Consider the following 144179-nt stretch of genomic DNA (forward strand, 5'->3'; position numbering starts at 1 on the left):
ACCTCAAGGTCACAGGTCTGCAAGGGACCTTACAGTTCAGTTGCCCCATTTTATCTGTGGAAAAACAAAGACCTAAAGTGGTGAAGCAGTTCAAACACCTGAGATTTCATAGGAAGTGTGCAGACATTGTTTAGCCCAAGGGTTAGTAACTCTGGTTTATGGGCAAAACCCAGCCAACTGTCTATTTTTGTATAGCCTGCAAGCTAAGAATAGTTTTACATTTTTAAATGGTTGAAAAATTTTTTTTACAAGAGTATTTCATGACAGGTGAAAGTCAATGTGAAATTCCAATTTTAGTGTCCATAAATAAAGCTTTATTGGAACACAGACACACCCATTTGTTTATGTATTGTCCATGGCAGTAATGGCAGAGCTGAGTAGTAACAGAGACAGTGTGCTCCTCAAGCCTGAGATATTTACTATCTGGTCCTTTACAGAAAATGTTTTCCAATTCCTGCTTTAGATTCTTAAAAAATGATGAAGGGAATTGCACAAGTCAATATGTATATCAGCATCAGTCAACAGATGGTAGCAGAGAAGTCAGAGAGTTGGGAGTAGGGCGCGGCAATTCTGTTCCACACAGCACTGCTGACAAGCCTCATTGGATTTTAGACAAATGACATTACATCTTTAAATGTCATTGTCCTCATTTATAAAGTGGAAGAACTGGGCTGAAGGCTTCTTAAACTCCATTAATGATGTTTTCTTAGATTCTCTTTTTGTCTTTTTAACATTTATTAATCAATCATAGGGTCAAACTAATGGCCAGAGTTGTTTACATACCCCTGCAATCCAGCTTTTGCAGGTGTGCAAAAATCATATTACAATTTCTCTAGCATATCCTGAATCTATACTCCTAATCAACTCCTTTATTTGACTCTTACCAAACCAATATTTCCCCTGCCTAATTACCCAGCGTCAGGTAGCAGCCAACTAGACATCACCCCTTATAGCTCAGAGACTGATAATAATATTATTCAAACTTTCCAGTCCTAAGCTACTTTATTTTTCCTGCCTTGCCTTTTTCATAAAAAACACAATCAAAGCTATAGACCAGGCTTTCTCCTCTCTGCTGCTTTTGCCTCTTGATCAGCTCTGGTGCTTCCCCAGGTAGCCCTGCGTGGTGTGCCATGCGTCTCATTTTTAGGGGACTTGTGAGTAACAACAAACTTCTATTTCAGTGGCATTGGCCCCTTGGTGTCATCACTCAGTCACTTTTATAAATTAAGACTCAGGCACCAATTGTTTAAGCACAAATAGTTTATAATTCTGTGCAATTATTTCAAGAACTTAATGTATATAATTCTAGAATATGATTTGTTCCTGATGTCCAGCCAAGGCCAAACCTCCTTTACTGCCACTCAGTGCCATCACTCCTCATCCACGAGCTGTGGGAAAGCTGCACCCTTGCTGTGCAAGGAGCCTTGAATCATTGCATATGACTTATTAGTAAGTCCTGTGGTTTGCCTCCTCGTAAATCGAAAGGTGAGACTCAGGAAAAATTTCTCATCACATCATATGGTTTTTCAGTTGTCTCTCCTCCTTACACTGCTCTGAGCCCTGGACCCCTTGTGTTTTCTACTGAACCTAGTACGAGCTATGCTATATTGAATTTTCTCTAGGTGCTTTCTTTAGCTCTGTCAGGTATGACTGTGTTCTTTTCCAAAAAATTGCCTGTTTTTGGTACCTCCTCACATTGTTGGCATCATTATCTTCCTTTTAAGGACTCTGTCTCTATGTGGCCCTTAGGAATCAAGATTGATTAGGACTTAAAAGAGAGTGGTGGTGGCACTGATGGCTGACCAAGTGTGACACAGTAGGGGTGCTGGGGACTATGGTGGACAAGTGGCCGTATACTATGTTGACTTAGCTGTTATTTCTCAGTTTTGAGTAATTATTGTCACATAAGAATTCTGTCCAATGGTGATAAAATATTTCCTTTATTTTGAAGAGAAGTCTGGTATCTAACTTTTAGATAACATCTCTAGAATTTTAAATATTTGCAACAAATGCAAATTAAAAAATAAAAAACTGTGTAAGCCAAACAAAATGCAACTGTGAAATTGATGGAGGCTGTTAGCCATCACTTTGCTATGTCTGGTCTGTAATAAATGAAGAAATCCTTACAGACTCTTGCTTGTACCTCAAATTATTCCTTGGCTTCAGAACTGATGAATGCCAAATCATTTGGCCTTTGTTGATACTTAGTTTTCCCATATGCTATCTTCTCAGAATCCAGCTTCTTGCTATTCTAAGAGTGAATTAGTCAATCTAATGAACTCATTTAGTCTAATGGGATTTTTTCCTTGGGTCTTTCCTTTTTTCTCTGTTAAAATATATGTTTTATGAATGAAGATACAGAGATAATATTCTTAGCAACTCTTTACCAAAGTTGGAGATTTTAAAAATGTAAAAGGATCAAAAGTCTAAGGCAGGCCAGAGGGGACCATTTGGATATATTGGCAAGTGACACCTCATGTTACCTTCCAAGTCACAGGTGCCGTCCAGCTGCCAGCCTAGGGCCAGGTCTGAAAACACTCCAGACCTGTATCACTGTGCTCATGGTTGTCATTATTGTCAGTATTGGCATCTGGTAAGGGTAGTTTTATAGTGCACATCGATGAACTTTTGTCAGGTATTCCTTTCTAAAATTGAGAATGCTTTCTCCTGTTGACATGTACCACGTTTTTAAAAGTCATTTGTTGATACCCCTGATAATTGATTCTATTTGGCATCTTCTGCATTGCCTAAGCACTATTTAGCATATTTAATAAGATTCCCTAAACTTTAAAACCATTTAAAGGAAAGATTTGGATTCCACAAAAAGAGGAGGCAGCTGGTGAGATTTGGTCATGTGACAGGTGGGGAGCATATTTTTGGGTTGAGAAGCTCAAAACAGACTTTCTAGTCTTTTTGCCTATTGACTTGGAAGACACCTACATTGAACCGCCTTCTTTTATTCGGTGACACCAGTAAAATGTCTGCTGTTCACATCTTCTTTGACTGCCAGCAGCACTTACAAGAACCCACTGAAGAGCCTTAGAGGGTTAGTTGACCAGCCCCTTCTCCAGTAGAGTAAGGCTCTGCGCCAGGATTGCACACACACGGCAGCACCGTGTGAGTCACTCTTCTGCCCCAAGGTTGGTAAAGATTGATTCAGTGAGTTGAAAAGAATGGTGATTTGGTTCCTCTTACTCCCACTGGCAAGTAGAGTGGGGATGAAAATTAGCATGAACTCACATTTTTTAGATGCTTAGTTGTAGAATTAATGTATAGTCCCCTTAGATGAGTGACATCTTGAACATAGTGTTCAACTTTATCATTAATGAGAGGAAAGTGAAACTGTTTTCATTTCCTTTTTGGGTAATTTTTGGAGGCTTAGCACCACCGTGTGGATAAAAAGTGGATACAGATTTTTCTTTGACTTGCATAACCAGCCAACATTGTGCCTCTGGGAATGTATCTTCTTACTTATGTCTGATGTCTTGTCTGAGTCATCGAGAGCAGCATAGTGATAAAAATATTTTATTTTGCAGCAGTGTGATACTGCTCTTGAGAACCTTCTGCTTTTATAAAATGACTAACCCGCATGCGGGAAGATGACTGGGAAAGATGCAGAGCGCAGCTTTGTATCAGGCGGAGTGGAAATCAGACACCTCATTTGGAATCGGCTGATTTGGACTCTGTGAGAAATGCCAGCAGCTGTTGTTGAGGAAACTTTCTGACCTTTATTGGTCAAGGGATGCTGGCTGAATCAGAAAAAAAGGAAGATAAGTAAAATCTGGTTGTAGTAAGCAAAATAATTTTATCAAACTACATTTTTCCTCCCTGACTTTTGGGAGAATGAACAAAAAAGAAGAGAATAATTAGAAACACCTTATTTACTATGGCTTTAATCCTAATAACATGGTGGGGGAGTGGCTGGCAAAGATGAAAGATTCTTTTGTACCCTATAGTGGCCTTTGCTGTGCTACTGGCACTAAGATACTTGGAGAAGGGCAAGGCCTACCTCTCTGCAGGGTGTGTTCCTCATTTCCAAATTGGCTGGTATCTATGTCAAGAGTGGGCTCTGATAGGTGGAGGTAGGGAGAGCTGTTGCTTTTAAAGATCTAGTACCATTCGATACCTAACAGTCAACTCTTCCAGATGTGCTAACACTTCCTCTCTTTGATGAGATACTAGAGTGATAGGAAAATGTATAGAGCAGTTCCTTGCCAACTGTCACTCAGTATTGCCTTGGCACATTCCCTTTACTCTTGCCTATAACCCATCTTGCTCCAACAGCTGTAGACATTACTATATTTGGAGTTTCATATTGAAAGAGCTTCTTGTGGTTGAATATGAACTGATGCCATCTGGGAGTTTCTCGAGACACATTGTGGCACTGTCCTCCATAGGAGGCCATTTATCAAACTTAAGTATGATGTGACAGAGAGCTGAGTGGGCCAGCTGATGTGTGAAGATTCAGGATTCAATCAGAATTAGAACACAGGTAAATAGAGAATATATTCCAATGGCACTATTTTTACAGAAATAAAAAAAAAACCCTTAAAATTCGTATGGAATCACATGAGTCACCAAATGGTTCAAGCAATCTCGAGGAAGAACAACACTACCTAATTTCTTCTTTTCTTTTTCTTTCTTTTTTTTTAAGTGAGAGTAGGGGAGATACAGAGACAGACTCCCACATATACCCCAACTTGGATCTACCTGGCAACCCTGTCTGGGGCCGATGTTCTGCCCATTTGGGGTTCATGCTCACAACTGAGCTATTTTTTAGCACTTGAGGCAGAGGTTCAGCCAGGGCCAATGTGCTTGAGTCAACTGAGCTATAGCTGTGGGAGGAGACGAGAGAGAGAAGGGAGAAGGGGTGGGGGAGAAGCAGGTGGTTGGTTGCTTCTCCTTTGTGCCCTGACTGGGAATCAAACCCAGAATTTCTACAGGTCAGGTCGATGCTCTACTGCTGAGCCAACCAGCCAGGGCCACCATCCTAATTTCAAGCTGTATAACAAAGCTGTAGTAATCAAAAGAGTATGTTATTGGCACAAAAAGAGGCATAGGTCAGTGGAATAGAACAGAAAGTCCAGAATTCAACCCATGCACCCTGTCTGGATAGCTTGGTTGGTTAAAGCATCATCTGGAAGCACAGAGGTTGCAGGTTTAATCTCTGGTCAGGGCATATGCAAAAACAGATAAATGTTCCTGTATTTCTCCCTTCCTCTCTCTTGCTAAAAGTCAATAAATAAAAACAAACAATAACAAGGACAACAAAAATCCATGCATATATGGTCAACTAGGTTTTGGCAGAGGCTTTAAGAGTATACAAATGGGGAAAAATAGTTGCTTCAATACATGGTTTTGGGAAAACTAGATATCCAGATGCAAAAGAATAAAATTGGGCCTTTATCTTACACCACTCACACAAATCAACTCAACATGGATCAACTCAAAACACTTAAAGGTAAGATCCAAAACCATAAAATTCCCAGAAGAAAACATAGGGGGAAAGCTCCCTGACACTGGTCTGACTCTTCGGAGAGAACTGAGGAGAAAGAAGAGAATGATGTAAAGATTCTTTTATAATTTAGATGTCACTAGGAGCCGCCCATTCTTTGATACTAGCTAAGATGGTCCTTCCTGCTATCCTCCACATTCCACATACTATTTTATTCTTCCTTTCCTGAGAACTTCCACAAATCTTTTCTCCTAGTTTCTTCTTCATTGTATAACTTATAATGCTGTTTACCTCTGATTCAGCATGGGTTCAAACTTGAGACATAATCTTTTCTCCCAAAATTTGCTTGTAAGAGTCAACAATACAACTTATAGAGACAAATAAATATCTATCACTACATGCAGTAGATTTTACTGACTATTGCAGTAGGGGTGTAGGAGCTTAGTTTGCAGCCCCACTTAGAAATTGAAATAAAATTGTGTATGGCCAGTAGTCGTGACCATTGCTGCTGTCACTGCCAGGCAGGTGCAGGTTCACATTAGAATCGGACAGACGGTAAAGAAACTGCAGAGCCAAAAAATGGTGGGCCATTTCTTTATTCTAGTCTCCCACCCGGCAGGTGAGTAAAACACACACAGAGGAAAAGCACTTCCCTTTCCATTCAGGGTTTCCAAAGCCACTGACAAATCTGGGTTTCCCTAGAATCAAAGGTCCCCATCAGCTCAGTCACCTTTGGTTCCCCATCTGCATAAACTCTCTTCTGCTTCAGCACCCTGCCATCTTTTTTTTTTCCCTGAAGTTGGAAATGGGGAGGTAGTCAGACAGACTCCTGCATGCGCCTGACCGGGATCCACCTGGCATGCCCACCAGGGGGCGACGCTTTGCCCATCTGGGGCATTGCTCTGTTACAACCAGAGCCATTCTAGTGCCTGAGGCAGAGGCCATAGAGCCATCCCCAGCGCCCGGGCCAACTTTGCTCCAATGGAGCCTTGGCTGCGGGAGGGGAAGAGAGAGACAGAAAGGAAGGAGAGAGGGATGCGTGGAGAAGCAGATAGGCACTTCTCCTGTGTGCCCTGGCCAGGAATCGAACCTGGGACTCCTGCACGCCAGGCCAACGCTCTACCACTGAGCCAACTGGCCAGGGCAGCACCCTGCCATCTTGGTTGCTTCTTCTTCTTTCTTCCTCACAAACTTTTCTTGGAAAAAAATCCCTCCTCCAGCACACATTAGCATAACAAAGCCCCTTCCCAAGCACGAAGGTAATTAGCAGTTTCACCTGGGCAGCAGCCATTTTTAACAATAAAAGTGAGCAACTCAGAAAATACAAATTTTTCAAATTCATTTTCCCAACAAAGTGAATATTAGCTTCATTTGTCTCCTGGAAGGCTTTGTTCATTTTCACCATCTTGGATTTCAGTGTCTCATCGCATTGCTCAGCTTTTTCTCTTGCTTATTCTCCCAGATGGGACAAAAATTCCCTGTGTTATGATTATAAAGAGCATTTTAGCTCTAGCACTTACCACGCCTCCATAATTCACACTTTGCATAACTCACAATTTATTAATGTGCTCTGCTGAAAAAAAGTTGATGTGTTCCAAGTGTCACCCTTTCTTCTCTCTCCTTTCCTGTTGGTTACTATAGGAACAGGGAGGAATATGTGAAATTCTATTTCTTCAGAAGTAAGAATTATACCTTTACCTTAGAAGAAAGGAGGGTAAAGTTGATCTTGAATTTTAAATAACCATTGCAACAGAATTTCTATTATGTTCATGCCCTATTGTAAAGAGTCAAGAAATTCTAGTTTACTAGAAGGACCACTGAAAAGAGCACCAAGAGACCAGGTTCTTATCCTGGTTCTGTTCCTGGTTCTTATCCTGGATCACTTGAGTGATCTTGGGGAAAGTACATAATTGGGCTAGGATGAGCAATCCTTAAATTACCTGCCAGTCCGTGATTTATTTGAGAGTCTCTCGGTTGCCCAATTCTTCTACAAATGCAACCATAGCTTGGATTTCTCCCTTCACAGGTGAGCAAACATCCCAATATTCTGGTCTGTGTCCCAACCTCTCCCTGGCCAGACTGGTCAACATCTGCTGTCAGCAATAGGGGGTTTATAGGCCAAGTTTTGGAGCCAGACTTAGGCATGGATCTTGGTTATTTCAACTCAGAACTTCAGTTGTTATATATATATGTTTTTAGAACCAGCTTTCTTATTTTTAAACTGAGCACAATAATATCTATCTTGTTAGATTGTGTTTAAAAATGCAAGCAAAACACTAAAGTGCCTGGCACATAATAAGAGCTCAGTAAATAGAATTTATGATCATTAACATCATGTCTGTTATAAAGGGGCAGGGTGAATGTCATGACAAAGTCATGCTGGGCTCTTTCTGGATCTGCTGAGGCATCTAAGTGTGTGTGGTGAAAAAAACTCAGTTTACTGTACAGGTAACTCCTAAAATTTGGTTTTGTTGATTGGAAAATATAGTAATCTGAGAGGGAGAGCTGAATGGTTCTGGTTTGGGGCAACATTATTTTAAGGCTGTGTGGAGAAAAAATAAGGTACATTTTTTAAAAAGTTGGGAGGAGGCCCTGGCTGGTTGGCTCAGTAGATAGAGCATTGCCTTGGCATTTGAATGTCCTGGATTCAATTCCTGGTCAGGGCACACAAGAGAAGCAACCATCTGTTTTTTTGTTTGTCTGTTTGTTTTTTTGCAACCATCTGTTTTTCACCCCTCCTCTCCTTCTTTCCCTCCTTTAGCCAGTGGCTTGATTGGTTGGAGAGTCAGCCCTAGGCCTGAGGTTAGCTCATTGGTCCTAGAAGCAGCCTCAGGTGTTAAAAATAGCTCTGCTGATTTGAGCATTGGACCCAGACAGGGGTTGCTAGGTGGACCCTGGTTTTAGGGCACATACAGGAGTTTGTTTCACTCTCTCCCTTCATCTCATTTGAAAAAAATAAGTTGGAAGGAGATAAAACTTTGAAAAGGAAAAAGTTCCATTACCAAGAGGGAATTTGATTCAGTTTTTGCAAAATGATAAGCAACATGCATCCTTTTTCTCTGTTTTCATGAATCTTAAGTTTATATATTTATAAAATTTAATATATATAGCAGTGAAGAATGAGATCTAGTTTAGGAATTTATCAAAGTGTGGAGTCCTGCTTCAAGTTGGGATTAAGTATAAGGACAGAGAGTATGTAAGGAAATCTACTCAGGACACGTATTTTGTAAATTTTAGGCAGGTTATAATTTTAGGTAGTGACTCAGCTGTTGGAATAAGGTGCTACATATATCGTCTATGCTCTTGATGTTCAAACCTCTCTGGTTTAGGAACCTGAGAAAGAAATGGGACAGAATTTCCTTTACCATGCACCTTCCCCATCTGGTCTGCATCTAGCAGGGGTATTATGTAAAGAAAGAACCGAATCTCACAGCATCATGAAACAGTGCCCTCTACTGTTCCTGAGGGAGCCATGCAGCCGTGGTCAAAGGAGGAAAGAGCACTGCTCCAGAGCCAAAAAAGCTGCTCTGTTGTTTGCAACCATCAAGACACTGGGCGGCCACCTGCTGGCACCTATAGCTGGTCTCAGCTGTAAATGCACAGTGGACGCAAGACAGCAGCCAACAGCAGCTCACCTTTCCTACACTTGTTTCTAGGCAGCCTCTGGCCCCACGCTGCATATGAATGCTCCCCTCCCAGGGCTCATTGCAAACACAGAGGGCTTCTATTTGTCTTCCTTCTTAACTGTAAGAATTTTTATTTTTTACTACATTACTGGTTTATTATAAAAGATAAAACTCAGGAGCAGGCAGATGGGAGAGATGCATAGGGCAAGACCTGGGGGGAGGGGCAAGGGGCTTCCATGCCCCTCTGAGCACAGCATTCCCCCCAGGATTGACATGTCACCAACCAGGAAGCTCTGGCGGAAAGGATTTTTAAGACGGTGATTTTGACTATTGAACCTTGCCTTTGGAAGACCTCTGCTTCTCAGTGTTTAAACTTTTTAATTTTAAACCACTTTAAGGCAGCTGCCTTAGAAAACAGTAGTTCATTTTCAAACTTCACACCAGCAGGGGAGCAACATATTATTTTTTTTTCTTCCCTCCCTTTCTTCCCCTCTCACCTCCCCCCTCCTTTTTTAAAAAACCATCTAAAATACCACAGAATCTTTTTTTTTATCTTTTATTTTCAAGGGACACAGAATCATTTTCTACAATAATGATGTTGCATGGTAGAAACTGTTTTTGCTAACTTTCTCTACCTTCTGGGAGCAGTTTGTTTTATTTTATTTTTTATTGCTGGCTCTTTATTTTCTGAGAAGACATCTGTGCTCTGAGTTTTCACTCTCAACTACTGTATTTTGAGTATGACCACAAACCACAGTCAACATTTACTTTCACTTATACATCAAAAATGGGGGTTCTGAGGATGTTAAGCCTGCAGTAGGATTTACATTCTCTGCAATAACTTTTGAACTGTTTTCTCAGCATTATTCCACTTAGCCACAGCAGAAAAAAATGACTGTGAAACCACAATGTGAGAAAGTACCTTTTCTTTCATAATTCCAACTTTAAAATTTATGAGTTTAGCGGGTACGCATTTCTTGCTCTACTATGTGGCAGGACACTGGTAAATAGAAGCTGGTCACACCCTTTCTTTTCCTTCTGTCAAGAATAAAGTCCAAGTTAATGCAGCGTTGCCATCCCCTGGGAAGGAACTGCCAGATTCCACTGGGCCTCAGAATTCCACGGCCACTCATCGCAGGAATAAATGGTGTGTGCAGTATAGAACTTACTGGCATAGTGGAAGGCACTGTATTTCCATCTAGGGTGCTAGGTAAATAATTCATAGTTATTTGGGTGTCAAACTACAGGAGTTTGTGCATTACTCTCGTAATTGCCAGGAGAAAAGGCTTTGGTTCTCTTTTAAGTTTAGAATTTAGAATTGACACATTATACACAATTTATCAGATAACGAAAGTTGCTTAATTTTTTGGTACTTCTATTCAGTTACTTCTATTTAAAATATTTATTTAGGGTAAAAGATGCTTGTAGGGCCATAGCCGCAACCACCATCACAGCTGCCTGGCCCGTGTTGGTTCTCATTTAATTCAGACAGATCGTGAAGAAACTTCGGAGCCAAAAACTGGTGGGCCATTTTCCTTTATTCTAAACTCGTGCTGGCCAACGAGTAAAAAACAAACACACAGGCACCAAAATCCATTCTTTCCAGTTTTTTCCTAGCATCAACGGCTCCCACCTCTGTTCGCCTCCATTTTGGCTGCCTCCTCCCCTCTAGGTGGCCTCTCTCTCTCTCTCTCTCTCTCTCTCTCTCTCCGAACAATGTGGTCTCTCTAAAATGGCCTCCTAGCTCTTCCTTTTAAAACTTTTCAGTGCGAAAGCCCTCCCCCAACATATGTATATATTAGCTTAACCAAGTCCCTTCCCAAGCATGAAAGGCAATTAGCTGTATCATGTGAGAGCATTACCACGTGAGAGCAGTGGCCATCTTTAACAAAAAGTGAGCATAAAATAACTTATCTGCCTGACAATGCTTTTAGCCTTTCAGTAAAGAATGGCTTTTCTGACACGTGGTCAGCTTATTTAGTGCTGGGTATGCCACTCTTTCTCTCAGACTAGCATCATACATGGATCTGATGTTACCTACTAGACATAGGAATGGGGAATCACTTGTCTTTTTTTTTTTTGTCTATTGCAGGACTCATCCTGTATGCATGCGATATATCTGTCTCTCCTTCCCACCTTTCCAAAGACGTCTTGCCACTAAGAGGAGAATGGCCATTCAAAAAGAGAAGAGAGAGATGAAACAATAACATTGCTTTGAGGCTTCTGGATCCAGCCATGACTGAAGCGGCCCATTTTTAGTTCCATAAGGCAGCATTTTTTTTTTTTTTTTTTTTTTTTTTTTGCTATAAATGTATAAATTAGCTTAAGTTGTCACTTGCAACCAAAAACTTCTAATATAAGTAGTAAGCAACCTTCTGCAATACAGGGATCCAGTTTCTTAGATTGTTAAGATTCACTAGAAGAACTGATAAACTCTAACTTTGCTTAGCATCTATGACATTATTCTAAAAATGATCTAGTTTATTTACTACCCGGTACTATTTTGCTCAGTATTTTATAACTGCCAGTCTGCAAACCAGTACTGGTCTGCCAGAAATTTCGTTCCAGTCCACAAAATAGTTAGCCCTCATCTTGTATGAAGATTATAGATCCAATGACTTTAGTCAAATTTGCTTATGCTCGGGGTAATTTCTGCCTTAGTAGTCCCTGAAATAATTCTCTTATTTTCACTGGTCCCCAAGTGTAAAAAGGTTGAAAAGCCCTGGTTTTGCTTATCCAAATAACTACAGAAATTTATTGACAGAGCTCTTTACTAGGTAAGTTAATCTTAGAAAGACAGCATGAAGAGAAAAGGTAATCAAGTAGGTGAACTTCAAGGAGAAAAATTAGGAAAACCTTTTCCTTCCACAAGCTCTGCTATCTCCTAGACTGACATCACTTGCTTCTTTTGCTCCAGGAGTTTTCTTGAGGATCAGTGGGGTAACATATCTTCTGTCTCAAGTGTGAGTGATGGAAACAGGAAGCATCTTATCTTCCACAATATGCCCCTGCTCAGTATCTTGGGCAGTATGTTGATAAGGACATCTGGATTTATAAAACTTATATGGAAAAACAAGTAGCCCAGAAGTCTGATGAAAAACAAGGTGGTGAAAAAGAAATATTGAAAAATCCTGAAAAGAGAAAGCCAAGAAACTGTTGTTATCCAAGGGTTAGAATGCCTGGAACAAAACAAACAAACAAACAAACAAACAAACAAAAAGTCATATGTAAATGTATGTCTGACTCCTTCTTGGTATCCAGATGTTTCCTACTCATTGTTGCCTCTCTTCCCAACAACCCCTTATAAAGGCAGCCCCTTCCTATGTGCTGGCCTTCCAGCTAGCTGCTCTCTCTCCTATTGCTGTGTTTTATTTTCTTCTAGCATTTATCACTGAAATGATCTTGTTCCTTTATATTTTTGTTTATGAAAATTGTCTTACACAGTAGTTCTACCAAGTTATATCCCATCAGCAGGGTATATGTTTCTGTGAATCTACATCCTCTCTAACATTTGATATAATCAAATTTTAAAAATTTAGCTAATCAAATGGATGTAATGTTGCGTTATGGTCTTGGTTTTCATTATCCTAATGAACAGTGATGCTGAACATCTGATTATAGATTTATTGGTTGTGTTTCCTTTTGCCCATTTATCTACTAGGCTGTGTGGGCTTTCTCATTAATTGTATGAGTTCCTTATATGTGACATCAATCCTTTCCATTGTGAGAAACTTTCACTTGTGTAGAGCAACTTTCACTTGCTCAAAGTATGAAAAAACTAAATTTATTAATTTTAAAAAAGTCTAGTTAATCAGCCATTTCTTTAATTAGAATGAAGCTTTTATGTGTATGTTGTTTTAAAAAAATCATTCTCGGCCCTGGCTGTTTGGATCAGTGGGTAGAGCACTGACCCAGGTTCAATCCCCAGGGATCAGTGGGTAGAGCACTGACCCAGGTTCAATCCCCAGGGCACACAGGAGAGATAACCACATGCTTCTCTCTCGCTCCCTCTCCCAGTTCTCTCCCTCTTCCCCTCCTGCAACCTATGGCTCAAATGGTTTGAGCATCAGCCCTGGGCACTGAAGATAGCTCAGTTGATTTGAGCATCGGCCCCAGATGGGTGTTGCTGGGTGGATCCTGGTCAGGGTGCATGTGGTAGTGTGTCTATCTTCTCTCCTCTCAAAAAGAAAAAGAAATTATTCTTTACCCAAAGGCCTAAAGGATACTGTTTCCTATTAAGAGTTTATGTGAGTTTAAAAATATGTCCACAAATTATTTGACACCTCTTCCTTCAAGAGATTCTCTTCCATTGGAGTGTGAACTGGACTTAATGACTTGCTTCAAAAAAAAAAAAAAATAGAATATTGTGGAAATGGCCATGTATAACTTCCTAGTCCACACACTAAGGACTTCACAGCTTCCTCTTACGCTCAGGAGGGAGCCAGGTGGCGTGTTGAGAGGATACACAATCAGTCCCCTGGGGAGGTCCATGTAGTAAGTAACTAAGACCTCTTGGCGATAACTAACACAAGTTGCCAGATGTATGTATGAACTACCTTAAAAATAGATCCTCTACGCCAACTTTCTAATGATTGTGACTTGGGCCGTCATCTTAACCATAACCTCTTAAGAGACCCTCAACTATAACCACTCAGCAAGAGATTCCCAAATTCCTGGCCCATAAAAACTGTAAAATAAGAAATGTTTGTTGTTTGAAGCCACTAAGTTTTGGAGTCTTTTTTTTTTTTTTTTTTTTTTGTATTTTTCTGAAGCTGGAAACGGGGAGAGACAGTCAGACAGACTCCCGCATGCGCCCGACCGGGATCCACCCGGCACGCCCACCAGGGGCAACGCTCTGCCCACCAGGGGGCAATGCTCTGCCCCTCCGGGGCATTGCTCTGCTGCGACCAGAGCCACTCTACGCCTGGGGCAGAGGCCAAGGAGCCATCCCCAGCGCCCGGGCCATCTTTGCTCCAATGGAGCCTTGACTGCGGGAGGGGAAGAGAGAGACAGAGAGGAAGGAGGGAGGGGTGGAGAAGCAAATGGGCGCTTCTCCTATGTGCCCTGGCCGGGAATCGAACCCGGGTCCCCCACACGCCAGGCCAACGCTCTACCGCTGAGCCAACCGGCCAGGACCTGGAGTCATTTTTTATGTGGCAGTAGATAACTAATTCCCAGGGTTTTTTTTTTTACATTTAAGTCCTCAACACATCTGGGCTTGTTTTTTGTATATACTGTACTTTAAAAAAAATCTGAATGACCATTTTCTCCTCAACATACTTGTTGAACAATTTTTTCTTTCCCTTCTGACATACAATTGCTGTCACATATCAAAGTTCTGTGTGTGCATTGTTCCTGAACTTTTTGTTCTATTTCATTGGTCAATTTTCTAATTTCTATGACAATACCACACTATCATAATTACTGTAGCTTCATAGCATGTCCTGATATCTGGAAGGGCCTTGCTGTTCTTTAAAATTGCCCAGGTTATTTTTAATCCTTTATTCTTCCATATACAGTGTATTTACAATTATTTTATTCAGTTACATGAAAAATCTTTTGGGGGTTTTGGAATTGAATTGCCGCAATTAATTTGGAGACAATTGATATATTTATGATATGAAGGCTTCCTATCCATGGCTATGGTATTTCTCTTCTTTCATTCATTTACCTTTAATGTTTCCTAATAATTTTTTACAAATTTCCCTGTAGTAGTCTGATTTCTTCTTTAACTGATATATTATTTTGCTTTTATAGTTTTAATATGATCTGCAGGAAGAAACCTCCATTTTTTTTTCTGAATAAGTAGTACCCTTATTCAGCTGTGCTGGGGTTGCCTGTTGCCCCAGGATAAATTCACTACCCACTTTTTCGTAACAGTCAAAAACATCCTCTTCCCTACCAGTTTTTAAAGTTTTCCTGCAGACTTAATCTTGGTGACAAGAGCCAAGATTCATCTAGTACAGCATCTTGGTCAGAATTAGAGTCAGAAGCCCTCTATAAATCTCTTCCCACTATTCTCCCTGGAGCTGGATATAATATTCATTAAAGATTTTGAGATGATATCTCTGGGATGACATATCCAGGGAAAATCCTGGGAATATCTCACTTTCTTATCTCTTGACTCAGAGCACAATACTGCCAAGTGGCCCACTGGATGTCAGAGCAGGACATGAGGAAAGATCTGTAGTTTGATGTGATAAACTAGACTTGCGGGATGTCATGCAGTTCTCTTCAGGATACCAACTCTCTGTAAGGCAGCCAGTTCTTATTCTGGGAGGCCATATAGGCACTTCCATGCCGGGCACTGGTATTAAAGTACAGGTGAAGACAGTTTAGCAGTTTTAGAGGAAATTCTGCTGGTTGTTCTGGGAACTTTGTATTTAGAGATATTGAAATACGCAATACTTGACCAATCTAGTATGAAAGGGTATTCCCCTTAAACAAAATTTCCAGACATTGGAGTTGCCCTTTAACCAGCATTAATTTTATGTTAACCATTTTGATGGAACTCTTTCTAAATCCTATTTCATACCACTTTGAATATGTTTCACCATGCTTTCTTAAATGAATTATATCGAACAAAATTTGACCTTTTCTTGAAAAGTCAGAGGCTTTATGAATACCAATTTTACTTGGCTACCACAGTGAGTCCTTCAGGACTAATATCCCCTCAGTTATTTGAACATTGAGTTCTTATTTGGTTTAATAAGTATTTTGGAGCAATTATCATGTGCCGGATAGTGTTAAGTAGTTCTCTCTATATATATTTTTCATGTCAGAAGGGTAATGTACGGACATTGTAACAAGGTTAGAGGAAGCAATAGTGTGCAAACTTAATTGTCATGCTTACGAACCACAAGAAGATCTCTCCATTTCTAAGCTACAGATGCTACTGGGGAAACAGACACATCAGGCCAATTCAAATTGTTAAAGGGAAAAGGGAGTAAGTATAAGATTTACCACATTTGTTTTAGGTGATACAATTTTTGTTTTTGATTGCTATAGGCCATTGGTTTCTAATACTGGAAAATTGGTATTAGTAATTCCTTTGAACAAAGAAGTCATAACATTAGAACAGGGAAACAGTCGTTGATGACACTAGTTTGTTGATTTGACTCTGTGTGTATGTGTGTGTGTGTGTGTATACAAGGTTCTCCTTGTCTAGACTTTGCTTTCTGCCAAGATAACTAAGCATAACTCCCAGTTTTCTAGAAAGTATACTAAAAAATATTTACTTACCATTTACAGAACCATATTCCCTTCTTTTGGAGAGAATTAACCTGGGAGAAGAAGAAGGAACACTGATTGATAAATAAGCAATTTCTGGAAGAAGCTATCATCACTGTCGAATAATATTAAGTGAACCATTAGTTAAATGTTACATATATTTAGATAATATCTTATATATATTTTTTCACATGCATAAGCATATGAATTTTTTATTTTATTGTTATTTGTATTTTTCCGAAGTTAGAAGTGGGCAGGCAGGCAGACAGACTTCCATATGTGCCTGACTAGGATACACCGGGCATGCCCACCAGGGGGCAATGCTTGGCCCCTCTGGGACATTGCTCCACATCAATCGGAGCCATTCTAGCCCCTGAGGCAGAGGCCATGGAGCTATCCTCAGTGCTGGGCCAACCCTGCTCCAATGGAGCCTTGGCTGCAGGAGGGGAAGAGAGAGATAGAGAGAAAGGAGAGGGGGAAGGGTGGAGAAGCAGATGGGTGCTTCTCCTGTGTGCCCTGACAGGGAATCAAACTCAGGACTTCCACACGCTGGGCTGACGTTCTACCGCTGAGCCAACTGGCCAGGGCCTAAATGTTATATTTAGATAATATCTTATATATTTTTTTCATATGCATAAGCATATGAAATTTTCAAAGTTACTATATATGTATAAAATTTTACATTACCTTTTTTATATACTGAGGAATAAATGAAGGCATAAAAAGGTAAAATATGTCACCCAATGTCAGTGTGCCTGGAGACCAGGTATTCTGATTCTGGGCTCTGTCAAGTATACCCTTACCTTCACCTTAGCCAATAATCCTTAAAGAAGTTTACAGGCTATGTAAATCACAAAAACTCATTCAAAGGGACAAGCTTTAAAAGTTATAAAAATGTAAAGGTGAGGATATATACTGAATTTTTGTGGCATCTCTTCTAAATTATTTTTTTAGTTATTTCATTTTCTCTCAGCTTCCTTGTGATATTAAAAAAAGAAGAGGAATTATAGTCATTTAAAATTATGGGCATGAGGCTCAAAGAATTAGAATGAGGAACTCCTGGGTTACAACCTTGTCTATGGCTTGAGTGAGATGAAGTGGTATTCCAGCTGATCGGTTGCTCAGGCAGCCTCTCGGTAAAGATCGCTCAAACACCATAAGCCATCGAACCATCATGGGACTGATCACCTTGATAAAGACAGCTCTGTTTCCCCTCTGCTAGGTGGTCAGAGGGAATACTTTGATGAACCACTGGGGGTAGATGGCAGAACACATCAGGGAGCATGTCCAGCTTGGTTCTAGAGAGGTTAATTTCAGGGGTTTTGTTTACTGATTATATATGCAAGCTTGAAGCCAGAGTAACTTGTTCAGGACAGTGGGAAGTATGGCCACTGGGAACATTGCCTAACATTTACTCAAATGTCTGGATGACTCCAAGGACAATCAATGGTTAATTATTTAAAAAAATTAAAAATTCATTCATTGATTTTTTTAGATAGAGAGGAAGGGAAAGAGAGAGATAGAAACATTGACTCGTTCCTGTATGTGCCCTGACTGGGGACAGAACCTGCATATGGGGACAATGCTCTTACCAACTGAGACATCTGGCCAGGGCTCAATGATCAATTATTGACACTTGCTTTTAAGGAACATATAACTTCTCTGTTCTAAATTATAAAGACTACATATCTCAACAGCATAAAATTTCTGGTGAGTGCCCCCTTGGGCTCTAAAGCCAATATAAATTATGAAAACAAAATCCAATAAAAAGTTATCTTTTAGCCTATAGACTTGCTGCTATCAGATGCTGCATGGACCAAGTGACCTGGTATTTTAGATCCAATTCTATTTCCTTCAGATTTCTGCATATATCCTGGTGACGTAGTGATGTTAAATATGATTAGAAGCTGAGGTTGTATCATAGAGAAGCAACTTCTAGGTTTTAATTCATAGCCGACCTCTGATTGGATGATGAGAGCTGCCTGGTGCTCTGTGCTGTGAAAGATTCAGGACCATGTTGGTATCATCAGGAAAGAGGACTGTGATTGTGGGAGATGGAATGAGTGAATGGTGTCAGTGTCATGTACTGGCCTTCTCTCCATAGTGTGCTCTCAGTTCATTATTCCTTTTTACTTCCATTCTGAATCCTCTTAGGTCTTAGGTTAGTTTCTTTGAGAACATATCTTTTGTGTCCCTATAAGAAGAGTGAAGACAGTTGTTCCTCAGCATCCTCTTTGCTTGTTTAGGTTTGGAATGTCTTGGGATTATGTCTGGTCCTGTTCTTGGAAAATGTACCTGGGAAGATTGGTATGTGTTCAACGGCTGGTAATGGTTAGGAAACTCCTTTGAAAGGCAACAACACAGAGAGAAGCTGAAGGTAGAGTGAAGCGCCTACCTTATTATTCTGGCCGTAACACTCTTTTCCTGCAGAGTTCATGCTTAGGACTTTTGATCTGGTAGAAAAACAAACAAACTAGGATTGAATAAAGTACACTCAAATATTCATACTATGCATGTGATGGTTACTTAAAAATAGGTTTAGATTCTAAAGCTATGTTGTCCACTATTGTAGCTAGTGGGTACATGTAGATATTTACTTTTAAATGAATTAAAATTAAAAACCAATTCTTTAGTGAAAACTCAGTAGGTAGATAGTTGCTGCCTATTAGATAACACAGAATGTTCTATCAGGCAGCCATGTTCTAGGATCTTAGCTTTGCATTCAAGCTATACCTAATGCTCCAGAAGAATTGGGGGGGACTTCAAGGTGTCCTTTAGGGGTACAGATCTCCAAGTCCTGGTGCCCTCACCCCCAGGCCAATGTGTATACTTGGCCTACTTAGAGACTGTGGGCAGTTTGGGTCTCTTTCTCTTGATTCCCAAGATTCCCAAATATTTCGTAAACAGAAATACTTCTTGACTGAATTTAGATTTGATTTCTAAAGTGGCTCAAGAAATAGAAATGAGGTGTTTGGTTTGGGTTTTTCACCATTAGATTCTTATTTATCATTTCTAATTTCTAACGTTTATAGTTTAATACAGTTTGAGTTTCATATTATGATAGCTTTAATTTGTGTCTAGAGATTAGTTTCATTTTTTTGTGTGATAGAGGCAGAGAGAGACAGAGAGAGGGACAGATAGGGACAGACAGGCAGTAAGGGAGAGAGATGAGAAACATCAGTTCTTTGTTGCAGTTCCTTAGTTGTTCATTGATTGCTTTCTCATATGTGCCTTGACCGGGGGCCTACAGCAGAGCGAGTGACCCCCTTGCTTAAGTCAGTGACCTTGGGCTAAAGTCAGAGACCTTGGGCTCAAGTCAACAACAATGGGGTCATGTTTATGATCCTACGCTCAAGCTAGCAACCCCATGCTCAAGCTGGTGAGCTTCCGCTCAAGCCTGTGAGTCAGCACTGAAGCCAGTGACCTTGGGGTTTTGAACCTGGGCCCTCTGCATCGCAGTCTGATGTTCTATCCACTGAGCCACCACCTTGGTCAGGCTAGTTTCATTTTTATAACACACGGTTTAGTTCTCATATATTTGGGGGAAGTAAGGATGGTATTAGGTTTTAAGGCATTTTCTGTGACATATAAGGAATGTCCTACTTATTAAGGTGACTGACCAATAACCCTTTTTAAAGTATATGTTCTTGACCTTAATATAAAATTGAATAATTGATAATTTTATACAATTCTAAAGAGAGATGTGTTTCTCAAGTCTGTTAAGAACAATGGGCGGAGGAGCTGAACATTAAAGTTAGTGTGGTCTCTGAGGGTCAGCCAGGTCACTGGCAGAGAAAGCTGTGCGGTGTTGGGGCTCGCTCAGTTCCAGCTAGGAGCTGGTCAGAGAAACGTTTGCTCTGACCCAGGCTGAGGTGGAGTTACCACTAAAACCAGGATGTTCCTTGGTTTGCCAAAGCTCACACTTCTCTCTCAAGGAACCGAATCTCTAATTCTTCTTCTATTTTCCTCAAAGTTTCCTGGTACTTCTTTGAAGAAAAAGAAAAGAAACCACAGTTACTAGTTAGAAGCTTTATACATTTTCTAATCACAATAAACATATATTATTGCACTGTAACCCGAATGTTTGGTGTTCTCACTGCCACTCTGTCTCCTTTCCTATCCCCACCCACTCCTGATCTCCCACTGTACTCCATCACTGGGCCAGTCCCTGGGGTACTACGGATGATAAATAGGAAAAATACTCATTATTAATCTAAGAGCACAGAGGTTGAAAAGCCAGGGCAGTAATAGAATGATATCGGTAATAGACTTTCAAGGACACTAAAGGTCTTTTGTAGTTCCACCTTGAAGGCTTACAATTGTTCCAGACAGCATTCTCTGAAAAGCCTGGCCACACTTCATCCTGTTCCTTAGCAACCCTGTTGCCATCCCTTCACTGAGAAGCTGTACCTTGATGCAGAAGGCTTGATCTTCACAGAGTTGTCCCAGTAATGCTAAGTCTTCCATGACCTGCGAAGCCAAAATTTGGTCTGAAATTTCTCTCAGTAAATTGCTATGAAAACAAGAGTATGCTTATTTTTTCTACCTCCAAGACCCTAATTGTGGTTTTCTAATTTTTCTAAATGTGTTTTTACTGAACCTATGAACTTATTTCCTTTTTTGAGGACAAACAAGCAGTGTTTTGCAATCCTAACAAAATATTTGGAAACAGTTGGTAGAAGAATAGATACTAACTTGTTGAATTTATAGATTATAGAATGTACCCTGTAAACATGTTAAAAAGAAGTAAATCTAGGGAGATTGTATTCATCTTTTCTTCATCTCCTTGGCTCCAAAGTGGTCTGGATCTGAAAACTAATCACAGCTTAGTCCTTTGAGGACTGTATTTGATGGTCTGATGAAGGTCTCACTTCCTTTGGGAGAAGTAATATTGAAGTTACTGTCATTACCTTGGTCAGCTCCTTTTCTTGGTCAGCACAGGAAGCTTCCAGCTGCTGTACCTTAACCTATAGAAAGAAACGAAAGTCAATTACTCAGCAAAGTGAAAACCATACAGAATTCCATTCTGAAATGCTCTCTCGAAGGTTATTCCACAGGTGGCTGGGGTGCATCAGGCATGATTTCAGATGATTTGATGGGGGAGCCAAATCATCCAGCATCCTTTGCTGCTGCCTGGTGAACCTGCTTTTCTCTACTTTTGATCTCTTCACATACACCGGTACTCTCTTTACCCTTATACTTCAATTCATAGCTTCCTTCTTAGCTTTGTCTCTTAGGAAAACATCAATCTTGAAAAACTTCACTCTTCCTTTTTTATTTTTTTAGATTTTATTTATTGATTTTATAGAAAGAGGAGGAGGGAAAGGAGAAGTGTCAACTCATAGTTGCTTCACTTTAGTTGTTCATTGCATTGATTGCTTCTTGTATATGCCTTGACCAGGCAGGCCCAGGGTTTTGAACTGGTGACCTCAGCATTCCAGATCTATGCTTCCTTCACTGCACCACCACAGGTCAGGCTCTTCCTTTTTTATATATTCATGCTCACTCTCTTCTCCCTCCCCCTATTCCTTCTTCTTTCCTTCCTTAAATATTTGATGAAAGCCAATTCTTTTTATTTTTTAATTTTACAGAGACAGAGAGAGAGTCAGAGAGAGGGACAGATAGAGACAGACAGACAAGAACAGAGAGAGATGAGAAGCATCAATCATTAGTTTTTCATTGTGACACCTTAGTTGTTCATTGATTGCTTTCTCATATGTGCCTTGACAGTGGGCCTTCAGCAGACCAAGTAACCCCTTGCTCGAGCCAGCTACCTTGGGTTTAAGCTGGTGAGCTTTGCTCAAACCAGATAAGCCCGTGCTCAAGCTGGTGACCTCGGGGTCTCGAACCTGGGTCCTCCGCATCCCATTCTAACGCTCTATCCACTGTGTCATCGTCTGGTCAGGCTGAAAGCCAATTCTATATTGACCACTATACTGGAGTGACAGGGAGGGGGCAGGGAGATTACTGAGGATAGAGTGGTGATGGAATTGATAGGCTCTGCACCTCATAGGGCTGACATTCTAATTGGGGGACATAACAAATAAGTCAACATGATAATGATAAGTGCTATGAAAGAAACAAAAACAGAGTAATGTGATGAGAAGGAGTGATGGTGTAAGAACTATTATAGGTGGTTGGCTAAGGCCTTTCTGGTGAAATGATATTTGAGCTGATGTATAAGTGATAAATATTAGAAAAGTGGGTATGTGGAAGAAATATATCCCATGCAGAAATTAAAGCAAGAGCCAAGACTGTGAAGTTGCACACTTTGAATGCATGGAGAAGTTATATGGCTGAAACATAGGGGAGTCTGGTAAGGAGAAAATTAAGTAAGGAATATTAGACATGGATAAAATTTTTGGGACTTTCTAGGTTCTAGAAAGACTTTGGTTCTTTATTCTAATTGTAGTGAGAAGGCAGGAAAGAGCTTAAAGAAGTAAAGATAATCTGATTTGTGTTTTTAAAGAGCACTTTTTAAAATAGACTTTATTTATTCATTTTAGAGAGAAGAGAGTGAGGGAAGGGGGAAGGAGCAGAAAACATCAATTCCCATATGTTCTTTGACCAGACAAGCCCAGGGTTTCGAACCATTGACCTCAGCATGCTGATTCGATGCTTTATCCACTGCACCACCACAGGCCAGGCCATAAAGAGGACTTTTCTATGTGTGGAAAGTTGATTGTTTAGGAGTAAGAGTAGAAGCTGAAAGACTAGTTAGGAGGCTACTTCAGTGTCCAGGTGAGAGGTTATGGTACCTTGCCAAAGGGTAGTCCTAATAATAATAGTAGACAGAAATTGGTGCATTTGGGATATATTCTGAAAATAAAGTAGACATGACTGCATCTATTACTTCTTCCATTTTCAATTCTTTTTGTTTCCACTTTGATGTAAGTACCATTATTTCACATCTGGACTCTTTCAACAGTTCTTTTCCCCTCCAGTCAATTACATTTAGGGCCAGACAATCAAATGTGTGAAAGGCTATAGTTTCAAGACAATGGTCTGAATCACAAGGAGTTGAAACAAGCATCCTATTAAACTGCTGCACTGATCACTCTCGTACAAGAGAAACAGAAGGAAAAGACATGCTGTATGTTTCATAGTATTAGAGATATCACCTGATAATTCTGAAGCACAGGTGGGCAAAAGGGAATGATTCAAATAGTTAACAATACTCTAGAACTCTTAAGGGCTGGGATGATCCCTTCCAAGAAAATAATGGCCATTGTTCTGACAATATCTGGAACTTTCTGTCTATGGTCTATCAATCAGCTCGGCTCACCTGACAGAGCCAGCATAGCCAGATTTAAGGTGTCACCATTAGATTCTGGCCAGGTTACTGTCAGAAAAAAGTTGTTCTGGGGAGAAGGAAGACAATCAAATTCCTGACTGCTGTAGTTATATGGCAAAGATAGTCAAGGGGCTTCATAATCCTCTCTAGTCTTATCTCTAATTTCTTCCTGATACACATGCAGGCTCCCGATTTCTTTCCAGATAACTTTCCTGGGTAAACATGGCCAAGCAAGTGTACTTGGTAGATTTAGACTTCCTGGGTTTTTTAAAAATTGATTTTTAGAGAGAAGGGAGAGAGAGAAAGAGAGAGAGTGAGAAAGAGAGAGAGAGAGAGAGAGAGAGAGAGAGAGAGAGTAGGAGGGAGAGAGAGAAATATAGGAAAGAATTAGGAAGCATCAACTTGTAGTAGTTGCTTGCTATATGTGCTTTGACTGGGCAAGCCCAGAGATTCGAAACGGTGACCTCAGCATTCTAGGTCAGTGAATTCACTGTTCCACCACAGGCCAGGTGTTTGCTTGTTTTTTTGTTTTAACCATCAACGCTAATTTGACCAACAGAAGATAAGGAAGTAAATCCCTGTTCTTTCATTTTCTATCTCAACTTTTAATGTGGCTATATCTTTAGAGGCTCTGTACATACAGTATGGGCTAAGTGTCGGTTTAAAAAGCTAAAGAGAAGTTAGATAAGACAAGGACAAAGTATTAAGAGTTTTATCGCTCTCTGAATAAAGTAAGTCTTGAATCATTCTTATATTTGTGATTGGATGGGTTGTGGTTGTGCCCAGGTCTTAGCTGTAGATTGCAATCAGAGAAACGCTAAGCTTTAAATATTTGAGTGAACAACTGAATAAATCCTTTTCGGATTAGAATCGATGACAAGGTGTGTAAACTGTCTAACACAGAGTAGATTTACAAATCCTAGCTCTGCCTCTATGAATTCACACATATACTTTAGTCAATTTTTAAAGAATTACTTTAAATTGTGTGACTTTTCAAGGTTTTAGGCCTTCAGAAAAAGGAAAATAGTATTTTATAAACACAACTTCAATAAACTTTCAAAGTGAGGCTGCCAGAAACTGATTAAATTGCCCAACTTCATACACCAACCACATTAAATCCTGGGTCCCAGATTTAAACTAGGGGTTTCAACTACCTCCAATCTTATATATGTACTTATGCATTTGTGTTCTGTTTTTCCTGAAAACACATGGGTTCAGAGTAAAATTTCTTCCTAAGGGCAGAGTATTCAGCATACAGTGGCTCAGGCTTAACACTGACATAGACTAAAACTACAAAGAATTTATCCCAACTTTGACAATTGTTTCCACTTGAAGACCTGTTTCCTGGTCATACCCCAAACCCATTTAAAATTGTTATTTTGTTTACCTTTGACTCTTCTGGGGTTCCCTGTGAATTGCCTTTTTCACACTTGGTCGCCTTAGGAGATTTTCTTGTAAGCTATGATTTCAAATAATAATAATAAAAAACATTTCAAAAAAAAAGAAGAACATCTAATTAAAAGATATAAAAGACAATGGCATTTTGATGTGTGGGTCCAGTAGCTTGGCCTTGATAAAAACTTCCAGGAGTTGGTTGCTTGGTGGATACTTGGGAACATCTTTAGTCTACCTCCATCTTCTCACAAGTCTTAGCCACCAATGCTAGCATCCACTCAAGACAGGAGTTGTTCTCTGAACCCCTAATTCATGCTGGGTCACTCAGGGTTGTAGGCATGGGTCAGAAAGTATGGTGATCATAGAAAACCCACTGTATTTTTTTGGAAACTCACTGTATTTTAAGTAAGAGTTGAGGTAGAGGGAATGCCTGACAAAGAAAAGAGAATTCTTGGGAATTATTAATATTTTTTAAAAGTCTCTGTTGAAAGTAAAATTAATCTTTCCCCAAATCTGTTCCCGTCAATTACTTCAACAGAGTGTCTCTTGAAATCTATAATATTTTCTTGTGGTAGAATGGAGAACCCATGGGAATCACTGAATAACCAGGAAACCCCACCCACTGCTTTTACCTGATGCTTCCAGAGAGAGTCCATGGAGTTTAGGTCATGGAGTTCAGCCTCAGGAGAGTGGAGCAAGAGCAGAGCCCACCCTCCTCCCAGCACAGGCCTCTCTGACTTTTGGGTTTCTCTATAATTATTTTCCTTCCCTTGCCTCTTTGAGGACTGGGAGTGCTGTGGGGACACCGAGAACATAGCTCCCACCTTTCTTTGAAGTTCTTCTATACTGTGAACCAGAGTCTCGTTCTTTCTTTCCTGTTGAAAGAAGCAGAGTATAAGTGTGCATTGGCATACACTACACATCTTTATTTAGTTGATTTTTCTCCATTTCACCCCAGTGACATTTTCCTGCAGTAATTCTATCTTATTTCATCATGTCAGACAAAGGACCTGTGGTTTGATCTCAATATATATATATACACTAAATTTTCAGGGATAAAGATGCCCACATGTAGGGCTTACCAATGTTAAATGTTACCAAAGAAACCCTGCCCTCCACACATCCCCTTCCATGCATGGACCCATTCTGCCCTGGACTCTTCTTTGAATGTAATAAGGCTGACTAGCTTGTCTGACAATTGATGAAGGACAAGGATGAGGAATAGAGCTTATCAAATGGCTCTTCCCAGCTTCTTGCTTACGAGTTTGTCTGTTTCTTCTTCCAGCTCCTGCAAAGCTCTTTCTTTTTGCAGTGTGGTGCAGTTTACCTTCTCCAACTCCTCATCTTCTGCTGAGTCTCTGGTATGAATGACTTCACTTTCCAGCCTGGATGACACAGTATACACTGTCAGAAACTGGTAGTTTCAGAACTGATAAAACACACATATCAGTTCTAAGAGTACTTGAATGACAACAGGCACACATTTCAAGTTTGAAATGTTTCTTTCCTGGATTCTTAGAATCAGATTCACTTTAAAGGCAGGAAAAGTAAGATTCCCCTGCTTCCCGAGTCAAATACTCAATGCTCTTTCCACTCAGGTAAACGTCATCTAGTCTTTTAGAAATCAGTTTTAAGCTTGCTAATTTTCAGGGTTAAAGCCAAAAATGAAGAAGAGTTTTAGCTACACAAGATATAGATCCATAGAGTAAGCTGGAAAATTCAGGTTTGTCTCTTCTTTACTCTCTTTTTTGAATTGGGAGCTTCCCTTATGAAACCCCATCACTCACCTCTGAATCTCATCTTCTTTCTCATGGATTTTGAGAAGAAGTTCCTGATTTGCTTCATCTATTCTCTGCATATCCTTTTCAAGGTCCACGTTCAAACTGTTAATGTTCTTCTTTGACTGGGACAGTCTTAAGATTTCCACTTTCTCTGACCTATAAGTCCAGCCCCCAAATAAACAGGTGCCAGTTATCATAAGATCAATAAACTTTAAGTCAAAGGGACATATAGAAGGCCTGTAATTCATTAAGATGATGGTTTTGAGAGCACACCCAGAAAACTATATTTCTTAATCATGTTATACAATTTGTTTCCATAATTCTAAACTCAGTCAGCAAGAGAGGTCTTCCCTAGGCTTTTTTCACCCAAAATGCTCTACTCTGATTCCAAAAGAAGCTTTACTTCTGTAAATAGCCTCCTGCATTTAAGAGAATGACTTCTCGGAGTGACGTCAGAGAAATGGCGCCATGAGGAGCATGACCGACAAATCTCCCCCAAATTTCAACAAGTTCATCAACCAGAGACAGAAAAATCTATCCTTGGAGTGTATGGAAGTTCCACACACTGAAGGGCGAAGGTAGGAGCGAGCGAAAAATTGACTAAATATATCATCAACCCTGAAGGAAATAAATCGGACAAAGAAACACTCTGCCTTCCTCACTAACCTGACCAAAAGCTGCTTTCACTTGGAACTGAGAGTCGGGGGAACTAAGGGTGTGGAGCAGGCTAGGCTGTGGCATGGACGTTCGTTTAAGCCAAGGAAAGAGTGTGCCTGTGGTGGGTCAGCCCGTGCGAGCAGCAGCCCGTGCCACGAGCAGCAGCTGCTAGCGGCGCACAGGGAGGGCGCCAAAGTGAACTTCCCTACGCCCGAGCTTCTCTAAGTGGGCAGGGCGCCTCACCCAGCTATTCAAGCTAACAATCAAGCATCAGGGGAGGGGCGCACGGGCAGCTTGCACTCCTTTCTGGAGCAGATTGGTGGATCCAATCGCTGAAATTAGCTTAACCCACAGTCTGCTCACCTCCCAACTGACCTACGCGGCTCTAATTGACAAGATCTCTCTCAGTTCAGTGATCTAAGACAAGAGGTGTGATATTTTTTAGTGCCTCTTGCTAAAGCGGTGGGGCAACTTCTGATTGGCAGAGCTTTCATACTCAGGGATATACGCTAAAAAGAGGGACTTGGCAGATGTTAAGACCTCCTGTACTGCAGGCAGCGACTGGGGCATCTTCTTCCCAGCCAAAACAGGTTACAAAGTGCGGAAAGCATGGGGAGAGTGGTCCCACAGAGTGCTAGGCATGTTGAACAGGCCTGGAGGCTCATAGAAAGTCACCTTGAGAGCAATTGGCTCCCAGCCCCGCCTGATTATGCTGGTGGCTCTGACTGCTAGAGCCTTACCCAGAGCCCTGCATTGAGTGAGGATAGAGTGGGGATTTTCCAGCTCTTTGAGCCTCTTACTCCCCAGGCAGAGGTGGCAGCAGCCTCATAGCTGGATCATCAGGTTGCTAATTCAGGAAGGAGAGACTAGGAGAGAGGCTCCGGGAAAACAAACTCTCTCATTGTTGGAGCCTGCAAATGCTAACAAGCCTTGACTACCAACGAGACTGAAGCCAAATATATGACATTGCTGCAGAGTCTCATCAACTGCAAATCCCTACCTAAGCATGCCACAGGGGCAGAGCCTGGGGTACAGAGTCACCGACCAGGAAGAGGGAGAGAAAGAAAAAGGAAGAAAAAGTTAACCTCTCAAAATCAAGAAAAATCCACAGACTTTATAACTTGTTCCACTGTTTTTTTGTTTCTTTCATCTTCTTGCCTTTACTATTATTATTTCTATTTCCTCCACCTTGGTCCTTTTATTCTCTGCCCATCTTATTCTTTCCTTTTCTTGAACTACACTACCCATAAGTGTTACATTTTATTTCTTTTTTTCTTCCTTACTCTCCATGAGGGGTACATGTCAAAACCCTTAATTCTTTCTCTCTCTTTTTGATTTTTTTCTTTTTTCTTCCTTTCCTTTTCCCCTTTTTCTTATTTCTCCCTTTCTATTAGTTTCTTCTTTTCTCTTTTTACTTTTCCTCTCATGCAATTCTCATTCACAAACAAATTATTTAATTTGGGATTCAAGTGGGTTTTTTGGTGGCATTTTGGGTGCTTTTTACTTTGCTTTATAACTCATTAGCATTCCTCCCAACCCAAGATCTCCATTCTATTTAGTCTTGGCTCCACTATTACAATAGTTATTTTTTTTCCTTTTTCCTGTTTCCCTCTTAACCCTCTCATTATATCTCTTAGTCAACCATCATTTACAAGCAAATCATTTTATACTTGACCCAAATTTTTTCCTTTTTTGCATTTTGTGGGTCCCTACTTCCTTTTTTGCCCCTTGAACACTTCCCCCCGACTCATGCACTCTGTTTTAGGCAGTTTTTGTTGCATTTAGCATAATATAATTCACTGTTCATCACGATATGTTCCTAAGGAGGAGGGGAGAGGAGCGGAAGAGAATAAAGAAAAGGGGGAGGGGAATAATAAATTATTATTTTTTGTGTGTGTTTTTTTCCAAAATTTTTTTCCATTTTTAATTTTTTTTTACTTTTTTTATTTTTTATTCTTTATTAATTCTCATTAGTGCTATCAACAAGACAACCCTCAGATGCCATTAAGAAAAAGGAAATCGAATATCATAGATACAAAAGAGAGGGAAGTAACACAGATAGATGTGGAAAAATCTATGGAGAAAAAATTTAATATATTGGAAATCTTGGAGCTAAATGACAGAGAATTTAAAATAGAAATCCTAAAAATACTCAGAGATATATAAGAAAACACAGAAAGGCAATTTAGGGGCTCAGAAAACAACTCAATGGACACAAATAATATATTTCCAAGGAAATTGGAACTATAAAAACAAATCAAAAAGAGATGAAAAACTCAATTCATGAACTGAAAAACAAGGTAACAAGCTTAGTTAATAGAACAGGCCAGATAGAAGGTAGGATTAGTGACAAAGAAGACAAGCGACTTGAGGCACAACAGAGAGAAGAAGAGAGAGACTCAAAAATTTAAAAAAATGAGAAAGCCCTACAGGAATTGTCTGACTCCATCAAAAAGAATAACATAAGAATAATAGGTATATCAGAGGGAGAAGAGAGAGAAAATGGAATGGAGAATATATTCCAACAAATAATAGATGAGAACTGCCCAAGCCTGTGGAAGAACTAAAGCCTCAAATTCAAGAAGCAAACAGAACACCGAGTTTTCTTAACCACAACAAACCTACTCCAAGGCACATCATAATGAAAATGGCACAAATCAATGACAAAAAAAAAAATTCTCAAGGCAGCCAGGGAAAAGAAGAATACAACATATAAAGGAAGGTCTATTAAATTATCATCAGATTTCTCAGCAGAAACTCTTCAAGCTAGAAGAGAGTAGACCCCAATATTTAAAGCCCTGAAGGAGAGGAACTTTCAGCCACGAATACTATACCCATCAAAGCTATCCTTCAAGTATGAAGAGAAATAAAAACAATCACAAATACAGAAAAGATGAGGGAATTTATCATCAGAAAACCCCCACTTCAGGAAATACTAAAGGGGGTCTTCCACCCAGATTCAAAGAACAAAACAAAACAAAACCACAAGTAAAAGCTCCACCAAGAACACAATGAAACCAAATTTAAACTGTGACAACAAAAGCAAAAAAAAAAAAAAAGGGGAGAGGATGGAGATTAACAGTAGCAAAGGATGATGAAGTGCAGAAACACTCATAAGATAGGGTACTAAAAAGAATATGGTAGGTACCCTTTTCATTACTTAATGGTAACCACACTTGAAAAAACCACCACAGAAGCACATGACTTAAAAAAGGTAGCAACAGAGGAAAGAAGTATGGAATACAAACAAACAAAAACAAATGATAGAAAAACAAAAGAGAAGAATCAAACAACATACAAAACTAACAGAAAGCAATTTATAAAATGGCAATAGGGAACCCACAAGTGTCAATAATTACACTAAACGTAAATGGATTAAACTCACCAATAAAAAGACACAGAGCAGCAGAATAGATTAAAAAAGAAAATCCAACTGTATGCTGCCTACAAGAAACACATCTAAGTAACAAGGATAAAAATAAGTTCAAAGTTAAAGGCTGGAAAACAATACTCCAAGCAAATAACATTTAAAAAAAAGCAGGTGTAGCAATACTCATATCTAATAATGCTGACTACAAGACAGAAAAAGTACTCAGAGACAAAAATAGTCATTTCGTAATGATTAAGGGGACACTGAATCAAGAAGACATAACAATCTTTAATATATATGCACCATACCAAGGAGCACCAAAATATATAAGACAGCTACTGATTGATGTAAAAACAAAAACTGACAAAAATACAATCATACTTGGAGAACTCAATACACTGCTGACGGCTCTAGATCGGTCATCCAAACAGAGAATCAATAAAGATATATTGGCCTTAAATGAAACACTAGAGCACATGGATATGATAGACATCTACAGGACACTTCATCCCAAAGTGACAGAGTATACATTTTTCTCTAGTGTACATGGAACATTCTCAAGAATTGACCATATGTTGGGCCAAAAAAATAACATCAGCAAATTCAGAAAAATTGAAATTGTACCAAGCATATTTTCTGATCATAAAGCCTTGAAACTAGAATTCAACTGCAAAAAAGAGGAAAAAAACCCCACAAAAATGTGGAAACTAAACAACATACTTTAAAAAAAATGAATGGGTCAAAGAAAAAATAAGCGCAGAGATCAAAAGATATATACAGACAAATGAAAATGACAATACGACACATCAGAATCTCTGGGATGCGGCAAAAGCAGTAATAAGAGGGAAGTTCATATCAGTTCAGGCCTATATGAACGAACAAGAGAGAGCCCAAGTGAACCATTTAATTTCACACCTTAGGGAACTAGAAAATGAACAAAGACAACCCAAAACCAGCCAAAGAAAGGAAATAATAAAAATCAGAGAAGAAATAAATGAAATAGAGAACAGAAAAACTACAGAAAAAATTAATAAAACAAGGAGCTGGTTCTTTGAAAAGATCAACAAAATTGACAAACCCTTGGCAAGACTCACCAAGGAAAAAAGAGAAAGGACTTATATAAACAAAATCCAAAATGAAAGAGGAGAAATCACCACAGACATCATAGATATACAAAGAATTATTGTAGAATACTATGAAAAATTATATGCCACCAAATTCAACAATCTAGAAGAAATGGATAAATTCCTAGGATACAACCTTCCTATACTGAGTCATGAAGAAGCAAAAAGCCTAAACAGACCAATTAGCAGGGAGGAAATAGAAAAAACTATTAAAAACCTCCCCCAAAATAAAAGTCCAGGCCCAGATGGTTATACTAGTGAATTCTATCAAACATTCAAAGAAGACTTGGTTCCTATTCTACTCAAAGACTTCCAAAAAATTGAAGAAGAACCAATACTTCCAAACACATTTTATGAGGCCAACATAACCCTCATACCAAAACCTGGCAAGGACGGCACAGAAAAAAGAAACTACAGACCAATATCTCTAATGAATACAGATGCTAAAATACTAAACAAAATACTAGCAAATCGAATACAACATATTAAAAAAATAATACATCATGATCAAGTGGGATTCATCCCAGAATCTCAAGGATGGTCCAACATACATAAAACGGTTAACGTAATACACCATATCAACAAAACAAAGAACAAAAACCACATGATCTTATCACTAGATGCAGAAAAGTCATTTGATAAAATACAACACAACTTTATGTTTAAGACACTCAACAAAATGGATATAGAAGGAAAATATCTCAACATGATAAAGGCCATATATGATAAACCATCAGCCAACATCATATTAAACGGCATAAAACTGAGGACTTTCCACCTTAAATCAGGAACAAGACAGGGTTGTCCACTCTCTCCACTCTTATTTAACGTGGTGCTAGAAGTTCTGGCCAGAGCAATCAGACAAGAGAAAGAAATAAAAGGCATCCATATCGGAAAAGAAGAAGTAAAGGTATCACTTTTTGCAGATGATATGATCCTATACATCGAAAACCTCAAAGACTCCACAAAAAGATTACTAGAAACAATAAACCAATACAGTAAGGTCGCAGGATACAAAATTAACATACAAAATCAATAGCCTTTCTATATGCCAACAATGAAATATTAGAAAATGAACTAAAAAAAATAATCCCCTTCATGATTGCAACAACAAAAAAATAAAGTACCTAGGAATAAACATAAAAAAGAATGTAAAGGACCTATGAAACAAAAACTAGAATGCATTGTTAAGGGAAATCAAAAAAGATAAAATGAGATGGAAAAATATTCCTTGTTCTTGGATGGGAAGAATAAATATAATCAAAATGGCCATATTACCCAAAGCAATTTATAAATTTAATGCGACTCCCATCAAAATTCCTATGACATTTTTTAAAGAAATGGAACAAAAAACATCAGATTTATATGGAATTAAATCTGATGGCTATTCAGGGTAAAAGACCCTGAATAGCCAAAGCAATCCTAAGAAAAAAAGAATGAAGCTGGGGGCATTACAATACCTAACTTCAAACTATATTATAGGGCCACGACAATCAAAACAGCATGGTATTGGAAGAAAAGTAGACACTCAGATCAATGGAACAGAATAGAAAGTCCAGAAATAAAACCACATATATATGGTCAAATAATTTTTGCTAAAGGGACCAACAACACATAATGGAGAAAAGAAAGCCTGTTCAACAAATGGTGCTGGGAAAACAGGAAAGGCACATGCAAAAGAATGAAAATCGACTACAGCTTGTCCCCTTGTACGAAAATTAATTTAAAATGAATCAAAGACCTAAATATAAGACCTGAAACAATAAAGTACATAGAAGAAGACATAGGTACTAAACTCATGGACCTGGGTTTTAAAGAGCATTTCATGAATTTGACTCCAAAGGCTAGAGAAGTGAAGGCAAAAATTAATGAATGGGACTACATCACTAAAAAGTTTTTGCTCAGCAAGAGAAACTGACAACAAAATAAACAGACAGCCAACTAAATGGGAAATGATATTTTCAAACAACAGCTCAGATAAGGGCCTAATATTCAAAATTTACAAAGAACTAATAAAACTCAACAACAAACAAACAAACAATCCAATAAAAAAATGGAAAGAGGACATGAACAGACACTTTTCCCAGGAAGAAATACAAATGGCCAACAGATATATGAAAAGATGCTCATCTTCATTAGTTATTAGAGAAATGCAAATGAAAACTGCAATGAGATACCACCTCACACCTGTTAGATTAGCTATTATCACCAAGACAGGTAATAGCAAATGTTGGAGAGGCCGTGGAGAAAAAGGAACCCTCATTCACTGTTGGTGGGAATGTAAAGTAGTACAACCATTATGGAAGAAAGTATGGTGTTTCCTCAAAAAACTGAAAATAGAACTACCTTATGACCCAGCAATCCCTCTACTGGGTATATACCCCAAAACCCAGAAACATTGATACGAAAAGACACATGTAGCCCCATGTTCATTGCAGCATTGTTCATAGTGGCCAAGACATGGAAACAACCAAAAAGCCCTTCAATAGAAGACTGGATAAAGAAGATGTGGCACATATACACTATGGAATACTACTCAGTCATAAGAAATAATGACATCGGATCATTTACAACAAAATGGTGGGATCTTGATAACATTATACGGAGTGAAATAAGTAAATCAGAAAAAAACAAGAACTACATGATTTCATACATTGGTGGGACATAAAATCCAGACTAAGAGACATAGACAAGAGTGTGGTGGTTACTGGGGGTGGGGGAGAGGCACAAAGAAAACTAGAGACAGGGTGATGGAGGATAATCTGACTTTGGGTGATGGGTATGCAGCATAATTGAGTGACAAGATAACCTGGACATGTTTTCTTTGAATATATGTACCCTGATTTATTGATATCACCCCATTAACATTAATAAATATTTATTTATAAAAAAAAAGAGAATAACTTTTCAAAACAAATGCATGTGCAAAGTCTACTCATGCAATACACTTTTATTGAATACTTTTAGCCAGGCAGCTGGCTCATCACTTGTGGTTGAGCCCAGCTTTATGCGGAGCTACAAGAAGTTTCCACCAGCAGGTAGGTTTTTAGTTTTTCCCTCCCTGCTCCCATCTCAAAACTTCTCTATCGCCTGCTACAAAGCTTGAGAATTTACCACGGGAAGTCACTTCATTGAGCACAAACAAATATGATCCATTTTCAAGAATGCAAACATTGATAACATCAGAGGAATGGGCACATGAGAGGTTTACTGGTCTCTCCTCTTGACATTACAGCAATTTAAAGAGGTATCATTCAACAAACACATCTGAGAGATCTGCACATTGAAAGTTGTGAAGGTGGGTGAGTAGGAGCAAGTCTGGAAGATGGAAGAGAAAAAGCAGCAATTGTGCCACAGTTGATGCAGCCTGATGCTCACTGCAGGTCTTGGATGAGGGGAGTTATCAGGTTGCTGCCTGCACTCCCTGAGCCTAGAGAAGCGAAGGGATACTGTGAGCTCTGCCAGAGGGCTTGGTGCATGCTCTGGCTGAACCCAGTGATCCAACAGGAGATGGAGCACAGAAGTGCAGCTGTGATTGTCTGGAAGCTGCTATTGCCAGGCAGAAAAACAGAGCCAAGGAGTCTGGCTACTTCCCTTTACTTTCCCAGAGCTTGCCCCCCTTACCCTCCCAGAACTTGCAACAGACCCCAGAAGAGACTGTAGCTGTGAGTGCTGGGTTGTACAGCACATTGTCTTCAAGCCTGAGAACTAGGACAACGAAGGCTTTTTTGTGTGTGTGTGCATGAAGATAGACAGAGAGAGAGAAGAGGGAGAGAGAGACAGACAGACAGGAAGGGAGAGAGATGAGAAGCATCAACTTGTAGTAACATCACTTTAGTTTTTCCTTGATTGTGTCTCATACATGCCTTGATGGGTGGGTCTCAATCTTAGCCAGTGACCCCATGCTCAAGCCAGTGACCTTGGGTTTCAAGCCAATGACCATGGGATCATGCTGGTGAGCCTACACTCATATCAGTGACCTTGGTATTTTGAACCTGGGACCTCAGTTTCCCAGGTTGATGCTCTATCCACTATGCTACCACTATTCAGGCCAATGGAGAAATTATTTTTCCCTGAGTGGTACGCACAGGTGATCCTTATAACAGGGGGTAGAGATATAGAAGAGAAGTGGCTGACATCTGAAGTCACCATTACTGAAGGAAGACAAAGCTACAAAGGCACCAACTGACCTCTCCCAGATCACCCCACATTCATTCATTGTGGCTGTGCTGCCTGCACAGTCTGGTTGCAGCTCAAAACCCCATTGTCCAGCACATTTTCCCATGGAAGTAGTGCCCTGAGACCAAGGGACTTGGTTATAAAGCAGATGTCTACCTTGCCAGTGGATAGAGGGCATTTCCCATAATCCTCAGAGATTCCAGAAGCCAGAAAAGTACAAGAGAAACTAAAAAACCTATGCTTCAGTGTCATCAACTGGGAAATAAAAAATAGACTTTCTCTTATCAACCTACTAGAAAATGCCACTCTTAATAATCTAATTTCTATAGATGCCTAGACAGAGAAGGAACTCATCAAACTAAAACAACTAATGTAATGAAGCAGCTCAGAAAAAAAAATTAAATATCTTCAGAAAATGAACTTAATGATGGAAATATGTACTTTAAATGACAGAAAATTCAAGACTGCAGTTCTGAAAGAACTCAATGTGATACAAGAAAAAACTGATAGGACATTTAATAAACCCAGTAGTAAAATCAGTGAACAAAATGAGTATATTACCAGAGAGATAAAAACTTTACAAAAGAACCAAATAGAAATTCTGGGGATAAATTGCTCAGTAAAAAAGGTGGAGAATGAACTAGCAAGCTTAAGAAACAGAAATGACCAGATGAAGTATTAGTGACCTTTAAGATAGAAATCTAGAAATGATGCAAAGGAATAAAGACAGCTGAGAAAGAAAAAGAAAAAGAACTCTACAAGAACTATCTGACTTCATCAGAAAGAGTAATTTAAGAATAATGGGTATAACAAGGAGAAGAGAGGGAGAAGGGAACAAAGAGTCTGTTCAAACAAATGGTTGATGAGAACTTCCTAAATCTATGGAAAGAGCTAAATCCTTGAAAACAAGAAGCAAGGAGAACACTTAATTATTTCAGTCCAAAAAGACCTTCTTTAAGGCACATTCTATTAAAGCTGTCAAATATTAATGAGAAAGAAAGAATTCTCAAGGCAGCCAGGGCAAAGAAGACAGTAACATATAAAAGAATGCCCATTAGATTATCATTGGATTTCTCAAAAGAAACCCTACAAGCTAGAAGAGAATGGAATAAAATATTTAAATGATTGAAGGAGAGAAACCACCAGCTAAGATTAATATATCCAGCAGACTCATCCTTTAGATATGAAGGAGAAATAAAGACTTCCAGACATACAGAAGTTGAGGGAATTTACCACTAAAACCTCCATTACAGGAGAATAAAGGGGATTAATTCTACCCGAAACAAAAGAAAAAATGATATAAAACACTGATTAAGATAACTGACAGACTGAGAGAAACAAGATATTGCAGACCCTTTTCAGGAATAGGTATTTAAATGTAAAGATTAAAGGGGATAAAAACATGAAAAATAGAGAAACATGGAAGACAACAGCTACTGCAATTTGGAAATGAACTCCCAGCATAAATAGGGATAATTTGTGATAATAAAAACATAAAAGAGGAGGGATTAAAGGTCTGAATTTGCAAAGGGAAATGGAGATAAAATTCATTTAAGAGAAAAGGGACCTGACCCGTGGTGGCGCAGTGGATAAAGCGTCGACCTGGAATGCTGAGGTCGCCGGTTCAAAACCCTGGGCTTGCCTGGTCAAGACACATATGGGAGTTGATGCTTCCTGCTCCTCCCTCCCCCTTCTCTCTCTCTCTCTCTCTCTCTCTCTCTCTCTCTCTCTCTCACTCTCTCTCCTCTCTAAAAATTAATAAAAGTAAAAAAAAAAATACACATTTCTTTAAAAAAAAAGAGAAAAGGGACTACTGTAAATATGAAAATTTATTTTTGCATATACCCAATGATAACCATACAAAAATTCAAAACTGAGACACATCACTTAAAAAAGAGAAACAGGACCCTGGCCAGTTGGCTGAATGGTAGAGCGTCGGCCTGGCGTGTGGAAGTCCCAAGTTTGATTTCTGGTCAGGGCATAAAGGAGAAATGCCTATCTGATTCTTCACCCTTCCTCTTCTCCTTCCTCTCTATCTCTTTCTTCCCCTCTTGCAGCCAATGTTCCATGGGAGCAAAGTTGGCCCGAGTGCTGAGGATGGCTCCATGGCCTCCACCTCAGGTGTTAGAATGGCTCTGATTGCAATGGAACAACACCCCAGATGGGCAGAGCATCGTCCCCTAGTGGGCATGCTGGGGGATCCTGGTCAGATGCATGTGGGAGTCTGTCTCTTCTCACTTCAGAAAAAAAAAAAAAAAAGTAAAATAAAAAAAGAGGAAACAGGAAAAAAACCATAGATATCATCAAACTAAAACAACGATAGACAAACAAACAAAAAAAGAAACCATGGAGACATAGAGCTACCAGAAAACAAAAGATAAAATGACTATAGGAAATGGTCATACATCAATAGTTATTTTAAGTGAAAATGGACTGAACTTAGTAATAAAAAGGCAGAGACTGGATAAAACAAAACAAAACAAAACCCAACCATATGCTGCCTTCAGGAGACATATTTCAGCTGCAAAGACAGATTTAGACTCAAAATGAAAGAGTGGAAAAAGATTCTCTGAGTAAATGGCATCCAGAAAAATGTGGGTATAGCCATAATTATGTCTAACAAAATAGATTTCAAAATAAAAAAGTAACAAGAGACAAAGGTTGACATTGTATAATGATAAAGGGGATACTACATCAAGAAGACATTCTCTTCTCAATATACATGTACCCATTTAGGGAGCACCAAAATATAAAACAACTTCTAAAAGAATTAAAATTTAAAAATGACAAAAACTCAATTATAGCAGGGAATCTAAATACCCCATTAACAGCTATGGATATATCATCTAAACGGAAAATCAGTAAGGAAATATCAGCTTTGAATGACACATTAGACCAAATGGGAATAATTGACATTTCCAGAATCTTTCATTCCAGAGTGTCAGATTACATAGTCTTCTCTAGTGCACATGAAACATTCTCATGATAGACTATATACTGGGATGCAAAACTAGCCTCAACAAATTTAAAAAGATTGAAATCATATCAAGTATTAATATATTCTCTGACCATAGTGTTCTGAATTTAAAAATCAACTCCACAAAGAAAGCAAGAAACTTTCCCTTCTGTCAGTGTGTCTATTTTTCTGCTAATACCATGTTGTTTTGATTATCATGGGTCTCTAGTATAAGTAGAAGCCAGATATTGTAATATCTATGGCTTTATTATTTTTTCTTAGGATTGCTTTGGCTAATCGGCTTTTTTATGGCTCCATACAAACCTGGTGATTTTTTGTTTCATTTCTTTAAAACACGACATTGGAATTTTTATGGCAATTACGTTAAATTTGTATATTGCTTTGGATAATATGGCCATTTTAGCTGTGTTGATTCTTCCAATCCATAAACATGGAATATTTTACCACTTCACTGTATCTTTTTTAATTTCTTTAATAATGTTTTATAGTTTTCAATATATAGATCCTTTACATCTTTTGTTAAGTTTATTTTTAGGTATTTTATTTTTTTTGGCACAACTATAAAAGGGATTATTTTTTTTTTACTTCATTTTCCAAAATTTCATCATTTGCATGTATGAAAGCAATAAACTTTTGTATATTGATTATGTATCCAGTGACCTTAAAATAAAACCACATATAGGCCCTGGCCGGTTGGCTCAGCGGTAGAGCGTCGGCCTGGAGTGCGGGGGACCCGGGTTCGATTCCCGGCCGGGGCACATAGGAGAAGCGCCCATTTGCTTCTCCACCCCCCTCCTTCCCCTCTGTCTCTCTCTTCCCCTCCCGCAGCCAAGGCTCCATTGGAGCAAAGATGGCCCGGCGCTGGGGATGGCTCCTTGGCCTCTGCCCCAGGCGTTAGAGTGGCTCTGGTCGCAGCAGAGCGACGCCCCAGAGGGGCAGAGCATCGCCCCCTGGTGGGCAGAGCGTAGCCCCTGGTGGGCGTGCTGGTGGATCCCGGTCGGGCGCATGCGGGAGTCTGTCTGACTGTCTCTCCCCGTTTCCAGCTTCAGAAAACTTCAAAAATAAATAAATAAATAAATAAATAAATAAATAAATAAATAAATAAATTAAGAAAAAAATAAAAAAAAATAAAACCACATATAGATGGACAAATAATTTTGACAAAGAAGCCAAAAACACACAATGGAGGAAAAAAGCCTCTTTAATAAACAGTGCTGGGAAAATTGGAAAGCCACATGCAAAAGAGTAAAACTTGACTACAATTTGTCCACCTGCATAAAAATTAATTTAAAATGTATCAAAGACCTAAATATAAGAGCTGAAACAATAAAAATAAAGCATAGATACTAAACTGATGGACCTTGCTGTAAAGAACAGTTTATGATTTTAACCCCCAAAGCAAGGGAATTAAATGCAAAAATAAATGAATGGAACTATATCAAATTACAAAGCTTCTGCGCAGCAAAAGAAACTGACAACAAAACAAATAGGCAGCCTTCTAAATGGGAGATGATATTTGCAAGCAACAGCTTTGATAAGCAGTTAATATCCAAAATATAGAAAGAGCTCACAAAGCTCAGCAACAAACAAGCAAGCAATCCAATTAAAAATTTGGGAGAGGACTTGAACAGACACTTCTCTGAAGAAGACATACAAATGGCCAACAGATATATGGAAAGATGCTCTTCAGTAGCTATTAGAGAAATGCAAGTCAAAACTACAATGAGATACCACCTCACACCTGTTAGATTGGCTATTATAAAGACAGGTAATAACAAGTGTTGGAGAGGCTGTGGAGAAAAAGGAACCCTCATTCACTGCTGGTAAGAATGCAAATTAGTTCAAGGATTATGGAAGGAATGTATGGTGGTTCCTTAAAAAATTAAGACTAGAATTACCATATGACCCAGCAACTCCTCTTTTGGGTATCTACCTGAAAAATTTGAAAACATTTATTTGTAAAAATAGATGGACCCTATGTTCATTTGCAGCATTATTCACAGTGGCCAAAACATGGAAACAACCAAAGTGTTCTTTAACAGACGATTGTATAAAAAGATGATGTGGTACAAATATATAATGGAATTCTACTCAACCATAAGAAACGATGACATCCTGTCATATGCAACAACATGGATGGATTTTGAGAATATCATGCTAAGTGGAATAAGTCAGATAAAAAAAGGTCAAGAACCATATTTCACTCATATATAGTATATAGAACTGAAAACAACAAATGAACAAATAAAACAAAGACTCATAGACACAGACAGCAATCTGGTGGTTACCAGAGGGGAGGTGAATGAGGGAAGGAAGTAAAAAGTAGAGAGGGTCAAATCATGATACCAAAAGATATTTTGACTTTGGGTGGTAAAAACACAGTGTAATAGACACATGAGGTATTATAGAATTGTACACTTGCAGCCTATATCATTTTATTTATTAATATAACCTCAATAAATTTCATAAAAAATGCAACATCTTTTTTGAAGTAAATTAGAAAAAAACCCAGAATGGAAATGCTAGAGTAGTCTAGGAAGGGTAGCTGGTAAATGGGAAGCTTTTAATAAAATTTTCTTTTCCTTGGTTTGTCTCTGAAATGATCAACCAGGAATAAGGTAGTGAGAACTTTTGAATAGGAATGGGATGATTTTAGAAAAGAAAATTCTGCTTTGGAAAGACTGGCTTTGTTAGGGGATTTACAAATGCTCTCACTTCAGGAGAGCATGGATCCTTGGGGTGGAGTGCAGTGGGGGGTGGATAGGTAGGAGGAGAAAAAGAGAGGGAGACTAGAAGATGAGGGAAAGTATCAATAGTAGACCTGCTTCATACCTGCCTTTTGATGTGGTTTTGCATAATCATGATTACTTACTCATAATCTAGCAGATTTTCCTTGTGTTCTTCCATTGTAGATCTCTAAAACATCAGCAGAGATGTATCTAATGAATTGGGGAAAATGGCCCATTTATGAAAACAGAGTAACTAGCCACGAGTCCCAAAATATAGGGGAACAAAATTAAGATAACTGGTTTCTCCCTCCAACCTTCACATTTAGGCCATGACAAAAACCAGCCTTTTGATTATTCTGTCCATGATCTGATTATGCCTCAGTAAGGATACAGTGAGGATATAGGGATAATGCTGGCAAATCACACATATGTCTAGCTAGCAGGTGTGTTCAGAGGTGGTTCACCAGTCCAAAACCTGTTGGAAATTTATACACAGCAGCAACAATCTATAAAGTTATCAACTGTTCTTAAGTCCCTTTATTCTCTAGGCCTAGCTGCTTTCTTTAAAGCCCCATGGGAATGGTGTAAGTATATAACCGCCCTAAAGAAGTAATCTCTCTGCTCTTTAGCCTGCCTTCTGCAAAGAACTCTAGATATTAAGATCTTTAGTATTAAATTGGGCTAAGAAAAACCAAGCAGAAGTAAGTAATTTGGCTTATTATGCCCCTTAGATTCTTCTTTTTCTCCATTCTTCAACAAACTCTACCTCCCTCTGATGTATATGGTCTTTCTGGTTCTTCCCTAGTCAATTTTCTTCTGAAGAGTCCAATTTTTCCCCACTGGAACTATCTGATAGAATCCCAGAACCTTCCAAGGGGTTATAACTCTGCTATTGACATTGGGTGGGTAGGGCAGCATGTCATAATGGGCAGGATGACAATGGTTTCTCATCATTGGTGCAGAATTCAGAGCCTAGATGAGGGCATGTGTTTCATGGTTGATTGTTTCCACTAGTAGCAGTAGGTTTAATGGGTCTGATTTCTGATTAGTATCAAGGGTTAGCCCCTTTCTTTTATTCTCTGGCAGGTTGAGCTCTCTGCCTGCCCAAGTGTGACTAATATAGAACCTCTGAGTCCTAAGGCCAGCAGTCTAATCCTATCACATAGCCAACTAATTACTCATTCACTCAACAAACACTAAAACATTGAAAGAGCATCTATGTATGTAGCTGGGAATAAGTATGCTATATTACTGATTTTAGTCTGTCTAGCCATAAAACAGAGCTAAATAAGAATGTACTAAGCTTATAAAAGGATTCCTGTAAAATGTTAAATCCAGTGTGTTGCTCTTGTAACCATGATTCAATATTACTAGTTTAGTGATCACAGTTATGCATATTTTATTAATTTCATCTTTTTATTAAGAGAGAAAGAAAGAGACAAGAAGAGAGATGAGAAGCATCAACTTGTAATTGTGGCACTTTATTGATTGCTTCTTATATGTGCCTTGACTAGAGAGCTCCAGCCAAGCCAGTGACCCCTTGCTCAAGCCAGCGACCTTGAGCTCAAGCCAGTGACCTTTGGGCTTAAGCCAGAGACCTTGGGTTCAAGCCAGTAACCTTTGGACTCAAGCCAGTGACTCCACGCTCAAGCTGGTGAGCCTGGGCTCAAGCTAGATGAGCCTGTACTTAAGCTCACAACCTTGGGATTTTGAACGTGGGGCCTCAGTGTCTCAGGTCAGCACTCTATCCACTGTGCCACCACCAGACAGGCCACAGTTATGTAATTTTTTTAAACAAATCAAAAGTATATAATCAATCCTGTGCTTTCACCTCTGGCCAAGTTCTCGTTACAGTTAAAACGACTGTTCCCCTCCAGCTGACACACATCAAGAGTTAACACCCAAGCAAGAAGAATAAGCATAAGCGTGCCCCTCAGCTCTTCCCACCTGCCTGCTCCTGCCACACTGAGACTTGTAGTTCTGGTTCTTGTTCAAGGCCAAGAGAACAACCTGCTAGTGGGAATCCGTGAACACTTATTGCATGAAACAAAAGTCCTAAATTATAAATTACTTGCTAGTTTTAGTTCCTGTAATAAGCAACAGAATGAACTCTGACCTTCAGATATACCAGCTCTGAGAGATGTGTAGCCTTCAATCTGTTATTTGAATACACTGAGCCGGCTTGCACAAAGTCCCCTCCTTTGCTCAAACCCCTTCTTTTGATTCCTTTGTTCTATTTTTGTTCATTTCCTCCTTTTTTCTCTCTCTTTATAAAAACCTTTGTCTGCACTGGAAGAGTAAGATGGGTTTTTGAGGACAGGAATCCTCCATCTTTTCAGGTGCCAGGCACTTGAATAAACCTTTCTTTCTCATCAGCACCTGTGTCATGTAATTGGTTTTCATGGCAGCGAGACCTGTAAGTCATTTTTCTGGTTTCACGTAGGCCGGGCACTGTTCTAAGCACTAGGCAGACCGATTAAACAAAACAGCCAAAAGCATCTGCCCTCATGGAATTTACATTCTAGGGTGTGTGTATGTGGGGGGAGGGGTAACACAAACCACAAAATCAATGACTAAGATTATTTGGTGTGATATAAAAGGAGAATGCTAGGAAGGAACAAATGGGTGAAAGGCATAAAAGAAAATGCTTTGTGCATTGTGTATGTAGGAGGAAGGTGTCGCAGTTTTAATAGCACGGTGCGGGGCTGGCTTTAGCTCAGCAGTTCCTTTGAGTCAACTTCACTTGTTAAATAGCGTGGTTTGAAAGAAATAGCTGAGCATTTTCAGACCCAGTAGTGTAGATGTGTTATGAGGCTTAGGAAATGGGACACTTAGGTCTTCCTGAGAGGGATGCACAATTCACAGACCTCACAATCATAGGCAACAGCAAAATCTATGGTCAGTAGCAGCATGGGCCAGCACGCAGCCTGAAAGGCCAGCAGGTCCAGGAGCACCAAGAGGAGGCGTGAACACCTGAAGCTCCTGCTTCAGTGCATTAAGGATACATAGTTTTCCCTGTACCTCCCAGTTCCTGGGAAATAAGAGAGCTCTGGAGAAGGAGAATCTCCCTAAAACACTTGCAAATTACCCACAAGAGATTTTTAACTGGGAAAAGTTCATGATTTTCCTGAATTGGCCCCATTGAGTCTTTTCTGCCAACTTGAGGCATAGGAGCTTGAGGAGGCAGATAAAAGCAATTGCAGAGTACATATAATGAATATGTTTCCACCTACTGAAGTATGTACATTTTGGCTGGATCCTGCACCATTTGTAACTATTTTTGTGTGTGAATCATGTTAACCTGGGAAGTTTTGGATCTTGACTTAATAAGGACTGCATTGAGTTGATTTGTGGTTCAGAGTGACTTCTTAACACACTGTAGTTTCTAACAAACTATTTGTAAAATTAATGGCCTCTGATGACCCCCATTACCATCTCCCTTCTTCCTGAAAGAAGGCATTTCATTGCTTTATGAAGCTGTACACAGAAGAGTAATTAAGTAACAATTCAGGCCAATGGCCTCTCCCAGGAATTAATGGTAGGGAGAGTTCATTAACCCCAGCAGGTTATAGCTTCTCCAGGAAATGCCCTGTTCCAAGGTTATCAAAGCTATTAATGGATTGGATAGCAACTTTAACTGGGATAAAAATAAAGCTCTTTTTTTCTTCCTGGGGAGCCTTCTCCTTGAGAGACTACCAAAGGCAAACCCGTAGGAGCTGCAGAACCCTAAGGCTGGGGCCTTGTGGTGGATGAGGACAAGAGATTGCTGTTAGTGAGAATTGTTATATCAAGGTGGAAACAGGGCCTTGGGGGAAAATTAAGGTCCTTGATATAAGCCTTCCTGCTATTCAGGAGGTGGCTTGATTAACACCCAGTGCAGCTTTAGAGCAGCTGTTTTCACCTTGTTAACTTTTCCACACCAGGCCCTGTCCTGCAGAGTCGCTGAGAGATGTCAGATTTTGCTGCATTGCTGCCAGGAACACAGTGGCCTTTGTGTGGAAATCTGTTGTGAAAACACCCTCTCTTTTTTCAGGCTGGGCACTTAGGCTGTTTGCTGGGCCTTTGCCCTTCTGCTGGGAGGGTACTGGCTTGGGACTTGAGCCCTGATTGGGAGTGCCTGGGCCCTGGCCTTCCCGCTGCTTCACAGGGATGGAGAGTGATTTCTTCTTCTCACCTTGCTTGCCTGCTTGTCAGTTTGGCAAGTTATTTTTTAGATAATTTTATAACGAGCCCACTTTTGAGGCTCATATCCAGGCAAGGCTCTAGAACCTCATCTTAGGTCAATGTTTTTTGAATACAGAATCAATTATGCTATTTTCCTTATGTCCCTACTTATTTTTTGTGACTGTTTCTGTACAATGTTTAGACTCCTAAACTTTTTTTGAACTTTCTTTCAGAATCTTCTTGGTATAGTTTTCTCAAAGGCAAAATCATCAACTGAAATGTGAAGGAGAGAGAAAGAGAAAGAGAGAGGGAGAGAGTAAACATTTAGCAATAATTATGGTAGTTTGAACTGGCAAAAAATGTTATATATTTTCTTTTAAAATTAAATGTTTTAAAATCCTATTGAAGTAGCAATAAAAAATTTAAAAAGCAAGTTCATTAAGGATCTTACCTTAGCAAAAATCCTGCAATTTTCCAAGTTTTTCTATTTTTTTATTGATTACCAAACCATCTTTTATACTTATTATAGAATAGCTATATTGTTGTGTTTTGCCTTCTCACTCAATATTTTTATAAACATTTTCCAGGTTGCTAGATACTCTCTATGATCATTATTTCATTCATTACATAAAATTCTGCCAGTTGATCATATTTGTACTTGCTTCACCATTCCTTTCTTACCATATGATTTATCTGTTTATATATCTGTCTCCTTTTGAGGAGAGTGCCTGTATTAATTTGCTGGGGCTGACACAGCCAAGTTCTACAGACTGGGTGGTTTCAACAACAGACATTTATTTTCTCACTGTTCTGGAAGCTGTGAGTCCTGATCAAGTTGTGGTAGGGTTGTTTCTCCTGAGCCGCTTTCCTTGGTTTGCAGATGGCTGTGTTCTCTTTGTGTCCTCACTCAGTCATCCTTCTGTATGTGTCTGTGTTTCCTAATTTCTTCTTCTTTTTTGTGTGTGTGACAGAGACAGAGAGAGGAACAGTTAGGGCCAGGGAGAAAGATGAGAAGCATCAGTTCTTCATCGTGGCACCTTAGTTGTTCATTGATTGCTTTCTTATATGTGCCTTGACTGAGGGGGCTACAGCACACACAGCAAGAGACCCCTTGCTCAAGCCAGCGACCTTGGGCTCAAGACAGTGACCTTGGGTTTTAAGCCAGCGACCTTTGCATTCAAGCCAGTGACCGTGAAGGCATGTGTATGATCCCACACTCAAGCCAGCGACTCTGTGCTCAAGCTGGTGAGCCTGCACTCAAGCCGGTGACCTTGGGGTTGTGAACCTGGGTCCTCTGCATCCCAGTCCAATGCTCAATCCACTGTGCCACTGCCTGGTCAGGCCTATTGTTCTTCTTATAAGGATACTGGTCATACATGATTATGGTACACTCCAATGACCTCATTTAAAATTAATTAACTTTTTAAAGATCCTGCCTCATATAAACTCACATTTTGAAGGATTAGGACTTCAACATATGCATTTTGGGAACACAACTCAATCTATGTGAGGTATTTAACAAATGTGACCAAATTTATAAACATCAGGTTGTTTTCCTACCCCCCTCTCATAAAAGCATTTCAAAGAATATATTTGTATAGTCATTAAAGTTTTTTGGTTATAACTAAAATGTGCACTTAGATATTTTCCCATTTTAAATTTCTATTCATTAGTATATAGTCAACTGCTTTTTAGTTTACAGATGAAGAAAATAAGGATCAGAAAGATTAAATGTCTTGCTAGATTTAAAAAATGATTAAAAACCATCTCCTATACTTGACGCCATACCCCTCAACATTTTCTGATTTATTCTTCTGTAAGCCTGGGAAAGTACAATAGGAAAGGAGAATTTCCTTAATTATAACATGGAGCTGGTATTACAGAGCAGTTATATAATGTACCCTACATGTTACTGACATTATTATTATTATTTTTATTTGGTGAGAGGAGGGAAGGCAGAGAGATAGACTCCTGCATGTGCCCTAACTGGGACCCACCTGGCACCCCATCTGGGGCTGATGCTCAAGTACTGAGCTATTTTTAGCACCTGAGGCTGACTTGCTCATACCAAACTAGCTATCCTCAGTGCCCAGGGCCATGCTTGAACCAATTGAACCACTGGCTGTGAAAGGGTAAGAGGGAGAGAAGGGGGAGAGGGAGGAGAGGAGAAGCAGATGGTTATTTCTCCTCAGTGCCCTGACTGGGAATTTAACCCAACATGTCCAAATGCCAGGCCTATATTCTTTCCACTAAGGCACCAGCTAGAGGCTATTTTTGTTTTCAATGATGTCATTTCTTTTGAAGCAACTGATGCTTGAATTTGGCTTTAATTACCCTTTGCTTTATTTCAAATTTGTTTCTCTAGCTTTAATTTTAAAAATTTGCAATTGGAAAGTTGTCAATAAATGGAGGATTCCTAAAAAGATAACTAGATCTCTGCAAGCAAATGTTTATTAAAAAGATAAACTGAAATTTGGTGTAATTTTGTACTACCTTCTCAATTCCTTGGTGTCCTTTTGTGATATACTGGAAACACGCCCTTTAAATTTGCTTGTTAGTCTCATTTGATCATTATAGAGAAGTCTTTCATACATTGAGATTTTGGGATGTTGTTTGTTTAACAGAAATAAAATTATGCTAGAATAATAATACCATAAGTGACTCATGATTGACTTAGCTTTGACTATATACAGTCATGGCTAATGACAGCGATGTGTTCTGAGAAATGAGTCCTTAGGCAATTTTGTCATTGTGCAAAAATCATAGAATGTACTCACACAAACCTAGACAGTATAGCTCACTAATTTAATTGTATGTGTTATACTTTTATACAACTGAAAGTGCAGTGATGTGTCTTGCTATGATGTTATGATAACTATGATGTTACTAAGTGACAGGAATTTTTCAGCTTCATTATAATTTTATGGGACCATCATTGTATACACTATCGTTGACCAAATGGTATGTGATGTATGACTGTATTCCATCATTCTTCATTTATTTAGCAGACATTTTTATGCATACCCAATAGGTATTGATTTAGAGAATAAAATGACCCAAAGATGACTAGAGTAGTAAGTTTCATAAGGTACTACCATGTGATAAATGTTATAGTGTTGGCAAGTAGAAAGTGCTTAGGAATATAAAGGGAAACATGTAACTATGACTTAGGGAAGCTTCAAAGGAGAAGTGTGTTTTGGGTTGAATCCTAAAAAAAGGATATAAGTTTACAAATAATAGAAAAGGATCCACTAAAAGGAGTAAACAACAGGTTCAAAGGCACAGTACGCTCAGTGGTAAAAATTATACTGTAGTTTCTATCTAGAGTAGCATGTCCAATGTGTGTTGCATGAAAAATTGGTGTTGTAACAGGTGGTTTTAGGTGGGACATATAGGTAACATTTTTAATTTTTTAAGATTTTTTTTTATATTTTATTTATTGATTTTTAGAGAGAGAAGAGTGAGAGAGAAAGGGAGAGACAGAGAGAAGGGGAGGAGCAGGAAGCATCAACTCCCATATGTGCCTTGACCAGGCAAGCCCAAGGTTTCGAACCAACAACCTCAGTGTTCCAGGTCGACGCTTTATCCCACCGTGCCACCACAGGTCAGGCAGTAACATTTTTAATTTTGAAGATAAATTTTATTAACAATAGATAACTCTTTAGTAAAACTACAAGTAATACATTAAAGCTTGATTTAAAGAGATAGTTTTGAATGAGAATAAATTTATTTGAATAAAAGCAGTACTTGGTTAATGGAAATATATTGAGTAGAGAATTAGTATCGGGGAATGACAATGCAGTGAACACTGAGGGTGCTAAGTGAGTAACTGAAGCTCGGCATCAGTGCTCCAAGAGCATGTGTGGTATGGCGAGGAAGGGGCAGTTGTGTCAGCTGGGGAGCACGGCATACTTGTGCTCAAGGCTATGGGTGTATCTTTAAAATAAATTTTAAAAAAGATTTTATTTAATTTTTTCAGAGAGAGGAGAGAGAGAGATAGGGGAGGACTAGTAGGAAGCATCAACTCATACTTGCTTCCCATATGTGCCTTGCCAGGCAAGTCCAGGGTTTCAAACCAGTGACTTCAGCATTCCAGGTGAACGCTTTGACTGCACAACCACAGGTCAAACTGGGTTCATCTGAAACACCAGAAGGGGCATCAGGTACATTTTAGGTAGAAGAATGACATGGTCATTGTATTTAAAAAAGGTAATTCTGAGGCAGTGAAGGGTGGGTGGGAAGAAGAAACCCCTTCCTGATTCATACTGTGCGTTATAGTCAGACATCTTAGGGGAGATAGATCACTGATGTTTCCATTTGGAATGAAGGTTCAAATTTTTGTCATTTTTTTTTCCTGTTGGAAATAGAATGTTGGCATTTTCCCCCTTTATATTTTTTATCCTCAGTTTGTTTTATAAAAACAATCTTAAATCTGAATTGGTGAACAATGTCTACCAAACTTGCATTTAAAGAATTTTTATCCCTAATTCCTGCACCTTGACCTGTGTGACCACTGTGTTGAACAGTTGTAGTCTGTAGATTGTTTGGTCTCTTGTTGTTCTTTTAAATTTTTTCATCAGGGCTAATACTTCCCCCATTGAAAATTTGGCAACCTCCTGACATTTTCTCATTGCTTTCAGTCATGAGACAATGTTCCAGTTCAGCAATCAAAGGATCTAGTACCATGTCAATCAAAACTCTACATTTGGTGTGGAGTTGAGGTTTCTTCTCTCTGGCAGCTGAGGCCTACTGTTGGGTGGGATGGCAACAACTGGCAATGTGGTTTACTTGACATTCCTCTTTCCACATGGAGCACATCTACTTCTCCTCACTGAGCTGGCCACACTCTCAGACACTTACTAGGTTGAAGAGGAGGGGGGGCTGTAAGTCATTACCTGACTAATACAGTTGTGCACTGGCACCCTGTATCCCTGGGGCCTGCTTGGTATTTAAACCTGATTCTTTCTATTGGGGATGGTATTACACAGTTTGTGGAAGTTGCCTGACCACTGTCATGATGTACCTGGAATCTTTATCTCTGACCTGGGCAACTGCATGTCTATCCAGATGTTCACTTGCTCCTCCGACAGCCATCAAGACTTTTGACATTCTGCCAGCTTCTCTCTGCTGGTGTTTTTGCCTTTCTATGTGGTCAACACTGATTACATAATTTGCTGAACTCATTGCAAAATGAAAATATAGGATCAAAACTTATTAAGAATTTCAAGTCATTGACAGCAGAACATGAAACCAAGTACAGATTCTTCAAAAACACAAGTCCCCATGTGACTGCACAATTCCCATGACCATGAAGCTGGCCCTACAGGTGGGTTTCATGAATGAGACCTAAAACAATCCTATGTAGGCAGCATACACTTGTGTATTCTTTGTCTAAGGCTTTGAAACATAGACCAGTTCCTACTTGTTTACTCTGCTGTCAAAACAGTTAGCTAGCCTGTATCATGTTATTAGATTTTCTGGGAGTCAGCTAGCAGTTTTGACTGTTTGCACTTTAGAAGACACATAGTAATATCTCCTAGTGAGCTCCCCAAAGTCTTCTCTTGTTGTATTAGTTTCTTATTGCTGCTATATTAAATTATCACAAAATTTGCAGTTTAATATACCCCAGATTTATTATTATATTGTTCTGGAGGTCAGAAGCTTGACATGGTTCTCACTGGGTAAAATCAAGGTGATGGCAGAGCTGCATTGCTTCAGGAGGCACTAGGGAAGAATCTGTGTCCTTGCCTTTTCCAGCTTCCTGAGGCCACCTGCATTATGCAGCTCATGGCCCCACCCTACATTTCTAATGCCAGCAGCATAGAATCTTCAAATCTCTGATTCTCTGACCTTTGCTTCTGTTATCACATTGCCTTCTCTCACTCCAACCCTCCTGCCTCCCTGTTATAAAGACCCTTGTGATTATTTCTGGCTCATCTAAATAACCCAGGATAATCTTCTTATTTCCAGATTCTTAATCATATCTGCAAAAACCTTTTGCGGTGTGAAGAAACATATTCACTGGGTATTAGGACATGACATTTTGGGGCCTGCCACCCCCATGTGGAGGAAAGGGAAAGTGTAAAGCCAGTTGCTGCGGCCACCATCACAGCCACCTGGCCCATGCAGGTTCACATTTGACTCAGACAGATGGTAATGAAACAATGGAGCCAAGAACTGGTGGGCCATTAGCTTTAATCCTAGCTTGCATCTGGCGGGCAAAAAATACACACAGTGGGAAAACACTTCCCTTTCCATTAAGGGCTCCCAAAGCCACTGAGTTATCTGAGTTTTCCTAGGATCAAAGGTTTCTAGCTCACCAGCCTTATTCACCTCTGTCCCCATCTCCTTCTCTCTGCACAAACTCTGCACAAACTGGCTTCTCCTTCAGCACTCTGCCATCTTGGCTGCTTCTCCTCTCCTCCACATGGCCTTTCTCTACTCTTCTCTCTAATGCTAATCTCAGGAACCGAGAGAGAAAGCAAGCTCCCAGCCTGCCCCATTTTATAGTGTAGAAATCAAAACCTTTAACCCACTATACAAACAAGGAAGTCTCTGATACAAAGTCACTTAGGGTGGGAAAGGCTTAGTCTTAAAACTAAGCCTTAGGCCACAATGACCCTGCCTGCTTACAGCCTGTCCCCCACACCCAATGCAAACTATAAGCGAGCCAACATATATATCATATTTACAAACTTATTTGACCGACAGAGAGACAACTCTTATCCTTCCCTTTGGCACTCACATTTCACCAGGCTGGGGAGGAGTAGCACTCTTTCCTTCCCCCTTGTGAGCAAAGTCTCAGCGAACAGACCTCTGAAGAAATCTTCCATTCAATCTTGGCTCAAATTTAATTATAAAAGTCGGTGAGGGGTTTAAAAATCATCTAAAATTTTTTCTAGGTAAACTATTTACACTCAAATCCTTATCTCAGGGTCTGTTTCAAATATATCTTTTGTCTTATGCTTTCCTCATTTAACTGTTACAACATTCCAGTAGCAATTTGTATGTCAGCTTTGGTACTTACAGAAAATGTTATAGTTGTGGTCAAGTAGGAAAACAATAACATATCATTTCATTTTCTACTAGTTAACTAATTGATTTCCCTCTAATAAAAACTTAATGTGAAATTCTGGGAAGTTATTGTTTCTTTCTACTCCTTGTTTTGCATCCTAATTAATACCTTGCAGTTTTCACAATTATTGAACCTAGAGTAAAATCTTCAAGTGGAATTTCAAAGAAAAGGTGTTTTTTTTTCTTTCCTATTAAAAATGCAATATTGAAATAAATAGCTGTGTGTCATCTGACAGGTAGATTCAATTCTGAGTCGGGCTCCAGGATTGCTATCTCACCGATCACGGGAATCTTAATTCCGGTAGAAGCAGTAAGCTTGCCTTCCTGTTTCCTCTGACTGTACTCCTGATCTGGTACCTTGGCTTGTGACTATTCCTGTGACCAGTGGCCTAGTTTATTGCTTGGTTTCAGGATCTGGACTCTGTCACAAGTCTACCTGAACATTATGTTCTGGCTACTAATTCTGCACTTAGACTCTGTTCTTGTCAGAACAGCTAAGCATGGATCTCTGACCCAAAGCTTCCCCATCTGTATGACCAGTAGCCACGGCCACCATCACACCACCTGGCCCATGCAGGTTCGCATTTGATTCAGACAGACGGTAATGAAACAATGGAGCCAAGAGCTGGTGGGCCATTAGCTTTAATCCTAGCTTGCACTCGGCGGGCAAGAAATACACACAGTAAGAAAACACTTCCCTTTCCATTCAGGGCTCCCAAAGCCACTGACTTATCCGAGTTTCCTAGAATCAAAGGTTTGCACCTCACCAGCCTTATTAACCTCTGTTCACCATCTCCTTCTCTCTGTACAAACTGGCTTCTCCTTCAGCACTCAGCCATTTTGGCTGCTTCTCCTCTCCTCCACATGGCCTTTCTCTGCTCTCTCCCTGCATGGGCTTCTCTGCCCCATTTTTATAGTGTAGAAATCAAAACCTTTAATCCAATATACAAACAAAGAAGTCTCTGATACAAACTCACTTATCTGAGGCATAGTGGGATTTCTCAAAAGGGTGAGAAAGGTTTAGTCTTAAAACTAAGCTTTAGGCTATAACGACCCTGCCTGCTTATAGCCTGTCCCCCACACCCAATGCAAACTATAAGTGAGCAAACATATATACCATATTTACAAACTTATTTGACCAATACCATCTCTCCAATGTCCCCCTGCCCAAGTCCTCATGTTTCTGTGGTCTACCTGTTTCTTGGGTGTAAAGCCAGTTGCCAGGGCCACCATTATAGTTGCCTAGCTCATGCAGGTTCGCATTGGATTCAGACAGACAGTAATGAAACAACAGAGCCACAAATTGGTGGGCCATTATTTTTAATCCTAGCTTGCACCCAGCAGGCAAGTAAAAGCACACACTGGGCTCCAAAACTCACTCATTCAGTGCTCACAAAGCTACTGACTTATCTGAGTTTCCTATATAGAATCAAAGGTTTCTAACCTCACCAGTCTCATTCACCTCTGTTCCCCATCTCTTTCCTTCTCCCTGCACAAACTCTGCACAAACTGGCTTTTTCGTCAGCACTCCTCCATCTTGGCTGCTTCTCCTGGCCTCCTCCATGTGGCCTTTCTCTACTCTTCTCTCTAATGATAATCTCAGGAACCGAGAGAGAGCAAGCTCCCAGTCTGCCCCAATCTATAATGCAGAAATCAAAACCCCTTTAATCCATATACAAAATAGGGAAGTCTCTGATACAAAGTCCACCCCACATCAAAAAGGGTGGGAAAGACTTAGTCTTAAAACCAAGCCCCAGGCTACAAATATCCTGCCTGCCCACAGCCTGCCTCCAACACACATTAATATAATTATGCCCATTCCAAGCATAAGGGCAACTAATATCATCACCTGGGTGATGGGCTTCCATGTGGGCAGCTCCATCTTTAACAAAGTGAGCATGATATATTTTATCTGCCCAACATTGGGCATGCCCTGGTTGTTATCTATTGATTTTCCTTAGTTCTAAACACCTGCCCTGATCTCCTCCTTTGTTTATAACAGCTCTCTACATCTCAAAAGCTTCTTGGGCAACCATCTTCCCCTTTGCTGCTGAATCAGAACCTTGATAGCTGCCCTCTTCTAGACATTGTATTTCACCCATGTTTTATCAGCTATGGGTAGAATGCTTGCTGTAATAATATTAATTTGTGGATTGGGGTACTTCTTATAAAAGTGAAAAATGAGATTTTTGAATCAGGATATGTTTTGAGAATTCTATGCATGAGGTGTAATCTGGTGACAGTTAAACACATTAATCCTTTTAGGGAGCTATTTTCACAAATAACATAGTGCTCTCAAAGGCTGAGTTATGCTACTGTTCAGGAGAGAGGGTGCTTCCCTTTAAAGTTGATCTTTTTCTTCCAGTAATCACTAATTTTCACTTGGGTCCTTATAATATTTAATCATCCTCTTTTCTGAGAAAACGTACTCAGAGCTAAAATTGAATGTTTTCTTAAACCAACTTTACTTTTGAACAAAACATATCTGAAAGGTGAAACTCAAGATAGTTTTGGAATTCTAAACAGGTTTTATAACCTCTATTGGCAAGGGATCTGTATTTGCAGGATCCATAAAGCTTTTAAGGTATAGATGATATTGAAACAATAATGACCCTGGAACAGGATATTTCCTGGAGATTAATGACTAGCTGGGAAAGGTTGATGGCCTGAGGTGTAGTTGAGGGCCATTAACCTCAGACAGTCATTAAAGCCCAGGAAATGTCCTATGTCTAGGTCGTTATTGTTATTATAAATTGAAAATGGAAAAAAGAAACAGGCACACAGATGATCTGAAGGGCAACTCCATTTCCAATGGTTTGAACGGGGAGTGTTCTGGGAGAATTTATTCCCTCGTCCATTAGCCAACCAATCTCTCTGAATCCTCTGTCACATCGCCCTTCAACTGATGGGTCTTTGTGCTGGAAATTCCCGAATTCCCCAGATACTGGAGTGGAGAGTCCATTTCCCTCGTTGTAGCTACCTTTGCTCAGAGTGACTGGATTAAACAAATAGTAATGGTGAATTACTTTGCCATGGCTCTTAACTGCACCCCATGCTGCCATTCACTTGCTTCTCCTGGGATCAGCTATTTCCTTCTCTATTTAGCTGCTTTAAATTTTCCACACCTAGATTCTAGTCCCTTGGGTGTTTTGCCTGTGCCTATTTCCCAGATCTATGAGGGTAAAAGTGCCTATTATTTGCTTGCAGCTACACTGCCTTTAGCCATGCTGGCAATCGCGCCCCTATCCAATTCCTTGTTCACCTTCCAAAAGTACTATAATTCAGAGGTATTTGGAATTCCCAATTAATAGTATTGTTTAGATTGGAATGTACTCAATTTCAGTTTTCTATAAGTCCTATAACAGCAGATTTACCTTCTTTTTTTTTTTTTCTTTTCTCAAGCAACGAAAAACATTCAAAATTAGAGAAGTCATCACTTAGTATTTACAACATCACATTAGGGCTTGTTACAAAGAGTTAGATATTCTGAAACAGCTGGATTATTCTGAAACAGAACTTGAGCAAACTTTTTTTTATATGTGAGCTATAGGAAATTTCAGGTCAGACCTAAAAATCTCAAACGGTATGACCTGGACATCATGTAGAGATGACTGTACTGTTGTATTTATTCGGTTGTCACAGGTTTGAGCCAGGTGTTGGATCAGCTCACATTCATCAACAGTGAGTGTAAAATAAAAGAAAAACCTCAACACATTGAACTTAATAACAGGTCAGCAACAGTGCTTTTGTAGAAAAATAGCATGTGAATGTATAATGCTAGGCTTCCAGGACTGCCAAGGGTTTATCAATACGCAGTTCTTCCTGAGAAGACTTCTCTCCCTGTAGTGGTTCCAGAAGGTCCTGTTGCTTCTGACTTGGTCTAAGATACTGAGAGGCTTAGTTAAAATACAAATGCTAATTTTTCAACCATTGATACTTACCTTAATTATCATTCATTAGTCTTCCAGACCACAATTAGCCTGGGCATTCGATATAAGCAAAATGGAAAGATGAATAAATATAATAATAAAGGGAAATATTATGAAAGTATTTTTCTTCAAATCCCTATCAATGTAATCTTTGAAATCCCTTTTCCTGGCAGGTCTTCAGAGTCATTCATACTATATCCCTAACGTATGCCCATCCCACCATTCATTCTCATTTTAACAACATACGTGTTTGTTGCATGTATGTTTTTTTCCAGTATGTGCTCTGTTACCCTCTGGCATCCCTGTTTTAGGCTGACTTACCTTGGTGAGGTGAGCTAACTTTCATGCAGGCTGCAGGGTTTGTCCTTGCTTTAGGGTGGCATGACTCTTGAAATGCTTGCACTCTCTAGTGTGTTACACTGAAGAACTCTCTTTCTACCAGTACTTTTTTTTGCTTTTTGTACACTAATCTGACTTGAGTTTTCATTTTCTTAGTGTGCCTATTGATCTCCTAATTTATTTAATTTAATAACTCGCCTCTCTACCCCTTTGATTTCCTGTATCACCCCTTCTTGTGGATTTTGGTGTGAGTTATTATTAGAATATGTAAAGCCAGTAGCCATGGCCACTGTCACAGCCGCCTGGACAATGCAGGTTCTCATTGGATTTGGACAATCGGTAAAAAAAAACAATGGAGCCAAGAACTGGTGGGCCATTACTTGTATTCCTAGGTTGCACCCAGCGAGCAAGTAAAAACACATACTGGGCTCCGAAACTCACTCATTCAGTGTTCACAAAGGTTTCTAGCTCACTAGCCTTATTCACCTCTGTTCCCCATCTTCTTCTCTCTGCACAAAGTCTGCACAAACTGGCTTCTCCTTCAGCATTCTGCCATCTTGGCTGCTTCTCCTCTCCTCCACGTGGCTTTACTTTGCTCTCCTATAGCATGCGCTCCTTCTAGAACATAATCACTCTTCTCCAGGAACAACGTGATCTCTCTTCTTTTTAAAACCTTTTGGGCCCTGGCCGGTTGGCTCAGCGGTAGAGCGTCGGCCTAGCGTGCGGAGGACCCGGGTTCGATTCCCGGCCAGGGCACATAGGAGAAGCGCCCATTTGCTTCTCCACCCCTCCGCCGCGCCTTCCTCTCTGTCTCTCTCTTCCCCTCCCGCAGCCGAGGCTCCATTGGAGCAAAGATGGCCCGGGCGCTGGGGATGGCTCTGTGGCCTCTGCCCCAGGCGCTAGAGTGGCTCTGGTCGCAACATGGCGACGCCCAGGAGGGTCGCAACATGGCGACGCCCAGGATGGGCAGAGCATCGCCCCCTGGTGGACAGAGCATCACCCCTGGTGGGCGTGCCGGGTGGATCCCGGTCGGGCGCATGCGGGAGTCTGTCTGACTGTCTCTCCCTGTTTCCAGCTTCAGAAAAATGCAAAAAAAAAAAAAAAAAAAAAACCTTTTGACGTGAAAGCCCTCCCTCAACACATATTAACATAATCACGCCCATCCCAAGCAAGAAGGGCAACCAATATTATCTCCTGGGCGATGGGTTTCCACATGGGCAGCACCATCTTTAACAAAGTGAGCATAATATATTTTATCTGCCCAACAGAATAGGTTGGGAGATTTTAAGTGCTTTTGCCTGTGGTGATCTGTAAATTCAATCCCTGGCCCTCTACTGTAACTGGCATCTTGAATCCCCGATCAGTGAGAATTCCCTCCATATTTCACACTGCCAAGGAGTTCCAAGGCCCTCTCTTTGAATGTTTATGTAATCATACCTCTACCCCATCTAGTCATTGCTCCTTGATGAAGGCCCTGCAATCTTCCCGTCCCAGCTAATCTATGCAGAAACCCCCTGGTATGTTTGAATTCTTGCATTGTAAAGGTAGAATTGGAGCCCTTAGAGGACTCTCTTGTCAAATGATTCCCTCCAGTCATTTTTTTTTTTTTTGTGCTGCTCTAGGGGATATCAAGAGGCATAAGTATCTTGAGTGCACAGCTATAATAAAAAGAGAGAAAACATCAAATAATGATAATCTGGCTGTTACCATTCTCAAAGAAGATAAAAGCATGGGAAGATAGAACTAAATATATTTGTTGACACATTTCCATTCATTTGGATATCAGCTTTCAATAACTGTTCTTCTTCATTGTACCTAATTGCATGCAATTAATAGCAGGTACCTTAATCTGTGACTGGATTACAGAATGTTCTAGTCACTTTTAATTAATAGAATAGTCTTAGATTATTTCCAAATTTTAATTTTAAATTAAATTCAAAGTTCATTTCTTCCCTTCATTCTACAAAGAATTGACTTCTCCCTCCTCTGTCTTCTGGCCAGGAGTTTTCCTATCATGTCTAGGCAATATAGAAGAGGAACAGGGGAAAATTTCTCCTTATTTTACTGCCCTGTGGTGAGGTTGAGTTTTTGGCTCGGTTACTTGTCCTCATTTGTTTGCTTCAGGGTAATCATGAATGCTCTCTCTCTGGCAGACATGTAGTTGCTCATCCTTTCCTATGTAGGTTCTTCTGAGGGTCTAAAATGTCCTTCCCTTCTTCATACATACTTCCTTTTTTATTTTTTTTTCTTTTGTATTTTTCTGTAGTGAGAAGCAGGGAGGCAGAGACAGACTGGGATCTACCCAGCATGCCCACCAGGGAGCGAAGCTCTGCCCATCTGGAGTGTTGCTCTACTGGAACGGGAGCCATTCTAAGAGTACCTGAGGCAGAGGCCATGGAGCCATTCTAAGCACCCGGGCAAACTTTGCTCCAATGGATCTTTGGCTGTGGGAGGGGAAGGGAGAGATAGAGAGAAAGAGGGAGAAGAGTGGAGAAGCAGATGGGTGGTGCTTCTCCTGTGTACCCTGACCGGGGATCGAACCCAGGACATCCACACTTCGGGCTGACGCTCTACCACTGAGCCAACTGGCCAGGGCCTTCATACATACTTCTTGATGTGAGAAATCTGGCTTTACCTTTTCCACTCCCTTAACCCTTGGAAGAGTTGCCTGCCCCTAAACTGAGATCCCCTTTCCTGGTGGTCAGCCTTGTTCGTGAAGTCTGGGAAGACAGCTAGTACTGCAACTTTTCTCCTTGTCCCTCCATGACATGTCAGATAATGGGGCAGATAGCTTAATGGCTGCCTCTTACCCCAGCCTCACTATGCCCGCTAATTCTCTTTTCTTTGGCTCAAGTAGTCCAGGTGTGGTGGCCAAGCAGATTGCCAACTGGAAAATGAACTGCCTGTCTTTCCTTCTTATTGTCACCCCTATTCTTAACATGAATTTTCTTTGAACCCTCTTTTCTGGGTGTTAGTAACAAGATAAACTACTTTCCTTCTTTTTAATGGCATTGTGTCTCTTTAAAAGGCTACTCTCTTCACTACCCTCTAAGTTCTTTTCTTACATTGCCCAGGAAGAGCTGGTAATGACTGGTAGTAAGTCTTGTTCTAAACCAATGTCAATTAGGAATAAGTCCAATAGGGAAATTTTATGTATTAGAATATGGGAGTCTAAGTGTATTTTAGTCTTTGGCTTTGATCTTGAATACAGTTGTGGAAAAATTGAAAAATTTCTACTTGATATTCAGAGGAAAACAAAAGGAGGGAGAATAATAACTACAATATAAAATTACTATTGCTGTTCCTATCCTAAAAGAAAGCGATCAGAGTCAGATAAATAGAGATAAGTGGGCAGAAACCAATTATGTACCAGAGAGGGAAATTCACTGGCCAGAGAGGGAAATCTTAAAAGGAGTCCAGAGAGATGAAACACCTTTCAGCGGCACCTGGTGCAATACTAACAGTTACAGAAAAAACAAAAATCCTACTATGCTGTTGGCTTTGAGTACAGGGAGCAGAGGTGGATTTAACAGTGGGTGCACTGAGCACATGCCTTGGGCCCAACTTCTGAAGGGCCCTGCAAAACCCCAACTTTACACTGTTTTCTAATGACACCAAATTTGATTTCATATGTGTAATTTTAACATAAATAGTACATAATATTTTTTATTTAATTAAAAATATGGTTAACATGTATTTTTATTCTCTCTCTCTCCTTTTTTAAGGGGCAAAACATTTTCTTCTGTGCCCGAGGCCTCAACCAACTTTAATCCATCTCTGACGGGGGGGTCCTCGGGACCTTACAACAGTCTCGACATACAATGTTTTCAGTTTAGGACTCTCACTTTCATAAAATCTTTAAAAAATTGAGATGTGAGTGTTTTGGCTTATGCTGTTAGCGTTGCACTTATGACTATGTGGGCAAACTAGTTTGGTTGCACGTGGCGGAAGAATATGCAGTATTCTTCTTCTGTGGCTTATTTGTGTTTTTATGTTCTAGATTATTATTTCACAGCTGTGTTAGGCTAGGTAAGTGACTTAAGCTAGGGTGTGTTTCCACTTATACCAAAATTTGGGTTATGTCACTGTCGTAGGAATGGAACGGTGTTGTAATCGGAGGACCCCCTGTACCTGATTTCCCCCTGGAAAAGTAGAACTGAAAATAGAAAAAAAGAATAAATATGCAAGAGAGTTGGGAAAAACATATAACACTGATGTGGTTTAGTAAGTTTAGATCTTTAGGCCCTGATACATTATACTCTAGGATGCAAAGAACCAATAAATATAATTTCTGATTACCTTTAAATCTCTATTTAGAGAGATGACTATTTTTTATTCTTTCATTTTTTCTCTTAAGAGTTCACCAATATGTTATAAAGAAAATGCAAAAAAAAAAAAATCAAATAAAAAACCAAAAAGCATTCTGAAGAGTATAGCCTAGCAATTTTGATGTTATCATAAGTGTAATTCTCAACTAGACTATTAAGTAGATGGTTTATGAGCAATTTTAAGGGGAAGGTGACCACTAACAGGAACATGGGTTCAAGAGGAAGTTTAGCTAGACCAATTATATAAATCTTTCCCCCTTTTAAAACTAGTAATTCAGTGTAAAGCTGAAATAATAATGTAAAATTGTGTAAAGCATCTCACATTCTCTCATTTTATCCTCAGATAATGATGAGGAAACCTATGGAATTTGTTATTTGCTTAGATACATTCATAGTTACTTGAGAAAACATTCATTCATTCAATAAATATTTTTTAAAATCTTGTTGTAGCTTAGGCAATATGCCTAGCTCTCAAGATAAGAGAATAGAGAATTAACTTTTTATTTTTAAAGCCACATCCCATAAATTTTGGTGTGTTGTATTTTCTTTCTTTTTAAAACATTAAACATTGAACGAATTAACTTTCAATAAGTACTGTTTCTCTTTTTTTTGTTTTTGTTTTTGTTTTTGTATTTTTCTCAAGTTGTAAACGGGGAGACAGTCAGACAGACTCCCGCATGCGCCCGACCAGGATCCACCAGGCACGCCCACCAGGGGGCAATGCTCTGCCCATCTGGGGCATCGCTCTGTTGCAACCAGAGCCATTCTAGCGCCTGAGGCAGAGGCCACAGAGCCATCCTCAGTGCCCGGGCCAACTTTGCTCCAATGGAGCCCTGGCTGCAGGAGGGGAAGAGAGAGACAGAGAGGAAGGAGAGGGGGAGGAGTGGAGAAGCAGATGGGCGCTTCTCCTGTGTGCCCTGGCCAGGAATCGAACCCAGGACTCCTGCATGCCAGGCTGACGCTCTATCACTAAGCCAACCGGCCAGGGCACTGTTTCTCTTTATACTAGGTGCTTTACACATGACATCTCTTTTAATTACCTGAGAATGGGTATCAATTATCTCCATTTTATAAATTAGGACACAAAAATTCAAAGTTGTTGCCCAAGATCATAATACTAGGACAGTGATGTAGCAGACATTCAAACTTTGATCTACCTAATGATAAGACCATGTCTTCCCATGACATAATTTTCATTCTTCAAAGAATGGAACTAAGATTAATGATTTGGAGTTACCAAGAGGTGAGTCAGCATAAGTAAATTCAGCATAAGATGCTGTAAGGGAGAACTCTCCATCGCTTAGACTTAAGAGTCCTCTTGAGTATGAATGGACTTTGTGCCTTACCCTTCCCATTCTCACTGCAGGGCTTCAAATAAAGAAGGAAGGACTCTCAGTCAGGGATGCTATAGAAGTGATAGCTGTATTAGGGGAAATGTGGATCCACACCACCTCTGAAATCTCTTCCAATTAGAGTACCCATTTAGTCAGACATTCTGTGCCCTCCAAAAGTCCATATACATCTGAAAAAATGGGACAAAGGGGCAAGTAAGTTTTTAAAAATAATTTTAAAAATGTGATTTGATTATCAAGATTATACTTATAGGTAATTTGGAAAATTCAGAAAAGTGGTATGAAGAAAAGAAATTGTTACCCAACCACCCAGTGATAGTCATTGTGAATATTGGTTTACCTTCTTCCTTTTTTTCTCTGTTCACGTAATTTTTCAGTCACAATCAGATTAAACAGAAGTTTATGTATTGTCTTTTTGATTAAAGGAGATAATAAACAGTATTTTACTAGACTTTTAAAACTTTTTGTAAATGTCATTTTTAATGACATCATTTTTGAAATTATTTAAACATAATGTTTTATCTCTATTTCAGATTATTCCTTAGGTTAGGTTCCTAAATGTGGAGTTATTTTAACAAAGTGTTAGAGCCTTTAAGTTGTGTGTATATGTAAATAGTTCTTTAAAAAGTTGTTGGAGGAATTATTAAGGGGATATGACCATTGATTAACCCAATTGCTGGACCTTGGAAATGGAAGGCTCCTCATCTTTTCCTCTTCCAGAGCATGAAATGCATGCTCTGTCCACTGTTCTTACAGTGGGAGCCATTTTCAAGGATGCAGCCCTGAAAAGAAATGTGTTGTTGAGACTCTCTAGATAGTATTACATGATGAAGCCCAGTTAAGGCCTCTATTTAAACTTGAAGATTCTGTCCAGGGGAGCCTGGCCTGTGGTAGTGCAGTGGATAAAGCATTGAACTGAAACATTGAGGTTACCTGTTGGAAATCCGGGGCTTACCAGGTCAAGCCACATACAACAAGCAGGAATGATCAGCTAGAGTGAAGCAACTACATCTCGTTCCCTACTCCCTCTCCTCTCAGTAAAAATCAATAAAATAAAAATTGGATGTGGAGATTTATTCAACTTGGGTCACCCAAAATAAACCTCGTATGTAAGTTTCCTTGTTGAATAAAAGTACCTCCTACCAATCTGGAGTGGCCTGCCTGTTTTCTGTCTCTCCCTGCCCTCCATGTATAGGGGACGGTTTTCAATTTCATGTGGGAAAGCCCTCCAGCCAATGAAGTGTCTGTACAGACAGACTCACAGGCAGGGTTTAGTAGTGCTCATTTTATTTTACCTTTGCTTCCATTTTATATGATTATCACAACTTTTTAGTAAACTTTATAGGTGAAAAATTATACAGAAATATGCTTTAATTGCATTTCTTCAATTATTAATATGGCATATTTAAATTTTTTTGGTGTTTATTAGCCATTTTATCCTCTTATTAAATTGCTAATTTTCTATGAGGAAAATACCGATTTTTATGAGTAACTTAAATATTCAGAAAAATCACCACTCTCATACAATATTATATTCTATTCACCCCTACTCTCCACCCTGTTTAGAGTTTTAATGCTTTGTATTGGTTTCAAGAGACAGATTAAATTAGCTGAATAAAAATGGGAACTTACTGGCTCACTGCAGGCTTCGGAGAACTGCTTTTAGGCAGAGCTGAGTTCAGGGACAAACAGCAACGTCTAGACACAGAATCTGTCCATCTCTCAGCTCGGAGTCCCTCTGGATGAGCCTCATTCAAGTAGACCTTTTCTGTTTGTGGCAAATGCCAATGACCATGCAGGGAGAGGTTCAGCCCTCTCAGTCACCCCAGTGAGGGATTCTCTTTCCCAGTTGTTCAGTACAATCTCTTGAATTTATTCTCACTAGGTGGGCATGGCCATGTGCCTATTCCTAAAATAGTTATTATGCCCAAGGATATAGAATGCAGGATGGGTCACACACTTCCCTCAGTCAACCATTTTTGGGGAAATGGAGATAGACCCAAACAGGTCAAGAAGGAGCACTGATTGTCCAGAGAAATGTAAAGGTACTGCTACCAACCCCACCCCATGCTTCCCCCCCAAAAAAACTAGGTGTTTATTGTATTTTTATCTGTTCAAGGTGTTTTCTGATATAAATAAAGAGCATTATGTTGTCAAATTTAAATTTCTTTTCTGTAATTCTTATTTAATTTTAAAGCTTAAAAAGCTAGAGAATTGATGAAATTACTTTTATTTTCAATTTTTTTTCTGATATATATTTTGTACTTTTTTTTAATTGGACAAGGAATTAAATGGATGTAAAGGCCTCGAATAGTGAACGTTTCAATAATATTTATTGGTGAAACTGATTTGGGTTATCACATTTACAACATAAAAATTTTAATAAACACTACTTGCTATTTCTAAGCCCTCTATTAACTTTTTTCCCCTGTCAATTCTTATACCAGCCCCACAGCATCCTAGTGACTGTATCTATGCAATATGCTTTGATATTTGGTGGGCAAATAAATGGTAGCTAACTAGAATAAGAGGGAATAAAAATATAGCCAGGAGTTGTAACTAGCACAACAGAGCCTGTTTTTACCTAGAAGCAGCTGCCTGTGCACATGGGCTCTCCTGGAGATGTAATTATTGATAAAAAGCAATTGAAAGAAAGGAGAGATCAAGAAAAGGGGATGGGATATAGGGCCAGAGAATCCAAACATTGCTACTGCTTTAAAATACTACAGCAGTGCCCGTGTGATACAAAAGATGCTGTCTTCTCTGTTTGGAGCTGAAGGCAAATTAACTACTATAAACAGTTTTTAAACACGTTCCTCACCTTCCTTCCTCCCTCCCTCCCTCCCTCCCCCCTCCCTCCCTCTCTCCCCCCTCCCTTCCTCTCTCCCCCCTTCCTTCCTTCCTTCCTTCCTTCCTTCCTTCCTTCCTTCCTTCCTTCCTTCCTTCCTTCCTTCCTTCCTTCCTTCCTTCCTTCCTTCTTTCCTTCCTTCCTTCCTTCATTTATTTTTAACCTCACTTGCTCTTGACATTTCCAAATCAGACTATTAATGCCACACTTGTTTCAGAGAGTGATGTCAGTTAGATGTCATGAACTTGCTTCTTTCTTTCAGGGCCATTTGCCGTAGAAGGTGATGCCTACCACTAAGAAATGACCCTTTCATATTTAAACAGGTTCTGTAACTCGGGGCTCCCACCTATGTCTGCTCTGTGGCAGGGACTCTCCCCTCTCCAACCCCCCACCTCCACCCCAGGCCTGGTTTTGTAAATGTGCAATGACAGCATTTTTTTGTTTGTTTTTTACTCATTATATTTTGCCTAATTTTTCTTTTTATATTTTTATTTATTTTAGATTTTATTCATTTCAGAGAGAGGAGAGAGAGACAGATAGAGAAGGGAAGGAAGAGCAGAAAGCATCAACTCCCATATGTGCCTTGACCAGGGAAGCCCAGGGTTTCAAACTGGCAACCTCAGCGTTCGAGGTCGATGCTTTTACCCACTGCGCCACCACAGGTCAGGCGCCTAATTTTTCAAACTCAGTGTGCCCCTTTTTCTAATGTTAACAAGTTTTTTCTACCCTAGACATCTTAAATCTGGGAAGCCTGAGTTTAAGTTAGATAGCCATATTGTTGCATTCTTGGAGTCTGGGGTAAGGAGTCATTACATTTTACACTATTCCTATAAAATTCTGCTGTTAGAACAGACCTTTGGTCAGAAGAGGGACTTGCGGCTGTGTCAAAACCATCTCCTTCTCAACAGGTCAGAAATTCATCAGCTCTGGGCACTTCTCAGTGGCCAGGGATAAGCTTCTTTTTTTTCATTGATCCTGTTAAGTGACAAGAAGATCCTGTCTTTTGGGTTGAAAAATATGCATGTGATTATATGCTTTAATTTATCATGCAATGATATTAGCTCTGTCGCCTTCTTACATTCTGTCATCTGGGCCCTGCTGAGTGGTGAGGCTATTACCCTTCTCAGGAAAGCTCTGACTTACTCATCAAGGTGGGGGGGGGTGCTACTTCCTGTCCCCTGGAAGCTTTCCAATGGGGACATCCATCGTTTACAAATTGATTTGCACTGCCTTGGCCAGCATGTAATTGCAATTCCAATTTCTTCTCCTGTAGACCTTCTACAAAATTCCACTTATTCTCTCCTGAGTTTCCTTTCTTTGTTGTCTAATAGTTGCTTTTCAGTTTCACTTATTATTTGCTTTGACAAAATTTACCTTAACTGTGCTTACTGATCTTTCAAGGCTCTGTTCATTTTCCAGCTCTTCCAGGAAGCTTATCTGAACTATGTTAGCTAACTGTAAAGTTATAATATAGGTACTAATTTGTTACTTAATTATTAAACACCTTGCATCATAGAATAGTAGTTAAGGCCACAGGATTTTGAGATCGGTTCTCTGGGTTTTCAAGCTGCTTGACTTGGGGGCAAGTTATTTACCAGTTTTACGTTCAATTTATTCATTTGTAAAAGAGGCCAGAAACAACTCAATATGTACGTGACCTGTATAGTAGATACTCAAGAAGAACATAGCAAATGCTTTATTTTGCCAAATATATGTTTACTTTAGAAAGTATTTACCTGCTTCTCTAGGCCAAAATTTATTATAATGATTGATAATCTGTAAGCTACAATCTTATGGAGTTCATAGACTAAGGATTCTAGACTAAAGGGTTACAATCTCAAAATTTCTGAATTAACATAGTGAGAGATAAAATAATCTCACTGGAGCTCAAATTAGGGTAATAGCAGTTGTTATATACATACCTGACTGATGTAAAAAGAATGAATAGTACATTGACAAAAAATATGTGGCTACAAAGAACTTATTGTATTTATTGAAATATTCAGAGTGACTGACTCTTCTCATGAATAATATTGAAATGAATCTAAACAGACTTTTAGGAAGTTTTCGTTTTTTATTTTATTTTATTTTTTTAATGGGGCGACATCAATAAATCAGGATACATATATTCAAAGATAACATGTCCAGGTTATCTTGTTGTTCAATTATGTTGCATACCCATCACCCAAAGTCAGATTGTCTTCTGTCACCTTCTATCTAGTTTTCTTTGTGCCCCTCCCCCTCCCCCTTTCCCTCTCCCTCTCCCCTCTCCCCCCTCCCCCCATAACCACCACACTCTTATCAATGTCTCTTAGTCTCACTTTTATGTCCCACTTACGTATGGAATAATGCAGTTCCTGTTTTTTTCTGATTTACTTATTTCACTTCGTATAATGTTATCAAGATCCCACCATTTTGCTGTAAATGATCCGATGTCATCATTTCTTATGGCTGAGTAGTATTCCATAGTGTATATGTGCCACATCTTCTTTATCCAGTTATCTATTGATGGGCTTTTTGGTTGTTTCCATGTCCTGGCCACTGTGAACAATGCTGCAATGAACATGGGGCTGCATGTGTCTTTACGTATCAATGTTTCTGAGTTTTTGGGGTATATACCCAGTAAAGGGATTGCTGGGTCATAAGGTAGTTCTATTTTCAGTTTTTTGAGGAAACACCATACTTTCTTCCATAATGGTTGTACTACTTTACATTCCCACCAACAGTATATGAGGGTTCCTTTTTCTCCACAGCCTCTCCAACATTTGCTATTACCTGTCTTGTTAATAATAGCTAATCTAACAGGTGTGAGGTAGTATCTCATTGCAGTTTTGATTTGCATTTCTCTAATAACTAAAGAAGATGAGCATCTTTTCATATATCTGTTGGCCATTTGTATTTCTTCCTGGAAGAAGTGTCTGTTCATGTCCTCTTCCCACTTTTTTATTGGATTGTTTGTTTGTTTGTTGTTGAGTTTTATGAGTTCTTTGTATATTTTGGATATTAGGCCTTATCTGAGCTGTTGTTTGAAAATATCATTTTCCATTTAGTTGGCTGTCTGTTTATTTTGTTATCAGTTCCTCTTGCTGAAAAAAACTTTTTAGTCTGATGTAGTCCCATTCATTAATTTTTGCCTTCACTTCTCTTGCCTTTGGAGTCAAATTCATAAAATGCTCTTTAAAACCCAGGTCCATGAGTTTAGTACCTATGTCTTCTTCTATGTACTTAATTGTTTCAGGTCTTATGTTTAGATCTTTGATCCATTTTGAGCTAATTTTAGTACAGGGGGACAAACTGTAGTCCAGTTTCATTCTTTTGCATGTGGCTTTCCAGTTTTCCCAGCACCATTTATTGAAGAGGCTTTCTTTTCTCCATTGTGTGTTGTTGGCCCCTTTATATAGGAAGTTTTCTTTAGGTTTTTGTCTGATATATTTCCCCAGCAATCTCGATCCTGTTTAATCATAGACTTATAAATGAACGTGAATTTAGTGGAGGGGATTTTTCCATGCAGCTTGTTCTGATGTTTAAGGAGAATTACTGGTTGGTCCTAATTTGGCCTTCCCATTTGGTCAAAGCATTTCATTTCACACACCCCATTCTCCCTTGTGTAGTTCTCCTTGACCCCACTTTGCTCAGAATTTCTAGATTGACTTCTGTCACAAGTGAGCTCTGGAATGTTAGGACCTTACTTTTCAAAACAAAGAATGAGTAAGATGATTCCCAACAATTCTGGAAGTTAGCTTATTTCCTTAAACATCCCCATTGGCATTTTTTTTGTTGATGGTGGTAGAAAAAACAATATATTAATTGTACATAGGTTTTATGTATGACTTTTTTATTAATATAATCAATGTTGCATATCATTTTATGCCATTTTCATGACTATCACACTTGAAATCTGTGTTTAAGCTTTTCTCACTCCAGTATTCAAAGGTTCTCAGCTGCTGGTAAGTGAAGATGACATGATGGTTCACTCTCTTCTCGCTTGTGATCTCATCCTTAAGGGCTTGGAATAAAATTTTATCAAGAGTACTATGGTCTTATTTGCATTTCCATTTTCTGTTTAAATTCATATATATATGAAAAACTATATATAATATATATTGAATATATGCATATATTATTGACTATATTTTCAATATGTAATTGAATTAAGGGAAACTATAATAATATTAATTAACTACACTATATATAATTACATATTAATTATATTAGACATTATATTAATTGTATTATATAAATTTCTATTAATTATTTTATATATATATAATGTTTACCTTAGTTGAGTTATATATTGAAGGTCAGTGAGTAGGTTTTTGTCAGATGCTCTAGCTTAAAGGTCAGTCTTCATGACATATGTGCTCAACATTCCAATCTCTACTAACTTAAAAATTTTGAGTTATTTTGTGTGACTTAGTAATTTCCATTGTCTTTTTTTTTCTTTTTTCTTTCTTTCTTTTTTCTTAGCAAAAGAGAGAGAGAGACACGGACAGACAGACAGGAAGGGAGAGAGATGAGAAGCATCAACTCATAGTTGCAGCACTTTAGTTGTTCATTGATTTTTTTTTCTCATATGTGCTTTTAGTGGGGGACTCCAGCAGAGCCAGTGACCCCTTGCTCAAGCCAATGACCTTGGGCTTCAAATCAGTGACCTCAGGGTTTTGAACTTACGTCCTCAGTGTCCCAGGGTGATGCTCTATCTACTGGCACCACCACCAGGTCTGGTAATTTCCATCGCTTTTGATCATATTGCTGTATGAAACAAATTACTGTAAACTAAATACCTTTAGAAAAAACGGATGCTGTATTCGATATAATCTTTTGAAGATATTTGAAGCCAAAACTTGGAATCCTAATTTAAGTTAAAAAGTCAATTGTGTTGATTTCAACAGTAGAAATAACAACTGAGGTGTTTGGATGTATGTTCATCTTCGAACGTTCACCAGTTTGCATTTTCAGGGCAATAATGACTATTGGCATTTCACAATTTATTCTGCTGCATGGAGGTTGTCAGATTTTTTTTTTAGACATCTATTCTATGCATGTAGAAATATAATTCTAGAAATGTTACCATGGAAAAATTATATTTTAGAAACAATAAAACATGGGAGATAACTTTGTTAATCAAGTGTGACCTTTCCCCAAGGACACAGTATTATTTACATTTGCTTATCATATATACATGGTCCTTAAAAGATTTAAGGGTTTTGAAAGCCATGAATGTCAATGATGTTTGGTGTGAGCAGAATGAAGGCCACTAAATTGGTGGGAAAGCTTGGTGGAAATTTTGGTATACTCTCATTTCTCAGGATAGCCTTTCTCTTAAGGTAGCAAAAACTTTCCCCTTATTCAAGAAGCCCACTGCACTTCTCAGGGAGAGAAATTCAATCAGTAGGGCCCTTTGCAGATCTTTTTCTTCTAGGACAAGAAAGGGAAAATCCAATACCTGGTGCTGGGAGAGCTTGAGACCTCTGAATGAAAAATTGTCATGAATTTGAATGGAGATAAGAGGGAAGGGGACAGTGAAAGATGTTCCAGTGGTGAGGGATTGTCTGTGTTGGCAGCTGCCCATCGCTCATATCTCACCTAATGGCGGGTGCCTGCCAATGTTTATTTGGCCATCACCATTCACCAGCTGCTCCTCTACCATGTTGTTTTTCTTCCCAGATGGCAACACGATGTTCCACGATAAAACTGACACAAAAAACAATGCAAAATTTGTCTAAGAGAGGTTCAGCAAGCATGAGAAAAACATCTGATATCTCTCAGAGCCCGCCAAGTTCGCAGCTTACAGTGCCAGAGTAATTATAGGATGATTTGAACAGAGACACTACATTGGAAAGCCACTTCCAAATGTATCAGGTAGGTTTCCAGAAGAGGCGAAACATTCAGCTCTCTCCTGCCTCTGGCACACTGACGGAATCGATGAGTGCAGTCTGTGGGTCCCAGAAGCCTCCTACACTACTGAATCCCTGCTTTACCCCATGCTGCCTAATTAATGGCCCACTATTTTAAAAACTCTTTTATTCAATTAAACTCTGCTTTCAATAAGATAAACACTCCTGCTATCAAAATCCTGGGAAACCAACATTCATAGCCTGCCTTCTCGCCAAAGCATCTGCTTTTCTCTTGCTCTTGGTCTCTTTTTCTGTACAATCTTCATTATTTGGCCATTTGAATCTGAAACAACTGATTGTGATTTTGGGGATTAGTATGAGAGGAGAAGGTGCCCCTGCCATCTTGTTACTCTGAGGGCTATTTCTCCCCTAGCCGCTACAAGAGAACACAAACCATAGAGTCCCATTTTATAATTATTGATTACAAAGAGCCACAGATGTTATTTAAAATGGGGCATTTCGTATTCATCTCTATTATTCAAAGTATTGTCTTTAATGTGGGTTATCGCTGCTGCTACATTCTTTGTGAGATCAGATATTTAGATAAAATGCTAGAGAGCCCATTTTTTCTCTAATTGAGCTATGTGCCTCTTCATTTGTCACAGAATTGTTTCCTAGGGGTGATTGCATTCATGTCTGTTTAGTTAGGTTTTTCAGTTGTTAAAATTTATTTGACTTACTTTAGAGACAATACTGAAAAAAAAAATTTTTTTTAAATGCTGCCTAGCACTTGAAGAATCTGTCCCAAACTGCTTCTACTGCACAATTGTTGGTTTTAAATTTTTTAAAATTTTATTTATTGATTATTAGAGAGAGGAGAGAAGGAGAACGAGAGAGAGAGGCAGGAAGCATTAACTCATAGTAGTTGCTTCCTGTATGTGCCTTGACCAGGCAAGCCCAGGGTTTCAAAATGGAGGCCTCAGTGTTCTAGGTCAATGCTTTATCCACTGCACTACCACAGATAAGACACAATTGTTGGTTTTAAACTTTGTTAATGAAAATATAGACAACGTTAGGTAATCTGGATATTTGTGAAAAATATTACTTTAGTAAATGAATTCATCCTTTCTGCCTTATGAGTGGTATAATAATTTAAAAAAAATTAAGAACAGATCTTGCATTTAGTTAGTCTGGGAAGAAAGTTTTTAGGTAGGTGATTGTTCAAGAAACAATTGACACATTCCCACATCCTGGGAGAGTCAGTTGAAAGGGCACAAAATTTTCTAAGACCTGAGTTCAGTTCTGGTATGTGCTGTTAACATCGGATGAGTCACTTGACCTCTTGAACTCTCTATTTCTTTATATAGAAAAAGGAAATAGGAATAATAGTCACCAAAACAACTGTTGTGAAGATTAACTGGCAGATACAAAAGAGTTTTGTAAAATATAAAGCATGGACTACTAGGTATTAATGTGATATCAATGACATGTTTTTCTGTTTAGCTGTGTCTCCTGAAGTCTTCCTTTCTCTTAGACTATAAATTTCCTTTAAATAGGGAGTTTCTTTTTATTTAATTTTGTAATTTGTTACTGCAGCTTCAGAAATCCAGGGAGGATAGGGCAGTGTAGATTTTATGACTGTTGTGACTATTTGACCTTCTGAGGACAGTGAAAAGATCTGCATATATTAACATTTGATGTCACACTCTAATTCAGTTTTGTAGGAAGCAATGTCATTTGACATTTCAACCTTTTTGTAGGACAGATTGTTGGGCATTTTCCAAGATAGCGAGAGCTGAACTTTCCCTTCCAGCATTGAAATCACTTGACTGTCTTTGTACAGGTGGAATTAATATAATGTACATATTTTAGTTTATATTCATGTTGGATCAAAATGATTCAATGGAGCAGAGCAAGGTCAGGTTAAAGATTCTCAGAATATTGAGAGGTTGCTCTTATTAATCCATACCTGTTGGGGTTAATATTAATTTAGACCAGAGCAGTGATTCTCAATCCTGGATTAAAAATTATTTATACAGCATTTGTGTCTGTTTGGTCTCAATCCTTCATAGTTACTATAGTTTACTTATCTATGATAAAATAAGGAAATTGGCATTGATACCCAGAAAAACCCATGTTCCAACATTTTGACTTAAATGGTTTGGGGGTGGCATTTAGTCATCAAAAATTTTAAGCTCCCCTGATGATTCTAATGTGAAGCTAGGCTGAGAACTACAAAATGAGAGAGGTAAGTGGCAATAAATTACCTACCAGAAAGTATGCCTTGCCTAGGTTTTCCAGCTCAATGTAGTTTTAGCTAGGCATAATTTTTTTTTAAGGCATGATTTTTGAGTGATTACTTGAACTAACATTCCACGATGGTGTAAAAATCATGTTTTTTATGTTGACACTAAAGTTTTTTATTTTTATGAGCATTAACTTATTTAGTCTTTTGATATTAAACTTGGTGTTTCCACATGAAGCATTACATACATATCACCAATTTTTAAATTTGAATTTGGAACTAGATTAAATAGAATAAAGTAAAATGGTAAATATTGACAGATATATATTTGTTCATATAAAAACTTTTGAGCTTCAAGAGAACAAGAGGATCCTGAGACCAAAATATTTGAGGAACTCTGATCTAATTCATTAGCATACCTTTTTTCAGAGCTCTGAAATTATCTTATTTCTCTGCACGTCTTTGTATGACTTTCTCAACAAGAATACAAATACCTTAAGTACAGTTTATTCACTTCTAGTCTGCCAGTACTTAGAAGTTTCTGCCACATAATAGGTATTATAGGTTGAATTATATAAAAGTTTATGTATTTAAGTCCTAATCCCCAGAACATCAGAATGTGATCTCATTTGGAAATGGAATTGTTGCAAATGTCATTAGTCACAATAAAGTCATGCTGGAGAAGGGTGGGCTCCAGATCCAATATGACTGGTGCATTATGAGGAAGTTTGTACAGACAGACAAACAGACAGACAGAGGGAGAATGCATTGTGAACACTGGCGTTATGTTTCTCTAAGCCAAAGTATTAAGACAAGCAAGCTAGAAGAGATGCCTGAAACAGGTTCTTCCTTAGCACTTTCAGAGGGAGCAGGGCCCAGATGACCCTCTGATTTTAGCCTTCTAACCTCCAGAATTGTGAAATAGTAGATTTCTGTTGTTTTAAGCCACCTAAAGTTGTGCGGCCCTAGGAAATGAATACAGTATGTATTCAATAAATGCTGGTATAATGCATGACTCTTCTACTGCTTCCTATTGACTACCACATTTTTACAACAAGTAGTGCTATTGTTAGTCTCTTTTTGCATGTGAGCAAACTGAGGCTTACAAAGGTTAACTAACTTGTCTGTCTGCCTCGTTAACTAGAGCTCCTAAGCTCGATACTGTGTGATCTGACATATATACTATAAAACAGGTGTACTGTATATGAAAATAAGAAGTTGCATGACTAAGCAGCACCATGCGCAGAAAGAGTACTCAACTTGGAAACCTAGTATCTGTAATATAAAATATTCAATCTATCATCCTCAACTTAAAGATTCTCTCCCTACCTGCACACCCCATAACTCCCAGGCTGACTCAGGCTCAAAAACCTGCAGTGGGGAAGGAGGATGCGTGCTCTGTCTTCACCTTTGGTATTCCACTTTGTTTTACTCACTTCTCAAGTTCAGGATGAGGTGAGGGAGAGGTAGGGGAGAAGTTAAAGTCTTTCTTAATTAACACAATGGTCACATGAGTTTGTAGCCCTCTGAGTTCCTGATGGAAGATTTTTGGGATTTCCCAGAGACCCCTAATATTCCCTGGCAGAGGAGATGTATCCTCTGGCCAACCTTGGTCTCAGTTCTATCTGTTGGAGTCACTTAACCCTGGAGGGTGACCACTTGGGTATGGCAACTCAAGTCTCGCCGCTTCCCTTGGCATCTATTCTGAGTCAAAGGAAACATTTGGCTCTTTTGTATTAGAAACTCTGGAAGTGCAGCTTAATCCTGCCAAAGCCCTTTCTTCTTAGCCATAAATGGTGTAGTTTCTGGCCTCTTTCTGGACTAGAATCCGCCTCCAGTTTCTGTCTTCCAAACTGCATGGGGGTTGTATGTTTAGCCTTCTGAGAGGTTTCCCTGGAGCTTCTCTCACTTAGCCTGTATAGCTGTGCTGGGAAACATCCTGATGCATCTGAATTTTACAGTGAGTTTCACATCATTGTAAATCAAATCTTGCCAGGACTGTCATTATGAACAAAATATTAATAATACTGGGTATAATGTAAATGTCCATGTTCCAATCCATGGATCTTATATTTTAAATATTTCAATCATTTTACATGATTTAACTATTTTTACTAAACATGCCACTGTATGCCAGGCACTGCATTAGGATAAGATAGACAGCTCTAATTCCTAAATATATGTCCAAAACATTCCTTTGGACACTAGCCTGATGTGCTTGCTAATGAACACCACTTGGGTGGGGGCTAGAGACTGGGAAGAGCACTAGATAGAGAGATCAAGGCGTTCTCAGTGTGAGTGCATGTACACAGCTATGCTGTCAGCCAAGATGAATGTTGCTGTGCTAGGTAGGCATGGGCTCTTTACAGTGCTAAGTGCAGAGAGACCAGTCTGACTGGTTATCTCATGTTTACATATGAAAACCCGAAGAGTTTATACTGCAGCTGGAAGGACAGCCTTGTACAAATAAACACAACACATTACACAAGCCTCGGATGGCATAGCAAAGAAAAGAAGGGTAGTTTGGTTGACAGAGTATGCACCAGATCATTTATGTATGCATATCAGCTTCATAATTTAGTGAGATACGTGTGGTCTTGGGCCTATTTATTAAACTCTCTGAGTTTCAGTTTATTTATCTGTGAAATATGGATAATGAAACTTTGTAAATACATACCCTCTATATTTAGCTAATCTTCTCTTTTTATCTTGTTCCATATGTGATTTAGATAAAAATAGGTGAAACATAAAATTTATGATCAGGTAAAATGAAGAGAATGTGTTTAGTAAAGACTGGGGGAAGATAAACTGTACAAATGTAGTCTAGGTTACAGATCAAAGATGACGTCAGAGTAAGGCGGTATGAGAGATACCTCTGATATCTCCCCTTAAAATTTCAGGAAATTGAACAGCTGTAATGCAGCAAAGCAACCCCAGCTGGGATCACAGGTGTGCCTGAAAGATCCATGCACTGAATGGACTAAAGGTGGGAAGGGTTAAGAAAGGGGGCAGAAGATAGGACACACTCATGGTAGGCTCTGGAGAAGAGATAGGTCCAGACTATCTGGATTTCATCCACTGGGGCTCCAGAGAGGCGGGAAGCCTGGAGTGACTGTTTATTTTTTATTTTTTGGTTGTTGTTGTTGTTGTGATTTTTTTTTCTGCCAGGGCTACAAAGAGGAGAGAAGCTTGGACTATCTGGGTTTTGTCTGTTGGAAATACCAAAACAGGAGCCTGGAGTGATTGGGTCTCCTTCTGCCTAGAAGAGAAGAGAGATTGAGGGGTAGAGGGGGAGATACTAAACCAAAATAGGGCAGAATGTGGGGTCATGGCCAGTGTTCTTTCAGTTTTCCTATAGCCTGCACTCTGAGCAGAGATGGAGAAAACCAAAGTGAAGCCCCAGCCTCCCAGATCCTGCCTCCCTCACCTCACAGTGTATGAAGAATGGCAGAGACAAACCACACAGCTAACTATCCAGAGCCATTCTCTCCCCTGAATAATGGAGGTATTCTGTGTCTGGTCTGTTGAGATGCTGGGAGGAGTGGCTGGGGGCCTGAGATCACCATTGTGAAAGCAGTAAAGCTGTAAAGCCAGAAAGCCAAAGATGTAAAGTCTTCACAACACACCTCAACCACCAAGGTGACTGGCCCTTCCTAAATCATTTTGACAGCATCATCTCAGTGGAGGTCAGCCAAAGAATTTCACAGAGCTAAAACTTGTAACACAGTGACACTTACTGTAAAAAAACAGAAAAACTTCTCAAAATTGAAATACTTTTTCTTTCTTCTTTTGAATTTTACTTTAATTTTTATATTTTTTATTCTCAATTTTTGTGGGTGTTTTGTTTTTAATGTTTTGTTTTTTGCTCTTTTTTTCTTACTTGTCATATTTTTTAAATTTTATGTATTTTATTGTATTTTTTACTTTCTCTGTTCATTTTTTAGTTGTTTTTTTGCTAAAGTTCTTAACAATACTACTCTCAAATGCCACCAAGGAAAAAGAAATGGAATAGCATAACTACACAAGAAAGAGACATTGTTTAGAAAGGAAATAAAAATTTTCCAGGAAGCAAGCAAGCTCAGTCACATGAAAATCTTGGAGTTAAATGATAGAAAACTCAAAATTGAAGTACTGAAAATACTCAATGAGATGTGAGAAAATACTGATAGGCAATTTAATGGGCTCAAAAGACATATTAATGAACAAAATAAGTACTTCCCCAAGAAGATTGAAACTTTAAAATGAGAGCTCAAGACCTCAATATATAAATTGAAAATGGAGGTAGCAAGTTTAGCTAATGGAACAGGCCATATAGAGGAAGGGACCAGTGACTTTGCAGACAGGCAACTAGAGATGCTACAGAGAAAAGAAGAGAGAGATTCATGAAATAAAAAAAAAGCCCTGCAAAAATTGCCTGACTTCATCAGAAAGAGCGATATAAGAAAAATGGGTATATCAGAAGAAGAAGAGAGGGAGAAGGGAATAGAGAGCCTATTCAAACAAATCATTGATGTGAACTTCCCAAGCCTGTGGAAAGAGTTAGATCCTTGAATCCAAGAAGCAAACAGAAAGCCGAGTTACCTCAACCTAAACAGACCTTCTCCAAGGCACATTGTAATAAAGTTGTTAAAAATCAATGACAAAGAAAGAATTCTCAAGACAGCTAGGGAAAAGAAAAACATAACATATAAAGGAAGAGCCAACAGGTTATCACTGAACTTCTCAGCAGAAACTCTACAAGCCTGAAGAGAGTGGACCCAAACATTCAAAGTACTAAAAGAAAAAAAATTATGAGCCAAGAATACTATAGCTATCAGAGTTATTCTTCAAATATGAAGGAGAACTAAAAACTTTTGCAAACATATAGAAGCTGAGGGAATTTATCACCAGAAAACCTCCAGTGCAGGAAATACTCAAGAGGGTTATTCAATCAGACAAAGAACAAAACAAATCCAAACTACAAATAAAAGCTCCAACAAAGTCACATTAAAAAAAAAGATAACCTATGACAACAGTAACATAAATGGGGAGAGGATAAGATCTGCAGAAGAAAAGAAGAATGGAGTACAGAAGAAATACTCATAAGACAAAAGACTCTTGTACATATGAACATTTTTCTCTTAATAACCTAATTGTAACCACTCACAAAAAAAGCTACTACTGAAACACATAATTTAAGAAAAAGAAGAAACAGGAGAAAGAAGTATGGAATAACACCAAACAAAAACAACTGACAGAAACAAAAAAGAGAAGAACCAAATGAGACATAGAGTTCCAGAAAATAAAACATAAAATGGCTATAGAAAATCCTCAAGTGTCAATAATTACCCTAAATGTAAATGGACTGAACTCACCAATAAAGAGGCACTAAGTAGCAGATTAAATTAAGAAGCAAAACCCAACCATATGCTACCTTCAAGAGATACATCAAACCTGTAAAGACAAAAGTAGATTAAAGTGAAAGGTCAGAAAATGATTCTCCAAGCAAACAATACCCAAAGAAAAGCAGGTGTTGCCATACTAATATTTGACCATGCTGACTTCAAGACAACAAAGGTAACAAGAGACAAAGATGGATGTTTCATAATGATAAGGGGGACAATGTATCAAGAAGACGTAACACTTCTTAATATATATGCACAAAATTGGGGAGCACCAAAATATATAGGACATCTAACTGTTCTAAAAATAGAAACAGACAAAAACACAATCATAGTTGGAGATTTCAACGCACCATTGTTGGCTTTAGAGAGATTACCTAAACAAAAAATCAACAAAGAAATATCGGCCTTAAATGACACACTAGAACAAATGGACATAATAGACATTTACAGGACATTTCATCCCAGAACATCAGATTATACATTCTTCTACAGTGTGCATGAAACATTCTTAAGGATAGACCAGATGTTGGGCCACAAAACTAACATCAACAAATTCAAGAAAATTGAAATTATACCAAGCATAATCCTGACCATAAGGATTGGAAATTAGAATTCAACTGCAAAAAGAAAGTAAAGAAGCCCAAAAACATGTGTAAATTAAATAACATACTTCTAAAAAATGACTGGATCAAAGAAGAAATAAAAACAGAGATCAAAAGATACATACAGACAAACAAAAATGACAACATTACATATCAAAATTTCTGGGATGCAGCAAAAGTGAAATAAGAGGAAAGTTTATGTCATTATAGGCTTATATCAAGAAACAAGAGAGATCCCAAGTAAACAACCTAACATCACATTTCAAAGAACTAGAAAAAGAACAAAGGCAACCCAAAATCAACAGAAGAAAGGATATAGTAAAAATTAGAGCAGAACTAAATGAAATTAAAAACAAATAAAAAACTATAGAAAAATTAATACAACATAAAGCTGGTTCTTTGAAAAGATAAATAAAATGGATAAACCACTGGCTAGATTTACTAAGAAAAAAAAAGTCATGACTCATATAAACGAAATCTGAAATGAAAGAGGAAAAATTACCACAGACTTCATAGATATACAAAGGATCATAGTAGAATACCATGAAAGATTATAAGCCACCAAATTTAACAATCTAGAATAAATGGATAAATTCCCAGAACTATACAATCTTCCTAGACTTAGTCACAAAGAAGTGGAAAACCTAAATAGACCCATAAGCAGGGAGGAAATAGAAACAACTATCAAAAAACCACCACCCAAATAAAAGTTCAGGACCAGATGGCTACACTAGTGAATTCCACCAAGCATTCAAAGAGGATTTTTTTCTTATCCTTCTTAATGTCTCCCAAAAATGGAAGAAGCAATATTCCCTCGCACATTTTATGAGGCCAGCATAACCCTGATACCAAAACCTGGCAAAGACATCACAAAAAGAGAAAACTACAGACCAATATCTCTAATGGATACAGATGCCAAAATCCTAAACAAAATGCCAGCAAATTGAATACAACAACTCATTGAAAAAATAATACATTATGATTAAATAACATTCATTCAAGAGCACAAAGATGGTTTAACATACAGAAATCAAGCAATGTAATACCCCACATCAACAAAACAAAGAAAAATCATACAATTCAATAGAAACAGAAAAGGTATTTGATAAGAAAAACATCCCTTTATGTTTAAAATATTCAATAAAATGTGTATATGAAGAAAATACCTCAACATAATAAAGGTCATATAGGAAAACCATCTGCTAATATCATACTAAATAATGAAAAAATGAAGGCTTTTTCACTAAAATCAGGAACAAGGTTGCCCACTTGCTCCACTCTTAATCAACATAGTTCTGAAAGTTTTGGCCAGAGCAATCAGCCAAGAGAAAAAAATAAAAGACATCCAAATCAAGAAAGAAGAAGTAAAGATATCACTTTTTGCAGATGACATGATCCTGTATATAGAAATCCCCAAAGACTCCAATGAAAAATTATTAGAAACAATAAGCCAATACAATAAAGTCACAGGACACAAAATCAATATACAAAAATCTATTGCTTTCCTATACACCAGTGATGAAACTTTGGAAAATAAACTAAAAAATGCAACAAAAATATAAAATACTTAGGAATAAACTTAATAAAGGATGTGAAGGACCTATATATTAATACTAAAAACAACAAGAAATTATTGAAAGAAATTGAAAAAGATAAAATGAAATGAAAAAATATTCCATGTTCATGGTTTGAAAGGAAAAATATAGTTAAAATGGCCATATTACCAAAATAATATACAAATTTAATGCAATCCCCATCAAAATCCCAATGTCACTTTTTAAAGAAAAAGAACAAAAAAATCACCAGGTTTGTATGGAGCCATAAAAAACCCTGAGTAACCAAAACAATCTTGAGAAAAAGGAATAAAGCTGGAGGTATCACACTACCTAACTTCAAATTATACTAGAGATGCATAATCATCAAAACATATGGTTTTGGAAGAAAAACAGACAAACAGACCAATGGAACAGAATCGAGAGCCCAGAAATAAAACCACATAGATGGACAAATAATATTCGACAATGGAGCCCAAAACACACAATGGAGAAAAAAATGCCTCTTCAAAAAACTGGTGCTTGGAAAATTGGGAAGCCACATGCAAAAGAATAAAACTTGACTACAGTTTGTCCCCCTGCACAAAAATTAATTCAAAATGGATCAAAGACCTAAATATATATATGGTTTGAAACAATAAATTACCTAGGAGAAAACATAGATACTAAACTCATGGACCTTGGCCATAGAGATCAATTTGTGAATTTGACCCCAAAGGCAAAGGAAGTAAAGGCAAAAATCAATAAATGGGACTATATCAAACTAAAAAGCTTCTGCACAGCAAAAGAAACTGACAACAAAACAAGCAGCCAACCAAATGAAAGATAATATTTGCAAACAACAGCTCCATTAAGGGGTTAATATCTAAAATATATAAAGAACTCACAAAACTCAGCAACAAACAAGCAAACAAGCCTATTAAAAAAGGGATAAAGGATCTACACCAGGGGTCCCCAAACTTTTTACACAGGGGGCCAGTTCACTGTCCCTCAGATCGTTGGAGGGGCGGAATATAAAAAAAAACTATGAACAAATCCCTATGCACACTGCACATATCTTATTTTAAAGTAAAAAAACAAAACAGGAACAAATACAATATTTAAAATAAAGAACAAGTAAATTTAAATCAACAAACTGACCAGTATTTCAATGGGAAATATGCACCTCTCACTGACCACCAATGAAAGAGGTGCCCCTTCTGGAAGTGCGATAGGGGCCGGATAAATGGCCTCAGGGGGCCATAGTTTGGGGACCCCTGATTTACACCAATACTTCTCCCAAGAAAATATACAAATGGCTAACAGATATATTTAAAAAATGCTCATCTTCACTAGCTATTAGAGAAATGCAAATCAAAACTACAATGAGATACCACCTCATACCTGTTAGATTGGCTGTTATCAACAGGACATGTAATAACAAGTGTTGGAGAGGCTGTGGAGAAAAGGGAACCCTAATTCACTGCTAGTGGGAATGTAAATGAATACAATCATTATGGAAGAAATTATGATGGTTCCTCAAAAAACTAAGAATAGAACTACCATATGACCCAGCAATCCTTCTACTGGATATCTACCCCAAAACTCAAAAACATTGGCATGTAAAGACATATGTTTATTGCAACATTATTCAGTATTATTCAGTGTCCAACACATGGAAACAACCAAAATATTTTACAATAGAGGATTGGATAAAGAAGAGGTGGTACATATATACAGTGGAATACTACTCAGCCATAAGAAAGGATGACATAGTGCCAGTTATGACAGCATGAATGGACCTTGAGAACATTATATTGAGTGAAACAAGTAAAGCAAGAAAAGCTAGGCCCAGGCCGGTTGGCTCAGTGGTAGAACATTGGCCTGGCATGTGGAAGTCTCAGGTTCGATTCCTGGTCAGGGCACACAGAAGAAGCACCCATCTGCTTCTCCACCCTTTCCCCTCTCCTTCCTCTCTAACTCTCTTCCCCTCCTGCAGCCAAGGCTCCATTGGAGCAAAGTTGGCCCGGGCACTGAGAATGGCTCCATAACCTCTGCCTCAGGTGCTAGAATGGCTCCGGCCTCAAAGGAGCAACACCCCAGATGGGCAGAGCATCGCCCCCTGGTAGGCATGCTGGGTGGATCCCAGTCGAGTGCATGTGGGAGTCTGTCTGACTGTCTTCCTGCCTCTAACTTAGGAAAAATACAAAAAAAAAAAAAAGCTAAGAACTATATGATTTCACACATAAGTGGGATTTCAAACTAAGACTTATGAATGTAGGTAAAAGTAAAGTGAATAAGTGAATACCAGGGGAGGGAGAAATGATAGAAGGATAGAAGGGGGTGGTGGGAAGGAGTAAAGAGGAACAAATATATGATGATAGAAAATGATTTGACTTTGGGTAATGGATACACAACATAATCAACAATTCAAATGATATAGAAATGTTTACTGGAAACCTATGTACTCTTATTGATCAATGACACCTCTTTAAATTTAATTTTCTAAATAAAATTTAAAAAATGTAGTCTATGTACTTTAAAACCCTATAAACTATAAAAGTTCAGTTCAATATTAGTTATTAATATTTATAAAATATATTATTTTCTAGGTTCTAGGCACCACATATGATTAATACACTCTCACTAAGTTGGGATTATAAGGATGCCCGAAATTTATGGAAACTTTCTGAAATAAATATTATGAAACATCATGGAACAAATTTTTAGAATGAGAATCATACCCAGAGTCTAAAGGTTCAGAAGGACAACTTCTGAGTTTCACATAGTAGCTTCTCTTTTTTCTGGAAATTTCTTTAGTTCAGATTTCAGTTTTAGAAAAACTCTTTATTCTGATTTCTTAGTAACTGGCTAATTTGATGCCTGCCAATCATACCTTTACCAATCCTTAGGTGTGAAGGTCATTAGTATCTCTCAAAAAAACATACCTTTTTGTCCCCTTTCCTTACACACACACAGACACACACACCCCTCCTCTTAAATGCAATCTAATTCTTAAGAGGAGGGGTGTGTGTGTCTGTGTGTGTGTAAGGAAATTAAGGATTTGGCATGCTTAATAAATTCCAAGTATAGAGCTCTTGAGTCAGTAGAAAATTATCTAATTTGTCTCTGGAAAAAAAGTCTTAGTTACCTTTCAGAAAATTTGTTTAGTTCTAAATGATTTTAGAGTGTGAGTAAAGTTTTTCTTTAGATAGATGCAGGGCTTACTATGTTAAGAACTTATTAAGAGCAGAGTGTAATTTGTGTATTTAGTCAACAAATATTTACTCAGTACCTACTAGATATCAGTGAGTATTCTATGCCCTAGGGATATTATCAGATATCAAAAAAAAAAAAAAAAAAAAAAAAAAAAAAAAAAAAAAAAAAAAAAAAAAAAGAGAGAGAGAGAGAGAAAGAGAGAGAAAGAAAAAAGCAAAATGCAAGAAAACCCTCATTGAGCTAACATTTTCTTTTAAAAAATATTTTTCTTAAGTGAGAAGTGGGGAGGCAGGGAGACAGACTCCAGCATACTCCTCTACTGGGATCCATCCAGTTAGCCCCCTCCTTTGGGGCAATGCTCTGCCCATCTGGGGCGTTACTCTGTTGCTCAAAAACAGAGCTATTTTAGCATCTGAGTGAGGCCATGGAGCCATCCTCTGTGCTGGGATCAACTTGCTACAGCTGAGCCATGGCTTTGGGAGAAGAGAGTGATAGAGAGAGAGAAAGGAAAAGGGGAGGGGTGGAGAAGTAGATGGTTGTCTCTCCTGTGTGCCCTGACAGGAAATCAAACCTGGAACATCCACACTCCAGGGCTGATGCTCTACTGCTAAGCAAACCAGCCATGGCTGAACTAACATTTTATTTGGACATCAGATTATAAACAAGATAAAGAAGTTAAAGATGCAATATTAAGACCTCGGGGAATAAAGAAAACACCAGCAGGGCAAATAAATTATGAGGAGAAAGGGAATTCAATTTAGATAGGTGTTCAGGGGAAGTATCACTTAGAATTTAGCTTTTGAACTAGACTGTGGAATGAGCCAAGCTCTTCCTGGTTCTGGAAGAACAAATAAAAAAAGCTGGAGGCAATAGTGGGCCTGGATTAGAAGACTGCAGAGGAGGCCAGCGTCGCTGAAATTGAATGAGCGAGTATGATATGATATAAAGTTAATGGAGACTGAAGGGGTGATCATTTGGGCTTGTAGACCAGGTAAGAACATTGACCCTTATCTTGAGGCTGATGAGAAGCCTTTGGAGAGCTTTAAATAGAGAAATGATGTGATCTCACAAACATTTTAGCAGGTGACCCTAATTGCTGAAAATAGACTGCCCAGATAGAAGTGGAGACCATTTAGGTGGATATTGCAATAATCTAGACAAGAGATGATAGTGAGGGTCGTGAGAAATGGTCAAATCCTGGATGTATATATTTTAAGGGTGCAGCCAACAGGATTTGCTGATGGACTACTACATGAGGAGGTGAGGAAAAGGAAAGTTAAGGATTGACAGAGTATTTGGTCTGAGGAACTGGAGGAACAAGAGGGAGATGTGTCAGCCTTTACTACCATCTCTACTCATCTCTCTCCAGCTCCTACTTCTACATTGCTTCTTCTGTCTTTCTGAACTCTTCTATTGCTTGTTTGCTGATATAATTTACCTTCAAGTTTAGGATTGTCCCCATCTTTCCCATGACATATCATTTGCATCCTGTTAATTTTTCCATTTATTTTTAATTTTTATTTACTAAGAAACTGTGCAACTCAAACTCCCTAATATCTACAGTTAATATGGTGAGAAGATGAGATTTATGGCCTTTTAATCCAGAGCTCCTGTTGTCTTCTCTTCTTTTTTTAAAAAATTTATTTATTTATTTATTTTACAGAGACAGAGAGTCAGAGAGAGGGATAGATAGGGACAGACAGACAGGAACGGAGAGAGATGAGAAGCATCAATCATTAGTTTTTCATTGTGACACTTTAGTTGTTTATTGATTGCTTTCTCATATGTGCCTTGACCATGGGCCTTCAGCAGACCAAGCCAGTGACCTTGGGTCCAAGCTGGTGAGCTTTGCTCAAACAAGATGAGCTTGCGCTCAAGCTGGCGACCTCAAGGTCTCAAACCTGGGTCCTCTGCATCCCAGTCTGACGCTCTACCCACTGAACCACCGCTTGGTCAGGCTGTCTTCTCTTCTTAATAATATTTTATATTGAAGCCAAAAGATCAGTGGATTGGGTATTAAAAATCTATATTATTTTTTTCTGTGATCTTGGGTAATAAGAAAATATTTGGGGAAATTTAATTTTTTTATTTTTAAAACTCAGCAAAGGAGGTGGGGTTGTTTCTGGAGATATCTAATGAATAAACAGTAACATCTTTTCTACTGGCCAGGAGCAACATGGCTCCATGATTGGTATAGAATCATTGAATTTGGTTCATATTGATGAGATATTGCTGATAATATATAAACATTTATTGTGTCTATTATATTCTAGGTATGATATTAAATACTGCAGACAACATCAAACTTGAGGAACTTATGATCTTTGCCAGACAAGTCTAGTCATTTTAATCGGTCATTTACACAGCCAACCCAATGAAGGGCCTACTGTGATATGATAGTATGATATAAGGCCAAAGCAGAGTAGAAGTTAATCCTACTATGGAGTGTTCATTAAAAAAGCACTTCAAGGAATTAACATTTGAACTTCATCTTGAAGAAGAAGTGAGATTTTTATAAGTAGTGTTTTCTCTTAACTCTAATATTTAGTTTACTCAGTTTTTTCAAGCTCTCTGTACATGTAGCTCTGTGGTGCATGCTGTTCAATCCCAGATTTGCAGCCATAGAACATTTGCAAACAACGGTTAGTGAATATCTTTGTATATGAAATCTCTTATTAATTGAGTTTAATATTTCACTACTTTATTAAAATATCCAGCTATGCCTGATCCCCTTTTCTTTGACCTATTTGCCATTTAATTCTCTAATATTCTCTCCCTATGTTATGTCTAGAAATAATTCAATACTAATTGAATTATTGGCCTTGATAATTTCATTAATAATCTTAAAATGTATAACAGTAAGCATTTTTTTCTGGGCAAGTTCAGCATTGTAAAGATTTTTGTAAATTATATCAATAATTTTTCCCCCAGCCTGCCAATATACCTCCCCTCTGGCAACCATCATTCTGTTCTCTGTAACTATGAGTCTGTTTCTATTTTGTTTGATCATGTATTTTGTTCTTTAGATTCTCCATATATAAATAAAGACATATGGTATTTGTCTTTCTCTGTCTGACTTATTTTATTTAGCACAATATACTCTGGGCCCATCTATGCTGTCACAAATGGTAAGATTTTATTCTTTTTTATGGCTGAGTGATACTCCATCATATAAATATACCAGAGACTTTTTTATCCACTCACCTGTTGATGAGAACTTGGGTTGCTTCCATATCTTGGCTATTGTAAATAAATAACACTGCAATGAACACAGGGGTGCATATATTCTTTCAAATTAGTATTTTGAGTTTCTTCAGATTTATACCCATAAGTATAATTAGTGGGTCATAAGGCAATTCCATTTTAAATTTTAAACCTTCATATTGTTTTCCATAGGGGCTGAATTCCCAGCAACAATATATAAGGGTTCCCTTTTCTCCACGTTCTTGCCAACACTTGTAAGTTTGTTGAGCTATCACAGATCATTTGGGGGGGGGGAGGGAATGAGATAGAGGAGAGAGATGAGGAGCATCAATGCATATTTGCTTCACTTTAGTAGTTTATTGATTGCTTCTCATATATACCTTGACTGGGAGGCTCAAAGTGAACCGGTGACCTCTGGCTCAAGCCAGTTACCTTTGGGCTCAAGACAACAACCTTGGAATCATGTTGATGATCCCATGCTCAAGCCAATGACCCTGCCCTCACACTGGTGAGCCTGTGCTCTAGCTAGAAACTTCGGGTTTTAAACTTTGGATTTCTCAAAATGTCATTTATGATCAATACTACTTTAAAATTATGGTAGCTATTAAATCTATCACTAGATATTTATATTTAATAAGTTAAAAAACCATATACGTTATTATCATAATTTTCCATTTTAAAATGGTTAAATATATTTAAACATGTTTTTTGTATTTTATATACACTTAAAAATATTCTCAGAGGAGGTGACGTCACGGAAATGGCGCCGTGAGCAGCGCGTCCGACAGATCTCCCCAAAATCACAACAAATTTATCAACTAGAAACAGGAAAATTTATCTTCGGAGCAAACTGAAAGCAATAGGACTGTTATCACTCGAATCTGAGAGACGAGGGTGTGGAGGAAGCTACCCCAGGGACGTTCACTCAAGCCGCGAGAAAGTGCGCCTGTGGTAAGTCATCCCGCACTCGGAAGATGCCGCCGGCCGCCGCCGCCGCCGCAGCTGCCGCCGCCAGCCCGGGTCGGTTGCAGAACGAGCGGCGAGCAGCTGCTGGCGCGCTCCCGGTCTGGTTGCAGACCGAGCATTGCAGACCGAGCACCGCTAACGTTCCCAGCGGCCCGCGCATGGGGAGCGGGAGAGGCCCCAGGGCGGTATTCCCTACTTGGGAGATTCTCTCCGCGGGCGGGGCACCTCACCCAGCCATTCAAGCTAACAATCAAGCGTTGGGGGAGGGGCGCGCGCAGGCAGCCTGAAATACCTTCGGGAGCACAGCTGCGACCCAATTACTAAAATTAACTTAACCCGTGAAATCTGCGCACCCTCGGTTCTAATTGATAAGATCTCTCTCAGTTCACCGACCCAAGACAAGAGGCTTGATATTTTTTGGTGCCTCTCGCTAAAGGGGCGGGGGCAACTTCTGATTGATAGAGCCTCCATATTCAGGGATAAACGCTAACAAGAAGGACTTGGCAGATAATAAGATCTATAGCACACTAGTCGCAAGCAGAGACTAGTGCCTCTTCTTACCGGCCAAAACAGGCTACAAAGTGTGGAAAGCCTGGGTTGAGAGGTCCAACGGAATGCTAGGCGCTGAACAATCACCTTGACAACAATTGACTCCCACCCCCGCCTGATTACACTGGAGGCCCTGACTGTCAGAGCCCTTCCCAGAGCCTTGCACTGAGTGGGGATAGAGTGGGGATTTCCCAGCTCTTTGAGCCTCTTACTCCCCAGACAGAAGCAGTGGCAGCCTTGTGGCTGGATCGCCAGGCTGCTGGTTCGGGAAGGGGGGACTGGGAGAGAGAATCCACGAAGGCGAACTCTCTCGTCGTTAGACCCTGCAGACGCCGGCAGGCCTTGACTACCAGCAAGACTAAAGCCAATTGTGTGACATTGCCGTAGAACCCCATCAATTGCAAGTCCCTGCCTGGGTGTGGCGCAGGGGCAGGGCCTGGGGTGCAGAGTCGCCGACCGGGAAGAGGGAGAGAGGAGAAGGAGGAAGAAGTTGACATCTCAAAAGCAGGAAAAATCCACAGACTTTGCAGCTTGTTCCACTGTTTGTTTGTTTTTTGTTTTTTTGTTTTTTGTTTGTTTGTTTTTTTGTTGTTGTTGTTTGTTCCTTCTATCTTATTGCCTTTATTTCCTCCACCTCAGTCCTTCTATTCTCTGCCCATCTTATGCTTCCCTTTTCTTGAACTACACTACCCATAAGTGTTACATTTTATTTCTCTTCTTCATCCTCACCCTCCTTTGGGGTTATACTCCAGGACACTTAATTCTCACTCTCTCCTCTTTTGTTTTTTTTTGCCTTATTTTGTTTTTTTCTCTTCCTTTTTTATTTCTTCCTTCGTTTTTCTCTTTTTCTTATTTTTTCCTTTCTATTCGTTTTTTCTTTTCTCGTTTTACTTTCCTCCCATTTAATCCTCAATCACGAACAAATTAGTTAATTTGGGACTCAAGGTTTTTTTTGGCTTTGTTTTTCTTTTTCGGTTTTGTTTTTGTTTTTTTCTGGTTGGTTTGTTTTTGTGGCATTTTGGGTCCTCCCAACCCAAGGTCTCCATTGTATTTGGTCTTTGCTCCACTTAATACAACGTATTTTTACTTATTATTTTTATTTTTTCTTCTTGATTATTCCTTTTTTTGTCCTTTTTTCTGGTTCCCTCTTGTCCCTCTCATTATATCTCTTGGTTGACCGTCACCCGCAGGCAGATCAACTTATGCTTGTCTAAGATTTTCTTCCTTTTTTTTTTTTATTTTTTTTTATTTTTATTTTATTTTTTTATTTTTTGCCCCCTTGAACTCTACACCGCAAACCAGGCCCTCCATTATAGGCACGATATTTCCCTGAGGAAGGGAGAGGAGGGAAGGAGAACAAAGAAAAAAAAAGGGGGAAATAATAAATTATTACTGCTTTTTTTTGTGGGGTGTTTTACCCTTTGTTTTTTTGTTTTTTTTTTGTTTTTTTTTTTGTTTGTTTTTGTTTTTGTTTTTTTTTGTTTTTTTGTTTTTTTGTTTTTTACTTTTTACTCTTTATTAATTCTAATTAGTGCTATCAACAAGACCACCCTCAGATGCCAATAAGAAAGAGGAAATCGAATATTATGGATACAAAAGAAAGAGAGGTAACACAAATAGATGTGGAAAAATCTATGGAGAAAAGACTTAACATATTGGAAGCCTTGGAGCTAAATGACAGAGAATTTAAAATAGAAATCTTAAAAATACTCAAAGATATACAAGAAAACACGGAAAAGCAATATAGGGAGATCAGAAAACAACTCAATGAACACAAAGAATATATTACCAAGGAAATTGAAACTATAAAAACAAATCAAACAGAAATGAAAAACTCAATTCACGAGCTGAAAAACGAGGTAACAAGCTTAGCTAGCAGAACAACCCAGATTGAAGATAGGATTAGTGAAATAGAAGACAAACAACTTGAGGCACAACAGAGAGAAGAAGAAAGAGACTCAAAAATAATAAAAAACGAGAAAGCCCTACAGGAATTATCTGACTCCATCAGAAAGAATAACATAAGAATAATAGGTATATCAGAGGGAGAAGAGAAAGAAAATGGAATGGAGAATATACTCAAACAAATAATAGACGAGAACTTCCGAAGCCTGTGGAAAGAACTAAAGCCTCAAATTCAAGAAGCAAACAGAACACCGAGTTTTCTTAACCCCAACAAACCCACTCCAAGGCACATCATAATAAAGATGACACAAACCAATGACAAAGAAAAAATTCTCAAGGCAGCCAGGGAAAAGAAGAGTACAACATATAAAGGAAGGCCTATTAGATTATCATCAGATTTCTCAGCAGAAACTCTACAAGCTAGAAGAGAGTGGACCCCAATATTTAAAGCCCTGAAAGAGAGGAACTTTCAGCCAAGAATACTATACCCATCAAAGCTATCCTTCAAGTATGAAGGAGATATAAAAACATTCACAAATACAGAAAAGATGAGAGAATTTATCACCAGAAAGCCCCCACTCCAGGAAATACTAAAGGGGGTTTTCCAACCAGATTCAAAGAACAAAAGAAAACAACACCACAAGTAACAGCTCCACCAAGAACACAATAAAACCAAACTTAAACTGTGACAACAAAGGAAAAAAAAAGGGGGGAGAGAATGGAGATTAACAGTAGCAAAGGACGATGAAGTGCAGAAATACTTATAAGATAGGGTACTACAATGAATATGGTAGGTACCCTTTTCATTACTTAATGGTAACCACCCTAGAAAAAACCACCACAAAAACACATGACTTAAAAAAGGTAGCAACAGAGGAAAGAAGTATGGAACACAAACAAACAGAAACAAATGATAGAAAAACAAAAGAGAAGAATCAAACTAGATACAAAACTAACAGAAAGCAATTTATAAAATGGCAGTAGGGAACCCACAAGTGTCAATAATTACACTAAATGTAAATGGATTAAACTTACCAATAAAAAGACACAGAGTAGCAGAATGGATTAAAAAAGAAAATCCAACTATATGCTGCCTACAAGAAACACATCTAAGCAACAAGGATAAAAACAAATTCAAAGTGAAAGGCTGGAAAACAATACTCCAAGCAAACAACACCCAAAAAAAAGCAGGTGTAGCAATACTCATATCTGATAATGCTGACTACAAGACAGAAAAAGTACTCAAAGACAAAAATGGTCACTTCATAATGATTAAGGGGACACTGAATCAAGAAGACATAACAATCCTTAATATATATGCACCAAACCAAGGAGCACCAAAATATATAAGACAGCTACTTATTGACCTTAAAACAAAAACTAACAAAAATACAATCATACTTGGAGACCTCAATACTCCGCTGACGGCTCTAGATCGGTCATCCAAACAGAGAATCAATAAAGATATAGTGGCCTTGAACGAAATACTAGAACACCTGGATATGATAGACATCTACAGGACACTTCATCCCAAAGCGACAGAGTATACATTTTTCTCTAGTGTACATGGAACATTCTCAAGAATTGACCATATGTTGGGCCACAAAGACAATATCAGCAAATTTAGAAAAATTGAAATTGTACCAAGCATATTTTCTGATCATAAAGCCTTGAAACTAGAATTCAACTGTAAAAAAGAGGGGGAAAAACCCACAAAAATGTGGAAACTAAACAACATACTTCTAAAAAATGATTGGGTCAAAGAAGAAATAAGCGCAGAGATCAAAAGATACATACAGACAAATGAAAATGAAAATACGACATATCAGAATCTCTGGGATGCAGCAAAAGCAGTAATAAGAGGAAAGTTCATATCACTTCAGGCCTATATGAACAAACAAGAGAGAGCCGAAATAAACCACTTAACTTCACACCTTAAGGAACTAGAAAAAGAAGAACAAAGACAACCCAAAACCAGCCGAAGAAAGGAGATAATAAAAATCAGAGCAGAAATAAATGAAATAGAGAACAGAAAAACTATAGAAAAAATCAATAAAACAAGGAGCTGGTTCTTTGAAAAGATCAACAAAATTGACAAACCCTTAGCAAGACTCACCAAGGAAAAAAGGCACAGGACTCAAATAAATAAAATCCAAAATGAAAGAGGAGAGATCACCACAGACATCATAGATATACAAAGAATTATTGTAGAATACTATGAAAAATTATATGCCACCAAATACAACAATCTAGAAGAAATGGATAAATTCCTAGAACAATACAACCTTCCTAGACTGAGTCATGAAGAAGCAGAAAGCCTAAACAGACCAATCAGCAGGGAGGAAATAGAAAAAACTATTAAAAACCTCCCCAAAAATAAAAGTCCAGGCCCAGACGGTTATACTAGTGAATTCTATCAAACATTCAAAGAAGACTTGGTTCCTATTCTACTCAAAGTCTTCCAAAAAATTGAAGAAGAAGCAATACTTCCAAACACATTTTATGAGGCCAACATAACCCTCATACCAAAACCTGGCAAGGATGGCACAAAGAAAGAAAACTACAGACCAATATCTCTAATGAATACAGATGCTAAAATTCTAAACAAAATACTGGCAAACCGAATACAACAACATATTAAAAAAATAATACATCATGATCAAGTGGGATTCATCCCAGAATCTCAAGGATGGTTCAACATACGCAAAACGGTTAACGTAATACACCATATCAACAAAACAAAGAACAAAAACCACATGATCTTATCAATAGACGCAGAAAAGGCTTTCGATAAAATACAACACAATTTTATGTTTAAGACTCTCAACAAAATGGGTATAGAAGGAAAATATCTCAACATGATAAAGGCCATATATGATAAACCATCAGCCAACATCATTTTAAACGGCAAAAAACTGAGGACTTTCTACCTTAAATCAGGAACAAGACAGGGTTGTCCACTCTCTCCACTCTTATTTAACGTGGTGCTAGAAGTTCTGGCCAGAGCAATCAGACAAGACAAAGAAATAAAAGGCATCCATATTGGAAAAGAAGAAGTAAAGGTATCACTTTTTGCTGATGATATGATCCTATACATCGAAAACCCGAAGGACTCCACAAAAAGATTATTAGAAACAATAAACCAATACAGTAAGGTCGCAGGATACAAAATTAACATACAGAAGTCCATAGCCTTTCTCTATGCCAACAATGAAATATTAGAAAACGAACTCAAAAAAATAATCCCCTTCACGATTGCAACAAAAAAAATAAAATACCTAGGAATAAACATAACAAAGAATGTAAAGGACCTATATAATGAAAATTACAAAGCATTGTTAAGGGAAATCGAAAAAGATACAATGAGATGGAAAAATATTCCTTGTTCTTGGATAGGAAGAATAAATATAATCAAAATGGCCATATTACCCAAAGCAATATACAAATTTAATGCAATTCCCATCAAAATCCCTATGAGATTTTTTAAAGAAATGGAACAAAAAATCATCAGATTTATATGGAACTATAAAAAACCCCGAATAGCCAAAACAATCCTAAGGAAAAAGAATGAAGCTGGGGGCATTACAATACCTGACTTTAAACTATATTATAGGGCCACAATAATCAAAACAGCATGGTATTGGCAGAAAAATAGACACTCAGACCAATGGAACAGAATAGAAAGCCCAGAAATAAAACCACATATATATGGTCAAATAATCTTTGATAAAGGGGCCAACAACACACAATGGAGAAAAGAAAGCCTCTTCAACAAATGGTGTTGGGAAAACTGGAAAGCCACATGCAAAAGAATGAAACTCGACTACAGCCTGTCCCCGTGTACTAAAATTAATTCAAAATGGATCAAAGACCTAAATATAAGACCTGAAACAATAAAGTACATAGAAGAAGACATAGGTACTAAACTCATGGACCTGGGTTTTAAAGAACATTTTATGAACTTGACTCCAATGGCAAGAGAAGTGAAGGCAAAGATAAATGAATGGGACTACATCAGAATAAAAAGTTTTTGCTCAGCAAGAGAAACTGATATCAAAATAAACAGACAGCCAACTAAATGGGAAATGATATTTTCAAACAACAGCTCAGATAAGGGCCTAATTTCCAAAATTTACAAAGAACTCATAAAACTCAACAACAAACAAACAAACAATCCAATAAAAAAATGGGAAGAAGACATGAATAGACACTTCTCCCAGGAAGAGATACAAATGGCCAACAGATATATGAAAAAATGCTCAGCTTCATTAGTTATTAGGGAAATGCAAATGAAAACTACAATGAGATACCACCTCACCCCTGTTAGATTAGCTATGATCAACAAGACGGGTAATAGCAAATGTTGGAGAGGCTGTGGAGAAAAAGGAACCCTCATTCACTGTTGGTGGGACTGTAAAGTAGTACAACCATTATGGAGGAAAGTATGGTGGTTCCTCAAAAAACTGCAAATAGAACTACCTTATGACCCAGCAATCCCTCTACTGGGTATATACCCCAAAACCTCAGAAACATTGATACGTGAAGACACATGTAGCCCCATGTTCATTGCAGCACTGTTCACAGTGGCCAAGACATGGAAACAACCAAAAAGCCCTTCAATAGAAGACTGGATAAAGAAGATGTGGCACATATACACTATGGAATACTACTCAGCCATAAGAAACGATGACATCAGATCATTTACAGCAAAATGGTGGGATCTTGATAACATTATAAGGAGTGAAATAAGTAAATCAGAAAAAAACAAGAACTACATGATTCCATACATTGGTGGAACATAAAAATGAGACTAAGAGACATGGACAAGAGTGTGGTGGTTACCAGGGGTGGGGGGAGGGGGGACAGGGGGAGGGTTGGGGGGGAGGGGGAGGGGCACAGAGAACTAGATGGAGGGTGGCGAAGGACAATCTGACTTTGGGCGAGGGGTATGCAACATAGTTTAATGACAAGATAACCTGGACATGTTTTCTTTGAATATATGTACCCTGATTTATTAATGTCATCCCATTACCTTTAATAAAAATTTATTTAAAAAAAAAAATATTCTCAGAAAGGATTCACAGATCTCATCAGATGGTCAATGGATTCCATGGCACTAAAGAAGTTATAAACTCTAGAACAGAATATTTTTTCAATTAGATCTAGAGTAACAGATTAGATAGGTAAATAGGTAGATTGATAGATGTTAGATAGACAGATAGATAGATAGATAGATAGATGATAGATAGGTGATAGATACCATCACCATAAGCCTGACTTCCTCCTTTGCCTCCCCTTTTTTTATGAGTCAGTAGATGATCCAGCAGCAGGGACATTCTTAAACTGTTGACACTACAGCCATAGCAAAGAACTGAGCATAGTTTTTAAAAACCTCCTTTTCTGCTTACCTAAATAATTGTACATGATGATCAAATGCAGAATGTTTCAGTCCAGAGAGAAAATGTTAATAAATATATTGTATTTAATATCACATTTTCTTTCTTTAGTATATATTTGAGGGAAATGCTAAGAAATAATTTCTGCAAGAGATTTATCAGTTTGTTTCTTAATTTAAATATTTCCCAAGCAACTATAGTTTGTGACTATGTATGGTATGTGTATATATTCAAATACATTTATACATGCAAGTCTATATTTATATACACATGCATGCGCAGACATAGACATCAGAGTTTTATCTATTATGCAATGAAAAGTCTTTTTTATTAATGATATACTTTAGAGCTAACACTTAAAATAAAAGTTTCCCATTGTCTTAAATACTAGTAATCCCCATTAATAAATCTCTCTGCTTCTTAACTATTGGGGGTTAAAAAATAAATTTAACCAGTGCCATCCCAATAAATTCAAATGAAAAAGAATATAATAAAAAAGTTAATCAATTATTAAGTGTGAGAAATAAGTATTTTGTTTTATTTTTAATAAAGGTAAAATTATTCTCTATTAAATATTTTAGATTAAAACAATAAAATAAAAAATTTATAAAATCTCTACTAATTAACTAATTTTATCCCATTAGATTGTATTACACTACAATTTAGTCATCAGTTCTTCAAATATTAGTATAGAAAGAGGTAAATTTTTGGATTTTAAAATTTACTTTTCAAACATATTGTTTATTTCTGGCAAAGATATTTGTCTTATTTAAATAACCCTACATAGATTTTTATCCACTGACACGTTACTTTAATCCTTTGCCATAGCTTTTAATTGCAAGCAACATTCTTATTTTAGTTACTTTACATAAAGTCTTCTTGGATTAGGGAAAAGCAGAAATGATTTATATTTCCTGTTTACTGTTTTCAACAAATATCATTAAAATATTTATTTTATATTTTTTTCTACACAGATATTGAGTAGGCTTGAGTGTGGTATTTATTACTCACTTGCTTCAGTAGGTTTTATTCTATTCATTTCAGTTGGGATAGCTCTAGTTGAGTTTGTGTTTCACTAGTTTCTGTAAATGTTGGCCACTCAAATAGTCAATTAAGTGGGCTAAGAGTCCCTCTGGTTGGGGACCATGGTCTCTGGCATCATCTATTACCTTTCTAGTCCAGTAGCTGCCATGGTGCTCTGGATCTGTAAGGTGCTCAGTAAATGCCCATGCATGGCAAAGGGTGGTTCTATCTGATCAATCTGCCCAATACACTTTTAAATTTCTTTTGAAATAGTGTGATAAAACTTAATTTGGTTACATTGGTAGTCATTAGGGACTTGTGCTGTGTGATTCAGGCTATAGATGTAACATACAGCCAACTCTATCCTCAGAATTTCATAAAGTCACATTTAGTAATAGCTGAAGTATACATTATATTAAAAATTTTTACTTTAATTTATTAACCAATTATCTCCAACAACCATCTCATCAGAAGCACTAATCAGAGTTTTAAAATAATGTGCAAATTGCTTGAGAAAATATTTAGTTTAAGATATTATTCAAGATATTTTAAAAGTGCTCATGGAAATCATTTTTTGTGTGTGTGTGACAGAGATGGACAGATAGGGACAGACAGGAAGAGAGATGAGAAGCATCAATTCTTCATTGTGGCTCTTTGTTGCAGCTCCTTAGCTGTTCTGTGGTTGTTTTCTCATATGCTCCTTGACTGGGGGGCTACAGCAGAGTGAGTGACCTCTTGCTCAAGCTAGCAACCTTGCGTTTACACCAGTGACCTTGGGCTTCAAGCCAGCGACCTTTGGGCTCAAGCCAGTGACCATAGGGTCATGTCTATCATCCCATGCTCAAGCCAGCGACCCCTCGCTCAAGCCGGGGATCTTGAGGTTTCAAACCTGGGTCCTCTGCATCCCAGTCTGATGCTCTATTTACTGTGCCACTCTCTGGGCAGGCTACTCATAGCAATCTTAAAAAAACAAAAGGTGAGATTTTTCATGAACATATATTGTAAAATTTGATGTTGACCTCATAGTAAGTTTTGAATTTTTCTTTTACCTGACTATAACTAACTCTATAGCTCTTTGCTAATGTAGAAGGCTGAAGATTGCAGTTAACATTTGTAGACTGCACCATTTTCTCTAGATTTTTTAAAAGGCAGAAACCTAAAAAGGGGATGATAAAACTTTGAGTTCCTCCTCTTGCCTTTGAAAAACTTATGCCATCTAATACCATTGGATCTTTATTGCTGTGCTCAAGTTCCAAAAGTCCTAAAAGGAAAACTACTGAAAAGTTTACCAAGGAAATGGATCAAAATAGATTGAAGGAGAAAATCCGTTCCAACAATGATACCACTAAAGATTTTCTCCTAATGAGATCTTCCACATCCCATGATCCTTTCAATTTTTGTAGCTAGATGCCAGGCCTTTTGCTGAGTTCTAGAGGTAAGAGATAAACAATAACACAGTTCATGTCCTCATGTCCTCATAGAATTGATCAGTCATTTTGTCAATAGCTAACTACAGTATAAGGTAGAATGATAAAATCCAAATGGAGTGAGAAAAGAACAGATTACTGTTGGCTATAACCTGTCCTCGGAGGCAGTTTTTGAGCAGATGATGTTCTACTGAGTTGTACACTTGGAATCTGTATGGTTTGTGAACCAATGTAGTGCTAATAAATTCAATTAATGAGAGAGAGAGAGAGAGAGAGAGAGAGAGAGAGAGAGAACGAACCATGTGCTGTTCAGTGATGAATTGCTATTAAAATTCAGTCTTTGAGAGGGTAAAAGCAGTGGTGGGATTCAGCCAGTTTGCACTGGTTGGGCAGAACCATATCTAATCTTTTGTTGAGTCTGGTGAACCGGTTGTTAAAATGGCACTTGTAATCAGGGTTCTCTCTAAAGTGGGTGCCTGGGCAGCTGCCCAATGTGGAAATCACAAATTTACGTTCCTTCCTCTTTTTTAGCTTTCATCTGTGCAACAGCATATTCTAAGCACCCATAGTAATGTTAATTATGTCCATAGGTGAAAAAAATTTGATAGAACTATGCTTGTAATATTTATTTTTTCATTTCAAAAACTCACTATACCTTTGATGAAACACTACATTTTTAACTCCCTAGCGTTTGTTACTTCAGTAAACAAATATATAACGTAAAGAGAAAAAGTGTCAAACAAGCAGGGGGTAACAAGCTGTCACTTGTTTCAGCTTTGTGTTATGCCCAAAATTCCCCCAAGATATTATGAGTATTATTTAATATTTTTATTAATGTTTTAAACCTCTTATAATAAAGCCTAGTTTTGTCTACCTCTTTTATTGTTCTTATTTAGGTATTAAATGCATAAAATAATAAACTACCTTTCGGTATACTAGTTTTTTATACTTAAAACGGTCATTAGGGCAGAGCACTGGTTATTAAATTATTTGTATCCCACTACTGGTTAAGAGTGAGCTGTGTTTGCTAGCCAGGGTTGTGAAGGGTGTGCGTTGAAAACTCATCTAATGAGGCTTTCTGAAAGCAGGAGTACTTTGACTAGAGGCAATTTCCACTTTTCTAGTCATCGTTGTGGTTTTCTCGTAAGTAAAGGGCTTTGTTGTAAACGCATTCTTTTTTCCAATAGCTCTTTTGACAATAGAAGGGAATTGCAATTCTCTCTGCAGGCCAAAAGAGGGCACTTGAAGCTCTCTAAATGGCTGTCACATCTGCACCAGACCAGGCATTGGGCTCAGATTTGTCAGGATGTTTTCTGAGTCTCAGACAAATCTGATTAAAATATGGTTTTGGAACCTGAAAGGGATGTGGAAGATGCTATTAGTCTCTGGTTTTGGTCTTTTGAAACCGAAGACACATTTATTTAGGTGCATCTATAGTAGTGATTCATAAACTTAGTCCCTTTGTATTTATAGTGTAGCAATAGTGTCAAAGGATCTGCTGTCTTGATAGCCACAGACTATAGTAGAAAAAGACTAATATTTATCTTCACCCTGAAAACCTACCTTTATAGATCCATTGCCAAAACATGCTCAGTTATAATTAATTTGGAATACTGACTATAGAAGGCTCCCTCTTTCCTTTTTTTATTCCTTTCAAAGTCCTCCATTTCTCAGCTAGAATGTTAGACTGTTTTGAGGTCTACAGGACTATGGAAGCTCATAAAGTTACAAAGATGAGACCATTAAGCTTGAAAATAACATCCCAAAGATTGATTTGTGGAGCCAGTATAAATATGACTGCACCAACTTTGTTCACAATTACCAAGATTAGTCTTATTTTTGTTTTGCCTTTCAGAGCAATCCTGCCTAGAGGCCAGGATAAACGAGGAGATCTTTGAGATAAGATCAAGGACACTATAAGAATGTCCATTAATCTTAAAAAAAATGAACTGGCCAGAGCACGGGTGTGGACCAGGATTTTGAGTTTTAGCTTCTGTCCGAAATAGATGGAGTTGCAGAATATCTGAGAATCTCACCTTTCTGCATGTCATTTGTCTCCCCAATTAAATGGAACCAATAAGTTTACTGTTATTCACTCAAACTTTTCCAACAGGATTAATTTTCAGAGACACATTAGTAGACAGTCCCTGGCTTATACTAGTAACCTAATGAATATTTGTCAAAATGAGCAAAGAAAGGAAATAAAAATGAGACAATATTTTCTTAAGACAGTATACCTGATTATTTGAAACCCTATTGACATAAAATTTCCAATAATAATGATAATACCTTATATGTATGTAGTACTTAAGAGCTTGCAAATCCCTTTTGTGTATATCATCTCAGTTTGATCCTCAGTTCTGCAATTGAGGAAACCAGGGTTCTGAATTCTTGAATGAATCTTCAAGGTCAGACATACATAAGTAGGGTGACCATATCATTTATTATTCAGTGGGGATAGTTTTGAGATCGAAAGAGAATAGCATTAATGAGTATGTTAATTCAATAGCACAAAGTGGGGCCATTCTGGGAAACCCGAAAGCATGCTCTCCCTTTTAATAAGTGACAGTGAGGACTTGTGTCTGGCTCTTCTGACTGTGTTCATGGTGCTCTCAAAGGATATGATTCCCGCATCTTCTCTTTGTTAGCAGGGTCATAATAAGTGCTGATCACAAGGCATTGCAAGATTAGGTGCCATATGAATCCTCACAAGATGAATTGTATTCAACATAGTTTTAGTGTTAAGTGATTTTATGTGTTTTGTTTTATAGTTCCTTAGAAATTGGTAAACTACATAAGACAGAAGTACTTGATAGGTTTAAGCACTTAATACCTTGTTGTGCCAAATAATAGAGGAGTCTGTGTATCTTTATACATATTTACAATAGTATTTTGCATATGCTAAAAGAGTTTAATAGTTTTGCCACTTTATAGATAAGGGAGACATACTTGTAATTTTGTCCAGTGTAATCTATCTGTCATCATTATTATACTCAATTATAAACTTCTATTAACACAACTCTATAAATTTTGTGGAAAAATAAAAAACATACCTTACTTTGCCTTCATAGGTACATGTCTCCGGGTGTGAACATGCCATCAGAGTTTTATATTTTCTATTGGGTTTTTTACTTAATTGCCTTCATTCTCTTGTGGGTGCATGCATATTCCTCAAATATTTGGTTTATATATATATATAGAATCTAGACTATTTTGTGCTTCAATTAATGATAGAGGTATGGAGACTTGCCAAGAATGTAATAAAATTAACAATGTAGAAGCCCAGATAAAATCCTTAAGACCAGGGTTTCTGGACTTTTGTTGTGAAGATGTCCTTGGCAAAAGGCTATGACCTCCCTGGGCACTACTTTTTCTCTCTGCCATTGAGGCTATTCACCTGTTTCTTAGTGTCTTTCTTCTCAGTTCTAATTATACTGCTGTCTGAAATCAGAATAAATTAGAGTATGCTATCATAACAACCTGAAATTTTCCATGGCTTATAACCACGGGATTTACTTTTTTGTGTGGCCATGTAGGTTAGCTATTCAGTGTTGTCGTCATTTTGGGATCCAGGCTGAAGGCAAAGCCACTGTGAATACATGACCAGTTTCATGGCACAAAGGAAGATGAAATGCTAATCACAACGTGGCTCCAAAAGTCTTGTCCTGGTAGTTTATCCTGCTTACCTATGAATGTCTCAAGCAAGTCACATGGCCAACCATGATGACAACAAGGTAAAGGGTGAAAGGACAAGTAGGAGGGGTGATGCAATCTACCTTTGTCCAGTTTAGAGTTAGCTGAGATACTTTGTTGGGATAATGTTTCCAGAGATCCATTAGGGTTCTCCTTTCTTCTTATCCTATTATCAGTAAGAATTTGACTTTACCAAAGCAGTTGCATATTTAAAAACTGGAATATACCTATCTTATTAAATTTCAGTTCTACTTGGCATGTCTCTTCTCCATTCAATATTTCCTTATCAAATGCTGGGTGCAAATTATCAAGCTAAAATACTAGCCTGTCATAAGAGAAATTACAATACAATGGTTTAAAAATATGTACCACCAAACTAGGCAAACAAACATGTGAATTTGTAATTCTACACTGTAGGCAACTTTTTCTCATTGAATTTATTAGATAGTTTTGATTTTGAATTCTAGATTTTTATATCATTAGAAACACTCATTTTTTAAAAATCACAATATATTTCATAAATCTAAGGGGTGTTGTTTTGTTAACATTGTTTTACTTCAGTATTATATCTTAGAAATTTTCTTTATCTTTGTCAATTTCAGTACAAATTGCCCAGGGTGGAGGCAGGTAGATGTTTGCCTTTTTCTTTAATTGATTACTTCTCTTAGAAGAGGCAGAAACTGAGTTTGTGAACACTTCTTTTGCCTCCTGATGGTGAAAACATTTGCTGAGATGCTAGCAAGCAGGAAACAGTGTCTTGGTTGTCATTTAAACTCACTGAGAAGGCACGTGCTTTGGTGTGGATAGATTTGTTAAAGGATGCCCCTATATACCACTGGCCAGGAAGCCACCCATTGCCCACCATATAGTCGGAGAAAGAAGAAAAAAAGCAGAATCAGGATGAGAAGTCCTTTGGTCTTATCCCTTCAATGCCCTCTACTGACAAGCCATAACACTGTGGCATATGGTAAAGGATAATATTTACAGGTTCCAGCTCTGCTACCAAAAAATAGAGCAAAGAGGGGTGTATTTAGAGTTGAGAAGCAATAAGTTGATAACTTCCACAGTGACTATAGAATCTATTGTACAAATTAGATAGCAAAAAGGAGCACCATAAATGTTTATACAAACTAGTACTGTCCTAGGATTAACTAGAAATATGTTAACTCTGTGTGGGAGCTGAGCCTAAGGGATGAATAGAATCTGGATGCAGAGAAGAAGAGAATCAATACAAACATTGTGGGTGCAGGGAACAGTGTGAGCAAAGAAACAGGTACTGAAGATGTGGAGCAGACAAGCTTCTCTGAGAGAGAAGCAAACGTAATGATGAAATAATAGTAATTTTTGAATAAAGCTTTTGGATAAAAGGCTTAACTAATTTATCTTAGCTTCTTTCTTTCCTTCCTCCCTCCCTCCCTCCCTCCCTCCTTTCTTTCTTTCTTTCTTTCTTTCTTTCTTTCTTTCTTTCTTTCTTTCTTTCTTTCTTTCTTTCTTTCTTTCTTTCTTTCTTCTTTCTTTCTTTCTTTGAGAGGAGGGGGGTCAGAGAGACAAACTGCTGCATGTGCCCTGACTGGGATCCACTTGGAAAGCCCACTAGGGGTTGATGCTCTGCCTATCTGGGGCATTGCTCCATTGCTCAGCAACTGAGCTCTTCTGAGTGCCTGAGTTGGAGGCCATGGAGCCATCCTCGGTGCCTGGGGCCAATGTGCTCCAAAGGAGCCATGGTTAAAGGAAGGGAAAAGAGAAAGAGAAAGAGAGAAAGAGAGAAGCAAGCAGGGGAATGGGGAGAAGCAGATGGGAGCTTCTCCTATATGCCCTGACCGAGAATCAAACCCAGGACATCCACACACTGGCTGATGCTCTACCACTGAACCAACCATCCAGGGCCTATCTTAGTTTCATAATTTTAATTCCCATAAATTTGTAGTTATCCTTTGCAAGAGTGTGAATTTCCCTTTGTGCCGTTCCCCCTTTTAGAACTGGAGGTACTGTCATCAAGCATTTACTGTGCTGTCTATTGTATTGAGAATTCAATGTCTTCTGCAGACCTACAGTTCAGTTGTTAAAAAATTGATTGGGTATTTTGAAATTAGATAAAGAAAACTTAATGGAAAATTTGTTTATTGTTGATCTTTGAATGTGATTTTATTTTGTAAAAGTTAGGTGTCTTGATAAGGGAAAATAGAAAAAAAATGGAAGATTCACTTTTTACTTTTCTGTAATATATGGTATAATTAATTGATACCCAAAAGAACTTTATCCAAGTTATTTTATTTTTCAAGTGTACCATGTATGTATACATTGAAAGAAAGAGCGAGAGAAAGATAGATAGATAGAGAGAGAGAGAGAGAGAGAGAGAGAGAGAGAGAAAGGGAGGTTTTAGAGTATTCTTAGTCTAAGTCCTAGGAACACAAATTTTAAGAGAGAAAGCTGGTGATTTTTCCTCAGTTTCTTTCTTGATGACCTCATGCAGCCCCAGTTAAAGGCCTGTTATACAAATTCTTTACACAGATGAAGAAACAAAGGCCCAGAAAGATGAAGAGGTTTGCTCAAGTAGAGGCATGTTTGCTGCTTTTCCTGCTGACACCCCTTTTTTCCCACTAGAATCTCTTGCTTATCTCTGAGCTCGGGAAGGTGTTATCAAAACTTCAGTACCTGAATTACACTAGGAGGTGAGAGTGAGCCCCGAGATATGCCTCTGGACCTTTGCTTTCCAGTTAAAACTGATTTCAGTTGCCCTATTTTGGGGCACTGACTACCTCCAAAGCAATCTTTTCTTCCTCCTCAGGACTATTTTCAACCTACTTTTGTTTCTTTCATTTCTTGCCCAATCCCCCCAAATTTCAAAAGATTTTCTTCTCCTTTGTCAAAGTTCCTCAGGTTTGAGGAGTAGGGACTATGTTTGTTTGGAAGGCAGAGATCACAGTCTAGCCACTATCTTCCACCTGGAGTCACTTCTCTAGAGCATAAGTTCCTACACAGGTCCCTTCATTCTACAATATTTCTTGAGCCTGTGGTCCTTAAGCTCCCTGCTCTGACCCTGACATCTGGTAAACCATGTTGATTTAAATTCTTCTGGAATTTCTCTATATCCCTATACACATTCCAGATAATAACTGAAAAGTATTTGGGAAAAAATGAGGAATGAACAGTTCTCAAAAGTTTACTTTAGATTGATTTATTGGCTGACCTTTCTGTACCTTTCTAACAAAATTGCTATTAAAAACAGACCCATCTATTCCAATTCACTATGTGACCTCATTAAATTCATGGCCAGCTTTCTATTGTATAGGACTCTATAGATATTTGCAGGCCTATATCCAGCATTTAACTTTCCTGGTAAAAACCAGTGACTTTAATAATAATTGAACATGAGGAAAAATATTTTTTAAACAGCTCCATTTTAGAGATTATTAAACAATGTTTGAAAATGATTTAACCAAAATCAACTTTGTAAAAAATTGCAAAATATATGTCAATCTCTCCACCTGTCCCATTTTGAGTATCCTGGCAGAAAGAAGTTGTGGTGAGTTTCTTCTTCTTTTTTTTCTCTTTGTTTCATATATATAGTAGTCATAGCTTCCTGTAGACAGCCATCATTTCCAGCACTAAATGCTAAATAAGACTTTTATAGAAATCTTAGAAATGAATAGTCATCTGTATTTTCTTAAGTCCATGTTTCCCATATTATTTAAAGTTCATGAAAATTTTTAAATCAACTTTATTAATTGGGAAAATTTCAATGAGATGCACAATAATGTTTAGAGAAAAATCAAATCTAGTGTGGACTAACAGCTGTGTGATCTTGTCAGAAAGCCTTACTTCACTGAAGGGCCACAGAGCAGAAGACTATAAATAAATTAGCATCTTCAAAATTCTGAAAAGAGCTACACCACTCTTTCCTCCTGTCCGATTTAAAAATATGTGACAAAGTAAGAGAATTGGAAAAAAACCCTCTTCCCATACCCTGTCTGGCTAATTCAGACCAACTGGGAAAAATCACATGATGGACAACACATCAAAAATCCAGGCTGAAAATGGCCAAATCTATGAATAGCATATATGGGAACGAGCCCAGGGCTTGTGTGTAGAAGGGTGACAGATAAAAATAGTGCCCTAAATTTTTCAAAGGTGATTTGAAACCTCCCAAGTATAGATGCTCTTGCTGCTGAAAATAAGATGACAAGGGCAAAGTTGAAATTGCGACCCTTTCCAAGGGTCTATAGACTTAAACTAATGCTCAGGAAAGAAGGGCTCATCCCCCACCCCCCTTTCCCACATCAGCAAACTGCACATATGCAAGAAGCATTTCTTTTTCTCTGACAAATTTTTAATATATTTATCCTTCCCCTCTGCTCTTTTCAAGAAAGGAAGGCAGAAGCTCAGGATCCCGAGTTTTTAAAAGCATCTCATTTTTCATTCCTTCCTGCTGATGAAATTAATGTCCTAGAGAAAAGACATAGGCTTAACATCAAAATAAAATAAAAAATATATATATTTTATGCATATATATATATATATATGCATTTCTGACATCATAAACCTTTTTTTTTTAACTGGACACTTTTCATTATGTCTCTGCCTCTAAACAGGGCTAGAGATCAGTGGAGATGTGACTTGTAGCTGCTTAAGCTTAGAAGTTTTCAAAACTTGTTAGCCCGTATCAATGAGGTCCAAAGATAAAGGCCACACCACTTTAAAAAAAAATGTTCTGTTTTCAAGAAGGGAAGAACGAGTGCAGAGGAAAGTGAGGTCGCTTTTGAACGTCCATTTCTGAAGTTCTTTGCATCTCCCATGCTCTGCTGTTGATTAAAATATCTTCACACGTCGCCAAGGCTCTCTAAGCTGGATGGGGAGAGTTTGGTGACAGGGTGGAATACCATTAGTGAGATTTCTTTTGGTGACAGACAGATGTAAATGTATCCATCTAATTCTCTAATCTCAGGTCTCTGACTGCAGATGGATGTTAATAATTAGCCGTTGCGTCTCCTCCCTCTTTATCAAATTGGACTCTCCATAAATTCATCACTTCTTTTTTATTTTCTCAAAGTAGCAGCAGCCCTGACAGCCTCCCTTTGTTCTTGTGTTTATAAATAATTTATAACACAGAAATATCTCTTCTTAGTCTTAAAACATAAACTAATGGAATAACACGACACAGTGGCCCAAACTACCTTCCACTTGGGGAGAAAGGAAACCTCCAGGTGGAGTGGAGGAAGCATAGAGCATCATTCTTAACAAAGGAGACTGAAGCTAATATGAAAAAAATTTTTGTCTACCTGAATATATATTTTTTATATTAATTTCCCAACCCCCAGATTCTACCTGTGTATGGGAGTTCTAGACAGTAAAAGCAAATTCTTTTGATTTCTTCTCCAAATAGTATCCCTTGCTTGAATTCCCATATACACAGTGCATAAACATACCATGGTACATTTATTCAACAACTTTATGCTCATAACCCATGCACAATCTTTAAACACTAAATTATAGGGATTTGTTCCAAATTAGCAATAAAATACAATGTGTTTGCCCTCTACTGAGTAGTAATGACTGTGTAGTTTTCCTTGCATACCCAGTGGTCTTGTAGACAGCTTCCTGTTTCATGTAGTCACTAACACAGTGTTATAAACAAATATGGCTAGGATTTGTGCTAATTAAGGTAAATAGAGCAATGTTGAATCTGTTTTTCTAAGCTAAGATCTTCAGCAGAGGTAGTTTTAATTTTTTTTTCTTATATTGCTCTAGGCATGCACATCACACTATAGAAGATAGCTTATAAGTCATCATTTGATATCCTGGAAATATATTCAGGCTGTAGATAAATAACCCACCTAACAACGTTAATGCAGAATGTCTGGCATGTAATTTAGATAGGAATCTGCACACCTCCTTACATCAGCTGTTAAGATTTTGCACTGAAGCAGAAATAACGTCTTATCTTCCATCTGGAAATGGGACATAGAATAGTGACACAAGTTATTTACAGAGTTACAGCAAAACAAGAGCAGTAAGAGCGAAGTACAAAGCAACTCCCTGGGTTACTGCTGCAATATAATGCCAGATAAATAATCATGTCAGGATAAATAAATTGGGAGATGCCCGATTTTATAGAGCGTAAATGTAACTGGCATTCCTGTTGGGGTTGAACTTTCCCTCGAAAGTTGACTTCTGAAGCTCTTTCCCAGTCCCAGCTGACCCTGCAGAGCAACAAATGCGTGCAAAGAAGGCTCCTGCCAATTCCACCTCTCAACAAGCTGGGGGAGGAAGCCAGGGGATGGAGCCTCAGGACAGTCCCGAAACACAAGCATACCTTTAGATTTAAACTGATTGAACGAAGGGACTGTATTTGACTGGAGAGGAATTTGTCTGGTATTTCGGGTCAGGTCCTCTCTCATGGTCCCAATTGTCTTGCTCTTGGCAAATGATTTAGTATTTTTTTTTTTTTCACTTAAAACGAGGTGGGATTAATATCCTGATTTAGGGCCTTGGAATGTCTTCTCCCCGGAAACAGCAGCCGGTATTATTAGTCGGAGTGATTCAGGCATGAAGCATTCAGGGTTTTTGTTTTTGTTTTTGTTTTTTTGTCGAGGTACTGGGGGACAAAATAATTACTGGCTTGTACCACAGCCCAACGATTAGGAAGAAATGAAATCCTTTTTTTGGCTTAAAAACATTTCTACATAAGGACTTGGGCTCCTCCCCCTCCCACTGGCCCACACACAAGATATCTGCCGGGCTCTGCCTTTATCTCTGGGGTTGTTCTGGGGCAGGGATTAGCAATATCTTTCAGAGAAAAATATTTTTTTTATTCAAAGCACTGAATGTGAAGTGCCCTAGTGTCCCCTCTTTTTTTTTTTTTTTTTTTTGAAATGGACATAAGTAACCTGACAGTATATATTTGGGGATGGGATTGGGAAGGGATAAGGGAGAGGAGGGAGAGCATCGCCTACTTTGGGGTAGAGATTTCACAAGAAGAAAACACGATTTTGACTTCAGAAGAAGACACTTTGCTGCAACTGAGAGAACTAATGAGAAGAAGAAGAGAATCTCACAGAACTTAGTTAATAGATAATATTCAGTTGAGTGATGGTCTGATGGGATCAGAGCATTTTCCAAAATTCTGGAATTGACCTCGCTGCCCACTGTGTCGCCTGTGGTAAAGTAGGGCATTTGCGTCTCTGTTTGGCTCCTTGTCATCTTGCTATTTCTGCACTTAGCTAAATGGCTGAAGATGTTTCGGTGTATGAGGCAATTCTTGTTCCCAGCTGCATTAAACTGCTATTATTAATTACCTCCTTTGGCCTAACATTATGCCTTTATAAAACACATATTGTCAGGCTTTTTGTGATTATTGGAAGGCTTTGCCACACACAAAAGAATTAAGCTTAAAACAATAGAGGCTGCTTATTTGCTAGTAGAAGATGTCAGGTGGAGACAAGCACAGTTGGCTAGAACTGACTTGAAGCTCGTCATAAGGAAATAAGGGGCGAGGTGATCACAGCGTGGCATTAACTGTGCGTGAGAGACACACAATTCTACATGGCAGCTTCTCTCATGCATTTCCCATGGAAGAAGGGGGAACGGGGCTCTGAGTAAATGATGGGTGAATACAGAATCAATTGTAGTGTATGACAAGACACTTCCTCTCTTTGTTTAATGTATAAATCAGGAGCACTTATAAATTGATATTAATTAAAATAATGTATTTGCTTTCTCTCAACAGTAATGTCATCCTTGTTAAAAAACGGAACACTAAATCTTCATTAGACTTTCAATATTTAAAAAAAAAACTTGCATGAAATATGAATTAACATTTAACTTGTTGCTAGTTAGATTAAAGGGGAGAGAATGCAATAGGCATTTAGCGTTTTGGACAAAAGCAGACTTGGCTTTCCCAAACCCAGGAATAAGTTGGTCTCCAGAGGCCACAAGGATCAGGGAATCATCCATATTACCTTTAACAGGAGTGACTGCATCCCATACAGAATTACTGAATGCCACTGCATCCATGGAATTAACTCCACATCAAAAGGCTAATGCATGGCGAAACAACAAACTGTCTGAACATAGAAATTTAGCTTTTGAATGTCCTTAGAGTTCTATTGGTATATGTGTGGAGACATGAGCAAAACAGTCTTTGTTTTAGAAGAAAGCACACATACATCTCACTTTTCTAAGATCTTTTTCACATGTAGAAAAATGACAAAGAGCTTACAGTGTCATTTTTACTTAGCTATGTTAAATTTTAGAAATCAGTGACTCTTTGGAGGGAAGCAAGTAGGTAAACGGCTTTTTGTCCATTTTATTAGGATAGATGGTATTTGATGTCTTCTGATCCTTTTTGCACCGGTGGCCTGAAATTAGAACAGATGTAATTGAAATGACCAGGCTGAGACCTCATATTGCTTTTTAAAATGCATTATGAAACTCCAATGATCGTATCGGCAATGTGTTGTCTTTGGTGAAAGCTGCTCAGAAATGCGCTTGCTTATAAAATACACCATCGATCTTATAATTACCTTCCACCTAGATTTATATGTTTGGAAAATGTGATTGAATTTTGGACCTCTCCCTGGGGGTGGCATGTACATGCACAGAGAAACCACAAGGTGGTGGTATGGTGTCACCATATTTTTTTAAGCACAACAAGAAAAGGGGGTTTGTTTAATGAGCTTGCACTCACAAGCCTGCTCATCTAGTGAACTGTGACTTTTCAAATACCAACCTATTAATGTCAAAGGCAATACTGAAGGGAACAGTTCTGTTTGATTTAAAAAATACAGACAATGTGAAGTCCACTATAGCCCAGTATCTATCACCTATGGGGCTCCATTCATGCCAAATGCTTTATTCAAGCTAAGACCTAGTTTTTATATATCAGATTAATACATATCTACAGCTTTGCACCTTTCTAGTTTGATTTTTTTATCATCAGGGCTCACTGGGGCCATTTTCATTCCCTTACTATAGCATCTGCAAGCAGGTGGATTAGAGATAACTCTCATTGTGCTTTGTTTTTCTCCCGACACTGTCATTAATCATTCCTTAAGCCACACTTCAACTTCTAGTAATCAGGACTGGCTGCTCCTGAGCTGCACAAGAATTGCCTCTCATAGTGTAATATGGAATTGGAAGCGAATGGCTGAGGCCAGACGCCTCTTCTGCATTCCCCATCTATCTCATCATTTAGGTATTTATCCATCTTGGGCTTGTACAGAGAGCACCTCTCTGCTTCCCATGAGGACGCAGATTGCAACAGAGGATCAGATTTGTTACCAGGCTTTGGGCTTTGATTGTCCTCTTATAAGTTCGGGATTAAAGTGAAATTTCCCACAGGGCTATGCAGGATTTGCTAGCATTTAACTGTTTAACCTGGCTGTTTGTGAATGAGAATCCTGTGGTCAACTATTCCATAGAGAATATTATGGTAAGCCGAGCCTGAGTGGTACACATTCCGGTGTGTGCCTCTAAAGACGGGAGCAGTTGATTCCAATTAACTTTATATCTGATATCAGTTGTTTTCATGTACACAGAGAGCAGTGATCCTGGAGTAAAAAGAAAGCCAAAGCATTCCCTTTTATGAAATATAGATGTCAGTTTTAAATAAATGCAAATTTTCTCCCTCAGAATTATGATTTTCATTTAGGCTTTTTACACTGATAAGAGAATTAATCAGTCTTGCATCAGATTGTTTTCTATTTTGTGCAGTTTTATGCTTTCTAATTTGTTTACCAATTCTAACCTAACAATGATTTGATTCTTTATTCAACATGCCTTTGAATAGGACCAAAACAGAAAGGAAGCTGTGAATTTATTTACACTTACTATATTCACAATGATAAACATGTACTTAAAATGTCTTAGGTTAATATGTAGAATTTAAACAGACACAGTTTCCTAATTCTTTGTTATCTCTGAAGAGGAAAATTCTTCTAATGTGCTCTTCATTCCCAAAAGCAGGGGATGAGGAATTGGGGGTAGGATTATCCAAAGATCAAGTTTAAATTATCTATATTTGCTTTTGTTTTTTAAGATTTGTATCTGCTTAAGGGAAGGATTTGAAAAAAAGTCAAAACTATTGTTACCTAGTGCTGAGGGGGTATATGCTTATCAACTGTAGTTATTCTATTTAATGTGAGTGTTTTTTTTATGTGCCTGAAAGGATAGTGCTCATTTTGTGTGCTTCCTCCAAAGAAACAGAGCAACGAGGCAACAGAAATATGAAATTTAGCAAACCATTTAAGGCTTAGGTTGAAAGCTGCTTTTTGCCAGAGAACCAAACAAATAATTAAACCTTTTATTCTTCCACAAATCCTCCATTACATTTTTAACCTTAATTTTACAATGTAAAAAATAGTGAAACACACACCTTAGCAGAATTAAAAAAAGAAAGGATTATATTTAAAAGAATAATAAAAAACATTGGTCACAAAAATTAAAACACTTAAACAGTTTCAAGCCTCTCACTGCAACTCCTTTTGTAATGGCTAGTGCAGGTGGCAAATCGATCATTTTGGGTGAGGAGAGAAAAAGTAAGGGTTGAGGCTTCAGTGGTCTATCGACTAATTTATTTGTTTTGCTGTGTTTGAATCAGACACCCTTTTATTATGAAGAAGCTGTCAAAGCAGTTGCGATAGACATTGATCTTGAACCTGGTAGAACCTTTGTTTGGGGTTACTGCAGGGTTGGTTCTACATATCTTAACCCCATTTATTTTATCCCACAGAATTTAGGAAACACTGTGTTAGGAATACGTGGGGGAAGTCTCTCAGTCTCTCTCTCTCTCTCTCATGCAAGAGAAATCTCCTCCAGATTCACATGAGCAATTTTCAGCTGTGTATTAGGCTCCTGAAGTAACCTCTTCATTCCCATTGTTTTAGTGTGAAATCATTTCCTCAGGAGATAATTAGAGTTGCTCCATTTATTACATTAAATGATTAGCATGCACTTGAAATGGTCCAGTGTATTTTCCTTTATTGCTGATGACTCTTAAATATGGGCCTCTATTATTAATGGATAAATTAAGGTTGTTTTGGCCCTTTGTAGTGTACTGTGTAGCCAAACAAGAGAGACTTTCTTTTCCAAACACAGGCCAGGTGTGCTGTGGCTGAAGTCTAGGTCTGAAGAGATCCTATTCATATGGATGTCCCACCTGGTTCAACAAAGAGCTCGATAACAACACTTAAGGGTTTCTCTCCCAACCCCCTTCATAAAAACGCTTTTAATGACAGTACTTTATCTGGCATTACTCATCCTATGTGTAGGGTAAGTAAGTTTAACATAAAGTGACCTAAGATCACATTTCAAAAAAAGTACCTCACAGAAAAGGTATGCGCATTATCTGAGTAAGCAATACGCACTACAAAGCCACGGAAAAATGATATTTTAAGAATTACCATATATAGATTTCATTTGGACACAAGTTTCTTGCTCTCTTTGAACCAGCCTGGTTGTGCAGCTGACAGACTCATCTGCAGTCCGCTGGAAAGTTCGGATCAAGCAGGCACTGCATGCTAACCAGAGACCATTGCATTCATAATTAGAGAAATGGGAAAGAAACTGAGTGCATCTCGTGGATAATTTATATATTCAGATTTCACTAAATGATAATAAGTGGAATAATTCAAGCATAATGTAAGAAAAAATCTGAAACTAGTATTTAGCCACAAACTAGTATGTAAACATGCACAGACAAACCATGATGAGGTTTTACTAGTTTAACGTTTGTTCACTCTGTCTACATGTGTGTTTATCTTTTATAAATTTTATTATGAAGAGACATAATTTTAGGGAAAAAGAAAAAGTTTCAAAGAAAATTATGAAATAAAATTCCTGTAAACTTCAAATAATTTTGTATGTTTTGAAGATGAGTATATATTTCTGTCACCTAGGCATGATTATTCAAAACTTTGTGTCACTTGCCTTTATTGTTTGTTTATATATTTATTGAGTTCTAATAGCATCGTTATACTTCAAGAAAACACCGAACTGCTGTGGGAGGCTAATGGTTCAAAATAGTAACTGGAGAATTTAAAAAGCAAAGAAGAAAAGAAGGATAGGATATGAATTCAAGAGTGGGTAGTTCTCAGTTTTGGCAACAGAGATAGATCCCTTTGCCCCCAATGAGGTGAGGCTGTTTGAACGCTCACCCTCTGATTTCTCAAGAATAGTGATTAGAGGAATACATTTCCAGCCATCAGGTATTTCCTTAGCAAGTGAGAGGAGGAATTTAATACTTCTCTCATATAATGCATTTACTACCTCTCTCTTATAATCCATATCACAGGAACAATCACATAAATTCTCTGTGAACACTAGCTAGCATTTTACCATCACACAACCATATAAAAGACACTTGTGGAAAAGTTCTTTGCATTTGAACTATGGTCTTCAGAAGAGAAGTTAGTACTTATTTAAAGGAAACTTTATGTTCCATCATATATGAAAACAACAATAGCAACCAAAGACTCTTTTTATATGTGCTTATTTTTTTTATTTTTGTGGACAATTTTAGGTCTGCAAGTAATCTGAGCAACCATGCAGAATTTCTTATTAAAAGTTATTTAAAACAAAATAAGTTAAAAATAGTAATGTTCTGGTTAAATATCCAAGTGTCCTTAAATAATTCACTTAGATGCAAACTTTGCATATTTAGTCTTTCACCTGACAGCAAAATGCTACTGAACTTTGGTTGAGGCACGCTGACTTTGGGAAAGAATGGTTTTGAAGACCTACTTATTGTTTAATGACATTCTCTCTGCTTATATGCCACACTGTCTACTGGCAACATCCTCCTGATGATGTTTACTTTTAGTAGAAGAAGAGAGAGCTTTCTAGATCATGTAGATGTCTTCTTATATTAAAAAGTGACTGAGATCCAAAGACATGCAGGCTTTTTTTCTGGACACAAAGAGTGCTGGTAGCAGGATTTCCAGTAACCCCCCGACTCTATGTCCAGTGCTCTTTCTATTTCTGCAGTCAACCAGAATCCAACAGAGAAATATCTGAAATGCCTCCTCCAGCTTTCATCCTGAGTCTGAAATGTTACTTATAAATGGGGAATTAGGAGCAACCTAGTATTTTTAGGTATGATCCTTATTGATGAATATTGCCACTAAATATGATTTTAATTCTATGCAACATAGATTTTATTTAAATTACTGTAAATGGATAACAGTAAATTATATTACCCTTTAGAGAACCATACTAAATGATTTTTGGAAGATGGCAAATTCAATGATTATAAAGGTGTTGACAGCCTATTTATATAGTAAACCTACCTTTAATTTCTTTAAGAACTTCTGAGAGCAGTGTCAATGCATAGCATTTTGAATTGGAGGAGACATATTACCCTAAAAGAGTGCTATAATGTTGTTTAGCTCTGACAGGAGAATTCTCAGAGTAAAGATGCTTGAAAGTCTTCAACAGTGTTCTTATATGGGAGAAATGATCCACTTGCAAATGATGGGAATGGAGGATAGATTTAAATTGCACTTCTTTTATTACTTTGTGAATTTCTTTTCAGCGTATGTCTCTTTTTCAAATGATGAAGTTATAGCAGCACTAATACTAGTGGTGTGGAAGGTTACAATGGCTAAACATCATCTCTCTCAAATATTTATTCCATTTAAACAAAAATACCTGATAGAGAGCACTTCCATTCCTCACAAGAAATCACACAATATAATGGTTTCTTACACTCCTTTGTAATAGCTTATTTAAATACTACAGGATGCAATTCAGATTTCCACTTTGTTCAGACTTCACAGATATTATCCAATTGATCATATTTTTATCCTTTATTGTATTCTAACTCACCTTTGATTTCTTAGAACACCAGAAGTAAAAATCAAGTCTGTAGTTATGTAAAATACAAAATTCCTCCTGATGCATTTGAAGACAAAGTACAAACAAACACACAACCAAACAAAAACAAAGGCATAATAAATTTTAAAAATTGCTTAACCACCAATAATTTAACAAAGATTTAAATTATTATGTTAAAGGACAACTGTGTTCTACAGATTATTTTATATTTTAGAAATTTGAATTTTTATACAAATAGACTTTTCTTTAGTTAAAAATTTTGTTTCTCCCAGCAACCTATTATCATGAGACATTTATGGAGACAACCAGAAATGCCAGTTGATGCTTTTAGTAATTGCATCAGATTAAAGGTAACATCACCCCTAAAACAAATCTTATAAGTATATATGAAATCACAAAAACTGGCTAAAGTCTTAACTTTTAATAAGCTTGTGTTTTAGAAATGTTTTACATTTAAAGAAAAAGAATGGCTAGTTATTGTGGTTGACATATCTGGTTGGCATGACTTCTCTTTATTAAAACTTTATCCTGTTAAAACTTTATAGTCTAGAAAAAGCTTTAAAGCATTTTAATGCACTTCCAGAGAAAAAAGAAAAACAAAGCTAAAAAAAATGATGGTAACATAATATATACTGTTTATTTCAAAAGTGCTTTTTAATTTTGCCTGTATGCAAATAAGAGAAAGTCTGTTAAAATTAATCCACTGAACAAGAGCAATTCAATTGCCACAAAGAAGATGACATAAGCCACCAAGTGAAAGGAATTCAGACTCCAGGGCTGGTACATTTTGCTTTTTTAAACAAGTCCCTCCTAGGTGAAAATGGAGCACCTACGGTAGCATATGGGATATTTGACTTTATTATGATAATGCTGCAGCCCCTAAAGGAAAGATTCATGGAAACAGCAGTGCGTGTCTTTATATAATAGAAGTAAAAGACTCCACAGTTATAATACATAATTTAACTATGCAAATACAGACTTAGGTGTGCAGCGATTTATCCATTTGCGATAGCTTGAAATTCTTTGAGAGGATTTTTAAAGACTTTATTGTCTAAAAATGAATATTTATAATGCTTTAAAGACAGTGGTTACTTAACAGCTAGGCTGTGATGTTTGGAACCAATAAAGAGTGAAATAAAAAAACATATTTAGAAAAACTTGTAAGTGGGTTTTGGATAGATTCTGTGAAGACATATCAAATTACTTGAATTGATATAACTCCTTTTGGAATATGGTACCCACATTTATATTTGTTATATATATGTATGTATGTACATAAAAACCTATATAACTATTGAGTTTTATTCAAATATCTTTAATGACAATTAAGGTACCTATTTATCATTCATTTTTCTTTATTCCCAGGAAACTAAGATATTTCTTTTAAGATCATGCTAAAATGTTTTTATATGTTGAAACAGAAACATCAAAAATCATTAAGAACAAAGCTCTGGCATATTAATCTGTCTGCCAGTTCTCAGCCTAGTGTGAATTCATCTGCCTGTAAGACTTGAAAGTAGATATCAAAATAAAAAAAAGAAAGTATATATCAAAATAAAAATGCTCATTAATGATTTCAGTCATATTAACACATTTGACTTTTATTAACAACACAACGCTTGATAATCTTGTGATCTCTATGATCTGAATAAACTGATCAGTAAATTAGAAAAACAGTTTTCCCTCCCACAATTTATCCTAAATCTATTTGGAGAAGAATCCGTTACTTGCAAAGTTTCAAATGTTATTTGACTTATATGCACTTGAAAGAAAGATTCCCCTTGAAACAACACGAAAAAAATGTCCATAGGCATGGTAAATATATAGTTTCTTAATTGCAAAGCCAAAATAGATTACACACAGCCTTGCAAAATCTAAGACATCTGCTTTGTTTGAGCCAAGAAGAAAGACATCTGGGGGCTTGAATGTTTCTTTGTGACCTGCTCCAGTGTGAGTAGCCTTGTAGTTAACTAGGCATTTAGTCAGGTCCCAGAAAGATCATTGCCTGGACTCTGCCTCAGAGGATGATGGGGACCCAGGCCAAAGCCGAAATGTCATACCCAAAAGATCACTGAAGCCAGGCAGTCAGGTTGAAGTGTTGTAACTGGGGCAGTGTAGTAACAGCCATCAACCATTTATTTCTCTGGCAATCACAAACCTACACACATGAAATGATCAATGGAGTGGAAAAAAAAATAAACCTAAAAATAAAAATGTCAGCACCAAATCTTCTAGAATCATTTCGTTTTCATACTAATTGGTAACCCTATTATTATTTTCAAATATCCTTAAATGCTGAGGTCCTTTGTCATTCAAGAAACCTTTGCTGATTTCCTATGGCACTGGTGGAATAAATTCACATTTAAAACATTATAATTATAGGCTTCTGCAATTACTTTTGACTTCTTTAACTGCAAAGAAGCCACAACAAAGTAGCTCTTCTGCTGTTTGGTTATATTCCTGGGTAATGTTATGTGTGTTCTGTCTAGCACAGAGTGGTTTATTTGTTCAAAGCTGCCTCCTTGATGTTTGGGTTTATTTGCTTGTTCATTGGCCAAAATGAGAGCCCTTCTCCTGGGTTTCCAGTCCCTGTGTGACTGTAACAGAGTCCAGATGCAGTGTGAAGACTTGTGCTGTTTGACAAACAAAACCAAACCCCAAACTGCCTGTGAGTTGTTGATAAATCTTTCCATTGAAATGATACTTGTCTAAGTGGCAGAGATACAAGATTCACTTCTTATTCAGTATTTGAATGCATGAACGGCGCATTTAATTGCTCCCCATAGGCAGGAATTTGGCAGAGAGAAAGCAGCGCGTTTTAATCGGTCTGTCTAGCTATATTTTAAAGCACCCCTTGCCACAGTGTCTGCATATTTGTGTTAGCATTAATAGAACAAAATGTGTATTGGGCTTGAAAGGTGTTTTGATGATGGGTAAACATTTATTTTTCACCTGATTCTGTTTTCTGTACTGAGAGGATGCAGCGGAGAGGGTGGTGTTTACATCCGAGGGAACCAAGAACGGAGGGTTTTCTTTTTCAAGTACCAGCTTTAGAATGTGAATTCAGGGTTAATTTAATAAAGTGACAAAAACCCAATGGTAGCATTTAGAAAAAAGACCCAAGGGGCAAGGTTTTTGTACATAACTAGCAAAGTAGTTGTAAATGAACCAATGAACAAGACGCTTTGCTTTAAAAATATTTGATTTCCTGGATTAAAAAAAAATAATTCTGTCTGTAATGTTCATTACCACTTTTTATAATGTTAATATCACACGTAGCTGTTTCTCAGCGTTAAAGAGAAATAGTATAAGTAGCTGGACTACAAAATTTTGTAAGCACCACAGTATTGAAGTTCAATGTTGCTTTATGAACAAAATCAACATTGGAGAACTTTTTTGTGCCCCTTTGATGGAGCACTTTTTCTGATCTCTCTCATATATCATAGACGGACTTATTTCATGGTAAAAATGCTTGCTATTCAAATATCTTACTTTTGAGATCTTTCAATGATAAGTTGTTTCAACTTTTTTTTTCAGAATAGCATCTGACACTAGTATCCTGTATTTTGCTTTGAAAACTCCCTCTTGTGCTTGTCTTGTTTTGAAATAACATGGGTTCTAGAGGCCGAAGAACTAAGTTACAATACATGCTCTTCTCTTTACTCATTATAGGCCTGCAGACACACTTACCTTCTCTGTTTCCAGCCTTTTTTTCAGTGTCCCTACCTTTCTGCTTGCCTCCCAGATTAAAACACAGGTCATTTGGCTTGTATGCCAGGCAACTCTTCTTCCCTAAAGTGACATAGCATTTGTTAGTTTGCATTCATTTTTAAACATGTTTGTAGTCTATCTTAGCAGAAAACAAAGTTTTTTGCTTTGTCAGGAAACTAACAATGTACCAAAATAAAAGTCAGTATTAACAGCCTGCTGTCTGACGAGATGCTGGAAGCAAGCAAAATTGAGGCTGCTGTCTTGACAGTTGAGAGAGCAGACTCTTCAGAAAGGAAAAAAAATCCTATAAATTTAAAGAATTTCTCCCAATTACATCTCCATAAAAAAAGTACTTTTCTAATGTTTAAGAGCGGTATCCTCTATTACCACACTTATTATAGTGATCTGTAAGAATGCAGGAGTGGTGGGTGTTTTGTTGTGACATCTGAACTATTTGTAAATATTGTTCACAGCTTTCCTAGCATATTTTAGCAAGGCAACATTTCAGGAAAGTATAATTTAATGCACATGATATAGATGGTAAGCTTCCCAACCCATTTGCTGTGTAGATGTGTTTGCATAAAAGAAAACTGAAACCAGTCATATTAGATGAAAGTAGAACATTTTGGTCTGTGGGTCTGGAGTCTTGCAGTAGTTGCTCTGCTTTGTAAAATCATCAGTGAGTCCAAGAGATTGACAGTACTTCACGCCAGGGTCGCAAATGCTCTACATGCCAGACTGGTTAGGGGAAAGAAGTATTTTTATCTATTATTGTGCCATGGTTGTTTGTATGTTTGCATGTACATATGTATGTATGTATGAATATGTATACATTTTTTGTCCAAGCAGTCTCCACTGATTATAACATGCAACTCCAATTCCACTGTACCTGGCATTTTCTTTTTTTATTTCCCCTATGAAAAAAAAAATATATATGTACAGCCTTTACCTCTGATGTCTCATTTGGCTTTGTCTTATTCTTTTAAAATGTCCTCAAAGGAAGATAAAGGCCTTAGAACTGTTAGATGTTTTCTTTCCCTCTTGCTTCCCTGCCCATTTCAAGTAACACTGAAAACAATTCCTACTTTAGTTTTGGTTTTTTTTGTTTCTTCTTTTTTTAGCTGTTGTTTTTTTGGTAGAAAAAGAAGTTAAGACTATTTTGAAAGCTGTTTTTCTTTCAGAAGAAACATTAACAGCAAATTGTTTGGATAGTAAACCTGTTTATTTTCCAAAGGGAGGATTGGCAGACTTGATTTCCCCTCCTTTTCTCTTCTTCCTTCTTGTCTGATGGGGAATTAGCTCAACTTCACATAATAGCCGCAGTTATATTGAAAGCCTACCACATTCCAGATCTGTAATGGTAACTTTACAGTAGCTCTGTGAGGCACTATCCCCATTTTACAAAGGTAAAAACTGAGACTTAAAGAGTTAAAGTGACTTGTCCAAGAGCATACAGCCGGCGAGAGGCATGTCACAATATGAATCTAGGGTTGTCTTTCTTCAAAGCTGATGCTCTTTTCCCTCTGCCATAATGCCTTTGATAAATGTGACATTTGTTATTATAGAGGAGCATCTATCAGCTATGGCTTAAAATCAGAGTCACCCCCATGGAACTAAAAAAAGAAAAATGTCAAATGCTGGGTTTCCACTTCCAAATACCTAATTTAGTAAATTTAGGGTATGAAACTGGCATCAGTATTTTTTGAAACACCATGGTTTTCTGATGCCTACCACTATGGGCCACTGGCAGAGAGTCCCCCCCCCCTCTCAGTTAATAAAAGACAGTTCTGACAAGACAGAAGACATTTATGTTAAGTTGGTTTCAAATACAGTATTTATTGGTTCTCAATAGAATTGGTATGCTGTTCAACCCAAGTTTTTTGTTTTTTCATTATTTTTCTGGAATAGATAATATAGAATGAACACTGATCCATGGTGGTAGAATGGATGTTTGAACTGTTGTTAGAGTCGAGGCATTTTATCTATCAAAGATAGTACCCTCCATGAGAAAAAGGGTGACCTGCGGTTGAAAGCATTTACTAAGTCACCCATTACAGAAGTAACTCTGCAGTTTTCTCAGCTGGGGGTATTTGTTTAATTTGTGTCATTCTCAGAAGTTTGAAGACTCTATACCTGATGCTCAGTGTTAGGAGGCCTGGATGAGAAAGCCTTGTTTGCCAACTAAGTTCAAATTTATTATTCAGTTCATTAATTTCCTATAATATTAAAATGAAGGCTGACCAGAGTCCCTCTTTTAACTGCCTTGTGTATAACTTACACTATGCCTTCCTAAATCATACATAGTTTCAATAGAACTATCCATGTCCTGTTTACACCTGCTCCTAGCATTGAACAATCATAAATGCTATGGTATACTTTTATAACAAATTTTTGGAAAATGGGCTAAAACAATTCTTCTGTACAATCTCCCAGTTAATGGTTCATGCCAATAAATTGGGTATTGTGTAGGAACCAGCAGAATCTGACATGGTTCAGCTTCTAGCTCTCGAAAACCGAGAAAATGACACGTACGCTGATATATTCACCTGAGCGCATCTCTGAAGTCTCACAGACCTGCTTGCAGATGTTTTGCCATCAATAACTATAACTGATCTTACAAGGACTGCTCAGATAGCAACTCAGAAAGCATCCTTAGGGACATCCAATCTTGACTCCAACGTCTATTTACCAAGCATTATTTAAATTAAATTAAAATGGAAGTACTTTAAAAAAGTCAGTGGCTCCATGGTGCCATTCCTAGTCTGATACAGGTATGTTTATGTCAGAGAAAATCAAATTTACTCTTTTATAAAATATTGCTGGTAGTTTCAAACAACATGCTTATGTATATCCCATACATATGTCTTAGTTAAAACCACTGTTCAATGAGTTTTTACAATGAAAATGTCCCATTCTATTCTTTATCTCTGTTCTCTGGCACCTCACCCCCTACTTCCCAGAAACAAAGGCACAAATGCCGAAGCAGCCGAAGCCCATCTATCTCTGTAACAGGGAAGCCAGGAATTCTGCATGATTCTTCCTAATGGTACCAGCATGATCTCTGCCTGGCTGAACCCAGCAAAGACACAGTGATTCATGGATGCCTTGCAAACATTCTTCCCTGCTTTCTAAGTGAAAACATACATTGCAAAGACCCTCGGTTTATATATAAAGTATAAGCAGCAAAGGTATGCTGTCTTAATTTTCAGTCTCACCCTCCAGACATCCACCATGGCATCAGTATTAAAGCAGGAACTAGGACTACATTTTCCTATTCGATAATAAGCTATGGAAGTTGCATGGGGTCGAGTCTCTAGGAAATCCCCTCTTTCTTTGAAAAAATGTCATTGGTGAGATAGGAGATTGGCACCACAATGAGCAAAATATAGTGCAGGCTGATATGCATTGTCAGGTAGAATTTGGTTTGAGACACTGACTTTTGTCTGTGTGGTGTCTCCGTTCCAAAGAAGATGGAAGATGCAAAATTGCAAGTTTCCAATCTCTGGTTAATGTGGTCTATACAACTGAATAATGTATAAGGAGATGTTCCTTTGATAATGTCACAATTATTCATTGTACAGCCATAAACTCAAATATTCACATTAACAGCTAGGTATTATTTTTCTTCTCTGAAATTAAGTGAGCGGCATCAGTGGTCATAAATGAGAGCATTCATCAAAGGCGGAGCCATGGCAGAGGATTAAGAGAATGCTGATGAAGTGTCCAGATTCCCATAACTTGGAATGGAGCTGCATTCAGCATTCCTTTATTATCCATCTGCCACATAACAAAAAGTCTCCTATATTTAATGCAGGTTTGCCCTAGGCCACGTAATAGGATTAGGAATAATTTCTACAAATTTACAAAAACAAATCACATGGGAAGGCTTAGAATTTGCTAATAATTTCTCCATAGCTGGGAGATCAAAGGGATGTAAGAGTCCCTAGCCAGGCGGCAGTTTGACCCTGGCCAGGCTTTTTTAATGAAAGGGTTAATCTTCTCCGAGGTGACCATAGAGGAGCAGATAGTGTGACCAAAGGCAGATTCAGGCCCCCAAAAAACAAGGAGGAAAATAGTCTGAAAAGTACAACAGCAAGAAAACATTTACAGAATCACACTACATTTTCTGGTTAGAAAAAAAAAATAAAACTGCAGAACCTCATTGAAAACGCGAGACAAAGGAAGAGGGCTGGCTGAGAAACAAGCCCAGGAAAGATCAAACACCTCACCGTTGCCTTGAATTAAGAAAAAAAAAAAAAAGAAAGAAATTAGGCTGCTTGCTTTTTCTTTTAGTGGTGGCCTCATTGTGGGCAGGTGAGGGCCCCATCTCTGAGCTCACTCCCACCGTTCCTGCTGGACGTGGAGGAGGAGCAGCCCAGCTGGTGGGGTCCACTGGAACAGGAAGCCAAGCCTCTTGTAAGGTGATGCCAGCTCAGGTATACAAGCAGGTTAAGATGGAAAATGATGAATTCTTACAAGGCCTTTTCTTGTTTTTAAAGGGAAATGAGGGTAAACAAAGGCATATTAAAAATAAAGACAGCTAAGACTAATGGCATTGCTCTAATGCAGGGGTAGTCAACCTTTTTATACCTACCGCCCACTTTTGTATCTCTGTTAGTAGTAAAATTTTCTAACCACCCACCGGTTCCACAGTAATGGTGATTTATAAAGTAGGGAAGTAACTTTACTTTATAAAATTTATAAAGCAGAGTTACAGCAAGTTAAAGCATATAATAATAATTACTTACCAAGTACTTTATGTCGAATTTTCACTGTTTGGCAGAATAAATCTTTATAAAACAACTTACTGTAGTTAAATCTTTTTATTTATACTTTGGTTGCTCCGCTACTGCCCACCATGAAAGCTGGAACACCCACTAGTGGACGGTAGGTACCAGGTTGACTACTACTGCTCTAATGTCTTCCAATTTCTCTATTACCAATCTGGAAGAGTGGTAACCATAGCCAAAATTTCCTATCTTGCCCTTTCCTCCTCAGTGGCTGTAACTGTGTAGCCAGGACTTGCACATGTCAACAGCCCCATCTGCTCTTTTCCGAACAATAAGTAGAGGCTCTCATGGCCAGCTGTATGACTTGTTCTCAAGATCTCCTGAACAGAGTGCTGTGTTTCCCTTTATCCATCATGCTGCTCCTCAAATGGAGAGGTTAAGTATAGAATCTGTCTGATGTATGAGAGATGGTGATAATTTTACAGTCTCTCTGAAGGGTGAGTCAGACCTTTGATGGAGGTGAGAGGTTCCTGTTACTAAGCCTCTCCATCTGGGAGCTGATCCAGCAAGAGGGAGATAGATCACAGGTGCCTACCCACCCACTTCTATTACCTGTTAGTCTGTTAAGACTGAAGTGGAAGTCCTTCTTAGAAACCTAAAAGGGATTGGCTTGGGAGAGAGGAAAGAAGGTGGAATGAGAAGATGGTATCAGTCGTCAAAAGGATGGTCCCAAAATGAGGGGATTTTTTTTTTTTTTTGGAGTGATATCTTTTTTTTCACTCCTATCTCCTGATAGTGAGCAGGCTTATGATGAATCTGCCTCCTCTCTGGGAAGAGAGCAGGTATCAACTCCCCCCCTCCCATGCTCTCTAATCCTTTAATTCTCCCAGAATTGAGGAAGACTAATTATGGGTTATTTCAGAGCCTCATTGGAGTTGGTGAAGGATAAATGTCAAGAGATGGACTTCTGAAACCTTAACATCCTGCCTGCCAGTGTCAAGCAATGCCAGATTTCTTTGCATCGGCAATGTGGTAGAATGGTTGGTTCTTTGGCAGAAATGGCAAACCTGAGCTACAACATGCAGACTACCTTGGTACTCACAGGTTTTTGGACTATGAGATGTAGGGCATCCTACAGTTACCACTAGCAAACACTTAAGTAACAAGCTGAGAATTCCAGTTTAGGTTCATTTTTGATCTGTCATTTATAAGGTAAGTGCTTTGCACGTATTGGGTGCTGTTCTAAATGCTGTACATGTATCAACTGGTTTAACTCTTGCGTATTCCTGTGATGGGAGAACATTTATTATTTATATCATGTAGACAAGGAAATTGATGTTTAGAGAGGTTAGGTGGTACACTTAAGATAATGACAGAGCCCGGCTTAACTCCAGCCCTGAGTGTTATGCTAGACTGTCTCAGTTCCCCCTTATTTTCTGGCTAATTCTTGCTCGTGTTTAAAGACTCAGAGATGAGAGGGATCTTGGACATAACTGAGCTGCATATTTATTTTATTTTTCAGATGATTAAATCATGACTCTGAGCCCGTCATTGACTTAATCTTGGTCACACAATTAAAGGCAGAGCTTAAGCGAGAGAAACTGAGCACCTATCTGCCTCTCCAGAATTCTTTCCATGAGAGTATACTGTTTCCCTGATGCGCCCCCAACTAGAAAGCCCTTTCCTTCTTTCTTAACGTTGATTTTCATCACTTATTTTAAAGCACAGCAGACATGTCGTTATTCAGCAATTACTAAAAACCTACTATGAGAAAGGCACTGTGTTAAATTTTGGGGAAATAAAGATGACTAGAACACAGTCTTTCTATACTTCTGAAACACTACCTACAGGAGAGATGCAAAGAGAGTTGCGAACCAGTGAAGACATTGCTCTTACTATAGGTACGTGTTCAGTGTACCATGGCAGCAGGAAGGAGGAAGGCAGAACTTTTGATGATAAAGTCAGGAACCGCTTCATGGAGGAACTTACATTTGAAGTTTTAAGTTTTTATGGATAAATCAGATTTTACCAGATGAACAAGGAAAAGGAAGATAAATTTTGAATAGAAGGACAGCATGAGTGAAATCATGGAAATGTTAAAGGAAATGACACATTGAGGAACTGAATGCAATTCAAAATAAATATATGGACCATACTTGCAGTTGTATGCTAGTCAAGTGTGAAGTAGGGGCAGACAGAAAACGAGTGCCCAAACAATGGTAGTTAGAATGGCATGGAAAGAACAGATTTTAGTGACAGAATGGATTGACATGACCTGAAGACATAGAAGGTGAAGAAGAGGGACTCCCAGTTTTCTTACTAAAGCATTGGATGGATGATGGTGCTCTTTCTTTCTTTCTTTCTTTCTTTCTTTCTTTCTTTCTTTCTTTCTTTCTTTCTTTCTTTCTTTCTTTCTTGGACAGATAGAGATAGAAAGACAGAAAGTGAGAGAGATGAGAAGTATCAACTCACAGTTGTGGCATCTTAGTTGTTAATTGATTGTTTTCTCATATGTGCCTTGTTGGGGGGAGGATACTCTCACCGAGCCAGTGACACCTTGCTCAACCAGAAACCTTGGACTCAAGCCAGTGACCTTGGTCTTCAACAAAGCAAACTTTGGGCTCAAGCCAGAGACCATGGGGTCATATCTATGATCCCATACTCAAACCAGTGACTCTGTGCCCAAGCTGGTGAACCTGTGCTCAAGCCAGTGACCTCGAGGTTTCGAACCTGGGTCCTTAGCATCCCAGGCTGACACTTCATCCACTGTGCTACTGCCTGGTCAGGCAATAATGGTGCTTTTCATCAAAATAAGTACATGTTAGCAGAATAGCTAGAGAAGATTATTCTATTTTGAACAAGTAGAATTTAAGTGTTTATTGGGCACCCAGGTGCACTTGTTTAACTGACTCTTGGAGCTCAAGGGAGCTCAGGTTACACAATTGAGTGGAAGATAAAGAGGTGGGTACTGTAGGCCATAGGAGGTAAATGAAACCATGAAATAGATAAGTGTTTCTAAGGAGAGTGTATAGAGTAATGAGAGAGCGAAGTCTCAGTGCTTCAGAAGCACATCAAGTATGAAAAAACCTGCAAACAAATCAGAGGGGTCATTTGTCAGAGGAGCAAGAAAATAATCAGATAAAAAAGGTATATGGTCTAGAAAAGGAAAGGAGGAAAGGTGGAAGTTCAATAAAATTCAGGACTGAAAAGTAGCCTTGGGTATACAAAATATTAAGGTTGGTAATTGAAATAACAATTTTAGATGCCTGATTATAGGAGCTGTAATGATCAGAAGAAATGATGGAGAGTGGAGTTCAAAAATAAAAGGAAGGTGAGAGAGAAGGCATTCACAAGATATAGGTAAAAGACTGGGGGCATAATAAACATCTACTGGCTAAGAGGAGGGAGCTAGAAAGGGGACTAGGTTGAAGATTTGGAACAAGTCCTAGGGAAGGAGTTGGGACTGGATGGAATCAGATGGCCTCAGTCATAACTCAGCCTAATGGGCGTATGAATAGAGGTGACATCTTTTCCTCAAAGGATCTTTTTGTAGCCATTGATTTGACTGGGAGGTTGTGAAATTTATTGATTGGTATCTGGCAAAGACTTGAATGATAGAGGTTAAAAATGGGGTGGGGAAGGAACTGTTTGAAAGTCATATTCAAGGGGAATTATGTTCTGATGGTTGAGAGTAAGGATGGAAAAAGGGACTGAATGAAAGGGATGTTTTAGGTCAGTGGTCCCCAACCTTTTTTGGGCCATGGGCCGGTTTAATGTCAGAAAATATTTTCACGGACTGGCCTTTAGGGTGGGACGGATAAATGTATCACGTGACCGAGACAAGCATCAAGAGTGAGCCTTAGACAGATGTAACAGAGGGAATCTGGTCATTTTAAAAAAATAAAACATCATTCAGACTTAAATATAAATAAAACAGAAATAATGTAAGTTATTTATTCTTTCTCTGCGGACTGGTACCAAATGGCCCACGGACCGGTACCGGTTCGCGGCCCGAGGGTTGGGGACCACTGTTTTAGAGGAAAGGTGAGAGAAAAGAAAGGGCTACTTACTTAGTGAGAGATAGAGTCTGCAGGAGCCTAATTTAGCACCAGGGCCTCAGGGCTAAAGGCAGTTTTGGGAGTGGTGTTGAGCTTTGCTGGAAAATTTTTTCCCCCTGATATTTTTGTAACTATCATCCCATCAGGAATGTGTGCACTGACAGATGGAAGGGATGTGTGTGCTTGTTGAAAGTGCTCTTTTTCAAAATACCAGAATGTATTGGGACCCGGCCACTGAGCCCTTTCTGGAACTAGCACTACACAGAGATAAGAAACTGGTCTTCATTCTTTCTTCTCTTCCCCAACACCAAAGGGACAGCAGTGCTAGTTCTCCTCTGCCCCTTGGTGAGCACAGAAAGTATACAATTCCATGTTGATGGGTGGTGAGGCAGCAGCTGCAGGTTAGATGGTGGCAGGAAGGGAATGAGAAAAACAGGTTCTCTTATCTAAGAGAAAAACAGACCTGTCTCATAGCAATCTGGAACACTCGGGGGCACTGCCAAAGCTCCAACTCATCATCACAGAAGCAAGGAAGGAGGTAGCATTCTTATTTTACAAAACTATCATTAGCCACTCTGCAGGAATCAGCATTCAGGCAAGGGTGGCTGTGTGGATGGAGGCACTGTTGGTGGTGGCCATGGAAACCTATTTGGAAGGGCTGGTGATAGAGTGCCAGCTTTCAGTGTTCCAGCCAGGACTCCAAGTTGGTTCAACAGAGCCAATTCATGGCCACACCAAGAACAGGCATTGTGCTCCTCAAGTTGTGGAGTATTTAAAAGGCTCACAAGACTGAATTGCAACCACAGCTCTCCGAAGTACTGGGGCAAGGTATTGAACTTCCCTAGCCTTCAGTCTCTCCTCTGAAAATTGATGATTATGTAACACCTGCCTTATTGGGAGGCTTTCTGAGGACTTAGTTTAAATCTTTCAGATAATGTGAGTAAAGATTTTAGCCCAGAAGCAGGCAATAAAGTCCTCAATAATGAGCAGCTCACTGAAAGATGCAATACATTGTTATTGGCGTCAGTGGGTGGGACCTGAATGAACTGAGCTTGGAGATATACTGAGACCTGAATGTTAATGGCTGTGTTTATGTGACAGGTTGGGGAAACTTGGCCATTGCGATTAAATTGTTTCCTGTCTAACCTTAAGCATAGTAAGCAAGTTTACTCAAAGTTAAGAAGAAAGGAGCAACAGTTAATTATATTAAAATGCTGCTGAGCTTTCAAAAGCAAAAGGATTCCTGGATTTGCATTCTCAATCCATAGCATATCTTGTTCAGGCTCATATTCTCCCTATCCTCTTTGTCTAATTTCATTTATTCTGTTTTTAAGCTGTTTTCCAACATTGTAAAGGAAGATACAGATACATTTATGTACTACTGACTTTGCTACCCATTTTAGTTCTATATTTGAGCTCCCCCCAAATTCACAGAGGTAGAAAAACAGAAACCCATTTTTTTCAAACTCACAGCTGTTGTTTTGTGTTTTTAAGGTGTGTTTTATGGAGCTTTTCATTGAGTCTTAATGCATCATGTGAAATAAGGTTGTTATTCATAGAATGGAGAAGCCTGATTAAAGGAGGTTTCGTTTCACCAGAAGTTTCCCGGATACTTACTATGTTACATGTATTTGAATATCCCAAACCTACCATATCTCCCCACATATAAGACGCACCCTTTTTAAAAAAGTTTGGGGTCTAAAAACTGGGTTTGTCTTATACAGTGGTTGTAGATTTTTTTTACTTGCATTTTCTTCTTTTCCACGTTTGTTTTTGTGCTCATTGTTGAAGACAGTGATTCATCATCAGACACAGATGAAGACATGCTAATGGATGGGTATTTTTTTTTTTTTTTAGAGAGGAGAGGGAGAGACAGAGAGAGAGAGAGAAGGTGGGGAGGAGCTGGAAAGCATCAACTCCCATATGTGCCTTGACCAGGCAAGCCCAGGGTTTCGAACTGGCGACCTCAGCATTTCCAGGTCGACGCTTTATCCACTGCGCCACCACAGGTCAGGCTGGATCGGAGTTTTGACAGTGATGAGGAGTTGTATGAATTTTGTGAAGAATAAAACTTGAGTTCAATAACTTTATATAATACACTTTTTTTTTTCAAGTTTCTGGCCCCAAAATTAAAGTGTGTCTTATACATGGGAACATCTTATACATGGGGAAATTTGATGCTAAAAATATTTTATTTAGGAACTATTGTGGCACTTGTGTTTCATGGATCAAACATTGGGAGACTTGTTGGGCTGTTGGAATCTGAGCTGTTGAAGTGAAATGAATCCTTTAGAATCTTCTAGAGGAGTGAGAAAAAAGGGGGAGATTTTAGGAGTTAGCTTTTGGTGTTCTGTGCTTTCTCCCCAACTTGTCAATCTATTCCATTTGTACTTTAATCAGAACCTGGAAATTTGGAGTGAGGGAATTTAATGGTAGCTCCTAGGCAAAATTCCTTATGTAGCTCTTTTAATGAGTGGTATGGCAATGTGATACCATGTCAGGATTTTTGTTTGTTTGTTTGTTTTTATACCATAAATTGGCTGTGTATTATTATTAAGTGAATGCTAGCAATTTCTGGCAATAGCAATTTCTATAATGAATACTCCAAACAATGATCAAGGCCAGGGATATGATATATTTGAAGTGACTACAAACATAATATGTTGTTTCTAATGTTTTTACAGAGGACTTTTATATTGCACATGATTTAGTCATTCAGGTACTTTTAATGATTATCTCTTAACCAAGCCATGGTGGGAATTCTCTTCTTCAGGCTACACACTCTTTCACTATTTTAATTACAGTAGATAACCAATGTTAAAACTTACTTACCTAGTAAGTGATTCTTAACTAGGGATAGGTAAGCAGAAAAAAATCTGAAGAGCTATTTAAAAATACATGAGGGTGGGCTCACACCCAGATTGTGGTTCAGTGGGATTTGGGGGGGGGGGCTCCCGAGCTCGTGTTCTCTTACAGTGCCCCCAGGGAGATTCTGATACACACCTTGAGTATAGGACCTTGGGGAAGAATATAATTAAAATAACAGAAATGGATTCTTTCTCATTTATGAAACAGCATGATGTGCCAGATTTCACATGGTTCTCATTTGTGATAGTGCATAAAAGAAGGTATATTTTACAGTAAAAATAACGAGCAAACATCTTTATTTGTGTCTGTGTCTCTTAGCATTTCCAGTGCCCTTTGCAGGCAAGTTTACTATCAGTTGTAAAGTGAGGGGAGGGACAGGAAATTGGCTCATCTTCCTGTAGGTTGGTAGATACAAAACTTGTTTTGAGGCGACTTCCTTAAGAGTGTGGTTTATAGGTACTTTTGATGAAGGGAAATAGAATATTTCAGGGTAAGAAAAAGAAGCAGCAGCAGATTCTCTATGGGAGGCTCTACCATAGAGGTGATAATGAGAAGGAAGTTATGCAGCTGAGCTTTCATTTCTTGGTTTAATGTTCACATCAGCTTATTCTACTCAGACCAGTGACATAGCTATTAAGCGTAATATTTTGGATTTGCAAATACCAGAGAAACTTAAGCCAATTGGCGTTCCAATGAGGGCATTGCTTAAAAAAGAACAACAAATGAGTGCATAAAACAGGTTGTTTGTCAAATTAGAAGATCAAATTCTGTTATCCTTTGGTGTGGGTAGGAGAAAAGAATGGTTAATGAAGTGTTGCAACATTTCTAGATGTCCATAAGACATTTTCTAGGAATGATGAGATGAGAGCTTCTCGTACTGTGGAAGATGCAATTATCCATCCTCATATTAACAATTTTACCTTTTCTGTTTTTTTTTTCTGACTTGCTAGCAAGCTAAGGAGTGGCTTTTCAGAGAAAAGGTTGGGATTTCACTCTTTATGAAATGGATGAAGAGGGGATGTGTCTATGACATCTGCCACCTTACTGATCTTCTGTGTTGATCCAGCACTGTCCCAGGATGGAATCTGAGGATAAATTAGACACTGGGTGGCTGAGGGCATGAGTTCCCTTTGTGTAGCCTGGCATAAAGGCTAATTGCCTCAATCATACAGCACCTTTGAGAACCTTGGATTCTCATAAGCTTCTCTCAAGAATCAACCACCTGAATGCCTACTTATTAATCCTTCAGGGAAATTGCGTGTGATATTATTACATATTGTGCATGATTTTCTTTTATATGTATTCAAACCATAGGGAGGTGCATGACCCTGTCTAATACTTGTTTTATTTAAAATGAATCATTTGACTACACTTCTCTAAGTAGAACCTGACTAGAATTTCATCAGCACCCCTATCCCCACCAAATTCTCAATCCAAATATTACAATATAATTGAAATTAGATTAAAAAGTAAATGACATTTTGTGAGCTGTTTAAAAGGGTCAGCAATGTGTTCGAGCACTGTGAGATTAACCTTTGCTCATTTGGGAAAATGCCGACTTCAATAGGGATTCTGTGGCTGGGATTGCACTTGCTAAAAGTTTAAAACAGTAATTTTTTCCTAAGAAAGGTCATCTTGAGCTAAAATGTCAAATAAATTATTTAGATTACTGAATTAGAAAAGTGAGGATCTGACAGGCTGAATTTTTTATGCACATTAGCCACAGCCAGGGTCTTTCTATGCTCTTTTTATTAGGTAAAGTGCACCCCCTTGCCTCTTATTAAAAATCTCTCCATTTAGTCCAATACACTTTCTTTGATAGATGACTGCTGCTTTTGAGCATCCAAATACATGAGGCTGCTGAACTCATATAGCCTGTATTCATTTTGCATGTCTTGTAGGCAGGATTCTAGTGAAGAGACAAATGGGATAGGGGGCACAGAAAGAAGAACATGTGTACACACACACCTATAATAAATGTTTGTATATATATTTATATATATCCATACACACATGCAAACACACACACACGTTTTCTTTAAGCAAGATAACTTTGGACTTCAGAAGAACAAAATTCTTCTTCAAGGATATATAATATGTTTTGAATAGGGAACATGATATATTATCACATTGTTCCCACTTAGGAAATAATACTAAAATAAATAAATAAACAAATAAATGGCTATGTGACCATGTGACCTAAAAAATTCTCTTAGAAACAAGTGTACTCATTGAAATCTGTAGGTGCTGGCCCTGGCTGGTTGGCTCAGTGGTAGAGCATCGCCCTGGCATACAGAAGTCCCGGGTTTGATTCCCAGCCAGGGCACACAGGAGAAGCGCCCATCTGCTTCTCCACCCTTCCCCCTCTCCTTCCTCTCTGTCTCTCTCTTCCCCTCCCACAGCCAAGGCTCCATTGGAGCAAAGTTGGCCCAGGCACTGAGGATGGCTCTGTGGCCTCTGTCTCAGGTGCTAGAATGGCTCTGGATGCAACAGAGCAATGGCCCAGATGGGCAGAACATCACCCCCTGGTGGGCATGCCAGGTGGATCCCGGTCGGACGCATGCGGGAGTCTGTCTGATTGCCTCCCCGTTTCCAACTTCAGAAAAATACAAAAAAACAAAGACAAAAACAAAAAAAAAAAAAAAAAAAAGAAAGAAATTTGTAGGTGCTACTACCACCTTGAGAACATGGCAACTTTCTGGTTAGTGCTTACTTCATGGAGCATTCCGAGCCTTTCAATAAACTTTCTTGTTGCAGATAGATGATGCTGGTACTAGTTCTATTTTATACATGAGAAAATCAAGTTACAGAGTTGTCACAGTGATAAGGCTTGATTACAATTAAAGACTTTTAGACTTGAGTTCTGACTCTGGCTTGTAGCTCCTTCACCAGAACGTCTATGTCAAATCTGTGGTTTCTTAAGCAGAGAAGTTCTTTAGAATGTCCAGTTGAATGTTTTGGTACCTATATATAGAAATGTAGATGACATTTTCAAGTGTCTTTATATCATCTGTATAGAAAATACAGAGTATTCTTCTTTTGGTGAGGTTTTAGCTCCTATCCCTTATGTTTCTGTCTTATATGTGTATATGTTTTACCAACTCCTCTTTTCAAGGAGTTTACTCTCTAGAATAGTTATTTTTGTTGTTGCTTTGCATAACTATATCTATTTTTTAAAGATTTATTTTAATTTTTATTCATTTTTAGAGAGGGGTCTGGGGGGAGGGAAGGGGGGAGGAGCAGGAAGCATCAACTCCTATATGTGCTTTGACCAGGCAAGCCCAGGGTTTCGAACCAGTGACTTCTGTGTTCCAGGTTGATGCTTTATCCACCACGCCACCACATATCAGGCACACATCTATCTCAAAAAAACTCTCTTTACATGGCAAAGATCCTAAGGCTTGGAGAACCTAAATATTGTATAAGACTGGGATAGCGTTGAGAACAGAATTCAGAATTTAGAGATTCTTAGTTCTAAGTCTGTGTGATTAAATTATTTATCATTTTCTTCCTTCTGTAAATTTCATTTCCCTCCATTTTTCTTCCATTGCCTTTTCTTCCTTTGGCTGTTCACTGATACTCTCCTACATGAATAATGTTGGTGCCTTGTGTTTCCAGGCCTCTCGGCAGTTAGGCAGAACTTACTGCCTAGTTGTAGCTAACAGAATGTGGATATAAATGAAGTGTGAAGTGTGTCATTTCTGGATTGAAGAATTGAAAAGCTACTGTACACTCCTTTACTTTTTTTATTGCCTTGGCAATTGTAGAGGAGGTCTTGAGTTATGATGGTAGAACTGAAACTGTGAAGTCAATCATTTGAAGATGCCCTGGAGAGGCACCAGAACCTGTAGTGGATTTTTTCATGAGGAAAAGATAAACTGTTGTTGGGTTATGACTATGGGGTTTTGGAGTTATTTATTATCACAGCATAACCTAACTTCTTCTGACTAAACAGAGAAAGGGTGCCTCTTTGTTCAGAATTCTATTTTCTTTTTAAAGATTTTATTTATTCATTTTAAAGAGTAGAGAGAAAGAGAGAGAAAGAAACAAGGGAGGAGGAGCAGGAAGCACCAACTGCCATATGTACCTTGACTAGGCAGGTGCAAGGTTTTGAACCGGCGACGTCAGCATTCCAGGTCAATGCTTTATCCACTGTACTACCATAGGTCAGGCCAGAAGCCTATTTTTAATAAAAATGTATTACATATTTTTGTTCTTTTATTCTCCTTTTGGCCCTTTATCCTAATTGTTTTCCTTTTATATAGGGTTTCTACGAGTATCTAGGTTCATATAAGGTGAACATTCTTTTTCTCTGTCCTCAGTGACTTTTCTCTGTAACATTCTTACATAATATCTATACTTAATCTCTCCTTGTGTGTAATAAGAAACCAGAAGTGCTGACACACACACAAAATTTTATATTCCGATATTTCTTCTTTGTATTTGAAGAAAAGAGTCCCTGGCAATTTTGGAATTTACCAATGTTCAGTTCTAGAAAAAAAAAATTTCAAGAAGAAAATGAAAGGGTTTCAAAATGTCTATTTCTTTTTTATTACTATAAAAATAAAGACATATTGCTTTATCCATGGCCCATTAGATCAGTGACATTTGAAATGCATGACTGTGGTTTTCAATTGATCTTTAATTTGAAAGCATCTGAGAAGTGATCTAGGCATTGCTGGGCTTTCAATATAATTTTCCAAATATCATCTAAGTTTTTGGCATTGAAGTTACACTAACTGTAAGAGCTTAAAAAATTGTCTGATGCAATACAAAGGATAGCTCAAACTTCCTCAGGATTGAATTCTTTGTAGGGGGTAATACTGTCTCAGGGATAGTGCATTCCCTACCCACTTTCTTAAGTTAAGAAAAGGCTTCTAGAATTAAGCAGGTTTTTATTTGAGGCCCAAGCTATCATATGTTTTAGTGTGTGTGTACCTGGGTAGAGTCATGATTTATACAGCATTCTCTAGTGGTTGAGATAAGGGTATATTATTCCCTTGTTCATAGTTCTGTGACCAGATGAAATTTCTGAAGTATTCTTAGAACAAGGGCTGTCAGTGACTCCTGGAAGAAATTCAAATTCCCTTGCATCTGTGTTTTCCTATAGTTTAGTCTCTCTCTCTGTAAAAACTGGTTTCATTAGATATAGTCTCTGAACTGGTTGAGCAGCTTATTCTGAGCTTAGAGCCTGTGTTCATATTGTTCCTTAACTTGAGGTTCTCTTCCTCCTTCTCTCCTATCTTTGATTTAGCTATACTCTTTCACTAAGCCTTCTTTTATTACTAAAGGCCTTGAGACTGAATTATACATTATAATTTTTAAATCAACATTTACTTTAATTACAGTTGAGAGTCTGTGTACAGGCCCTTTAAGAGGAGCTGTTTGGAACTCTCTCAGCCCTCTGTCTAACTCAACCTTAATTCCCATTGATTGATTAATTGATTTTTTTTAAATGCACATGTGCACATGCAAGAGAGAGGGAAAGAGAGAGAGAGGAGAAACATCAACTAGTAGTGGCACTTGAGTTGATCATTGATTGCTTCTTAGATGTGTCTTAACCAGGGGACTCCAGATAAGCCAGTGGCCCCTTGTTCAAGCCAGCAACCTTGGGATCAAGCCAGTAACCTTGGGCTTCAACACAGTGACCTTTGGGCTCAAGCCAGTGACCATTGGGTCATGTCTATGATCCCACGTTCAAGCTGACAGCTCCACGCTCAGTCTGGTGAGCCTGCACTCAAGCCGGCAACCTTGTGGTTTTGAATCTGGGACCTCAGTGTCCCAGGTCAATGCTCTATCCACTGCAGCACTACCAGCCAGACATAAATCCCTGTTGATTTTTACAGCCAGAAATTATAGAGTTTTTTTCCTGGTCCTGGAACCCTGAACTGGGAAGCCTGGTGGGGGGGGGGCGGGACCCCTCCCTCCTAAGGGGGAACCTCTGCAGATGAGATACCCCTCCTGGTTTTAAACCACCACTCTGTGGTTGTGAGACCAGTGTGTTCTGTGTCTCTGCTCCTCCTGAAGTAGCTTCTTCTTTAATCCCCTAGTTGTAAGACTTTCATTCAGCTGGATTTCAGGTGGTTCTGAATGATGGTTGCTTTGTAGTTTAGTTGTAAATTTTGATGTGGTTTTGAATACCGTGTTTACCTATGCTGCCGTCTTGACCCGATGTCTGAATTTTATATATATATATATATATTTTTTTTTTTTACAGGGACAGAGAGAGAGTCAGAGAAAGGGATAGACAGGGACAGACAAACAGGAATGGAGAGAGATGAGAAGCATCAATCATTAGTTTTTCATTGTGACACTCTAGTTGTTCATTGATTGCTTTCTCATACGTGCCTTGACTACGGGCCTTCAGCAGACAGAGTTACCCCTTGCTGGAGCCAGCGACCTTGGGTCCCAGCTGGTGAGCTTTTTGCTCAAGTCAGATGAGCCCGCGCTCAAGCTGGCAACCTTGGGGTCTTGAACCTGGGACCTCTGCATCCCAGTTCAATGCTCTATCCACTGCGCCACCACCTGTTCAGGCTATATTTTATATACATTGCACAATAAATCTTATGTGGGAGGCCCAAGAAATGAGCAATAAAGATGAAATAATTTTTTACAGAGGGGTCCAGGAAATAGAGTCAGACTTTCAAAATTGAAAAGTGAACACTCAGTCATCAAGCCAGGGATAAAAGAAAAGGAGCGCTGGCCAGGTAGCACAGGTGGTTAGAGAGTGGTCCTAATATGCTTGGGTTGTAGGTTTGATCCCTGGTCAGGGCACATATAAGAATTAACCAATGAATCCATAAATAAGTGAAACAAGAATGAACCCTGCTTGATCGTGATGTATTATTTTTTTAATGTTTGTTATATCCTATTTGCTAGTATTTTTGTTTAGGATTTTTGCATCTGTATTCATTAGAGATATTGGTCTGAAGCTTTTTTTTGTTTGTCTGTTTGTTTGTTTTTTGTGATGTCCTTGCCAGGTTTTGGTATCAGGGTTATGTTGGGTTCATAAAATGTGTTAGGGGGTATTGCTTCTTTTTCTATTTTTCTGGAAGACTTTGAGAAAGATAGGTATAAAAATCTTTGAATGTTTGGTAGAATTCACTAGTGTAACCATCTGGTCCTGGTCTTACATTCTTGGGAGGTTTTTGATAGTTGTTTTTATTTCTTCCCTGTTTATGGGTCTATTTAGATTTTCCACTTCTTTGTGATTCAGTCTAGGAAGATTGTATATCCATTTCTTCTAGATTGTTGAATTTGGTGGCATATAGTCTTTCATACTATTCTACAATGATCCTTTATATATCTATGATGTCTCTGATAATTTCTCCTCTTTCATTTTGGGTTTTGTTTAAATGAGTCCTCTTTTTTTTCTTAGTGAATGTAGTCAGAGATTTGTCAATTTTATTGATCTTTTCAAAGAAACAGATCTTTGTTGTATTAATTTTTTCTATAGTTTTTTTGTTCTCTATTTCATTTAGTTCTGCTCTAATTTTTATTATTTCCTTTCTTCTGTTGACTTTGGGTTGCCTTTATTCTTCTCTTCCTAATTCTTTAAGCTGTGATGTTAGATTATTTACTTGGGATCTCTTTTATTTCTTTATATAAACCTGTAATAATATAAACTTTCCTCTTATTACTGCTTTTGCTGTATCCCAGAAATTTTGATATGTTATGTTGTATTATAATTTTTGTTTGCCTGTATATATAGTATCTTCTGATCTCTGCTTTTATTTCTACTTTGACCTAGTCAATTGATGGTTCTTCCTCTGTCTCTCTCTTCCTTCCCCTCTCTCTAAAATTAATAAATAAATAAAAAAGAACATGGGACAGAATTGTTAATGGGTAAAGAAACAAACAACAACAAAAACCACAGAAAGTTATATGTTTACAAAATGAGGGCTAATTTCATGATTCCTAAATATCTCCTGGGATATTCCTTTTACCTTGTAGTTTAGTGTGCTTTGCATAACTTAGAGTGGGTGTCTCTAGAGATTGTTTATCCACTTTCTATCTCCCCCTACCAACAAGGCCACACTTAGGTGGTCTTGGTTTGTAATGACAGGCTAAGTTGCTATTATTTGGAAATATACTTATGATGGTTGGGACTTTTATATATTCTCCAGTGGTTACTGCATCACTTATTGTACAAACTATAGGTCTTTTTGTTTCTGAGAAAATACATCATCACTCTTAAGTCGTAAGTACAGAAACACAACTCAAACTAACTTAAAATAATTGGAATTTATTGACTTGCCAAACACAGGATTCCTGTGGCTAATTAATCAAAAGAAAGAAGGTTCTGTTCGAACATACCAATATATTTCTACTGAACTAAGAATATAGAATGACCCACAACAAGTATTTTTGGTTCCCCCTCTCTAATCACCGGGCAGACCCTGATCTATGGTATTTCATTCCAGTCTGGCTATCACAAGGTATATGGGATATCATACGTACATGCTGGGTGAAAGATGGTAGGTTGAGCAGATCCTGAAGCAGATAGATCCCCTGGCTTAGGAACTTATTTTCAAGTTGATAAGCTCTAATGGTGTCATTGCAATAGGCTGCTAGCTGAATGACTTCTCCTAGAGTGTAAAGCTTGATAACTATAAACTTAAAGTCTATGTAACTTATCAGAAGAAAATATGAAAGTTCTCTTGTATTAAGTGAAGCTTTTCCAAGTGTTCTGGATTTGACATGGAAGTGGTGGATGAGAGCAGGGAAGCAATGTTGTGTGTGTGTGTGTGTATGTGTGTGTGTATGTATATATGTGTGTGTGTGTTACAAATCCATGGTTTCAGTAAAATGGTTCACTCTAAGTGATGAATGACTAGATTAAGCTAATCCTGACTTGAGGAGACACTAATAAGAGGAAAAGCAACATCTAAGATGCTTTTGCAAAGTATAGTTTACACATTTCATCTGGTTATCAGTCTGGCATTGGTGGTATGTAAGAAAGAGGTTGTTCTTGTCCTGAGAGGTTCTAAAAAGGTCCATATAAAACTGGGATATAAACAGGGGTTCATGGTTAAAGCACATCAGAGGAGCAGTACATTTTACACAGGTATAGGATAATCCAGAGAGTCTAAATTTTTCTCATTGTAGCCATCAGATGTTCCTCATCAGCTTCATCCAAAAAACAAGGTTTGTCTCTCTATAGCTTATAGGGAACCCTTATCTCCTTTGGTGTCTAACTCCTTGGAGAATGGGGGACATATCTATCTGCAAAGGGTCTATGAAATTTAGTATCACAACTTTTTTTAGTCATAGGATACTATTATATAAATGAGCTAAAGATGTATAGTGTATGCATATACATGTATGCCCCTGTATATTAACCCCCATGCTGTTTATTTCTTATAACAGGCCAGGAAAGTTAACTTAAAGCCTGCCAGTGAAAAACTCAAAATCTTACATATTTAATTGATTAAATGTCACCCAAACAAGTATATTTTAAGCCATTTAGAGCACATGAACCCCAAAATTACATCCAATATTGACCAACCACAGATAAGACAAACTTTGTAGCTACAAAAGATCCCAAACTGCAGCTTCCCTTTTATAGAGAGCTCTCTGGCCCTGAGACTGCAGAGTGACATCATCAGACACATGAACCCTATTTCTGATTTTGCTCTCTCCCAAAATTTTATTGCCCTCTTTTTCTTCTGGGTGTTGGTCCTGTGCTGCTATCTCTAGGGAGTCTTCTACTCCTCTTGGAAGGAAGAGGGCCCCTCTCATGTAAGCGCTGCCCGATAAAGTTTATTGTGTAATACCTTCATCTTATCATTTACTTGATCAGCCCTAAAATCCTCAATTCAGCACAGATACTCCCAATTTCTTCATCAGGCATAAGCAAAAATGATAGTAGAAGTATGTAGCAACTCTTGGCATTGAACACTACCAATCAGAATGAATACCAACTGTAAGCCACTGATGTGGTGGTATTTGTGTAGCACCGTATTTTGCTAGAGTGCCACCAGACATCCAAATGGATTTGGTCTACTCACTTATTTGTTCATTCAAGAATGTTGCCTCTGATTGACAGTGGGTAGAGTAGAGCCACAGGACCCAATACCTTGTTACTAAGGGCTAGAAGTGGGTTGTGTGTAGAAAGGTAATCTGAGCCTCTACACGATTGTCATTTTTGTTGGCATCATCCACATCTCTTAAGGGGAAAAGATGATAGAGCTCAGGAATGCAATTTTGAAAATACAACTAAAAAATGAAACAGTTTGGCTTTACACCAAGATAACATATAGCTGTTAATTTAGGTCCATTTCTACCAAAGGGTTTGGAGGTCAGGCTCTGTGAATGAATATATGGGTAGAAAACCTGGACCCAGGAACTCCGGTCCATTCCTCATCTTCTTCTGTAAGAGGCTGTTAAGGGTGTTCTTCATTAGGTGTTGAAGCATTGTTTGGACATTGGGAAGGTAAATGGCTGAATGTAGTAAATGGGTTCAAGTATTGTTTGGCCTTTCTATTCATCCACCTCCTCTGAGAGTGTGTGTTATAACCCCTGGAGATACAGCCTCTCTGAGGATGAATCACTTAAAGCTGATGCATCAGGTTGAGTATTTGAAGGAATATGTACTCTTCTAGCACGTTATATTCAGGCCTGTGTTTGGAAGATCAAAAATGCTTCTTGTTCTGATTCAATTGGGAAAATAGTTGATCATAAAATAGTCTCAATTAGTTAAAAACTGAGGCAGCACATCCAGATTTTCTAAAAATGGTCTAGGTCATTGTTGAGAGAGTGGCCAGATATGGCATTGTGCCTTGTTGACAAGGGTGAGTTGTATGTACATATATTAGTCAACCACACCAAAATGGGCCCCAGGTGTCCTAAAAGGGGCCTATCTTACCCAGAGAGGGCCATCTTGGACAGGACCTTGACCCAGAGCAGTAGAACATTCAGGACCCTCATATACTTCTATATGTGTCCAAGGAAGAGAAGCTAATGGAATCAAATTTGGTTCCCAATGGTAGGATTGAGTCATGACCAGAATAAGAAGAAAAGTGTAGGAGTTTGTACAAATGTGAGCAAGTGAGGCTCTTTACTGAGTTTTCTGTCCAAGGGTATGCTCACCAGAAGAGAGAATAGAATCAGAATTCAGAAATGGAGTTAGAGGCTAGCCAGAGGTATTGTAAATAAGCTGGAAATCTGGTCAGCAGAAGCTTAGAGAACAAGCAACGTTATGGTTTTGGGCAAGCTGAGACCACTGCCCAAAAAGAGGGAGTAAAACATGCAAGTGGAAATATTTGCTGAAACACTATACATATTGCCAGCACTATCTGCTGGGCTGGGGGCAGGTCATTAGAAGAATGTAGCTGAGAGAGAGAAAATAGCCATTCACTGTCTCTGAAATCCTGTTAACCTTCTAGTCAGCTACATAATTGAGCACTTATTTCATGTTATTTCTTTAAGCATCAGTTTTATATCCTCACAAGCATATGCTGTAATCCACTAGGAACATTAGTAGGTTATACAAGGAATGCTTCTTGATTGATTGATGGATAGAGTCCCTTATTTAGAGAGATTTTCATGTAATTGAACTGCTGTCTATTCCTTTTATGTTTGCAAATATTTTTCCAAGTGAATATTCCACCTGTTCCCTATATACATCCAAATTCTGCATCTTTTGCATGTTTTCATACCTGCTTCATAATCCAAACAAATCCACTTTTATCAGCTGTCCACAGTGGGACAATAAGTGATATTTTGGGTGCTGAATTACCCAGTGGCATGTCTGCCTGGGGTTAAGAGATGGAGAGCCAAATATAAAGACTGCTTCTGGAGGAGAGTTATTTAATCTAGGGTTGTTGCCATTGCACAACTGGGCATGGGAAACAGTAAGAAATGGAGCAGGCAGGTGATTAATTTCCTCATAATTTTTATTTTTGAAAGAATGACTTAGAAATTCCACTTTAGTCATTAACAGCATACAGCCAGTACTCAAACAATTTATCAGTGAACAAAGAAGAGATCCCAATGATTCAAAAAAATTTTGAAAATTTTTCATTGATTCAAGAAAGGGGAGAGACAGAGAAAGAGAAGGAAGAGGTGGGGGGAAGAAGAGAGAGAGAGAGAGAGAGAGAGAGAGAGAGAGACATTAACTCATTGTTTCATTTAATTGTTCCATTTAG

At 38.3% G+C, this 144179-nt stretch overlaps 1 protein-coding gene and 1 pseudogene across 1 annotated transcript; both read right to left on the reverse strand.

Moving 5' to 3' along the window:
- Positions 1-12013: 12013 nt before the first annotated feature.
- TMCO5A (transmembrane and coiled-coil domains 5A) lies at positions 12014-71501 on the reverse strand. Its single transcript, XM_066343640.1, has 13 exons — positions 71431-71501; positions 50404-50461; positions 41961-42004; positions 26788-26937; positions 26262-26385; positions 25825-25875; positions 24993-25064; positions 21222-21278; positions 20722-20781; positions 20233-20297; positions 18707-18764; positions 16324-16364; positions 12014-12212 (listed from the first exon to the last, which is right to left on the reverse strand). The coding sequence occupies exons 1-13, from the start codon at positions 71499-71501 to the stop codon at positions 12014-12016; spliced, it is 1050 nt and encodes a 349-aa protein (XP_066199737.1).
- LOC136377994 (small nucleolar RNA U13) lies at positions 15858-15949 on the reverse strand (annotated as a pseudogene).
- Positions 71502-144179: the final 72678 nt, after the last annotated feature.

The sequence above is a fragment of the Saccopteryx leptura genome, chromosome 6 (genome assembly GCF_036850995.1).
Source record: "Saccopteryx leptura isolate mSacLep1 chromosome 6, mSacLep1_pri_phased_curated, whole genome shotgun sequence".
Lineage (NCBI taxonomy): Eukaryota > Metazoa > Chordata > Mammalia > Chiroptera > Emballonuridae > Saccopteryx > Saccopteryx leptura.

Bases quoted from the DNA above. Each gene is read 5' to 3' on its own strand.
- TMCO5A (XM_066343640.1), bottom strand. From the start codon at position 71,501: ATGGTAGAGGAGCAGCTGGTGAATGGTGATGGCCAAATAAACATTGGC. The intron at 42,005-50,403 runs GTTTTTATAAAA...CTGATGTTTTAG, and splicing joins ACCAATTCAGATTTAAGATT to AGATCTACAATGGAAGAACA. The intron at 18,765-20,232 runs GTGAGCTTTGGC...TTTTTCTACCAG, and splicing joins CGGTTCCTTGAGAGAGAAGT to ATCAAAAGTCCTAAGCATGA.